Below are 130109 nucleotides of genomic sequence, written 5' to 3'. Positions count from 1 at the left end.
GTTTTTACCATTGATCAACGACCGTTTTCACCAAATGTTAGTACATCTTTAAAACATGTGCTATATATACAAATCAGATTGGATTTAAAATATGCATGCATATTAGGGTGAAATCGGATTGGATTTCAAATATGATAAAAAGACAATCATAACTATGCATAGGTAAATATAACTCTACTTCACTTTTCACTTTTGTATGAACCTTTTGGTTATAATTATATTGAAACTTATTAGACCATTTTTAACGCTGTTTAACTAGAATTTTTATAACTTATTCAAATATATAATTGTTATATTATGTGAATGATTTGTAAGATTCCTAATTAGACTATTCATGTTAATGCAACAATAATCAAAATTATTATTATCAAATGTTAAATTTTTTTGTTTTTTATATTATTTTCATGAAAATCAATAGAGTCCATCAATTGAATTAGAGTTAGAAAATATAGGAAATGAATCAATTAAAAATTTGATACATTAATTAATTAAGAAAAATTGCATATGATAGTATTTTGAGAATATGATATAGCAATTATAGTATATTGTTTTAGAATTTTGCAAATATGACAAAATTTTCACTTTTCCATCTTAAATTTGATATTATTCCTAAACTACCATTCAATAACTCATTTCTCTTCTTCTTTTTAATGTCCTACTCATTATTTATTTATGCTCTCACTTTTGAAGGTCATAATCATTTGAATTTGATTCCAAATGATTTTGTTTTGTTTTTTTACATTAATTTTTTGGTTTTACTTTGTCTCAATTTCGTATATCAGTGTTGTGATATACTTATATTATATGTATTAGTTGGTTAATATACTTACTATGTGATTTTCGTTTTTTCAAATGTTATGCAGTTCATTAGAGTATTATTAAGTATATGAATGATGTAACTCAGTATATCATTATCAAGTATATCAACAATATATTGTTAAAACATATCAGTAAAGTGAATCAATATCAAGTATATGAAACAAGTTTACAAGTGTATATCAAGTGTATAAGTAGGACTTCAAGCATATCAAATGCATTAAATCAATTGATTGTATAAGTGAAGAATACTAAATGTATCTGCAGTGTATCAGGTGTATCAAACATATATTAGTAATGTTTCGGTATCGAGTGTATCAAAGAGTATCAGATGTATCAAGTGTATCAATCAAATGTATTGGATGTATCAAGAAGTATAAGGTGTATTAAGAGGTGTATTAGGTATATCAGACGTGTATAAGGTGTATCAAACATATATTAGTAACAAGGGTATTTGTGATATTTTACCACTTGATGTTTGGGTTGGGCTTCGTTCGTTTTTGCTATTTTTGCAAATAATAAAATGTGTGTGCTATAAACTTAATTATTATAACTTATTTTATCATTTTGCAAGTATCTCATTAGTTCAATCCATTCATTCAAAACTAGTACTCCAAACACAGACATAAAAAATCCATATTTCTAAATCCTCCGCTCCAAGAGTAACTATGTATAATTTCGAACCATAGAACACACCGAACAAGCCCACAAACATTTAATTTTCGCACCAAGCGCCCCTATAAATTCTCTCGGTGGAATTCAACATTCAATCTCCAAAACACAAAGACAAAAATGGGGATTTGGTTCATCATTCTCGTTTCCCTATGCATCTCTACTCTCTTGATCACCTCTATTTTTACCCATTTTCGAAGCTCCACAAAGCTTCCACCATGCCCACCTTCATTTCCCATCATCACTCATTTCCAGTGGCTCTGCAAATCCCCTCTCCAAATTGAATCTCTTCTCCACAGTTTCTTCGCCAAATATGGCCCTGTCATCACCCTCCCCATTGGCAATCGCCCCGCCATCTTCATTGCCGACCGCTCCATTGCCTTCAAGGCCCTCGTCATTAACGGTGCTCTCTTCGCCGATCGTCCACCCACCCTACCCATGACCAAGATCGTCTCTAGCAACCAACACAACATCAACAGCGCTCCTTACGGCCCACTCTGGCGCCTCCTCCGCCGCAATCTCACTTCCAAAATCCTTCATCCTTCCCGTATCAGTTCCTACACTAAAGCTCGCAAGTGGGTTTTGGATATTCTTTTCAATCGCCTCCACTCTCATTCTGAATTTGGAAACCCCGTCTTATTCATGGAGCACTTTCAGTACGCCATGTTTTGTTTGTTGGTGCTAATGTGCTTTGGGGATAGACTTGATGAATCCAAGATTCGAGAAATCGAGAACGTGGAGCGAGCGCTTATATTGAGTTTTTCACCTTTCGACATTCTCAATTTTTGGCCTAAACTCACTAAGATTCTATTTCGAAAACGCTGGGAAATGCTTATCCAACTGAGAAGGAACCAAGAAAAGGTCCTAATTCCTTTGATTGAAGCTCGAAGGAAGGTCAATCAAAACAGAGTAAACAGAGCCCACACGGAAGAAGAAGAAGAATTCGCGATATCATATGTGGACACATTGCTCGATTTGGAGCTATCCCACGAGGACAATAGAAAGCTTACTAATGAGGAGATAGTCACCATATGCTCTGAGTTCCTCGTCGGGGGCACCGACACCACCTGCACGGCTCTGCAATGGACAATGGCGAATATTGTGAAAAACCCAGAAATCCAGCACAAGCTCTTCTCAGAAATGAAAGAAGTAATGGGAGATGGACCAGGGAAAGAGGTGAAGGAAGAAGACTTGGAGAAAATCCCATATCTAAAAGCTGTGGTTTTAGAAGGATTAAGAAGACACCCACCAGGACATTTCGTGCTACCACACACAGTGACAGAAGACACGGTGTTGGAAAATTACGTGATACCAAAGAATGGGACAGTGAATTTCATGGTAGCAGAGATGGGTTGGAATTCAAAAGTGTGGGAAGATCCGATGGAGTTTAAGCCGGAGAGGTTCATGAAAGGCGGAGGAGGAGGAGTTGAGTTTGATATAACAGGGAGCAAAGAGATAAAGATGATGCCATTCGGAATAGGGAGAAGGATGTGTCCTGGATTTGAACTAGCGATTCTTCATATGGAATATTTCATTGGGAACCTGATATGGAAGTTTGAATGGAAAGAGGTGAAGGGAGAGGAAGTTAGTCTGTCGGAGAAGGTGGCCTTCACGGTGGTTATGGAAAAGCCTCTTAAAGCCAAAATAAATCCCCGGTGAAATGTGAACCTAAATCTTTCCTTTGGCTACTCACCCCTATTTAATAATATTTCCCTTCCGATTTCCTACCTATTTCTTAGTTTATGTTTCATGTTTTCCAAGAACTTAAGAACGTGATTTAGGGCTAGTTTGGTAAGTTTCTGTTCTCCTTGTTTGATAATTTCTGTTTCTTTTCTAAAAAAATAAAAAACAGAAACAAAAAACGTATTTGATAATTGTTTCTTATTTATTGTTTGATTAATAATGTCCTATATTAAACATATAATTGCGAATTGTGCAACATGGTATCGGTATGTACTTCAAAACGTACACATTTTTCTTACAATTCTCAATTATATAACAGACGAATACACCTTCAAAATCACCTATAAACATATTTCGACAAATGAAAAGCAACTCAGCGTTGGGTTTGTATTCTTCAAAATCACCAAATTGCAAGTGAATCCTTGATGAACGATGGAAACCTCATAGCAAAATTGAAAGAATTGCGTAAACACATTAATGTAAGTTCACAATCGAAATCACAATTGAAATTGCTTGAAAATAAAAAATAAAAAAACAAAATACCGCAAGTGCTCGATCATCACCATGACCAATTGCAAGCTAATTCTCATTGAAGCAAACATAATCCAGAGATAACCTTAATGCAAAACCACAAGAATGTGTCTCGATCAAAAAAAATATTTTTTGGTGTACACTACAACCATTCATTTCGTCAAGGATCTCGAATCGTTTTTTATGTTTGGTTTCATTACTTCACGTTTAGACTATTATATCAATAGCATTCAAGAACATACAAATTCGTTTTTGTTACTCAGGCTGCCTAGCACAATGTAGTTCTTTTCTACATTTGTTGACTTCATTCCACCATGCAGGCCTTTTCTACATGGTTACCTCTAACTTTACTAGTCATTCAACATGTGTATAGCACGTGACTCTTTCAACTTGTTAAATGAATGTAAAAAATATGAAAATAAAAAAAAATCACGTGTAACAAAATTAAACAAAATTAATTTTCAAAAGTACAAAAGATACATCATTTAAAAATAAAAGGTATAAAAGATATATTACTATTGTTATCATTAAAATTATTGGATAATGAGTTTATTAAAGAAAAAAATGTTTTCATAAGTATTCCAAAATGAGAGTGGAAAATGGAGAAAATTAAAATTGATTTTACGTTAATGTTTAAGGTTTAGTATATTCTATAAGATATAATGCATTAAAAAATAAACTTACAACCAATGTTAAATTCTTGAATTATAACAAAACTTTGTTTTTAGTAAAACATACCACTTTCATTTTAAAAATATTTTTTTTCAAAGTTTATATCATTTCTTGGTAGGAAGAAGATTGTATTCATTAAAGAAAACGTGAAAACATATATTGGAGGGAAGAGATTAGTATATGCACTTGAGATAATTTTTCTTTTATTTACTTGTTGATGTTTAAAATCAAATTTAAAATTACTTTTTCAAATATAATTATACATTATTTATTAAAGCACTTACTTTATAATTTATTATAGGAAGGAAAAAAAAAACTTAGTACACTTATCTAATATCTTATATCATACCAAATAAATAAATTATCTGTCAAGAAAAACAAAAATAAACACACGTAACTTTTTATAAAAAAAATGCGATTATCTTTTATGCTCTAGTACATTATACATCAAACAACTAATTTTGAAACAGGGTTGAGTTTGAAAAAGAAAAAACAAATACACATACAAGATTTTTATAGAAAAATGTACGCTAAGATGGTCTATTTAATTTCAAGAGTTGAGTAGTCGGTTAAATTATTAAAATTTTCAAACTTTTCAAAAATTTAAATTTATTATAATTTATTGTTAAATTATAAATTTGTTATGACTTTTTAATAATTACTTGATCAAACTATTCAAACTTCTAACACTTTTAAAATTCTAAAATAATTAAATTTAAAGTTTTTATTATTTTAAATTAATTTTTTAGGACAGAACGGAGATACTACTCTTATATTTATACTTTTACACATTGTATTATCTTTAACTATAACTAATAATTACTTTTACACATTGTATTACCTTTAACTATAACTAATAGATAGATTGGAACAAAAGTTACATAATTCAAACACAATAAAAATGTATTAACCACATTTCACCATTTTATTAATAAAAAAAATTAATTAAATGAAAAAAAATAACATGAGCAAAAGCAATAATTAAAAACTAAAAAATAGTTCTTTGGCATTCGCACGTCACTTTATTATTTTTTGGAAATGATGTCTATGACAGTTCTCTCTTTAGTCTCCCACTTTTACATTATTCATCCTTGAATTCTCATCAATTTCTATGCATCTTTTACATTGGGTTGATTGGTTGCTCCTAGACGTTGCAAAAATATGATGAAGGGTTCAGGGCTCTTTTGTAATAACTTTGGCTCACAAATCTTTATTTAAACTTGTTGGAAGACTAATTTCTTCACACTATATTAACTTTTCATTGTGAGCATGCATAGAAAAGAAAAAGAATGTGATATTTATATGAGAAGATTTGAAAAGGAAAAAGAAATTTAAAGGTTGAAGTAACTACAAAATAATTAATTTGCAAGAAAGTTGAATGTGAATAGGTAGAAGTTAAGGGAATGAGAATGGTTTTTGGAGAAATTTTAATGATATAATTAATTGAAGAGAAAATGTTAAAATTATTTATGTCCAAATATTTTTCAATAATTAATTTCAAATTAAAAGTAAATGTAAAGCAAATTACAATAAAATCCAAGTACGAAACAAACAAAACTGCCAAAATTGAAAACAAAAAGTTTCTCCTCATACACACTTTTATATATACTTTTATAGATATGCACATAACAATTAACTCATTTAAGGAAGCAACTAATGGTTTGAACACTATTTTATAATAATTTAAATTTCAATAATCAAAATAATTCTTTAAACATTATAAAACACATTTTGAAATCGTATGAACACTTTAAAGCAAAAGATCAATAACAAATACTTAGCCTTCTAGCATAGCCTTCTCTGCGAAACAAACCGCGACATTTAACCCTTTGTTCTTCTTCTTCTTTTCGCCAAAGTAAACAGCAGCAGTTTAGCCTTTTAGTAAAATATTCATGCTTACTTAATGACCAAGCCCTCTATTTATAGAACCTTTAAACTAGCTTAGTCATGCTTAACTCTTCTCAGCTCATCAACTTTTGCTTAAAACTTTACACGTGTATATTTAATATCTAACTCAGTTATGCTTAAATTCTTAATCTTACACGTTAACTTTTGTCAAATTATATTTGACATTTTCTCGTCATTCCTTTCTTCTCACCTAACTCCATTCATTCCACGAATAACTTCAACCACTTAATATAACTTTCAAAGGTCTTAACGTAATAACTTCTTTTGCAGACTACCCAACCTTAACATTTTTCCATGAAGACTATTTCTTTTGAGAGTGTTTAGACTTATAGGTTTTATCACAAATCCTTCTCTTCTCAAGACTCCCTCGTGGACTAACTTCTTAATTACAAAACTTATACTTAATCATATAAGATTTTCTCACTTAATCCTTTCTGCTGATTGATTTAAATGTCAACTTCTTATCGTGAAGTCTTATTTCAAAACACCTCCTCTTCTCCAAAACGCCAATTTTAAAACTCTTAACCAGATTTTATTTCTCATACTGAAGTTAGAAACAAATCTCACAACTTTCATGTCCTTAGAATCTCTTTCATTCACACATGATATCTCACTTCATTCGTATCCCCTTCCTAAACTTAGGGCATTACAATAACACACTCCCAAGTTGTAAATTAAAAAGACATCGCTTCTTGTAAAGCTCCTAATATTTTGACTATTTTGTTGTCATCTTGATCCTAATTCACTCTTTGTGATTTAGCATCGAGTGATTCGTGTCAGACTCTTTCAATTCACACTACTACAAATTTGGTCTTCCTTGATGCATGAAAATTTTGATTTCTTGATGGTCATGGCAAAGAACCATATTTTTCTTGATATAATGTTTATCTTAATGATCATGTATGTCAAGAAAATTTCCCTTATTTTGTTGAAGAAATACAAAAAAATGTGGATTCTTGATTTCCTTGATGGGCAAAGTTTCCTTAATTTGTTAATTATCCACAAACGTCAAGAAAATTATTTATCGATGGACAATAAACATCAAAGAAAAATATATTAGTTGACTGACAAATCAAGTTAGTTAGGTTTTCTTGATGGACGAGACCTATCAAGGAATGAATTTTCTTAATTATATATATATATATATATATATATATATATATATATATATATATATATATATATATATATTTGTTTTGAATTTTTTTATGGATTTAGAATTTTCTTGATGAGTGTAATGTTTCTTGATGGACAAAGACAAAAAAATAAGATCATGGGTAAGGTCCATCCAAAAAAATGATATATTGATGGGTATTGTCCATCAAGAAATTTTGTTTATAATTTTGGGTTTATAAATTTTATTGAGATTAAATTAGTTATTGTGTTTAATTTTAATGAGTTGAATTTAAAGTTTGTAATTTAAAGTTTTTAAATTTTGATGAATTCGTAAAAGCTAGCTCACGTGACCTTAGCTCAACTAACAACTGTATGTATTTGTCCAGGTTAAAAATTATTTCATGAGATTTCATCGTAATTCTTTTATGGGAGAAACTATAAATCAAATTTATCAGTTTGGTATTGAGAGAATTTGCTCATGCATTTTTTTTAAGATTTAGATTCTTAAATTGTTTTTAGGGTGCAATCATGCGCTCATGCAGTCATTAAAAGACAGAGAAACTAAAAAGCCAAAGAATACCTTAACCGATGCCTAATCGTCTTCCTGGGAAGAAGATTTAGTGTCTTTATTTTCAAGAGTTGTATATATTTAGAGCCCAACTTTTCAAATTCAAATTTAATTTGATTGTGGAAACATTAATCTCATAATTGTAAGAGAGAATGTTTGTAGCCACCCAATAATGTGTCAATCAAGTTGGGAGACATGCATGGTTTACAAGAGATTAATAAACTAGGTTTGAGATTTTATGTCTAGAACGTTTGTTTCTTAGAAGATCATTAAATAGAAATGTGATTTTGTTAATATGATAATCATATCCACTTGCCTTAAATTTGAATGTGTTAAAAAATAATACTATCCATTTGGATATGTTCTCTAAGTTAATTTACATGGGCGAGAGTGAGGAATAACTTTATTATTTCAATGTTTATTAATTACATTCATAGCTTTTATCATTTTTTAACTATTGAAGGTAAATCAATATTCACTCCTATATGCTATCAAATGAGCCACTATGATTGTAATCACAAACATACAACTTTTACTCCAAATCATTCAAAACCAACATTACAGTTATAAACAACATTGAAAGCAAATCAACATTTTTCTTAGCTCAAAGGGAACAATTTCTTTTCAATCTTAAAACTTCAAATTAGGACAGGATATAAGAATCAACTCTTAAATCTAAAACCTTGGGCGTAAGTTGGCTTGCAGAGGCTTTTTCATCACAATGGTCAATTCTACCTTCTCTGACAGATCCACTTCATCACCATCAACAGCCTTCCATTCAAATCGCCATACCAAATTAGCAACAAAATATTCCAAATGAAGAATCGCCAAACCAAATCCTGGACACATCCTTCTCCCTGCTCCGAATGGCATCATCTTTATCTCTTTGCTCCCTGTTATATCAAACTCAATTCCTTCTTCGCCGCCTTTCATGAACCTCTCCGGCTTAAACGCCATCGGATCTTCCCACACTTTCGGATCCCTACCCATTTCTGCTACCATGTAATTCGTTGTTCCATTCTTTGGTATCACATAATTTCCCAACTTTGTTTCTTCTTTCACTGCATGTGGCAGCAAGAAATGCGCTGGTGGGTGTCTCCTCAATCCTTCTAAAATCACAGCTTTCAGATATGGAAGTTTCCCCAAATCCTCTTCCTTCACTTCCTCCTCTGATCCATCTCCCATTACTCCTTTCATTTCTACTAAAAGCTTGTTTTGAATTTCTGGGTATTTTACTAAGTTCGCCATTATCCACTGCAAGGCTGTGGATGTTGTATCGGAGCCTCCGTTGATAAACTCAGAGGCTATCGTCACCATTTCGGTATCCGTAAGCTTTCTTTTCTCATCGGGGAGTTCCAATTCGAGTAGCGTATCAACGTACGAGACCACGATTTCTTCTTTGTTTTCGTCTCTGTTTTCTTTGTTTTGTTGGATCTTCCTTCTTGCTTCGATGAAAGGAATAATGACTTCCTCTTGATTCCTTCTTAATTGAAGAAACTCTTCCCAGCGTTTTCTTAGCAAAATCTTGGTCAATTTAGGGAATAAATTAAGAGTGTTATAACGACCGTAATTCAACTTGATTACTCGCTCTACTTTCTTGATTCGATCGATTTGGGATTCGTCAAGCTTATCCCCAAAGCACATGAACACCAACAAACACAATATTGCGTACCGAAAATGATCAGTGGCAGAGACAGGAGTTCCAGATTGAGAGTCAGATTGAAGGCGATTAAGAAGAATATCCAAAACCCGTTTGCGTGCTGGAGCGTAGGACTTGAGACGAGAAGGATGGAGGATTTGGGAAGTGAGATTGCGGCGGAGGAGGCGCCAGAGTGGGCCATAAGAGGCAGAGCTGATGTCGTGTTGATTGCTGGAGACGACATTGCTGACCGGAAGGGCGGGTGGACGGTCGGAGAAGAGAGCACCGTTAAGGACAAGGGCATTGTGGGCAACGGAGTGATCGGCGATGAAAATGACTGGGCGGAGGCCGATTGGGAGGGTGAGGACAGGGCCATACTTGGGAATGAGGCTTCGGAGGAGAGATTCGATGTGGAGGGAGGATGTTCGAAGCCATAGGAGTTCAGTGAGGATGGAAAAGGAGAAGAAAGGGCCTGGTGGGAGTTTGGTGGAGCTTCGAAAATGGTTAAAAATGGAGTGGAGGAAAATAGAGATGGCGAGGGAGATGAGGAGGATGAAGCAGATCTCCATTTTTGTGTAAATTGTTTGGGATTGAATCCAATATAAAAATGATGTATTGTTATGTATGGTGTTGTCAACGCAGTTCCATGTTAGTTTTTCAACTTTGAAGTGAGCAAATTAGAAGAATATTAGTTAAATAAAAACGAAAAAGAAAAGTGGGAGTTGACATTGAAAAAAAAAAAAGGAAAATAGAGATATGAGTTATGAGTGAATTTAGAAGTTGATAGGTTCCATCGAAGCACATTGACATTGCGTTTGTTGATGGCGTCCATTCAAACACGTACTCTTTTTTTAAGTAACAATAGTATATCACTAATTTTAATTAGTTAAACTATGTTTAAAGTTATGAATAATAATTTACAAATATAAATAATTATTATTATAAAAATAATAGGGGGTTTTAAAAAAAATATAACAACTCGTAGTCCACAATATGAAATACAATAAAATGTCAACAAGTCATTAATCGTCCACACTCACACGTATAATTATTTTTCTAAACGAACATTATACATGATCTTGTAGAAAATGATACACGATCGTGTAGGTAGTATTAACATGACCGTGTAGGTAGTATTAATACGATCGTATAGTTTTTTTTTTAATGATGAAAAAACATGCTTCAAATATAAACAATTGCGTGTTGACTACGCTAAATGATCGCATTGACTATGGTAAACAATCGTTTACACTACATCTACACGATCGTGTAATTCTTTTTAAATAATGTGAAAATGGATTCAAATCTAAACGATTGTATTAACCATATTAAACGGTCATGTTGACAAGGTAAGCTGTTGTTTATATCATATCCACACGATCGTGTAGTTCTTTTTAAACAAAGGAAAAAGGGGCTTCAAATATATACGATCATGTTGACCTGCTAACGAGCATGTTGACTAGGTAAACGATCATTTAGATCATGTCAAAGTGATATTTAAACAATCTTAATATTCTTGAATACGAGAAAGATAAAGTTAATATTTTGATGAAGTTCAATATTCTTTTTAAACAATCTTGAATATTGTTGAAATTTAAACAGAAGAATAAATCGTTTAAAAATAAAAGAAACAAAATTTGGAAGAGGAGCTGAAGAAGTCTAGAAGAAAAGATGAATAAATCGCAAACACGAAGAAGAACAAGTGATGAATCGTCTGCAATATCAAAGCCAAATCTAGAATTATGAAAACATTTTATCGACTTCATGGGCTTTTTAATTTTGTTGTAAATATTTTTGTGTTTGTTACATTTACGAAAATTAATCAAAATTATATAGATTAATTTTCATAAATATAACAAAATACCAAATATATAACACTAATGAAGTTAATTATTTAGTAAGCAATTCACTATAAATATAAAGACAGACACAAATATAGCAACTATACTTAAAGTATTAGTATACATAGCAAAATTTCCAAAAACAAAATTGCAAATATAACAAAATTTGTTAAAGTTTATCACTAATAAACTATATTACAAATTGTCACGCCCTGCCCCAAATACTACCTCCTGCGACCAGATGGGGACGTGCAACCTAGACACTCACCGCGTATCCCATCCTGAGATGACGTGTTGATCGCCTAGTAAGCGAAACAACTCATTCCAACCTGTCTCATTGCATGGCTTAAGGGACTTTAACAACTCATTGTAAGGGAAATACTTAACCCTTTAGCTTTCAACACTTAACTTAAGTTCAACTACTAAACGATAAGTACAAATACTAATGGAGCGAAACAAACATAACTTCTCTTTATTAACTTAACACTTTCCACAGAGTTCGCACTTAACGAATACATTCCTTTCTTACACGCTACAAAAGTAAGGCCTGAATTCCAATTTTATTGACAATTGTGAGTAGTTTCTGGTTTCCTTTTGATTGGCAACTAATGACTACAGTACATTCTTTTCTCACTATTCATTTTCATTATTTTGTTAATTTAGTGATAAAAGTAAACAACCAAACTGTTTAATAACAGTAAATAACTAAACTGTTTAGTAACAGTTTTAAAATGTGTGTTAGTGAGCAGCCTTAATATCCCCCCTCAAGCCAATGTCTGCAGCATGTGTAACACCTAGTTTTGCTCGAAGTGGAATGAAGGAATGTGCAGATAGTGGCTTAGTCAATATAATTGCAACTTGAATTGTTGCTGGAAGATGTTGAACTGTAATCTTTCGTTGCAGAACAAGGTCTCTCACAAAATAAATGTCTAGCTCTACATGTTTTGTTCTTGAGTGAAGTATTGGATTTGCGCTTAGGTGAGCAGCTCCAAGATTGTCACACCACAATATTTGTGGTTTTGGTAGAAGGATCTTCATTTCTTTGAAGAGAGAGGCTAACCATACAAGTCCAGTGGCTACATTTGCATGGCAACGAAATTCTACTTCAATACTTGATCTAAACACTGTTTGTTGCTTTTTAGATCCCAAGTGATTAAATTTCTGAAAAAGTACACACATATTTCGGATGTTGAGCTTCTGTCATCAGGATGTGATGCCCAGTCAACATCAGCAAAGGCCTGAAGTGTAAAGTTGGTAGATTCCTTTAGTAGCAGCCCATGTTTCAATGTTCCTTTGAGGTATCGAAGGATTCTTTTCACTGCTTGCCAGTGTGATAGTTTTGGACTGTGCATAAATTGACAGACACGGTTCACTAAGTAAGCTATTTCAGGTCTTGTGATTGTTACATATTGTAGTGCTCCTACAATACTTTTGTACGTATGGAAATTTTCAAAATTTTTCCTGCCTTTAGATGATAAGATGGTAGAACAAAACTATCAAGCTTTCTCTATCCATCTTATGCTCTCAACTTGTTCCTTTTGCCTTCTAACAAGGATCCCACGCCAACCATTCTTTAACGAAGAGAATAAGTTGGGAACACACTTTAATTTAGTGATTTAGGGTTTCTCATTTGAGTGTGTCGTACTTACGACGAAGTTTGTGAGAAAACTTGAAGTTTGTAGTTATTATAATTTGTATTGTCCTAGCATTGATTATCAAATATTCAATTGTGGTTTTACTTTGTGTAAATTGGTGAACAATTCTCAATGAAACTTTGAACAAAAGTCTAAATTCATTTATTTAGAAAAGTAAAGGGTTATAGTTGATATGACTATAAGTTTCACAACAAGTTTTTTCCAAATATTTAGGATTATAAGAAAATATCCAATATGACTATTGCCATGGTCTATAAGTCACATCCTTCAAAAGTTGTATCTAATTTTGTTCTCTCCAAATTATTTTGTTATATGTGTAAAAACTTTAGAAAATATTACATAAAAAAACATTTAGAAAAAAATAGCTACACTTACTTTTTGCATATGCAAATATGACAAAATGAGTATTATAAAACGATTATCATATGACCATGAAATGTAAGTTTATCAACTTTTAAATTTGGTACTTTTATAATTTAGAAAATAGAGTGACATGTTTCCCGTTATAATTTTGTTAGGAGCTCAAAAACATTTTCCTCTCATTGAGTATCTTTTGCAACTATATTATTATATATTTTTCCTAATAATAGTAACAAAAAGAAAAGAAGAAGAAAAGTGTGGCCTCTGTTGCTTGTGCCACAAGCATATATATAGCCTATGGGGTTCTTTTTTTTTTGCTGATTTCAACATTCTCCATCTCCAACGCACAAAAGAAATGGAGATTTGGTTCGTCATCCTCGTTTCCCTCTGCATCTCCTCTCTTCTCACCTCCATTTTTACCCATTTTCGAACCTCCTCCAACCTTCCACCGGGCCCTCCTTCAATTCCCATCTTCACTAATTTTCAATGGCTCCGCAGATCCCCTCTCCAAATTGAATCTCTTCTTCGCAGTTTCGTCACCAAATATGGCCCTGTCGTCACCCTCCCTATTGGCAACCACCCCGTCGTCTTCATTGCCGACCGCTCCATTGCTCATAAAGCTCTTTTCAAACACGGCGCTCTCTTCGCCGACCGTCCTCCGGCACCTCCCTTGAGCAAGGTCATCTCTTCCAATCAATACAGCATTAGCTCTGCATCTTACGGTCCACTCTGGCGCCTCCTCCGTCGCAATCTCACTTCCCAAATCCTCCATTCTTCTCGTATCGTATTCTACAGCCAAGCTCGCAGGTGGGTTTTGGATATTCTTCTCAGTCGCCTTCAATCTCACTCACAATCTAAAATACCCGTCTTAGTCGTCGAGAATTTTCAATATGCCATGTTTTGTTTGTTGGTGTTGATGTGTTTTGGGGATAAGCTTGAGGAGTCCCAGATTCGTGAAGTCGAGAAAGTAGAGCGAGAGCTTATATTGAGTTTTCAGCGTTTCAACATTTTCAATTTCTGGCCTAAATTCACAAAGATTTTGCTCAGAAAACGTTGGGAGGCCTTTCTCCAAATAAGAAAAAACCAAGAGAATGTCCTAAATCGTTTGATCGAAGAACGAAGGAAGGCCAATAAAAACAGGGCCAACAAAGCTCAAAATGAAGAAAAAGAAGAATTTGTGGTGTCATATGTGGACACATTGCTCGATTTGGAGCTCCCCAATGAGGACAATAGAAAGCTTTCTAATGAGGAAATAGTCACCCTATGCTCAGAGTTCCTCAACGCAGGCACGGATACCACCTCAACAGCACTGCAATGGATAATGGCGAATATAGTGAAAAACTCAAAAATCCAGAACAAACTCTTGGCAGAAATTAGAGGAGTAATGGGAAATGGATCAACAGAGGATGAGGTGAAGGAAGAGGATTTGGAGAAACTTCCATATCTAAAAGCAGTGGTTTTAGAAGGATTAAGACGACACCCACCAGGGCATTTCGTGTTACCACATGCAGTGAAAGAAGACACGATATTGGAAAACTATGTGATACCAAAGAATGGGACAGTAAATTTCATGGTGGCGGAGATGGGGTTGGATCCAAAAGTGTGGGAAGATCCAATGGTATTTAAGCCGGAGAGGTTCTTGAAAGGCGGTGAAGGAGAAGGAGCTGTGTTTGATATAACAGGAAGCAAAGAGATAAAAATGATGCCGTTCGGAGCAGGAAGAAGGATGTGTCCTGGATTTGTTCTGGCGATTCTCCATTTGGAGTACTTCATTGCAAATTTGGTATGGAGGTTTGAATGGAAGGAAGTAAAGGGAGATGAAGTTAGTTTGGGAGAGAAAATAGAGTTCACAGTGGTGATGGAAAAACCTTTGAAAGCTGACATAATTCCTAGGTGAATTTGGCCTGCTTTGTGGTTTGTGATTTGTTATTTACAAGTCCAAATTCATAGATTAGTTTAATCCCAAGAGTCAAGACTAAACCTTGGCTTTGACTACTTAATTATGTATTAAGCACAAATACGAACTACCTCTACCCCAATCAACTCCATTTGCATTAGGTATATATATTTAAAGTTAATTAAATTACAATTTTAGTACTTTGTACAAAGGACATATTTGGAGGAATTTTTTAAGTTGTGATTTTAACCGGATTCATTTGTTAATTAAAGGTGAAATAAGTGCGATGATCGATAATATCCTCTAACTATATCGAAAGTAATTAACTACAAAAACAGCTAAAGTAAAATTAGACACAATAAAGTTAGAAATGGATAGTAAGAGGTAGGTTGGGACCAACTAAGCACAAGTTGGTGGGCACGTCACGCCCTAAGTTTAAGAGGAAAAATAAATGAACTAATATCACATCTGAATTTAAGGGATTCTGCGAACATGAAAGTAAAGTTAAGATAGACTTAAAAGAATTAAATGCATGTTACAACATATATCGAGGTGCACCTTCCTTTTCTGTGGATCGATCATAGAAATTCCAAAGTTAATTCTATATTGGGTGGCCTCTAACAAACCTTCCAGACAAGTAAAGATGTTGTCTGGTACGGATGCAGGGTAGTGTTGGGTGGGTCTGAGGCCCACATAAATCGATAATGGAGGAGTGTCTGAGAAAGATAAAAAGTATGAGTGAGAAAGAGTCTCACCTTAAATGTTATTCACTAATACACATTATTAGGGAAGCCTAAGATCAATGGAGAGGGGTCTTGCACTTAGACACAGCATAAACGATTTTGTAAAGAGTTAAGTTAATTGTGTGTCACTTTTATTGTTTCTTGATAGATAAGTACAACGATGTACTTACTTAACAAAATATCCTCGCGCATGCTACACTTAGATAGTTGGTGATATTTCTGACGGTGGTTTGGAGAGATTTATAACCTAGTTCAATTCCTATGCTTTATAATTAGAATTTAGCACTATAGTTTGATAAGACATTCATAATTAAATAGGTCCAGCGTAAGATCTAGACATGAATGATTTATTAAATCATACTATAGTTACTATTTATGAATTTTGATCCAACTATAAAGACTAAATAAATCCAAAAGTTTTGACAAATATATATTAATCAATTCATATATTTTAGTATAATATTGGTGGGTGAAACATTCAATCTATACCGAGAAAGACCATATCAATTAAACTAAGCTTACTTTTACTTTATCAACCAAATTTGAAAACATGATGTAACAATCAACCAATAGTAAGTTCTATATTTCATATTTTTTAAACTTCATAAACCTTTTAGACACAAGCTACCAAGCTTATAATTTAAGCTGAATTTACTCATATCTCTTTTGTACCTAATGCAAATGCAGTTAATTGAGTAGAACAGGTTCATATTTGTGCTAATACATGATTCAATTTCTTACATAACTAAGTAGCGAAAGCAAAGCCTTAGTCTTGTGTTGTGTTTAGCCTGCCTTTGCATTTAATTTGGACTCACAAGGCACAAAGCTTTAAGAGGCTTTTCACCTTGGAATAATGTTGGCTTTAAGAGGCTTCTCCATCACCACTGTGAACTCTACCTTCTCCAAAAGACTAACTTCCTCTCCCTTTACTTCCTTCCACTCAAATCTCCATACCAAATTTGCAATGAAGTACTCCAAATGAAGAATTGCAAGGCCTAATCCAGGACACATCCTTCTCCCTGCTCCGAAAGGCATCATCTTTATCTCTTTGCTTCCTGTTATATCAAACTCAACTCCTTCTCCTTCGTTGCCTTTCATGAACCTCTCCGGCTTAAACGCCATCGGATCTTCCCACACTTTTGGATCCCAACCTATCTCCGCCACCATGAAATTTACTATACCATTCTTTGGTATCACATAATTTTCCAATATGGTGTCTTCTTTCACTGCGTGTGGCAACAAGAAATGCCCTGGTGGGTGTCTTCTTAATCCCTCTAAAATCATAGCTTTCAGATATGGTAGTTTCTCCAAATCCTCTTCCTTTACCTCCTCCCTTGATCCATCTCCCATCACTCCTTTCATTTCTGACAAAAGCTTATTCTGGATTTCTGGGTTCTTCACTAAATTTGCCATTATCCATTGCAGCGCCGTGGCAGTTGTGTCGGTGCCGCCGGAGAGGAACTCCGAGCACAGGGTGACCATCTCCTCATCAGTGAGCTTTCTATTGTCCTCTTCAGGGAGCTTTAAATCAAGCAGTGTGTCCACATATGAAAACACAAAACCTTCTTTGTCTTCATTTTTGGCACTGCTTGCTCTGTTTTGGATGGCTGTTCTTCTTGATTCAATCAATGGGATGACGACTTTATCTTGCTTTCTTCTGATTTCAAGAAATGCCTCCCAACGTTTTCGGAAGAAAATCTTGGACAATTTAGGCAACAAATCAAGATTGCTAAAACGTTGAAAATTCAAAAGCAAAACTCGATGCACGTCTTCAATTTCCTTGATCAGGGACTCCTCAAGCTTATCCCCAAAACACATCAACACCAACAAACAGAACATAGCATGCTGAAAATGTTCAATAACACAAACGGGATTTCCCGATTCAGACTGAGAAACAAACCGATTAATAAGGACATCCAAAACCCACTTGCGAGCTTCACTGTAGGATTTGAGACGGGAAGGATGGAGGATTTGGGAAGTGAGATTACGGCGGAGGAGGCGCCAGAGTGGGCCGTAAGAGGCAGAGTTAATGTTGTGTTGGTTGGAGGTAATGATCTTGGCAACAGGTAGCGCCGGTGGACGATCGGCGAAGAGGGCGCCGTTGAGGACGAGGGCCTTGTGGGCGATGGAGGGGTCGGCGATGAAGATGACGGGGCGGGTGCCGATGGGGAGGGTGATGATGGGGCCATATTTTGCGACGAAACTACGAAGTAGAGACTCGATTTGGAGGGTGGATTTGCGGAGCCACTGGAAATTGGTGAGGATGGGGATTGAAGGAGGGCCTGGTGGAAGCTTGGAGGAGGTACGGAGAAGGGTGAAAATGGAGGTGAGAAGAGAGCAGATGGAGAAGGAGACGAGGACGATGAACCAATTCTCCATTTTTTTTGTGAGATGGAGATTGGATGTGGAATTCAGCCAAAATAATATCCGTTAGGCTCTATCTGTCAGTGTCTTGGAGTTGGGTTGGGTTTTCAGTTCAATAATCATCCATGTTTTGGTGTGTGGATATTAAAAATCAAAAAAAAAAAAAAGAAGAAGAAGAAGAAGAAACTAAGATAACAATTATAGGTGGATCAAGAAAGTGGAAAATTCTTCAAAATGAAAAAATTGGCAAAAATATTTACAAACCTCTCACGTACACAAATGTAGAGTCCAAATGACCAATTTACTCATATTTATTATTAATAATATAAAAATGAAATAAGAAAAATAGATTAAGATTTGCATTTATTAGATACTTTATGTAAATATATACGTGATTAATTCTATTATGTTGATAACATAAATTATTGAAAAAAAACCATTGAAATATATAGAAATTTTGGTCATACCTGACAAGAAATAATAGAACTATATGAGTCACTATACATATTATTGTATATATTGATAACATCATCTGTATATGCAATGATAAATAATGAAACTATATGTGATAGAAGTTATGTTTTATTGAAAATATATCATTGTATATATCTAATAAATCACATAACATAAATATATTATTTTGTTGATGACACATTAAGAAACAAAAAATAAATAAATAAGTTTAATGAAACAAATATGCACTAACGTTAATAAAATAATTGTACGTGTCACAACTTATGTATTATTAAAAATATGCAGATGTATATATCTGATAAATCACATAAGAGAATTAGATTATAAATGTATATATTGTTCACGGAATCTTTACTAAACAAAAAAAATGAATAAGATGATCGAAATATGTCGTAATGAAACAAAATACTATTTGTATTAGGGTGAAATCTAACAGACCATAAGATATGATAAACAAAAAAATTAAGAACATGACCGAAAGATAGAACTCACCCAACATAGTTATTGGGGGTGGATAATTTAGAGTAACTCATTATACAAAAATAAAAATAAATAGAAAGGATAAAGAAAGAAGAAGGAAAATCAATTTTGTTATAGCGGGTAAATATTTTGATATTTTAAAAATGTCCCTATAAATTATATAATAAATTTGGTATAATATAATTAAGGTCATATTTTCGAAAATCAATTATATTAAATATTCATATGAAGGTTAAAATGGTCCTAAAAACACGAAATCTTACCTAAGATAATAAATAAAATTTTAGGACATTAGTGAAATTTGATGTATAAAGTACTAGGTGATTTTTCTAAATTTTCTTTATATTTTATGTAATTTTTCAAAGCTAACTTATAAAAAAAAAGTGACTCTCAACTTTATATTTTGGGTCAAATATACCTCTAAACTTTTAAAAGTTTCATAAATACCCTCGAACTTTTAAAATTGGTTAAAAAATACTTTTATCTTTAGTTTTGGATGAAACCCGTTAAAAGTTTCTTTTAAAAAACTCCCCCTAAACTATAACAATTTTAAAAATACTCTTAACCTTTAAACAAAATTTAAAACTACTCCTACAATCAATATATGAACTAAAAACCGTTCATTTCTGGTTGAAAAAATAACTCTAAATTAAAAATATATGTATGGTTAGTATATTAAAATTTATTTGAAGTTGTTAGGTTATATGAGATTGGCAATATTTGTTTTATGGTTTCTTGATATTGAAAATGGATAGGTCTACATAATACAAAAATGTTCATTCTACTAAATAATTTTCTTGTCGGTGGTTGTCTTTTCTGTTTTTCCTACTAACATCTTCCTTTATTCCGTGTATAATTTGCTCAAGAATTTAGGATTGTTGATCATTGTGATTTAGTTGTGCATATTTAAAGGTCACTTAGTTCTTTGGTTAGGGTTGGTCGTTCATTTTATTTTTAAGAGCAATATTTATATTATCTTGTTGTAGTTGTTTCGCCTTGTGTTAGAAGATGGGATCGTGACTTTTCCTTACTATTGTTCATTGTGATTCATTTAGAAAATCTGTTTTAGTCTCTAAACTTCATTCTTCCCTCGACTTTTAAAAGTGATTGTTTAAGTCTCTAAACTTTTAAAAACAATATATTTTGGTCTCTACCGTTAATATTTTGTTAACTTTCTAACGGAATGGTGGGGTGGACTTAATGTTTAGATAACTAGGATGTCAAATAAGATAATCAGTTTTAATAGTTTAAGATTTTAATTTTTAGTTAAAGTTAGACGATAAATTGATGTTTTATCGAAGAATTAACTAAAAAAATTCACGATCGTCGCTATTTTGGCACATTGTCATTATACTTTACTTTCTCAACTTCCAATTTGGTGCATTGTCATTACGATTCATCCACATATAAATTTTTTAGTGCCTCATGTTAGAGATATTTTGTGATTCATTGAGGTGTTTTTTTTTTTTTTTTCCTCTTCCTTCCAATTATTTCTTCATTTTTTTGAGTTTTACGATTTATTGTGTGGGAATATTTGTTTACAAATTTGTAAAGTTTATTATAAACAAGTGTTATACTTTTTTTTTATTTTTCTAGTTTATTTTACCTTGTTATGGATGTTAAACATCAAGATCTCATTTCTGTTTTATTGTTTATTCTATTTATTAGCATTATTTTGATCTGTTTCAAGATATATTTCAATTTAAAAAATAAATAAAGGTTGGGGTGTCGAGATGAAATGTGAGAGATTTAAGTTTCAAAGAAAAAGAAAAAATAATTTTTAATTTGAGTTTTTTTAATTAAAGCGTGTCAATTATATTTCTACTTTAACATAAAAAATTTATAGAATAAATTAGCAAAGTTCATTTATTATTTAATCAATTTAATTAACATGATAAATCTAGAACCTAATCATCCAAATATAGCAAAGTCACATCATTATAAAGTTAAGAGAATTATGATGGTAGTGTGACCAAAACAGACAATTTTGAAAGTTCATAGACCAAAATAGAACCGGATGAAAAGTTTAGGAACCAAAATAAAAATTTAACCATTAAATAATTACGTTGATTTATTCTTTTTTATAAAAAAAAAATGTGATTGATTTTTACCAAAATAGATTAAATTGATTTTATCATGATGACATAATTAAAAATTTAAATGGAGAAATTTTTAAAAATAGGAAATAGGTGGTTAGAGAATAATTTATTTGAGAAAGTCTGCTTCAAACACTTGTGTTATTTATAGCCAAAGGATGATAAGATTTGCTATTGTAAGTAACTTATAGATGGTTGGAGTTGGAGTTGGAGTTGGAGTTGGAGATGTGTGATTGGATGAAAATCACAAAAAATCCATCTTATCATTTGTGATTTTCGTGTTGAAGAAAATGAGCAGTGAAATTGTCCAAAGGCAGCTTTCTTTGACTCTACAAATAATTCACTCTTAATTTCCTTGAAACCACGCTTTCTAAATGCAATGTACTCATTTTTATGATAAATATCATATCCATAGTCCATAGGATGGTTAATTGGGTTTGACGAAAACATTACTAGAGAAGTAGTAATTGTCTCACCTTCCAAACATTTAAACAACTAATAACATTTCTAATTTCAAATTGTTTAAATTAAAACTACTTTAAACTTTAATAGGTTGTAAACTATAATATTCTTTATTACACATCAATTTGAATATGTTCTTATACAAAATCAGTTTGGTTTCATTCTTATTTCTCCTCCAAATCAACAAAACCAAAGCCCACTTTCACCAAGTTCTACATTGAAAATTTAGTTTGTTACCAATTTCTATAATTGAACCCTTAATGAAACTCATAGTATAACAAAATCAGCTCTCAGTATGGATCCTTGGATGGATTTTAGCTTTCAGAGGCTTCTTCATGGCAACGGTGAGCTCTACCTTCTCCGACATGTCAACTTCGTCTCCATCAACGACCTTCCATTCGAACCGCCATACCAAATTAGCAACAAAATACTCCAAATGAAGAATCGCCAAACCAAATCCAGGGCATATCCTCCTCCCTGCTCCAAACGGCATCATCTTTATCTCTTTGCTCCCTGTTATATCAAACTCTGCTACTTGTTCTTCTTTTTCTTTCCCGCCCTTCATGAACCTCTCTGGATTAAACGCCGTCGGATCTTCCCACACTTTCGGATCTCGACCCATTTCCGCCACCATGAAATTTACGGACGCATTCTTTGGTATCACATAATTTCCCAACTCTGTATCTTCTTTCACCGCATGTGGTAGCACGAAATGCGCTGGTGGGTGTTTTCTTAATCCTTCCAAAACCACAGCTTTCAAATATGGAAGTTTCCCCAAAACCTCTTCCTTCACTTCCTCCCTTGATCCATTTCCCATTACTCCTTTCATCTCTACAAAAAGCTTGTTTTGGATTTCTGGGTATTTCACTAAATTCGCCATTATCCACTGCAAGGCTGTGGACGTTGTATCGGTGCCGGCGTTGAGGAATTCAGAGCATAAAGTAACTAATTCGTCATCATTAAGCTTTCTCTTCTCGTCAGGGAGCTCCAATTCAAGCAACGTATCAACATATGACACCACTATTTCTTCTTCTTCGTTTTGGGCCCTGTTTTCATTGGCCTTCCTTCGGGCATCGATCAAACGAGTTAGGACCTTCTCTTGGTTCTTTCTTAGTTGGAAAAACGCCTCCCAGCGTTTCCGAAACAAAATCTTTGTGACTTTAGGCCAGAAATTGAGAATGTTAAAACGCTGAAAACACAATATAAGTTGTCGCTCCACGTTCTCGACTTCGCGAATCTGGGATTCCTCAAGCTTATCCCCGAAACACATCAATACCAACAAACAAAACATGGCATACTGAAAATTCTCAACGACTGAGACAGGGTTTCCAGATTCAGACTGAGACTGAAGACGATTGAGAAGAATATCCAAAACCCACTTGCGAGCTTCACTATAGGATCTGACACGAGAAGGATGAAGAATTTGAGAAGTGAGATTGCGGCGGAGGAGGCGCCAAAGTGGGCCGTAAGAAGCAGAGCTAATGTTGTGTTGGTTGGAAGTCACGACTTTGCTAACGGATAGGGCCGGTGGACGGTCAGCAAAGAGAGCACCGTTTTGGACGAGGATTTTGTGGGCAATTGAACGGTCGGCGATGAAGACAGTGGGCCTGGAGCCGATGCGGAGGGTGAGAACAGGACCATATTTAGCGACGAAACTCCGGAGAAGAGACTCGATTTGGAGGGAGGATCTGCGGAGCCATAGGAAATTGGTGAGGATGGGGATTGAAGGAGGGCCTGGTGGAAGCTTTGTGGAGGTTTGGAAATGGGTAAAAATGGAAGTGAGAAGAGAGCAGAGGGAGAGGGAGATTATGAAGATGAACCATATCTCCATTTTTGTTGTGTGGTTAGCTTTGTTGAATCCGAACAGAAACGGCACAGTGTTATATAACACACAAAAGCTAAAGAAGACTGTTTGTCAACCAATACTACAATGGTTAGAGTTAGATATTTTTTAGGAAGGTTTTTTTGGCGTGAATAGAACTCATTTTCAAATATTATTTTAACTCAATTACTCAAAAATATCCTTAGATTTTATCATATATTTCAACAGAATAACTCATTTCCATAAGGGGGTTATTTGAGTAAGTAGGTAAGATGTTTTTCCACGTATCAAAAGATTTCTCCACCCTCCTCTTCTTAGGGAGAAAGAAAGGGGAGGAGGGTACGTATTAGGATGGCTCCTCCGTCGAAAACTTAAATGATAATCTGCCTAAACTCTCTCTGAAAAAATATATATTATCTTGTCCAAAAAGTCATTTTCACAATATCTGATTCCTTAACCTTCGACCGATGATATCTTGATCTTAGGTGGATCTTGAACAACACACATGCTCCCCTGAATTAGTCAAGCAAATCATCAATAGTGAACTCAACTTTCCTATCAGGTGGCAGTCTTGACAAGTCTTCTTAAAAAACATCAAGAAACTCATTCACCACTAGAACATCCTCTGACTTCAACTTCTCCTTTTGCACCTCTTACAATATGTGCAAGGAAAGGTTACCTTTACCTTTCCTTTACATCCTTACACAGCTTTAAGAGCTGAAATTAAACATGTCATAATGATCTTCCTTTTACCTCTGATCACTACCTCAATCACTCTCGGTTTCCGAAAAGCCACCTCTTTCCTATGACAAGTTTATAGATCCACTCTTGTTCTCAAATGAACACTAGCACACATATAGGATCTATTCAAATGCTTCTTTAAAGAAATTTTGCACATATGTTAATCTAAGAAATCATTAGAACATGATACAAAATCCATGTGAGTAGATAATTCAGTTGCATCTGAGGCATGCCTTCTGTTATAAATATCCATCGATCATCGCTTAGCATGGGCTAACGTTGGTGATGTGTATTTGTGAGACCCTTGATTACCATCATCATTATTATTTATAATGTACAGATTACACAATGAAAATAATGAATTAAAAATATTTTTAAATTCACTGAAGCACTTGTCTCAAACTAATTACTACACATTGAAATATTTATTGAAGAATTACACAAGTAGGAGTTCAAATTTGCAGTTTATTTTGGTTTGTAACATGAAGGATATTATACCAGTTTGTGCTGAAAGAGTGCTAAGAGAAGAGCAATCAGAACAGGTGTAGTAACTGTTGACAAGACATCCCTTTGAATTTTGAAACCACTTGGCTATAATGGATTGAGAGGAATTATAATAGGCTCTTTGTATGAAGGAGTACCTACAAGGCCACATATTATTTATTTCGATTTCATGCAAACAGTAGATGGAGCTCTTGGTCTAAAGGTTAAGATTTGTTCTTTTTCACTTTCTGATGAGCATCAATGACAATTTCTCATTCATAATGAGAGGCCTCATTCATTCCTAGTTGGAGTTTTTTTAATTTTTCAACTACCGTGCTTCTCCCTCTTCCCTCTTCCTTCTTCCCTCTTCCCTCTTCCCTCTTCCCTCGTCCCTCTTCCACCATTACACATTCCTCTGAGAGCTAACTTTCCCCTAAACTGTACAAATTTGAGGGATTGTTGAGCTTGAGAGGGAAATATAGGGACCGACTTTTCAAAATTTACAGCTTCCTCAATCTGAAACAGGTCATTTAAATCAGAATCCAAAGGGTCCTTTATCAATTGATCCTCCTTCTCAGCTGTCTTCAACACAAGGTCATCTTCCTCACTGCTTATACTAAGGGAGAATCAAAAAACTAGAGCACACTTCTTTCTAGACAAAGGGAACGAAGTTTGACTAGGAGAGCCTCTAAAAAACTAACCATTGGATTAGGAAAAGAAAAATCATAGTAGTTAAAATGAGGATGGCTAGAACTATGAGGGTCTGACCTGTTTGGGTGAGATGGGGCTTGAATAAAGGTACACTTAGCCTCTAACAAATCCGGATTCTGGTCTAACAACAAACTTGCTTTTAAGACATTTTGTTTTTGGATCTCCTTCAATCTCTTTCTTCTAACAAAGTGCTCTGGGAACGTCTCGAAGATAATCGGGAGTTTCTTTGGTTTTGAATGTTTTTCTGACTTATCTCGTAACCCGGATCTGGCCGAGGAAGAAATGGAAGAAGAATGCGAAGTGGAGGAAGATTTGGAAATTGGGGCTTCACGGGAGAAGATTTAGAGGGCACTGATCCGGCACTAGAGAATGGGGGCAAAGGTTTTAGAAAAAGAAAGAGACTTGCAATTCGAGGAAGTTGGATCAACCAGTGGGAGGCCACAAGCCGACTGGATAGACTTCAAAGCTGTATCAAAATAATTGGGCTGAGAAGGGTTTAAGATCGTGATTGCATCCGCAACCTGACCAGCTCTAATACCCATCTAAGACCCAGATGAAGGAATTTCATTAAGCAAACCAAGATTTGAGCCGATCAGCACTAGAAGGAAAGCCCTGATAGCTCCTTATGTTCTGTCAGCCAGTGTTATGAGTTACGAGAAGGAGCCAGAAATTTTTCTCAGTTTCAAGAAAAATCAATAACCTATCAGAAGACTTAGTCGCCAAATTATGACCCACGAGTTTAAAGGATCAAACAAGATACAATGGACAAACTAAACAAAGATCACTAGAAAAATAGGGATGTCGATTGTATAAACAGTAAAATCTGCATAGGCTGACTAAGGATTGTAAAGCCGCATCCAACATGAGAGGCAGAAAACAGAATGTCATGGCCTGAATCATAATACAAACTAAATACATCGGATCAATGGTTCTTAAATTCATTGCAGGAACTAGGATAGAAGAGACAGGTAAAAGTGAACTTTGCCAAAGTAAAAGTGAGCATCTGAACATCCAATATTTGTTCTGATGGCTTTTGAAATAGAATTCAAAAAATATTTATACGAAGCAAAGGTCAAGGAAACTTAACTTTATCCTTAAAAGTTTTGACAAAAAGAAAAAACGAAATTCTGGCATGGATCCAAGCAGATAAATGAAGTAGATGGTCAGGCAACCATCTCTGTATGTTTTCATACTAAAGCTTTAGTATTACCAATGTTGTCATCTTTTTAACAAAACGAGTAATAACAAAACACAACTTTATAGCCAAAAATAATATATATATAAGAATGATTTGAACTGCAGACACAAGGTATACTCAATAGACAATGATATTTTTGTTAGTATACAATATCCTAGGTAATTCCAACCCATGGATACACAATGTTAGATATTACTTGTTCTATCCTACTAGAGGTTGCAACGATTATTCTCTCAACCCAATCGTTCACCATATTTCTTTCTTTTTTATCTTGGTTCAAGTATCTATGTAGTAAATGACACAATGTATACAATGAGTGGTCAAGTCCAACAAGGAAAGGATAAATTGAAGTATCGTGATAGTAACGGCTAGTGTAAGGGATCACATTAAATTAAAATGGCACCAATTAGAAAGTCTACTTAAATTGTATATTCCTTCAAAATTCCAAAATAAGCCATTGCCTCTTTTTTTTTTTTTTTTTTTTTTTTTTTTTTTTTTTTTTTTTTTTTTTTTTTTTTGTGAATAGAATATAAACCAACTTGGATGTATCTCTTACTCACTCCAGAAAATATAAGTTCATCAGTGCAATAATCACATACGTGGGACGTAAAGTGACAAATTAGTCAATGCAATTTGAAGCAGAAACAACAGAAGTAGAGTGTGCTCTTAGTCCCTGAACTCTCCCAATATAATAATTATGATACAGATAGAAATTGTGCCCCTGCATTCAGATTATATTCCATTCTTACAAATGTGAAATGGAATTTCAAATTATTGTAGATAAAAATATTATTGATAAATTTGTGAGTTTAAATAGTGTAATAGAGAAACCACATTCATATATCAGGTAAATACATAATATCTAAAACAGACACCATGAATATAACCAAATCCTTTACTAACACAAAAACTTGAATGGAAGAGACTTGAGGTGACCTGACAGAAGGAACATGCAGTATAAAGTGGATAATTGATCACAAATTGCATGTTAACTAAGTCAAAATTTTGACAACAGCGTCTTCAAATAACTTATAAAACTGATGATCAAATTGCGCTTTGGCCAGCCATTTGAGGGGGTTGTTCTGAGTGATACTGTTCTTCTATTGAGACCGCATCAGATGATGGCTGTTGTGGTCTTGTCATTTGAGTCGATTCCGATTGAAAATAATTATGACCTGTCATTTGAGATGATCTTGATTGAAAATAACTAGGACCTGACATCTGAGGTGATGAAGGGCCATAACTTCCTCTGGCTTGAGGGTTTGTGTAAGGTCGCCAGTTTGGTTCTCCCATTTGAGGGGTTTGTTGTGAGTGATGTTCTTCCATTGGGCGTGGATCAAATGATGAATGTTGTGGTTTTGTCATTTGAGCCGATCCTGATTGAAAATAATTAGAACATGTCGTTTGAGGCGGTCCTGATTGAAAATGACTAGGACTTGACATCTGAGGTGATGAATAACTTCCTCGAGCTTGAGGGTTTATAGAAGGCCGCCAACTTGGTTCTGCCATTTGAGAGGGTTGTCGTGAGTGATGTTCTTCCATTGGGGGTGGATCAAATGATGAATGTTGTGGTTTTGTCATTTGAGCCGATCCTGATTGAAAATAATTAGAACCTGTCGTTTGAGGAGAACCTGATTGAAAATGACTAGGATTTGACATCTGAGGTGAGGAATAACTTCCTCTAGCTTGAGGGTTTATAGAAGGCCGCCAATTTGCTTCTGTCATTTGAGGGGGTTGTTGCGAGTGATGTTCTTCCATTGGGGGTGGATTGAATGATGAATGCTGGGATTTTGTCATTTGAACCGATCCTGATTGAAAATAATTAGAACCTGTCGTTTGAGGCGAACCTGATTGAAAATGACTAGGACTTGACATTTGAGGTGAGGAATAAGTTCCTCTAGCTTGAGGGTTTATAGAAGGCCGCCAATTTGGCTCTGCCATTTGAGGGGGTCCTTGCAGTGGTCCTCCCATTTGAGGTGGTACCTGAGATTGTGAAATTCTTGGGGGTCCAGATAGGGGGCGATAAGCAGCATGTCCCCATTTATTCATATTTAGCAATCTTTCAATCTCTTCATGCCGACCAGCCTTTACAAATGCCTCTTTAACAAATTCCTCAAGTGTGGGAGTGAGGCCAATACCATACCTCATTATCTGGTCAAGCAACTCCCGACTAGCATCCAACGCACCTTCATTGCATAGCCCTCTAATCACAACGTCGTAGCATGTGGGATCCGGTTTAGGATCCCGCTCTCCCATTTTTGTTAAAATCTGAGCACAGTCAGCTGCCTTGCCATTCTTAATCAATTCACCAAATACCATATTTCCAAAGCTAGCAACAACTCTCAAACCAACATCAACCATTCTGTTAAAAACTCTCAATGCATCATCAATCTGCTCAATCTTTAAATAAGATTCTATAAGTGTCCTGTGAGTTGGGACATCAGGGGACAAGGATTTCGAGCAAAGTTCAGCAAAGAAAGTCTCTGCATCTGCCATCATTCCCTGTTCACAAAACCTTGCAATGATATTATTATACCCTGCAACGTCCATAGCAAAAGGCCTTGACTTTGGTTGAGTTCCCACCTTCCTGAAAGTCTCCACTGCCTCTGCGAACTTGCCATGCTTAAAGCATTCATTAACCATTATGTTGAACGTATCTGAATTAACTGCTTGGAAATTTGGTGGAGTGTGGTTATCCAACATCTGATCAAACAATGTCCAAGCCTCCGTTTTCTTTTCATGCTTAAGCAAAACCTCTAACAACACATTGCAAGTCGCTGGAACCATCTTGAATTGCCTATCAAGTAACGACTTGTACGATTCCATGGCCTCCTTTTCTTTCCCTTGATTGAAAAACCAATCCATGAACGTAGCATTCACAACTCCATCATAAACCAAACACCTCTCCTTCAACTCATCAAACAGTTCATTCGCCTTCTCCAAATTCCCCAAATTCAGAAACCCAGAAATCAAATTATTGAAAACCAACGAATCAGCGCCATGCCCTTTATTCAGCATTTCCCGCAGAAGATCCACAGCCTCCTCAATCCTCCCAGCATCAATCAATCCCTTAGTCAAATGCCGATAAGTCACTGCGGAAGGACTGAACGGAGCATTTGCAATAATATGACGATAAACCTCAAGACCCACATCAACACGGCCCTCATCGCAATGAGCATTAATCAAATTATTATACGACACCACATTGGGAACTATATTCGACTGGTTAAAGAAGAACTGAAACAATGCAATCGCATCACTATACCTCTTAGCCCGATACATAGCAGCAATAATAGCGTTACAAGTGAAAACCGTGGGGCGAGTATTGGAAAACACAGAATGACGAGCGACTGAAGAAGCCGCATCAAGATCACCAGCACGAATCAGGGATTGAACACGATTGTGAAGATTAAGACGAGGCCCCACAAGAGCGGATGTGGAGTCAGGAAGACGAGGGGCATTGGGATCACGCTGAGGGGGAGGGTAGTTGTCGCGACGAAGTGCATGGAGAGGCGGTTCAATACGAAGACGGCGCTTTCTACGGCGTCTTTCGGCAGCAGCTTCTTCGGCAGAGGAAAAGGAAAATGAGCGGGCAAGGAGAAGTGAGATGGGAGAAGAAGTTTGAGAGGAGGGTGGAATATGTTGGTTGAGAGGAGCAATGGTGGTAAGAGCAGGGGCATGTGAAGGAGAGGTTGAAGAGCGGCGGAGAGAGCGTAGGAGGAAGCGGTAAGGTGACATGATTAGACGACGGCGCCGGAGTAAGGAGGAGAAATAGTAGTTAAATTAAACCCTAGAAAAGAGAGAAACAGGGGTTTTGGAGCAATTCATACGTGGTGAAGAAGATATATTGGTTTATTATGCAAACCTTCCCTCTTTTTTTTTTCTTATTTCGAGAAATTTTTAGTGAATGTTAAAAAAAAAAAATTACAAAATTTAACAAATAAATCTTACCTTTTGTTTTATTAAATTGTTGCTGTGATTATCGTAGGAAGAAATACAAAAATTTATAATAAAATTTAATTTTAAAAAATATTTAGTTTGTATAATAAAATTAAAAAGTCCAAGTAGAAATTGAATTTGCTCTTACAAGCTAAGGTCAATAGAGGAAGACGATTGGATATTAGGCTCAACCATATTGAAATCAAGGAATATAATCTATCTTGTTGGGTGGTCGCACGCCTTAAGCTCCATATGATACTTAGAAAAAGAATAAGAGTTTCTACACTTTTTCACTCCCCAGTTTGTGTAATTAAAACTTGTAAAACACAAAAATTATAGGTGTATTACACATTACTTTTAATTTTGTGACTTATTATGGATAATTAAAAGTTGAAGAACCCATTTGGACTCTTTTACACAAACCTCAAGGCCAATGACTAAATGTTTTTTATAATCTAACTTTTTATTTGATTTTTGGTTTCAAAAGTTCAATCCTGTTTCAAATTATACAAAGCAAAGGTTAAGGATCAAATTGGCTTGCCTTCATTTTGTTTTTAAAATAACATATCTTTTGAAGTGTATCGAGATAGAATAGATCATTGTGATGATTGCTATTTGGTATTTGGTCATTCATAAAAATTGTTTCTCACCATCAGCCTCATGGAAAAAATCTTCATGAAGCTATTATTATAATGTCGATGAAAAACATTGACTTGCTCAACCGAGAATCTACTCTCGTGAACAAGAAGGCCATGCAAGAAAATTACACTTAAATAATTCTCTACCAGTTTAAGCATATGCTTCGAAACTTATACAGCCTTACCACCGTGGGATTTCTGAGCAGGCCATTTCTCATTCTCTGCCGCAACTCCTCACATTCTTCAAGTGTCTTATATTTCAATGAGCAGTAGGCTTCTTTTGCAAGCAGGACGTTAATAAGGAGGAAATTTCTCCCTGCACAGAAATCCCTCTATTTGCAACTTTATTAGAATTGTTTGATTCTGTGATGCCACCCAATTTTCTGGATAATAACTATACGTATGCATGGTGATTAATACTATATTTTGTTGAAGAACGGGTTTAAAATGTCCCTCTTTTTCATTCATTGGATGTTTTTATTATAATAATTAAACTTGTACTTAACTTTTTCTCTATCATTTTTGCATACCCAATTCACAAACACCGCCACCCATTTTTTCCTCTGTTTGTTCCTTCATCCTTATTCTTCTTCCCTATTAAACACAAACAAAACATTCCTTTAATCTTGAAGATGAAGATGGGTGGTTGGGTTTGGGTAAGGAAAAGAGACTTAAACTATTACCTGAGAAGTCGACCACGAGCCAAAATCAGAAGATTATACTTCTCGTGATTAGTTGTTTTTGGAGACATTGGCATAATCGTCTTCTAGCTAGTTCTTTGATCATAACGGTTTTACATTACTATTCTTCCATTTTTGTTCAACTTGAGTATGCTCTTTATGTGTTTGTTATATAGCTGAATAGGATTTGGGAGAATCAAAACTGGGAAACTGAAGAATCTGTTTCTGCTTTTTATTATTATTTCTTGTTTTGGGAGCCTCAACAGCAATACCTCGGTGTAGGATGGACAAGGAGGAAGGAGAGAAGCATTTTGGTTTCCTTAATTTCTCACATTAGCCGATACTTTAGCTCACATTAGCAGATACTTTACCTAACAGACTGAACTTTACTCTTTTATCAATCAATTTTCGGTTCCCACTACTCGTGTGGAAGAGAATTTTACTGATTCAAACATATGTGAGAGAAGGGATTATTCTAGCTTTCATATGTTTATCCATCCAGATAATCTGACTCATGCTATGTCTGATGATGAGCTTTTCTGAGAGCTTCAATGGTGTCAAAGAGAGAGAATTATTATCCCTTCAAAAGAGTGCCAAAAGTGGCTTCATGTTCTTGACTAGAGGCCCTCTGCCCATGCTGCCATTATGGAAGAGGTTCTTTGCTGACCATGACAAACTGTTCTCTATCCATGTGCATGCCCTTCCAGGCTATGAGCTAAATCTGTCCACGAGTTCTGTTTTCTACAGACGGGCAGATCCTCAGTCAGGTATTTCTTTTTCTTTCTTCAATCTGTTTGGTATTGATATTGTACCATGTTGAGTGTGAACACAAGTGGACATTACCTATTGATAGAAACATGTGTGAAGGAGTGATTTGTGAGGTCCACATTTTCTTTCACTTGTTTTTGTTTTGTAGCTATAGAGGTACTCCACATGGACAGTAACAAGAACTCAATTAGAAAGTCATGCAACACTTGGAGACCTTAATGAACGTAAGGTTAGATAAACTAGAACAAAGGTTTCAAGCTAGAAAAATACTCAAAGTAAGGAGACAGGTTGTGGAGAATTCTGATGAGGAAGAAAACTCAGAGCAAAGTGAATCTAACTCTGACACTATAATAAATCGGCATAGGAGAGGGGAGTGACATATCTAAGAGGAAGAAGAGGTTTGAGAAAACAGTTACCATGTTGATCAAATCATGTTACATCAAGATCAAATCATGTTACATCAATTTATTCCTCATATCTTTTGTATGAGAAGTAAACTGATGTGATATTTAAATATCATCACTACAATAAAAAGAGAAAGGTAAAACTTATTGTTTCTACGTTGTAATATGGTGGAGGTATTTATTATCGCACAGAAGAAGAACTGGAAATCATGCAACACTCTCATGGAAAGAAATGAAGGTGCTAATGAGTAAGTGTTTGGTTCCTAAAGGTTTCCACAAACTGCAAGCTTTGAAACAAGGGAGCAAAAGTGTGAACACTTGCTATCAAGAGTTGTTACTACTTGAGGAGGTTAACATATATGAGAAAGAGGATGAGGAAACTATCATGGATCGATTCTACAGTGGGCTTAATGAGAAAATTGTCAATAAAGCAGCTCATGTTTTAAGGCAAATAGGGAGGGGGAGAATTTGGAATTGTGATTTTCCTATTTCCTTTCCCTTTCTTAAAAATTCAAAAACTCTCTACATAAACTCAATTTCTCATTTAATCCTTAACTTTAGTGTCCTTTAATTTAAATCTAATTATCTAATCCAAATAACCATTTAAATTTTTAAAATTCCAAGTTTAAATTCAAATAATTCGAGTCAATTTAAATAGAAAAATATCTAAATATTTGGGGATGTGCATGTCTAACAAGAAGAATGAGAAGAAAAAATTATGTCGAGAAGCACTGTTGGTGTGAATTTTCACATGCATTTCAAGTAAAATTTTATTCTTGTTTGCTTTCTCACAACCATTGTTATGAATACATGTTTCTTATTTAGGTATTAACATAGGCATAATGTATGAATGATAACATTACATAAGTAATGACATTAAGGATCACAATGAACTTGAGGGAACACAAAACATAACGTAAGTAGTGATCCTTACTATCCAGTAGACAAATCACTTACCTTAGGTTATGCTAAGTTTCTCGAGGAAGAGAGAGACTCGAGGATATGACTGGAAATAGCTTTTGTCCTTTCCTATCCAATTAATGCTAACTGTTTGAATTTTTAAATTGACACTAGCTAGTTTATCTCTCAAATCCGAGTCTATTGCTTGGAAGGCAATTATCCTAACCCTTGGACTACAAACGCATCATTTAAATAGTATACTACTATTATTTAAATTTAGCTAAAAATGTAAATGTTAACTTAGAATATATAAAAGACTGCAACAATCAAATTTCAAGAAAATAAGTAAAACTTTCAAACACAAAAAAGTATTTTTAAAAAATTATCAAATCTAGTCTTGATAGTGACGATTTAGATTGTAATAAACATTTGTCCATTGTATATTTACTAAAAAAACAATTTGGTTCTTGAACGTTTAAAAATAACATTTTAGTTTCTTTATCGTGGTTACGATTTAGTATCTATATATTGTTAAAGTTGTTTTAGGATCTAGCAAATGTGAAGTGGCTACCATCGAGGATCCACATGTGCAAATTTTTGCACCGATAAATCAAGCTTGGGTCGACTTAGAATTGAATCGGTTCAAACTAAGAAGATAAAACATTGTTTCAAAATTTTAGATTAAAGATTAAACCACCTCAAACAAAGAAACAAAATCTCCTCTAAAGTTTCTAATTAGAAGTTGGTCAAAACATTGATTTTTTCCTCTTTACAATTTTCTTTTACTATCTATGATATCTTGTAAGTTTATCATCAATATTCTTTTAAGATAACAACACAAGTGTTGTAGAGTCAAACAAGTTGTCTCGTAAAATTAGTTAAAATACTTGTAAACTTACTCGAACACTCGCAAATAAATAAACTAAAATAAATCACACCCCGGACGATGAACATAAAAACTATCATAACTTATACTCCGATACTTTACACCTAAAATACAAACTATTTTAGTCTATAATTCTATCACATATTAGTATAAAACTAAAATAGTTTGCATTTAAAGTTTTATATTCAAATTGTTATAGCACACATTTTGTAATAATCAATTATTTTTTCTAAACAATTTGTAGAGGCCTCGAAAACCTATAACTTAAATAACTTAAAAGTAGGAAAAGGAAATCATTTTTTTGAAACTATGCAGTGATCATTGACAAGACCGTACAACAAGTACATAATTCTCATCTCCACAATCGTATTTATTTTTGGGAAATTGAAAGAGATATAATGAGTTTTGGTGAGAACAAAAAAAAATGTAAGAGACGAGGAAATTTAACGTTGTTTTCAATCAGAGAATTGAAATTTCTTGAATTTTCTTTCAACAACTATGGACGAGAGATTGATTTTTTCTTTAGGCAAACTTAGAAACATGATTGTTCAGTTTTGGAACTTGGGGATTGTTTGATCTATCGGCTTCTAAATTGGTGTTAAACAACTCGACTTCAATAATAAGATCAGCATTAAAGTTTACACATTTATCGAGTAACTCAATTTTTATCTATTTCACATTTACGGTAGAATTTCATCTTTTTCTATTATTTATGGTTATTTACGCTTTTGAGTTTAGAGAGAAGCACGATATATAAACTATTTAACCTAATGACATCTTTTATAGTCAAAGAACATTCTTTCTTATTATATTGCTCTCTTTGTGGAACTATGAACGTTAGCTAACACACCATTAGTGGACAACGTATATTTAAAGAACTCAGACATCTAAAGAATGATAAAGCAGCAATAGCTCTCAAGCCCGACGAAGGCAAAAGCTCTTAAGCGGCCACTGCGAATGCTTTGAGAAACAAGCCTTAAAGAATACCATCATTGTTTGCACAAGATTCAGATAAAAAGACAATCAAGATGATGATACGAATCAAGGAAGTGCTAAGACAGCCAAGGGTATACCAATCAGATACCGGGAATAATACCCAGATCGGAAACTCTAGTCCATAAAATATAGCATCATCACAGCACTTGAACGAACATATATATATATATATAACAGAAAACACGAAACAGAAGATCAGGATTGAATGAGGTTGAAGGGGGGAGAAAAATGAAAGCTTTTTTAATTAAATTAAAAACTATAAAACGTACGAAATGATAAAGAATGCACCAAAATCAAATGTTTATGAAGAGATGAAAACCAAGAATGGTGGAATCGAGGAGGTGGGAAATGTTAAAGAATGCACCAAAGTAAAATAATTTCCCTTCATTTAACATAGTTTGAAAAACAAATTATAATTTTCAGTAACTACTAACAGTAGTTGTAGGTGAAAAAACAAACATTACGGGAAGATAGAGAGGGTAGGAACAAGACTCAATTACATAGGCAAAAAGAAATCAATCTATTCAAATAAGAGAATTGAGAACTCAATCCTATTAAATTTAAGTATTATATAGTGGATCAACTACGAGAATTGAGAACTCAATCCTATTAAATTCTTAACAAAGAAGAGCATTTGACAACAAGGATTCTAATAGAGGCTGAATCATGTACATAATCTAAACAAGATTCATAAAAAAACATCACTAACTAAACATAACATAGAGACAGAACTGTCATAATAATCACTATAGATTTACAACATCAAACCAGTCTATAGAGAAAAATTAGGCTGGGCTTTCGACAAAGCTGAACTTGAGTACTACAGTAAGCATGAAATGCCTGAATAAAATGTTTCACGCATTTGGTGCTTCCTCGATTGCTTCCTTGAAGGAGGCAGCCAGGTACTCGGCGAGGCTAGGTTGTTGAGAGCTTGACCTGCTAGAAGAGGAATCTGAAACTCTTGCTTTCTTTGTACCAAACTTGGAAATCCAATATTCCGAAGGTTTTGCAGAGTTACTCAATGGAGCAATTGTCGTCCAAATACAAGGTTGCAGAACCTTCCAGGGATCTTCAAGCATGGAGATGTTGTAAAATTGTTCTGGTCCAGATTTGTCTGATGAAGAATGACGACCATGAGAACCAGTAGCTCGTCCATAGCCAAATCTTGGACTAGGAGTCATATTGCCATGATGTCCATAGCTGCCTCTACCTGGACTAAAACTGCCTCGGAACCCAGGGTTAGGGCTTGAACTACGGTAATTAGCCCTGTTTTGAGTAGGATTAGTGTAAGGGTTGCCTCTTGGTCCAGATACATGGCTGGGGGAGTTCATCTCCCTCGGTGGCTGGGTAGGGAACTGGTTGACAAATGGTCCTCTCGGTCCACGCCACATATGTAGATCTCCTTGATTCACAGCATAAGGTCTAGGCATTCCTGGTCTACCATGGCCACCAGCTTCACTATCACCTAGTGCATAGAAAGTTCTCTGGTCAAGTGAATATTTGATGGATTTGATGAGTAGAAGAGGGAGACATTTCAGGGTTTCCCAATCCTACAACACAATAGTATATTTATACTTGAAGGAGAAAAGTGATTCCCAAACTACCATACGTTGGATGAAAGACCACACCGAGGATGGGAACCAAATGCAATTAAAAAGCATTAACAAAAATGATAACTGAACACCAGAAGGGATTCTTCCTAATTCCACCAATAACATCACATATTAACTCAATACGAAGGAAATATTACAGCTTCCACGATGGTATGACATCAAACCATAGCGAGGAATTAGGAACTATAATCAAACTACACGAGCATAGAGAGAGTGATGTGCATTTCTGTTATAAACAAAATTGATTCCCCCAAGGAAAGCTTGTGAAACAGACAAAAACATTTATTCCGAGACACTAATTAAATTTTTAATATCTGTGACATTTAATATTAGTTAATCAAACAAATAAGAAGCTGTAAAGGAGAGATTTAACTTTTATCATTAAATTTCTTGCAAGTTATGTATCTCTAAGAACTGCAAATCCCCCTAAAGTATGATGCATCTCTTAGAATACATTCCAATCCAACAGCTTTGATTGAGAAAGCAATGCACAATTTGCTACGGGGATGTCCAACAAGAGTGCAGCCAAGCCACCTTATTTGTGGGAATTTGCTTTGACACTTCATGTAGGGAGTATAGGTATGGGATACAACAGGAAATAAATCTCTACTTTCTTCAAAATATAGTTAAGGACTGTCTCCATTGAAACATATAGCCTGTAAATTTCTTTTCTTTCTACCTTATTTTATTGAAACATGCAAGTAAAATTACAAATGTCCTGTTGGTTTCTCGGGTTTTGAAAGCATAGCCCGTCTTTACTGCAGTAATAGAGGCATATCAAAAGCTTAATGGCTTGGCTCCATGACACAGGTTTTTTGTTAATTGCTCTAGACCAAAAACACTTCCGCTTCCTAATAGCATCACTCGATAACCATTTCTAAAACCTAAAAGCTCTAAAAAGTAGACCCTTAAGCTCCTAGTAAGTTACCGTTAGCTGTTGAACGATAAAGTTCAATCAAATAACCCTTCCTAGTGAAAAGATGTACCATCTAAAAAAGTAACACCACACTATCAACAAACTCACACTCGCTCAAGCAATAGTGTCCCACCCTTGAAATTTGTCAACGTGCCATGCAAAATTACAGCAATTCAATACTGCCTTCATTGTCAGTATACTACCAGTGTTAATCTTATCCGTATGGATCATTTGACTTATCTTTTTTGGCACCAAACCATATTAAAGAGGAAAGCTAAAATCAAAGGAATTTGTGACTTAGTTCATTTTACAACCTCAAGTTGGAGGACCTTTCACTAGTTTTTGTTAATAGATTACGTAACTTTATTCATAGGGAAGTTATTTTTTCTGTAACATGTTTCTATGGAGAGGAAACATAATTATCCGACACATTATACCATATTTGATCCCTCTATTTGCAATTCGACATTTTTAAAATCAAACATCCATTAACAAACAAGTAACTCAGTATCTTATTCCCATTATACGACCCTTCATATATTTTTATGCACAAGTAATTTAAGAAAACAAAAAATTACCTGGAAAAGTTGGTGGAAAATAAGTTGTTGAAGAAGTGTTGTGGTGGTAAGGAACAAAATTATCAGACACAGGTTGATTCTCAATCTTCCCTTTCTTCTTACTAGTAGAAAATGCAGCCATAGGATTTGTGTAATAGTCAAATCTTGGGGCCGTACATGGTGCTAATTGCCCTACCATGGTAGCTGATGATTCAACCAATGGATTAGACAGATGATTAGGCAGAGAAGTTTCGACATAATTAGCTACATCAGCCTGAGCAGCTTCCATTCGCATTGCTCTCAGCCTCTCCCTTCGTTTTTCTGATTCTTCCATTCAACCTAACAATATCATTTCTCAATCATTATCATTCGTCATAATTGAAACCACCCAACAAATTCGACAAGCACAATGAAACACAAAGACTCTGTTAGGTACCTAAGTTCCTACAAATAAAAAATACACCACAATCCAAGAACGGGGAATTAGCTTCCACCCTATGTATTAGTATTGCAATTACTGTCAAACATCAAATAACCATGGGTTCCAATGATTACGAGGGAAATAGCAAGAATAACAAATACAAGCAAGAAGATCAAGAAACACAAGAATACTTAAGGTCCCTGGCTGTTCAAGAAAGTTGTCATTCCTCTACTGATCTCTCGTTCCTTCCAAAACACTCTGCCCTCACACTAATCCTTAAAACCCTACTAAAACCTCTCCATGGTCCCCACACGCATTTTTTGATAAAAACAACTTTCATTGAAAAAGAATGAAAGAACACAAGGGCATACAAAAAAAAACCAGCCCACAAAACCACCCTTTTAAAGGAAGGGGGACCAAATAAGTAAAATATTACCTATAGAATAGCTACAAAAGTTCTTTGCAACCAAAGTCCAAAGAGACACTTGAAATCTAGGCAAAGAACAAATCTCACTATTCCCCTCTCTCTACCCCTAAACACTGTATCATTCCTCTCGCTCCAAATATCACAAATAATAGTGCATAAAAAGCCACCCTCATCACCAAAAAGTGAATGGAGAAAGGAACTCCTCAATTGTCACTCTAACACTCCTTGAGCTGGCAAAGCTAAAACTGAACTCATGAAGAAAGGAGCACCATACAGCCCTTGCAAAATGGCAATCTCAGAAAAGGTGATCAAGATCTTCCTCCGCCATTCGACACAGCAAACAACAAGAAGGCCCGACAAGTGAAGTCCTCCTAACAAACCTATTAACAATGTTAACCTGGCCAAGCAAGACCAGCCAAATAAAAAACCTAACTTTCTTCAGAATCTTAGTCCTCGTAGCCACATCAAAGACCGAAGGGGGAGTGGGATCCAACAACAATCAAAACAAAGAATCACAATAAAATCCCTGACTAGGATTAGGAATCCAAACATGTGCATCTCTCCTCCCCTCTCTAACAATGAACCACCTGAGTAAGGAAAGAAGAGAGATCACATCCGTCGTGGATTTAATCCATGGTGACCACCTACCTACGAATTAATTTCCTACCGCTTTCCTTGACACTCAAATATTGTAGAGTCAGTGGCTGTCCCGTGAGATTAATCAAGGTGCGTGAGCTGGCCCGGACATTCACGGATATAAAAAAAACATTCAACTCTAGGACCGGAGTACCATGGCTAATTCAACTGTAACAAATAAACTTAATGGGCATTCAAGATCTCTAAAGTTACTCCAAACCTTACCAAGAACTTAGCAAATACTCTTAACTTCAATGGACAATATTCTAACTACCTTCTAAATTCAAAATCAAGCATCCACTATCATGCGACAAGGAAAGTAGTATGGAAATCAAGCCGAAACTTAATGGATATTCGAAACTCTTCTAATTAAACAATGAATCAAGCCGAAACTTAATAGGTATTCGAAACACTTCTAATTAAACAACGAGATGTTACCAAGCTTACCAAAACTTCTAGACTTAGCGAAGGCGGCAGTAGGGGACAGTGAAATCGTGAAATCGAAGTTGGATGATGTTGAATGGCACGATGTATGAGGAAAGCGAACTAGAAGAGAGAGACAGATCCGACCTCGAGGCTGACGGTGTCAAATGCGTCGAACGAACTCCGATAAATGGAAAGTTGGTGGTTGATAAGAGAAGAGAGAAATATCGGTGGAGAAAGAGGGAGAATCGGTGGGTTAGGGATTTCGGCCGCGTTGAGCTACGCCGTGACCGGCGTGCGAGAGAGAGATGGTGAGCGGAAGAGAAGTTCGAGAGAGGTGGGTTGCGCGCTCGAATCGTGTGGAAACCTTTTTCTTTTATTTATATATATAGCTGTTAGGAGAAACTTTTTTTTCACAATTTTACCTTTCGTTTCTCACCTTTCTCATAATGGATAATTTTATCATTTTAAAATCAAATGTAATATTATTAATTAAATTATAAATCATTAAATGTTATAGAGAATATCAAATATCTTTATCTATTTATTTTTATAAAAAAATGACATTTTTAAATATAGCAAAATAAATTAAAATATTTACGAGCTATACCAAAATTTTGCATTTTATCAATAATATTTATTGATAGACTTCTATCAATATCACTAATAGAAGTATATCAATGTCTATTATTGATAAAGTCTGAAAATTTTGTTATATGTTCTTGATAAGAACAATGTTCCAATTCGTATCACCAAAACAATGCAAAATCAAATGCGCTCTCTAACAGTATCCACACACGAATTGGGAATTCGACTCCTCGAAGGTTAGAACCTCACAAAGTGAAAATTTTGACTCTTTCTATTTTGAACGAGTTTTATGTCTTTGCTTGTATGTAAAATAAGACTCATAAGGTCGTATTTATAGACTTCTTGAAGTTTCCTAATAAGCCTAGGATTTCTAATAAGCTTTCAGTTCTCCAATTGGACTTATTAATTATGTTTTCTAATAGTATGGCAAATCTCCAATTGTATTTATTAATTACGACAAATTTGACTCAGTTCTTTCATGTGCGACCTATTAGGTTAACTTAATAAGACAATTGGCTCATTACTCGTCCATAAGCCATAATTGGTCTCTAGCAAGACATTATAGTTACTTTTATTAAATTAAGTTAGTGATTCAACATATCCTAATATAATTATTGTTTTAATTATTTTATCACGCGATATCTATAATTTTAATATAAGGCATAGACAAATTTACTTAATCTAATTCAATTGCTTTCTCGATCAATAAGCATATTGAAATAATAAATGATATTAATACCCTTATTAATTCATTTATAGTACGATTATGCATTTCCACGATCACATTTAATCGATGGGCTAGAAATATCTCTCTATAATAAGAGGGATAAATTCCATATTGATTAATTATTGTCAACTACATAATTCATAACGTATTCTAGTATAACCTTTATAATTATTCGATTAAAGATAACGTTTGATTCCATCAGATAGATTAATTCTTATATTTCACACTATGATATTCTCAGGTCTAAGGATCAAAACAATCAATTATTTATGACACATGTCCATATAATAATCTCAAAAGAGGTTAGTCTAATTCATATTTTCTAATGAGAAAATATTATTATAATTTATGTCTCTACATATATAATCATCCCATGATTATCAATTATATAGCTCATACTAATCTTAATTTATCATAATAATCGATTATGAACATTTAAAATATAATAACATAATCATGCATATATTATTATACAATAAAATAATAACTTTTATTAAATAATTAAATAATCAATTAATTATCCATAAAATTATTATATTCCACAGCAAAAAAAATCAACAAAACCATACCCAATAAAAATGTTCTCTCTCTTTCTCAAATACTTTAAACTCAAACCATCTTTCATGATTCCTTTCATCATCTGAGTTACAAGGTGAATGCTATTCCTTTGAAGCATAGAGTAATGGCATTTCATCATATCCATAAGTTCACAATTTACCTCATTTACCATTTCTAACCTTTCTCCATGCACCATATCTTCTACTAACTAACTGTTAGACTCACATGGTAACCCTAGATGGGGAGTGAAAAAGTAAAAAAAAAAAAAAAAAACTAATTTATGTTAAATAACAAGAGTGATAAAATAGTATGTAACAATAATTTTCGTACTCAAGATGAAGTCAATTAGATTTTGGGAAAAATGAAGAATTTAAGAAGATGGAAAAGATATTGAAATTTAAAATTAATTTGGGTCATTCAACGTAAGTAAAAGAAAATTAAATGATTGAGATTTAAGTCGTTGAACACAAACACAAACAATAATATAATAATATATTTTTTAAAAAATAATTTGTTTTAAAACGCAATAAAAACAAGTTCACCATCACTTTAAAAAATTAAGATAAATAATAATATTAAATTTATTTTCATTTTAAAAGCCAATTAAAAAGGAACAAAAGCTACTTGTGTTACTCCTCCCGTTTTCTCTAATTGGTTTGATTTGATTATTTGGCTGTCACATCACCATCTTTTAGCCATATTTTTTTATTTGAACTCTGATTTGGATGTTTCAAGAGGTATCAGAATCATTTCAAGTTCTTTAAGTTATGGATTATTCAAAATAATAAAATTGTCAATAAAAATTCAGATTTTTTTCATCAAAATATTGATTAAATATTTAATTAATTACTAAAATGTATATTATAGTTTTCTAAATGGCTATCTCTGAAGAGAAATATTTCCGTGCTACCGTTTCTTGCCAAGTCTAAAAAATTCCCTGTGATTAAGAATAAATATACCATAGACCATATGGAAATGTTTAGGAAAACATATTTTGTTCCACCATTTCTTGTTAAGGGAGGTAAAAGACAGGAGATGGGATGTTACAAAGGTTCAATATATTGGGGTAGAAAGAGTAACCTTCACTCAAGAAGATATTTATTTGATAATTGAGTTGTGGCTGACCGAGTTAACTATAGAAAGGGACACATGCGGTAAAAGGCTACAAGAGCTCATTCTTGAACCAAGGTACCTTAAGGAGAAAGATGAAAACATGTTCAGAGATTAAAGACGTTATAAAGGTTACATTAGCGTATCAACTCCCAATAAGTTCATAGTCACCAAGAGTAAGTAAGCAGCAATACCTCAAATACTTAGGTGGACCTGTACGCACTCAAGATTCATCTTACAAGTCTCAAGACAGAAATATATATATTCCTGTCAAAGAAAGTAACACGATAATATATTGCTTGTTTATGTGTCCAATAACCCAATTTTTTGCTTGTCGATGATTACTCAATCTAATTTTAAAAGAACTATGCATGGTCGCTTTGGTACTTCATCACTTTGAATGAATCACTCCCTTACAATCTACTAGCACAAACTCCCATTGCATTCCTCCAATCAAACAATGTATGGTTAGCAAGCTTTTCGTTGGCTTCTTTACACGGTAATCAAAGTTCTTTCTTATTGTGAGTATTTAACAATTTAATTGATAAATTATGCTTAAATTCAAAAAGAAAATTTGATCAACCCTTATATCTTTTTCATCGAGAAAATCACGAGGGATTAAAATGATGTCATCACAATATGACCTTCTAATTATTATGATATATCTACAAATGGTTTGGGTTGACATAGTGGATTGATATGTACTAAAGTGAAATGAAGTTTGGTGTAGTCAATTTGATGGAAATGTTTGTGGACGTGAATGTTGACCATATTCATTGCCATCAAACTGTGATGCATCTTGATTGGATGTTGTGACCATCACAAGATCCATTTCTCTCGATACCCAAGTTACATGGTACAATATTATCATACATTGAGACATATTGAGAATATCATGTGTGATGAAACTATTGGAATCGTCTGATTATCGTGCTAGTACATATCTCTTGTATCTATTCTACATTTTATTTTGGTGTTACTGATACGAACAACGACATTTGGATGCATCACTTCCTTCTAGAAAAAGCTAAGATCTTCATCATCAATTATTTCAATTAGGAGAGCTGGAAGTAATAGATCGTAATAACACACTTGATATGTATATATGAAACATATTCGAATTGATATTCAGTCGTTGGTGCATAATACTCACAAATTCAGTGCACGTTATATATCATTTATGACTTTCAAGCCTTTCATCTTACCTCTAACATAGTTGCTTCTAAACTTGTCTCATTTTCCACCAAATTGTACAAATATGTGAAGCAACGTTGCCATAAATATCGAGCAATCGTCCAACCCACATAAATAATCACAAAGATTTTAGTAAACGACTGCCTAGGTTTTTCTGCATGATTGTTCAGTTATTTATGAACGATTGTCCATATAAACTTAAATGATATTTTAGTATTCTTTAAGGCATCACTTAAGTTTATTTGGGCGATCTTCCATTTTTTTTAGAGTGAGTTTGGAAAAAACCTACATTGTAAAAGAATAGGCATTCTCTCCGTTTGGTTATAGTGATCGTTTGTCTGGAACTAAACAAAAATGAAAGCAATGGACAAATATAATGTGCACCTGAAACTCTGAGAGAAAACGATTGGAGAAAAAGTGAAGAGTAGAGAATAAGAATGCAATTGAATATCTAACAGTGACTTTCCTTGTCTCATTTTTTGATAAAATCAATAACATTCCATATTGTTGGTAAAATATTAGTCGGAATGAATGCTTTGGTGAAATGTTGGTGTTACATTGAATACGATTGCTAAAGGCTAAAGGGGTCGTCAAAGAGAATGACATATATAATATCATAAAAATGTTTAATAATGTCATAAAAAAGGTTTACAAAAAAATGAGTTGGATTGAATATTTTTTGAAATGGAACCATCCTAGAAAAGCTTTTGAGTTTGATGTTATTTTATGAAAATTTTGAAACAAGTTATAATTCAGTTCATGTTTTTATAAGAATAGATCATACGTAAAAACCTTCATTTTTTTTTTCTCAATATCTAATTAAATTACATTACTAAAAAGGTTGAAGCAATTCTATGGATAATAACCATGAGAATAGCAAGATTGTAAAATAGAAAATTAGATTATGATCAATTTTGTAATATTTTTAATTTTAATAATGTGAATCTAATTCTCAATTATATCTTCTAATGCCACTATAAACATAAAAACAGTGAAACAAATGGGTGGTACTGAGTATTATTACGTTTGAGGCCCAGCCCATGAGTTGAGGCCGATACAATCATCAAAGAAACCCTAAACCATCTTCCACAAAAACCCTAATTTATCAGTCGATGCCCTATAAACTCACCATCCCTACTCCTCCATTCCACCACTCTTCGTTTTCATCTCTTCACGAACAGTTTATTTTGGTGCATTCTTCATCGTTTCCTCCGTTTCCTAGTTTTTAATTCTAAAACTTTTAATTTTTCCCCCTTTTCAACTTCATTCAATCCTTATCTTCTGTTTCATATTTTTTTTTATTATATATATGTATATGTTCGTTCAAGTGCTGTGACGATGCTATTTTTTGTGGACTAGAGTTTCTGATCTGGGTATTATTCCCGGTATCTGATTGATATACCCTTGGCTGTCTGAGCACTTTCTTCAATTTGCTTGATTCGTATTATCAGTTCGATTGTGTTTTTATCTGAATCTTGTGCGAACAATGATGATATCTCTAAGGCTTGTTTCTCAAAACATTCGCAGTGGCCGTCTAAGAGCTTTCGCCTTCGCCGGGCTTGAGAGCTATTGCTGCTTTATCCTTCCTTGGATGTCTGAGCTCTTTAAATTCTTTTTATATACTTGAATTTAGTTAAAATTTGCACCATGTTTTGTTGTTTGAATGATTTGGATTGCGTGTTGATGATGACAATTCCGAAGGCTTGTTTCTCAGAACATTCGCAGTGGCCGCCTAAGAGCTTTCGCCTTCGCCAGGCTTGAGAGCTAATGCTGCTTTATTCCTTCCTTGGATGCCTGAAACCTTTTTCTCTTAGAAACCTTCTGAACAGGCTTGCTTGACTGCTGATGTTGGTTGTAAAATTATGAGATCATTGTACTTTGTCTTGGCTTTCTCACATTTTGTGTTCAATTTAGTTTGTCCGTTAGTTCTTGCCTGATTAAGCTTATCGATCACATTTAGCTTTTGGCTGAGTAAATTTTTGTTATGGTCATATCCTTGAATCCTGAATTGTTTAGGCTTAGGCCATCTACGGAAGGCTTATGATTAGATTAGATATTGATTTTTACATAAGAGTTGTGAGCCCCTCTGGAAGTTGAAATCTTTTTGGAAAAGGACCAAATGATGCTGCTCAATACAGAAGGAGAGTGGATTTGGTGAATCATCAAAGGGCACATTTTGGCTTATTTGGATTATATGAAACCATTGCATCCTATAATGAAATTTGATTTCATGAGTAGAAATTCCAAATCAGAATGTATAGTAGTCGGTTCAAGGATTTTATATTTGAGGAAGAAGAATGGCTTGGAATGCAAATTTTGGTTTTGTATAGCTCAAAATCTTAGATTTGATATAATAAATAAAGGACTTGTTAAATTGTGTGATATCACAATTTTGTGTAATAACATGTATTAAATTCAACTAAATTTAATTTACATAATTAATTTATAAAAAAGTAGTTGCCAAGTGAATTTATTGTTTTTAAGTCATGTTTTGAAATAGTATATTATTTAAATTTCATTCGAGAATAAAACCAATGAAAAATATTTTCATTTGTAAAAAAAAATGAGATTAGGGGACAAAGAGTTGATCCCCACTTTGGACTTTCTACTTCTCCCTCACTTTCGGCTTTCTCCTTCCCCCTCACTTTTGGCTTTCTTCTTCTCCCTCACAACTTCTACTTATACTGAGGCAAAATGCAGCCGTCACCGCCATCTATTGGTCAAGCCCTTTCAATTCATAGATGTGGATCATCAGACCTATGAATGAGGATATTCCCGAAACTTACAAAGGAAAAAGGAAGTGAGTTTAGACAAAAAGAGAAGAAACTTGGACAAAAAAACAAGTAACTTGGACGAAAAGAAACGAAGTGACTTATACCAATCTTTTTTATCGATACCAATCAATAAATATTGATTAATACATAACATTACTTGAAAATGAAAATGGCTGTTCTGCTCGTCACTAAAACAAAAATCACTTTTTATAATGTTTTTCGTTGTTAATTTGTTTAGGTTTTAGAATCAAAATTTTCTTTCTTAATTTGTTTATTGATGTCCATCAGGAATATAATTTGAAAATTTGCTCTATTTTGTAAATACATTCTTTCATCAATTTTCGTACTTTAATCTCTATTATTTCAAATTTTATAAATATTGTGACATTCTCGTACCTTATCTAAATTGCAATTTCAAAATTTATAGTTAATTTGACAAGATTTTTCACATAGATATTTTATAAACTAAAGTTTGGTTTGGTAACTATTTTATTCTTTTCCAAAAATTAGATTCATAAATATCTTTTATACCACTACATTCTTACTTTCATGTCTCCTTTTTATCTCTGTCTTTTTAGAAAACAAATCAAAATTTGAAAACTAAAAAAACAAGTGGAAATTTTAAAAAGTTTACAACTTTTGAAAAAAAAATTAATTATTTAGAAAATAATTATTAAATTAGGTAGTTAACTTATAGAAAAATTGATAAGATATTTAAACTATCACATAATTTTCCTACTTTGTATGCATGACCACTTTTTAGTGGATGAAATGTATATTGAGAGTATCAAGTGGTTGGAGCATATAATAATAATACAAGTCTGTTTTGAAAACTTTAGTACACATTTGCTTTCAAGAGTGCAAAAAAAAACGAAAAAATCTAAATACACTTCTGATAACCGTTGCGCTGAACCAACATGTTTGGAAAGTGGGAAAGTTTTGCTCGCTCTGGATCACCTTCTTCGAGTAGTAGCATCGGACATTTGCAAGCATACAATTGATTTAATTTAGTGAGACGTAGCATTGCTTTTGTAGAAGGCAGTTTTTTCAAATTTTTGCAGTTATAAAGACTGAGTGTTTGCAAACATACAAAGTTTCCTAACCATTCTGGCAAAGCTTCAATGCCTCCAAAATTTTCAATGGACAGAAATTCCAAGGCAGTGAGGTGTTGAAGTTGTTCAGAAATTTGTGTTACACTATTGTTGCTCAACTCATCCTCGACTAAAGTAATTTTTTTAAGGGAAAGAAGGTGCTGAAGGATGCCAAAATCATAATTTTGCATATTTCCAACAATTCTCATTACCCCCAAATTCATTAGATGACATAAATCTTCAGGCAGTTTATCTAATGGACCAATGTTTAAATACCATAATTTCGGCTTATTTCTCATATTTATGCTCAAATTTGAACCTTGGTTTATTGTCACACGTCGAATGGAGCTACAAAAGTGTAGTCCATTTGGAAGTTTTGTTAATTTGGGACATCCACGTATTTCCAAGCATTTAAGATTGGAAAAGATTGTAACATTTGATGATGCATCATTTGTCATTACTTCTTTCCATTGCTCTAAGTTGATCATATCACACATTACAAATATCTCAAGCTTTGGGAAGAACCTTCTTTGGTTTAGATCATTACCATAGAACTCGTTGTCTATAATTTGGACGCCATGGAAGCTGTAAATCTCAAGTTTCTTTAGGTTGTTTAATTGTCCAAGCATTGGAAGCTTTTCACAATTATTACAACCATACAAACCTATCACGCTTAAATTTTCAACAAAAATCTTGTTAGGCAAACGTCTTTCTGCAAAGTTGTAGATTCCTAATGATTGTAGATTTTGGTTTGGTTGAAGTCCTTCCAACACTTCCAAATCATTGTAATTGTTGTTATCTTTTCTTTCATTGGACCAACTTAAGTGTAGATCTTTTAACTTCTCCTTTTCTGCCAAGTTTGTTCCATTGGCTTCCTCTTTGCTTTCAACTTTCTCCAAACACAAAAGACTCAAACAACCTTGCAAGTTTTTCAATGGACCCAATTCAGTAATTTTACAACCTTCTTCAAACCCGATCACAAAATGAGACAATGTCTGAAGTTGAGTTAATTGACTTAAATGTGGAGGCGTTTGGTCAACATTTGACCATAATTTCAAGTGCCTTAAGCTTACCAAATTTGTAAAGTTCATCGGAAATTTTTCAACGTATGAGTATAGAAACTTTAGTGTTTGCAAATTATGAAGAGAAACAATAGACTCTGGAAATTTTAATCTACCTAAATAACATGCAATTTCTAGATATCTCAAGTGTTTCAATTGACCAATTGACTTCGGTAACTTATCACTAGGCAGCGTTGATAGCTTTAAAACTCGCAAACAAACAAAGTTCCTTATCTCAACATCAAAAAATGTTAGTTGGCCTATATTGCAAGGAATCCGTCGAATGAAATCAACCATGGGTAACTTGCATGCAACCTTTTTAATCTCCTTTTGAAGTTCCTTCTTTGATATATTGCTAGGATTTAGTTGCAAATTTTGATCTCTTGAAATTTCTATCGCAATATCATGTACAAGATCATGCATCTTATATTCTTCTGGCCTTGTTTCAAATTCAAGCAGATCAGGTATCTCATATTCCTCTGTCTTTGTTTCATGGGCATCTTCAAATAAGCAGTGTGACAACAAGATCTTGAAGTATATGTCTCCTACAGTTTCCATTGTCATGTTCCTTCCTTCTTGTGGTTGAAGAAAACCTTGTGCCATCCACATGTGAATTAGTTCTTGTTTTTCAAACACAAAATCCTTGGGAAAAATTGAACAATATGAAAAACATTGCTTTAATGCAGATGACGGTAGACGATCCACACTTAATTTTAATATAGACAAAATAAAATTTTCCTCTTTGAGTGGAGTGCTTAACACATTTTTCAACATTTCCTCCCATCTCTCAACATCTCCTTCAAATTTTACTGCCCTTCCCAAAACTCGTGCAGCCAATGGTATACCACCAATTTTTTTGACTAACTCTTTTTGAATGATCTCCAAGTTTGAAGTCATTGATAATCCATATGCATTTGCACTTTCTTTAAACAAGGACCAACAATGATCATCAGATAATTTACTTAAAAGATGACCAGAACATGTTCCCATGATTTTTGCAACTTCAGCACTCCTTGTAGTCACAACAATACTATTTTTAGAGTTTCCAGTGATCTTGAGCAAACAGTATTTCAACTCATCCCATAGAAAAGAATTTTCGTTCCAAACATCGTCAAGCACAAGAAAATATCTTTGGCCATGCATCTTCTTTTGGAGTTCACGAAGTAAAACTTCCTTACTATCCCCTCCATTAGAAATGGTGCCTTTTAGATTTTGTAAAATATCTAGCAAAATCTTGTTGACAATAAATGGTTCAGAGACACAAACCCAAACAGTTTTATCAAAATGTTGTCTAACCAACTCATGGTTGAAAACTAACTTTGCCAAAGTTGTTTTTCCCAATCCACCCATACCAACAATGGGTAGGATAGATGTAAGTTGATTATTGCTAGCATCAATCACATGTTTCACTATACTTTCAACTTCAACATCCCTCCCCACAATCTTATGATCTTCGAGTTCTGAAATTGTCTCTCGATATTGACCAATAACATCGAACTCAGGACTTGCATTTTCATTTCCCACTAGTCCTAAAGGAGCAGCCTCAAGGTAATGCTTTTCTAACAATGCTATAAGAGTCATCATTTTTTTTGCCATGTTAAGACGAAAGATCAAAACATTGGTAGAAGGAGAAAAGAAATCACACACCTTCTTCATTTTTCTTGTTTGGACCTTTTGTCGAAGATCTTCATAAACAATTTCGTCTAATAGATCATCGGCTTGATAAACAAGATGTTGAAGATCGTCCACCCACATCCTCACAGAATCAAGATGTAATTTTCTCATGTTGATATCGCGTAAGAAAGCTTCAGCCTTGAGTAGCCATTTTTGGAGGTTGGAGAGATGTTCCTGGAAGCCCCATGCTAGGCCAGTTTGCTCCCCTGCAACCTTCAACACCTTCTTCAACGTTTCTTCCACAGCAAAAGTCCATAGGAAATCAGCCATTGTGCAATTCTAAGGTTCTCTCTCAGAAAGAATGCTCAAATAATGATTTGGAGAAGAATTAGATCTAAAATCCAAAAGGATAGGTATAAATCAAAGTGGTCTTTGCAAGTCAACGTGGACTTGGGATAGAGGAAGCTTCATAGAAATGAAATGTGGTTGGAAATTAAAGGTTGTGCCATTGTCATATTCATATACCTAACCTAAACCCAACAAAACAAATAAAATACTTTTAAAAGGTGACTTCCTTCATCACTTATAGCATTTGTTATTAAATAGTAATATTGTAAATAAGACGAGATATACATATAACAAATCACATAAAAAAAACTATTATATTTTACTCATATATTAAATTATACATTGTTAGTTTAAAAAATATATAAAGTGATAATAAGTAGGTAAGTTATTCTCACTCTATATTATAGTTTACTACATTTTAATAATATTTACTATATAAACATATATTTTAAAATTAATTTCGGAAGGATGTAGTCTACAGAATAATAATGAAAAGTTATCGAAGCGAAAAATTCTAATGATTTATTGTATAATATTATATATGTGCTAACGAAATGACAAAATAAACCGAAAACCAAATATAAAATGATGAATATCGATATTAAAGACACCAAAATGTATGGAAGAAAGGAACGAAATTGAAGGATGAAGTAAACGGTGTGGAAAATTTCAAGTTGTTGCCGGAAGAAAAGATGAAAAAAATTGAAGGATGAAATGTTTTCTAGTGTCGGATGAAAGCTTTCAAAATGTTAACGTGGTAAAAATAATATGTTATACTGTTATAATTCATTCAAAATTTATCCAATATTAGAAAGATTTTATTTTATACTTAATTAAAATACTATTTATAATTTATTACCGTAAAGGAAGTTATTAAATTCATAATAAATTGAAAGTAATGTGAATTAATAAAGAAATGATTTAAAATTAATTTTGAATAACATATATAATTAATAATGATGATAAGATTATAATAGTCGAACAAGTATAAAAATTCATAATTAAGAAAATAAATTTTGGTTGTGAAAATTTATAGTCAAATTTTAAATCATTCTAAATTTTATTTATTTATTTTAAAATTCGTTCTCTTTCTTCTTCGCGTCCATCTATTTTACATTTTCTATTTCTTCCTCCTTGATTTTAGGAGTAAACCGTGTGGGCTTTTAAGAGTATTTTAGTCATTTGAGAATACCATTTATTTTAAAATTTTAAAACTAAAACCTATAATTTTGATCATGACCTCGATCCAGATGATGGAAAAATTATGTTAAGATTCTTGGTAGAGGTGTAAGTCCAACATGAATAATGGAACAACCCGAACCACCCCTTCCATATTATACCGGTTGAGTTGGATTAGTTTAAAATGTGAGTTGGACTTAGTTGAAAGTTTTAGTTTTTTTTCAGGTTGCTTTGGGTCTTGGGTTGTAGTTGAAATTTTAGTTCAATACAACCTATATTTAAAAAATATATATTTTATTAATTGTTTAATAAAAATAAGTTATGCGTATTTTATTAAACTATATATTTTATTAATTGTTTAATAAAAATAAGTTATGCGTATTTTATTAAACTATTGTATGGAAAGTTAACTGATTGTCTACAAACTAAACGATTGTTTGAAGGTAAAAAAGGTAAAATGATGATTCAAAAAGCTAAATTATCATTGGGTTGGAAAAAAAAAAAAACCCTAAATCAAATTCAATTGGGTTGGTTTGGAAGATTAATTAGATTGCGAATGTTTTCCCAACGAAATAGTTTACACCTCTGATTCTCGGCGTCAAGTTAACTGAAATTGATAAAAGAAAGTAAAATTTTACGAATTATTTTTTTGATAAAAGGTGTGTTACTTTTGTAACTTAGAAGGTGTGTTACTTTTGTAACTTAAAAGGTGTGCTACTTCTCAAATTTCTTCTTCTCTGTTTTTTTTTCATTTCCTTCCAGCGCCGTTTTTTAGTCTCTCCATCTCCGGCACGGTCGTATTCTCCGACTTCCTCTTCTTCCCCGGCACGGCGTTTTTGGGCGAGAGATTTTTCTCCTACTTCTTCTTCTCGGGACAGAGAGGTTGGTGATGAGAGGGCGAGACTGAGAGAATGAGAGTGTAGAAAGCGAGACCACGCCACCGGATACACCGAGCGAGATACCAATTTTTTCTTTCATTCGGGACCTCTTCAAAACCCGGGTCATTTGACATTTTCTCCTAAATTTTCATGTCATTTATCCGACGGACTCTTGACTCTTCTTCTTTTTCGGCCAATCTCACTGCTTGCTGCTGTCTCGCTTGGTTCAGTGTTGCACTCATCGTTTCTTTTCTCTAGAACCACAATCGTTTCTTTTCGCTCTGGCCTCCTGGTTGCCTTTTCTCTCTCTTGGGGTCGCTGAGGCCTAGCATTGCGTAGAAGTTTGTCCGAGTTGAAGGACTATTGCAATGGCCATCGATTGCCTCGTTCTTGGTAATCCTCTAGTTGTTCCATAAGTATTCTTTACTTATTTACATTTTTCTGAATTTGATCTTAATCCTTACCTCTTTTAGGCGCTGGGCAAGAAGTTGGGAAGAGTTGTGTGGTCGTTACAATCAATGGAAAGCGAATTATGTTTGATTGCGGGATGCATTTGGGCTATGTCGACCATCGTCGATATCCTGATTTCTCTCGCATATCTGCTTCTCATGACTATAATAATGTTCTCTCCTGTATCATCATTACACACTTGTATGTTGCTGTTGTTGTTATTATTATTATTTTGTAGTGATCGATAAATCTCTGTTACATTCCTTACAATGTTGTGTTTTTGTCTTTTCTCAACTTCTATGCTATTTTGCAGTCACTTGGACCATATAGGTGCTCTTCCATACTTCACCGAAGTTTGTGGCTATAATGGACCCATTTACATGACGGTAAGTTTCATTTCATACACATGCTTATAGATGTTTGTTTATGTGCTTTTTGTTTTACCATGGTCATGTTAGATTTTTTTCTTTTTGAAGAGGTTAAGAATTTTGTCATTACAAAATTTACATGAAGTGAAGCCATCAAAAGAAAGAAATTGAAAAAAAAGTAAACTCAAATTATGGTTGGAAAATGTTTGAATTGTGGCTTCTTTCATAGATCTTAGTTAAGAGATGCAAAAGCTTTGAAGAAAACAGCGCACACAAACTGTGGTTGAAAAGATTTTGAATTGATGTGTAGCTTGCTTCCTGTGGGCTGTGGTCTTGGTGTTGCCTTCCCCAGGCCCTTCTTCAATTTCTTTTAGGTTTTTGACGTCCTCCTTTGCATGATAGAAAGGTGTGGCAGGTTATTGCAAGGTCTCCAATCACTCAAACATATGTAGGGAGAGGCAAAAGAGGTATTCACACAATGTAGTTGCTTAGAAATGTTTTGAGTGGCACATTTAAGATGTAGGGACCCATGAGACAGGTTTTCGTAGGGTTTTGTGATTTCTAAAGAAGGGAGGTAAAGTTGTAGCACCTGAGTGCTTGAGTAGGAGAGGTTTGATTCTTTCGAGTAACTGGGTTTAGTGATGGTTATCCTATTTTTTCATTACATTATCTTTTCCTTTGTCATTTCTCTATATTTTTCTAAATCATCTAGTGAAACTGATGTAATAGGATTGAGATAATTTGATAAAATCAGATTAATCTTGGTTAATCCTTGATAATTACATTTTAGTTTCAATGAAATTAGTTTTTAATTTTCTTTTAGGATTCTATCTTACATTTAGTTCTCTAGAAATCAAAGTTTTTTCTTTGTATTCAATAACGTTGTTCCTTCTATTTTGTGTGTTCCGTCTTCGAGTTATTGTCCTGATTTCGAGGGTGCCTCGTCTCTATTACTGGTCTATTTGATTGGTGAAGGAGTTCCAAAGGTTGCTTCTTGGTCTAACATTGTTGGAATGGGATAGAGAGAGGCCCTTTGCTGTTGCCTAATGGGCCTTTGCTTGGGGATCCTTACTCCCTTTCTAACCCGCTTTTGGTTCCATTTTCGATTCCTAGTGGGGAGTCTTTTGGCAATGTGACTTGGGGAGGGGGGCATTAGTGTCTTTGGGCGTTAAGTGAGTGGAAGTGGAAGATGCTCAAGCATTATCAGTGTCTAAAAGGAAGACTAAGGGAGGACAAAAGGCTAGGGGTGAGAGCCCAAACATGATGGATTGGGATCTCCAAAAGCTCGAGAGTTACGGTTAACTACGATAGGGGAAAGGCTTCCAAGGAAGCAGATCTGAACCATCCTAAAGTTTTGTGGCAAGCTAGTTTTTTTTACAGGTATGTGGGCCATTCTAATTGAGAGGAATGATAGAATTTTTAGAGAGGTGGAGAGCTCTGGGGGCTATGGATGTTTGAGAAGTGGCTAGGTGTAATACTTTCTTGTGGGCATTGATCTCAAGGTCTTTTTGTAATAATGAGCTTTGGTATTGTGGTTTTGGATTTGAATCTTTTTCTATAATTAGGTTCAATCAAACTCTCTTTTTGTTTGGGCTTATTTTTTGTGTGACTTGTATACACTTTCATTTCTCTCCATGAAAGTGGTTTCTTACCAAAATGGGGAAACTTTTGTCAATTTTGGTTTCTTACATTTTGGCATTGAAGTTTTCTCTTTACTTCCTCTTGATTGCAGTATCCAACAATGGCATTGGCTCCTATAACGTTGGAGGACTATCGAAAAGTGATGGTTGATCGAAGGGGTGAAGCAGAACAATTTACTAATGACCATATTATGGAGTGCTTGAAAAAAGGTAACTTAATTATGTCAAGATCTTAAATAGTATGCAGCTAGTCTCTGGCTGGGACTGTGATTGTTTAGGCGGCCAAATTTTAAGTGTTATCTCCATTTCTTTAAAACGGTTGAAACATCGAAGTTTCATGGTCCATAGAGGAGTATGGTACTACATGTCCATGTTGGTTAATCTCACAATGTGATTTATTTATTATTTGTTCTTTTTCCAAAATGAAACAAATATTTTCATTGAAGTAATTAATGCTTCTTCCTAGTTCTCTCTTGCCAAGTCTTTCACTGATTTCGCTTTCATGTCTCCCACTGGGCTTCGATTTTGAAGACTTTTTATAATCATTCTATGAACTTGATTTTGTAGTTGGAGTCCTTTCTTATAGTGGGATTCCTCTTTTTGTGGGCTCGGTTTTGTATGCTCGTGTTTTCTAATGAAAGTTGTGCTTTTCATTAAAAAATGGAAGTCTTTAGTTGGGATATGAATGCAGCAAGCTTGCCAAATATTTTGGAAATCTCGAACATTAGCATATAGTTCAGGTAAATGATCAGAAGCTATAATTTCCCCACGAAGTAGAGTTAGGAGTGTACCTTTCCTTCTTAGAGCACCAGTGTACCTTTCCTGCTTAGAGCGTCAGACACTTTGTTTACTTTACGTTGTGTATGTTCGATCACAAAGTCAAATCGTTGGAGGAAATGAATCTGCCTAGCATGGATATGACTGTTTTCCTTTCGTGCTTGTAAGAACTTCAAAGGAAAGTGGTTAGTTTACAACACAAATTCTTCCCCAAGCAGATAACGCTCCCACTGTTTTAAGGACGTAAGAGGAGAGTAGAGTTCTTGCTTGTAGGTTGACCATTTCAATATAGAAGAGCTTAGGCCTTGTTTGGTTTGTGGTTCAAAAGTTATTTTAGAGAACAAAGAATTTAGTAGAAAACACAAATCTTCTTTTTCACAATATATTAAAACACGTTTGGTTTCAATTTGAACTCAAAATTCAAAATTTGTGTTTGATTGTGAATTTGGAAATGCAATAGTGTATCCCATGTTCATAATTTCTGAAAACAAAATTTAAAAACAAAAAACGAGAATTTTTTTTTTTTGAAAATGGGCTACTTCAAAGGTATTTGGAAATCGTTTTTAAAAATAGGTATACCAAACGTGCTTTAAATTTTTTTCTTGTATTTTTTGTTTTTTAAAACATAAAAGCAAAAATAAATCACGAACCAACAAACCAAACAAAGGTTTTGCTAAAGAATTCTATGGGGTGTTTATTTTGACTTAAAATTGCCCCTATTCCTATTCGAGAAGCATCTACAAATACGTCAAAAGGTTTATTAAAATCTGAAATCCTAGAACTGTTGTTGAGCTTAAGACTCTTTTCAACCAGAAAAACTGTGTTTGGTTTTCCCCCATGCAAAGGGAACTTTGGTTTTAAGTCCTCTGTCCTCTGTCCTCCTCCCCCAGTCCACGGTTTCCACCCAGCTTCGGCATTCTCTAATTCCGGCAAGACAATAGTTTCAGACAGAGGTGAAAAGCTGCAAAATCCAAGATTCGTTTTACTTCATATGCTTTGAAAGAGGATATTTCCGTATTGAGGATGTGGATTACAGAAAAATTCTCAAAGTGTCCAAGATCCAACTTGAATGGTTTATGGAAGCTATTACGAACCTAGTGAAAGAACCAGGATCTTACAGAAATGAAGGACGTGAATCAGCAAGACTAACTAAATTTCGAACTTGTTCAGGGTGGTTCGTGAGGTGTGTAGCACGAAAGGGATACAGTAACTTCTCCTTTATTCACATTGAGGTTTAGATTCTAAGTTCCATCGCTTACCACCTTCATTACCTTTCCAAAAGACTTCCATCAAACACTCTAAATCCAAGCTCAACTTGAGAAGGCATAAATGCATATTGGAAAGAGATGTAGTTAAGGGGATACTTGAGATAACTGAGTTGCAAAGAGTTAATCATCTCCTTGTGAGGGATAAAAATGTTTCTAGCAAGCTTGTTAATTTTTTTTCAATTACCATTTTACCGAAAAAATTACTGGCTGACCACCAAAGGGGAAGGCCAAGATAAAGGAGATGTAAGGTTACCACCTTACAATTGGTCCGCCTTGACACTTCAGACAACTTTAAGTTTTCCACATTTAGACCACAAATTGCTAATTTCTCCTTCATTAACTATCAGACCTGATCATGCTTCAAAAAGAGCAATAATTTAATTAACACAACAGGCATTGCATTATTATATTTACAGAACAGTTAAGTGTCATCAGCAAACTGGAGGATAGAATGAATTTTATCTCTTCAAATGTTGTATAGTAAGCTCCCTTTAGTGGTTTCTGTTCTCGGTTTATTTGGCCTTGTGTTGTACTTTTTGTCTGATTCCAAATGATTTTGAATTTGGCCTTCTTGTGCAACTCTTACTTTGCCTTTACTTTTTTATTAACCGGAACTTGTTCTTTTCTTTCGACCTTCACCTAATATACATAGTGTAGAAGGAGAAACCTTTAACTGAATATGGAAAATTGCTATTTTATGAGATCCTCACGCTTCGTGCTCAATTACTTGTTCATTATTTATGTTTGTTCCCATTTACTAAGGGTGTGTTTGGATTAACTTTTGAAGTGTTTAATTTTTAAATTAAATCATTTTAAGAGAAATTGAGGTGTTTGGTAACTATTTAAAATAATTTTTCAAAAATGAGTTTTTGCAATAAAATATTTTAGAGAGAACACTTGGAACCAAATTTTAGGAAAAGAGATTATTTGGTGCTTAACCGGAAATTCCTCTCAAATTTTAAGCATATGCTAAAATGACTAAACTACCCTTGCATTAACCCACCTCTCCCATCCACACTCCAAGAAAATAGTTGTTGACTTTATTTAATGAATTTTAAATCTTAAATTTTTTAAAAACAACAATAGAAATAGATAATTTTCAACAAATTTCAAATCTTAAATCTTATAATTTAATGAATCCCTCCAAAATTTTAGAAGGGATTACTGAAATGACTAAAATTTATGTATTATGGTTGGAGATGAAATTGTTTTATTATGATTATGTATTTAAATTTCAAGTTAGACGTGCTTCTATAATTCTGTAGTCCAAAAATATTTTATTTTTAACACAAGAAAATTATAAAATTAATGTTTAGTTTTTAGTTCATAATATTTCATAGACCTTTGTGGTAATTTGACATTAATATAAACACTTAGGTTGAACAAACCAAACAAAAATGTGTATATGAACACTTATGAAAAAATATAACAAAAAATTATGGTGTTTAAACTATAAACAATTTTTCGAAAAAATGCTAAAAAGAAAATGCATCTTTTGAAAACATATTTTTTCATAGACAATCCAAACGCACCCTAGTTTGATGATTGTACTGGCTCAAGTTGAGTTCTAAACTGCACTATTGGTAGTTATGTATTACGTAACAGTTAAGTTTCTGTGGGTACCTTTTTTGCTTTTGTTCTAATATATTTGTTTTAATGTATTTGATATGCATCAATTGCATGCCATTATTTTTTCTCTGTATCTTAAGATTATTTGCCATTGATCTTGATTCACCTGCAGTTGTACCTGTGGATTTGAAGCAGACTATACAGGTTGATGAAGATCTTCAAATTCGTGCTTACTATGCTGGACATGTAAAGCCTCTTTTGACACATTTCGTTTTCTTATTTTGCATCTCCTAATATAGCTTCATTTAGAGGTGGCTGACAATATTTCTCATGGGTGGTAGACATGTCCTATGTGTTGGCTTGTTCTAAATTTCATCCTTGTTTCATTACTCAACTCTGAATTTCATCCTGTCATTTACTTCTTTCTCTTTCTATGCTTTTTACCCAATACTAGCAAGTAGCAACCTTTATATTAATTTAGGTTGGAGGGGATCTTGTAACTTCCTTGGTTATGATATATCTTCCCTCTAGCCCCTAAGAAAAGTTATTTAAAATATTTAAAGATTTAAAAAAAAAATACTTATGGCCATAATTGCAGTAGAAAAGCTTCAAAACACGAAGCTTCTTTTGTTTTTGTTTACCAATGGCATTTGGAGACCTTTAAGAGCATTTTCAAATGTAGCATTATGAACAAAAATATAGCCAAAGTTTAGATTATCTCAATGATAGACATTGATAGACTTCTATTAGTGTATTGATAGATATTGATAAAAGTCTACTAACATCTATTTATCATTAATAGAATTTGAAATTTTGTAAATATTTTCAGCAATTTTGCCATTTACAATAGTTTTCCAGCTCATTGCCCATTGTTGACCAAGTCCTCCCTGTCACTGTCTATTGTCCACTTGAATTGTGGTTAATGGTCATCTAATCCTTGAAGAAAATATAGAACGTGACCCCTTTAGTTTGACTAATTGATAAGGGCAAAGCAAGAAACAAGCTCAACCAAAGGATAAGAAACTCTCCGTCCCCACCTTTCTTCACTAGCTTAGACTTTGAAACCTCATTACGGTGGGATTTCCTTTTTTGTATGAAAATTAGCTATTGATTAGAAAGAACTAATGGTAGAAATATCAAAATCAGATTAACTAACCCAGTTTAAATATTGTTGTTTCCTGTAATTACTTTTTTCTGTGGGAAAATATTGAAATTGTAACTGATTAGCATGATGGGGTCGAGGAAGTTAATTTTGATGTAATTAAAACTTCAAATCTCGTCAATAAAACTACTACCAAGTCATTTTTTATACTGCCAACTCCAAATCTTGATTTGTACTTGGTGATCATTGAATTTTCTGTCTCTTTGCTGCTAAAATCTAAAGCGGTTAACATATAGAGCCGTCAGCAAGGCACTGTTGAAGAAAGAACCAGGAGGACCATTTGTGAAACTCAACATTGAGGAAGTGAACAATTTGATAAGATCCACATTTTCATTAGTATCTTCTTAATTACACGAAAAAGCTTTTAAATATTTTAAATAACTTTTCTTTATTTTTTAAATGGAGTTTATTTTATTTTCCAACTCATCCCATATAATTGACACATCATCTAATACAATTAACTTCTACATCAACACATATCGGTCTAGTGAGCATTTTGTTAACTTCAAGTTAAATCGGGGACCATTTAGAAGCATTAAAAAAACTTGAGGAACTAAAAACTTTAGGGACCAAATAAACATGAACTCCAAATCTAGGGACCAAAAGACCATTTTTTCATTAAAACAAAAAAAGGAGTTTTCAAATGGATGAGATTTGAAAATCTTCTGTATTTTCAATTTGAAATTGATGAATGATTATTAATTTTTTGTTTTTCTTCTAATTTCTTTTCTTTTCTTTTTCTTTTTTTGTTTGGAGGGGGGGGGGGGGGTTGGTGTGGGGGGTTGGCTTGCAAATATGGAAGCTCAACGAACCATTTAATGAAAAAACAACTGATGACTGTGCTTTCTATGGAATTCTATCTAGTTTCCTAGAATATTCTGTATGTGAATGTAAGTTCACGTGTTGGTACATATGTATTTATTTCACAAGAAATAAGACGTAAATAAGAAGGATAACATTGTTAAGGATGCAGTTTGAGTGTTGCTAATCAACAAATTCCATTGCCCATTGGATATGATGTGACAAACTGGTGATAGATTGAGTTAGAAATTGTAACCTTTTGTTTTTTTGTGCTTTTCAAATGGAAAATTTTACATGTTAATTTTTCTTGTTTATGTCGGATGTGGGAAAAAGTAAATCCAGTTATTAGTTGCTTGCTGTGTATGTGCATCTTTTGTGGACATATGTTGTTCTACTAGCAACTTACGCATGAATTATAGCCCAGAATTGTAGACTTAGTTCTTAATATTTCCATTATATCCACTGTAAATGATTCTTTGACTTCTGTTCAAAGTTTTTTCTTGTTGCTTCACGTATTCTCCATCAGCACTTCAACTGTCAATGCGGAATGTGCATATTTATATTTCAATCATGTTCTTAAGGTTTTAGGAGCTGCCATGTTTTATGCTAAAGTTGGAGATGCTGCTATGGTATACACAGGAGACTATAATATGACACCTGATAGACATCTGGGAGCAGCTCAAATTGATCGAATGCAATTAGACCTTCTTATAACAGAGTAAGAAGTGAACATAAACTTTTTCCAATTTTTTATCTCTTTTTCAGAGGAAAGCAATGCAGTAACATTGAATCCATTATCTAATATTTTACCCAGAAATAAATGGTTTCAATTTTTATCTTCTAAGCATAGCTTAACTTCTTAAGACTTTGTATCTGTTTTCGTTCAAATATTCACTCTCACGTTACTGAATTCAAAAAGTAGGGACAGAGGAACTTTCTTTACTTACCCAGAACCTAGGTGATGTGCATTTTAAATGATCCCTAAGGCACATCAAATGCTAGGAATTGAGTGACCATTAAGAATAGGAATTTAATGTCATCATACACCTATGACCTATTTGTAAACTGTATATGAAAAATAATGGCGGTCATAATGTAGTATGCTACCTCTAATGGGTTTGGATTGGACTTGGAAATAAATGGGTTTTAATGCTCCCATCAAGTTGGGTTATAAATGTTGATCGAACTAACCAGTCCTGATGTAGCCTATATCAAAGACTAGAATTGTGTTTTGTTTTGGTAATTTCAATTAACTGTTTAATTAGTAGTTAGTTAGGAATTAGTCTCAATAACTAACTAAGAGAGGTCATGTGTTCAATCCATGGTGGCCACCTACCCGAGAATTAATTTCTTACGAGTTTCCTTCACACTCAAATGTTGTAAGATTAGTCGTGTATGCCTGTGAGACTAGTCAAGTTGTGCGCATGGACACTCATGGATAAAAAAAAGAAATAGTAGTTAGTTAGGAATTAGTTTGACGGTTTGCAAAGTAGTATAAAGAACTAGCCATTGCTTTGATAGGTTGTTTCTTAGATAGATCGGTTGGAGGGGTTTGACTTGTAGAACTAAATACTATGTTTTTTACTTTTTGGGATGGGAAACAATAGAATAACCAGTCATTGATATGATGAAATAGGATACAAAAGGTCCAATGTTCTATTTACAAAAAGCACCGCAATTGATTAATGAGCGCTGTAAGGCTATAATGACAAAAGAAAAATAGGTGACAATTTGTTTCAATTGATTGCTAAAAGTGATGTACCTTCTATAAAATAGCCTGTCACAGTCCTTGTCCAAAAGATGCAAGCATCTTTGCCCATTTTAGAGTTGCCAAGGTCAAATAAAAGACCCACCTTGAGATTTTTTTAGTTTTATCTTGAAAATGTTTCTCCTTTTTGCAACTACAAGGTCAAGATACTAGGTTTATATCGATAAAATGAAAAGTTCCTAATACTCTAGGGATGCCAACTCCTCAAGGGAGTGAAATAAAAGAACCAAAAATGAAAACAGTGAATTGCAACTAATCGACACCTCTTTCAGAATTCTGCTCAAGCTTCTTATGCTCATTTTCACTTGGCTTGTCTCAAGTCTTTTTCTTGGTGTTCTCTTCCGATGAATTTTGAAGTGCTCTCAATTCAGGATATACATAGTGGTTGCAATGCTTGCATTATTCCTTTTTAGTTCTATTTTTTTGTTTGTCTTTATTTTTTGTATCCTTGTATTTGTTTTAGCGGCAGTCTCTTTTCATTCCCTTAATGAAAAGTGTTGTATCATTTTAAAAAAAGCAATAAAAGAAATAAAAAGTGAGTTACAACTAAGCTACATAGTTTCATACTCAATTGGAGAAGTTTCTTCTTATTTCATTGGATGAGATCCTGTGCCTTCTTTTTGTATAATTTCATACTATCAATGAAATTTTATCCAATAGAAAATGTCGGGTATGGACTCGAAAGTAATCACATAGATGTGGAAATAAGTCCACTGCCTTTCCCATTTTTACTAAACTTTATTTATGGTCTTCCAGTTAAATAGAGGAGATTTCCCTGTTTCTGATGCTTTTTCATCTGGCATGGTACGTTAACATTTGTGTTCTGCAAAATATTTCTAAAGTTAATCTTTCAATGTTTGTCTTGCAGGTCTACATATGCAACAACCATACGTGATTCTAAATATGCCCGCGAGAGAGAATTTCTTAAAGCTGTATGTATAAATTAAACTATTAAAACTCTTCACTCGGACTTTCCTTTTCTGCACCTCGTTTTTAATTAGACATCGGATAAGCCGGCTTTTTATTCATGTTATTCATGCATATTGGCATTATAATAATTCAGGAGTAGGACATAATTATGGTAAAGTTGAATCATGCCCAATTCCAACTTGGTATATAGTTGAAATTAGGGATAGCTTCAAATAATATATTTTACGTCCCTTGGTGAAGGGAATAAAATATTTGGTTTTGTTTTAGCTCCTGTTTTGTTTTAGGGTTTATTTTGTGATGGTTCAAGATTATAGGTTGGTTGATGGCTTTCTGTGTAGGATATTGCATGTTACAATTGTAGACTAACTAATCATAGTTGAAGGCCAAGATATAAGATAGATACTGATTAGTCGAGGTACACATAAGCTAGTCCAAACACTCACAGATATAAAAAGATGATAGATACTGTTTATGGCTTATGGCTATTAAGCATTGATTGGTGACTTAAATCCATTCTATACTGTAAATTGTTAAATATATACTGAATTATTTGAACTTTAAAATTCATAATTTTTAGCAATGGAATTATCTGAACAAGATCTTTTCCCGTACCATTTGATGTAGGTTCATAATTGTTTGGCTAGTGGAGGGAAGGTCCTTATTCCTACTTTTGCGCTTGGACGGGCTCAGGTACTTTACTGAACGTTAGGTGTGGCTTTTAAATCTTTTACTGCAATCTGCATCTCTCATACTGAATTTGCGCATGTTATATAATACTATTTCAGTTTTGTTATAAAATTTTCTGTTTGAGCAGGAACTTTGTGTCTTGTTGGATGACTATTGGGAGCGCATGAATCTGAAGTTTCCGATCTATGTTTCAGCAGGTCTCCTTTGAATATTAAACTACTTCATCCTTTTAGATATCATATAGCAACTTTTTAGCTTCCTATTTCCTCTTTACGATTTCCAATGTCTTGTAAGTCCATGGTCTGCTTCAATAATCTTCTGCCTATAATTTATTGATAAATTTGAGATGTTTGTTAGAAATTTATTGAGAACCGCAATTGAGCTGTTATGATTCATTATTGAGTGTTTTGCTCGATTAGAACATCTAGTACACCCTTCAATGAGCTCAGCCCATTGATGTAAGAAGAATGGTTTAATTAGGTAATAGTCTAGGTTAATTTTCTTTTTACTCCCGCTTATATTAAATCTCTGTATATATGAGTCTTCCCCCTCATATGTGAACAATTACTGACTAAGACATCTACTCTAAGAATTCTCCAAGATTCGTAGTTTACTTCACCCATCCTTCTATTTGACTCATAAATGATGGTGAAGATTTAGATAGGAAATTGAACTACATTGATGGCTTGATATTCATTTGCTTGGTGAGTTAGAGCCAACGGTCGATGAACTATGTGTTTAAAACCCTTTATTGGCTTTGAGGATTGAAGGGGCGATGCTTGGTGGGCTATTAGCCATTGTTGTTGCTGCCTGCTGGTAGAACTTATGTATATAAAGCTTTTGCTTCTTTTACCACTATTATTGATAGTGCAAGTTTTTTTTCCTTGCGTTTTCTCATGAATAAAATGAATCCACTACAATAATGATGACAGTGGTTCTTTTGGTCCATCATTGATGAAGAAAGATATGGAAATGGAAGAAGCGATTATACTTTCTCTTTCCAACAGTACGAATTTTAAATTATTGGCTCATTGAAATCTCTTTTCATTTTCAATATGTGAATTGACGCAGTATACATGTAAGAACTATAACTGGAGGACCAGACTAAATGAAACTTTAGCACCATCCGGTAGACCACCATGAGAAACAGTTGACACCGATAGCTACTAAATATGTTTCTTTAAAATTGTTTGGAATTATTACGTTTCACAAATACTTTTTCTCATTCTGTTCTCTTCTATTAGTAGTGCTGTTCTTGACCTTTACATTCTTGTGTTCGTATTTATGCTTCCAGGTTTGACTGTTCAAGCTAATATGTACTATAAAATGCTCATTAGTTGGACAAGCCAGAAGGTCAAAGAGACGTACACTACAAGGAATGCATTTGACTTCAAAAATGGTACTGTTTCTTCACATGTTTCAAGTTTTCAGGATTGCAAACAATTGCTTCTTAAAAATATAACCTTAAACTCTTGTTCTAGAGTATCTTGCCTTCTGAATCAGCCTTTTGCTCCAATCAGTATTTGCTCAATCAAGGTCTATTATTTTGTTTTGTATTCGGCTTGCTGCCTTGCTTATGTTTCTGTTTTGGATAGTTTGTTTGGCCTTGTATTGTGGCTTTTAAACTCTTGTTTGGCCTTGTTTTATGGCCTTTGTTTGGCTCTTGTATTGCTTTTAGAAACATGGTATTTAGGTTTTTTTTTTTCCGCTTTTTTGGATGTGATGAGGGTGCTAAGGGGGTGTGTCTGGGTGCGCCTGCTGATCCCCCTCCTATTACTCTTGTATAACCCTCATTGAGCTCTGTCTCTCTATTTTCAATATTAATAATAGTGAGACTCGTATCCTTTTAAAAAAAAAAAAAATGTTTTTATGTTGAGCTTATTTGCTTACCGGTGAAGTGATGTGGGCATCCCAATTGAAGTGGTAGGTGGGGATATTTTTCAATATCGAGGTATTTTACCTTAGCAATGAATAAATGAAGAGGAAATTAAGTGGCATCTTTGGAAGGGATTTTTTATGCCAAAATTACTTTCCTCTTCATTTATTCATTGTTAAGGTATGATGCTTCAATACTTGATAAATGTCCCAACCTGCCATTTCCCAAATCAGTTTTGTTTTGTTTCGAGACAATGATGCTTGGTGTAGAGTGATTTTGATAAAATCCAAATTGATATAATCTAAGTAACCTCAAGGAGAAATCCTCCGAGAATCAAAGTTATGGATTTTTTATTAGAATAAATAATGTGCTTCATACAAGAGAAGTTTCCTATTTATAGAGTTCTATTGGTAAAAAGGGAATTAAACTAGAATATTACCTAATTACCCAATTAACCTATAGTCTTCTTACATCACAAATACTTTGACGGAATTCTAGGCATAGTAGATAGAAGGTAATTTTAGTATGTGATTGCCTAAGAATCCCTTAAGGATCAGTTACGAAGTGTAATGCCTTTAGAAATCTGAAAATTAACATTTAAAAATTTAAATGTGTGGAATCAAGCATTGAGGTTATTATTAAATGCCCCTTTTATATAATCATGTATAAACAAAGCGTTGTTGCTAAAAACACTTATTCTAAACTCTCTATACCAAACATGGCTTTATGACTTTTTATAAACCCTAAACTCTAAGATTTATTTGATTTTTCTGGTCTGTTACTATGTTTCTCTTTGGGTTTGGATTTTGAAGACCTTTTGTAATTATTCTCTAGGAACGATTTTGCATAGTTGGAACCCCTTGTAATGGGTCAAGCTCCTTTTTGTGGTCTTGGTGTTTTGTATGCCTATGTGTTCTTGCATTTTTTCTCGATGAAAGTGGTTTTTTCACTAAAAAAATCACTTTTATAAGTTTAAATTGAATCATGTTCTTAAATCACTAAGTATGCCCTGACTACGAGTAAATTTGGACAGAACACATTTCTCCCACTTCTGTGGGTGACTTCTGTTGGATTCGAAGTCTAATTACACATCACATGTGTCATATGACATTTTAGCCACTGACGAAGTGCTTATGTAAATTATGAACTTGGGCTACATGTTGCAGTTCAAAAGTTCGACCGTTCTATGATTGATGCGCCTGGACCTTGTGTTCTCTTTGCTACACCAGGGATGATCAGTAGTGGGTTTTCTCTTGAAGTTTTTAAGCGTTGGGCACCTTCTAAATTGAATCTGATCACATTACCTGGGTATTGACTACTCTCTTTTGGCTAATGCTTTGTCTTCATTTTTCAAGTGTACTTTTGCAGGCTGGTTCTTTGATAAACCATAAGGGCATTCAATTTATGTGACTGAGTTTTTTCTTTCACTTTTGCAGCACTTTTTTTTTTTCTTTTCTCTTACTTATTTTTATTATTCTAAAATTTGCTTATGTTGTTCATAGTTCGTGTTTGGTCATGTATAGGATGGTCTTACATCCAAGCATAATGTGAATTTGAAATTGCCATCTGTAAGCCATATTACTTTACCTTATGTAGGTATTGTGTTGCTGGAACTGTTGGACACAAGTTAATGTCAGGTAAACCCACCAAAATTGATCTGGACAAGGTCACTCAAATTGATGTGCAATGCCAGGCTAGTATCTACCTGACCTTATGTTGTGTTTTTCTTTTTAAATATTATTATTCGTTTATTAGAATCATTAATCCTCAGCTTTCCTTAACTGGGTGAAAATTGCATCTCAATTTGGATTTTAATGTTTCTTAGAGGTTCACAACTTGGTAGTTTTTGATGCTTCACAAACACCTCATAATATCGCCTCTTTGGACTATTATTCACCTAAGGAAAAACTAGGAAGACACAACTAAGTTACAATGAATGGTGCAATGGTGCTAGCGTTCTTGTATTTCAGATTGAAGACGTTTTTAACTTCTTTGTTTTTGTCCCCAGGAAAGTTAAAAATTATCACAACCTCTCAAATTTATATGTTCCACCTTTTTACCCTCAGATTTGAAGCATGTCCACATGGGGAAGACTTGTGAACGAAAATTTTGATCAATTAGATGCACCCATTTTGGAAGATAATGAAACATTGGATATCAAATTAGTTGGGATCACGTCTTCTATCGGTTTAGGTTAAATTTAATATTTACAATCTTACCGATGTAATTATTACTAACTTAGAAGCTTAAAAGTTTATGTATCAAACTTGACTTTCTATTAATTACTACTAAACTGAGAAGATAGGAAGCTTTGCCTCAAGCAATCTCATAACGATCCTATCCACAAAGGGCTTCGTTCTGAATAATTATTTAGTTCCTTCCAAAACCAAGGTTTTGAGAGAATCACTTCGGCTCCATTTACCTACAAAAGGGGAGGAACAACTTTTAAATAAAGCCTCCAAAATATGCGTTAGTTCTAAATTGTACTAAAAATCAGAAGCTTAAAAGGTTATGTCAATGAGATTGGTTAAATTAAATCTTTTTAATAATTCCAATATATTTCTAAGCTTAGAGTTAGAAATTAACACGAGACTCAATAAGTGAACTCTAAATGTTAATGAGATTAGAAAAGATGTGACTCTGGAGTTTGAACTCAGATGTTCTATTTGATATCAATTTAGATTGTATATATGTGTGTTACATATGCATATGTATATATTTGTGTGTATATACATGCATACATGCTATGCATATTTATATCATGACGAGGAATATAATATAGTGTCATCTTTTGTTGGAGGGTAGCAAATAAATAGAAAAACTCCAAAATAAATAACAGTAGCATATAAGGGATACAATATGGACGTTGAGAAATAGATGAAAGGCCTCTTTTTGAGTATGTACGTGAGAATGTGAGATGAGGTTCTGATAATTGGCAAGCGAATCAATATATATTTTATTATTTTTAAATGGACAAACAACTTAGGCAACTGGATGAATTCAGATATGTGAATGAAAATGGGACTAAAATATGGATAAAATGCTGAATGTGGAAAACTCTAGCTCAAGTACAGGGAATGTTTCTGGATTTAACCAATATTAAGTATCGATATTGAAGTTGACTTGGCTGAACATTTTTTTTTCTTTTATTATGCATGTATTCTTTCTACAGTCGTATTGGTTGTATTCAATTTTCCTGACTATATATATGTTTAATTCCAGGTTCACCAACTGGCATTCAGCCCACATACTGATTCCAAAGGAATTATGGATCTTGTGAAATTCCTTAGTCCCAAGCATGTGATTCTTGTACATGGAGAGAAACCTAAAATGGCTGTTTTAAAGGAGAGGATTCATTCTGAACTGGGAATCCCATGTCATGATCCTGCAAATAATGAAACCGTATCCATATCTTCAACACTTTCTGTCAAAGCAGAAGCCTCAAGCATGTTTATTCAGAGTTGTTCAACTCCTAATTTTAAGTTCTTAAAAAGAAACTTGATTGATCCTGATTTAAAAGATTTAAGTTACAAAGCAGAAAGAACTTCAAACATGCTTATACGCGAATGCTCAAATCCCCATTTCAAGCATTTGAAAAGAAATTTGGACGCCAAGTTTGATTCTAGTTTAAGTTGTGGTCCAGCGCTACAGGTAAGTGATGATAGAGTAAATGAAGGGATCTTGGTGATGGAAAATGGTAAAAAAACCAAGGCATTACATCAGGATGAACTATTGCTACTCTTGGGACAACAAGAGCATGAGGTCAGGTTTGCTCATTGTAGACCCATATACTTTGGTAGCTTAGATGAGATCCATGTTATGGATAGCTTATCTAGAAAATCTCTATGGCTTTCCCAACTATCTTTTAAGCTTTCAACCGAACTTTCAGACAGGAATGTTCAAAATCTTGGGGAGTATCTTCAAGTTGAATCAATTACACTGTCCATTTGCTCAAAGGAAAATTGCCCTTACAGAACTATAGATAGAATTAAAAATGAATCTACTGCTATGGTATTTTGTTGCTGTAGTTGGCTAGTTGCAGATGAAATCCTTGCATGGAAAATCATTTCTATCTTGGAGAAACATGATCTCGGTTCAACATGAATGTACATGGGAATATGCATTACGAGGTTAGCTCAATTCATGACTTGTATTTGGCAAAGGAAACAATCTTACTGCCTTTCACCTAAATGCTAAATCTGGAGGTTTAAATTATTAATGGTTGGTTTTGGAAGCTTTGAGTGGCTGAAAGTCGAGTTGCTGTCTCATGTAAAATTGCAAGTGGATCTGTGAAGAATGGTGACTTTTTTGGGTACAATAGGGAGATTAGAACTATATTTCTTTGTCAATAATACATCAAGTTGAGCTTTTCTTTTGGCAATGAATGATTTTTTATACTAGAGTTTTTTTTTTTTTTATTAATAGGTTGATTTGTTTTATCGAGTTTAGAATTCTATGTTGTAAAAACATGTCAAGTTATTGTTTATATTCACTAATAGGAATTTTCCAATTTGTTTTATTTCGATTGTATTTGTGGAATCCGTTTTATACCCTAATTGCTTGTCCAAGTATTAATGGCATTGTGCACTCCATTTGATTGTGTTGTCATTAAATTACAATGTTTTCACATTAACAAATGTTGTAGTTCATTCATTTAAAAAGATAAACATAGATGCCACATCACTCTTTTTATACAAAACATGCTCAATCCAAGTGTAAAACCAACCATTGTCCAGCTTGTAGCATGGTTACATTGAACCCATGAATTTTTTTCCTCGAAAGAATATCAATAAAATCTTGAAATTTTGCAAGTGTATTAACATATTATCTCTTTTTCAACATTTTCTTTTGATAAACATTAGGTGAGACTTACAATTTTGTCAATTAAACTTTTACAATTTCATAAACTGTGTATCAATCAAAGAACAATCTATAGCAAATGAGATGGAACAACCCTTACTTCCAACTAATTTTCAAAATGAAATGTTGGTGGTCATTATTGGAAAACAAAAGACTTGTTGAACAAAGAATTTGAAAACCCACGTCTCTAAATTTTGTAGAAGCCTTTTTTCTTCCTTTCTATTAATTTTTCTTTTCTTTTTCTAGAAATTCTCTAAACATCAAATAAATATATTAATACATTCTTGTTATTAATATTATTATACAATATAAAATTTCCCTCTTCCTTACATTTAAGTTAGTTTCAAACTGTTTTAAGTCCAATAAAATGGATAATTGATATTTACTCGTTTCTTTCAAATTAAAGATTCAAATATCTAAACTCCACGTTAAACTAAAGTTGAAACAAAAGTATGATAGATATTTGAAAAGAAGAAAGAAATGAATAGATATAAAGACTTGGAAGACGTGAGAAAAGTGTCAATAAGATGGCTTTTGTTGAATGAATAAGAAGCCATCCATCATATTATATTATTATATTTTACTTTTCTAGAAGATCCTCTAATTTTCTTTGTTAGTTTCTTAGTTGGCAATTACTTTTCTAGTCCTTTTATTGTATTTGCACCTAATCAGTAAAATCTAATATACTTCACTTATTCAACCCATTTAAATTTAGGATTCCATACAATACATTCAAATCCCTTAACACTATCATTTCATAAAACAAATAGAACCAAAAAAATTGCAATTGCGTTTGCCGGGAGTCGAACCCGGGTCTATTGCTTGGAAGGCAATTATCCTAACCGTTGGACTACAAACGCTTTGTAGAATTGTGTAAAGAACTATTTTGTTAGGCATATAGTAAGTTTGAAATGAACATAGGAAGTGAATTTGTAAAAATCTAATTACCAAATATATATATCAAACAAATCACTCATTTAATTCTCTATATATATACATATATTAATGCACAATTTGACATTTCCATTCCATATATTTGTAAACCTCTAAATATATTTGAAATATATATATTTAACCAAACTTATAGTTTTAATTACTTGCATAGTATTCAAATAACTAACTTTCTAATATAATATATATATGTGTACTTTTAGTTAACCTAACTTAATTAGTCAATTCTTGTCCTGTGGACATTAATGAAGTACTCAACAAAGAGATGTTGCATCATTGTGTTTCCCCTCTACATCATAGCTTCTATTTTAATTAACCTAAATAGTGTCAACCATATACTGATGAAACCTACCCACTTCTTTTTAATTCAATAAGGATTAGAAATTCTTAAACACCACCCAACTAAAAATTAGAAATTCTAAATGCAATTACAAGTTAGCATACTTCCAACCTCCTCATTACTTGTTATCTTTTCACGAACTCGAATGGGATCACCACTAGTGTTGACTCGCTATTCTCTGAACTTAGAACCGAGTTGTAGGATCCGATGTGTAAGACTTGTGTCTTGCAAAGAAGACATTATTTTGAAGAAGAAGGGATTTTAGTAATAGATGTTTTGAAAGACATATCACGTTAAAACTAGGCGACGCGATAAGACTAGCATGTGTTGAGGCTCACGTACGTTGTTATTATAAAGTTATACTTGTTTTTATAACTTTATTAACATTTCTACTAATCCTGCCTGCCTCTGAATGAAGTACCTTAAGCTTCACTATAATCCCACTCCAGACCAAGAGATTAGCTTACTCCAAAACTTTATACCAATTGATAAGAATAAATAACTTTCACTTATATGTACAAAAACAATATGATATTATCCACTTTAAGCATGTAAGATATATCCTCATTCTCATGACTTTACTTTTTAAACGGTAAAAAAAGAACCTCATACTAATGAAGATCACTAATTATATCCCTTCTATATACTCATATTCATTATCATCCTTAGCTAACGTGGAACTTTATTTACCTTTCAATACACAATGAAGTTAGAAAGTGAAATGTTGCAATTTTGGTCCAGTTGATAAAGATATTACATAACTACAACGTTCATTAAACAAGCAACACTCAAATGAGTAAGAACATTACCAAATATATTCACAAATTGGCTCAATTAAAACTTTCCCACAAGTTAGAAGTAAATACAATAGTGATTAATTAATTAGTTCAATGAATCTTTCAACACAAGTATATATTTTATATCATATTATGTAATTTTTGTATCTAAACTCCTAGTAATGTATTGTATGGATGATAGGATTTTATTAGTGATCCTCTAATATTTATCACTTATAGATTTTTATTAACTATGTCGACTCCCACTCATAAAATTTAAGAGATGAATTTAAATAATTTTGTTATATTTACAAATTATGTTGGATTGTGCTAGCTATATTTGCTAATACTTTGGATTTGAATGTATATTTACAACTACCAAAAAACTATATACAACGCATCATTATTTTGTTATATGAACTTTATTTTTTTGTTTGGTAAAATACCAATTTAAACTTTGAAATTTTAGACCGTATCAATTAGGAGTTGTTTTGGATAAATATTGTGTAAGACTTATAATTTTATTGATTAAATTCTTAAACAATTTATGTTTTCTTTGAAAGTTATTTAATAATATAGTAATTGTTTGTGTTTGATGTGGAAAGTTGAACCGTTGAGTTGATTAATTACGAAAGCATGCGTTTGAGTTGAGTGGAGCTATGGATATTTTATGCTACATAAAAAATCATGCATTTTTCTATCAATTTTTTTTGTTATGGACAAAATTTGGTGCTTCCTTCCTTGCTCGTGTAGCTCGTGTAGTCTAATGTAATTTCTTCTTATTATTAATTTTGTGTGGTAGAGAAGTGGGAAATACAAGATTTCACCTGATCATTGCTCTTTAGTTATTATTATTGTTTCTGTTTCTTTTTTTGCTTAACTTTTTTGTTCCACCATTATATTTCAATTACATACTTTTTCAAATCATTACGAGATGTTGTTTCAATAAACAAAAATATATTTATAATTTAGCACAAAATTATACTTAAGTACAGACAAAATACTAATCAAAATATACTTTGAATGGTTTTCGTGAAACGTATGAGTTGAATATGCAAAAAAGAAAAAAATAAAAAAAGGTCGGGTAATTATATCATCAATGGTCTATTTACACATTAATAAAAATTATACAGACATATGAATAACAATAAGTCAATTTCATGCATAGAAAAAAAAACATTGTTCATCATAATAGTCAAGCTAGCTCGTTGTCATATTTAAGTAGACGTAAATCAATCCTCTTATTAGATTGTGGTAGGCCAATAACAAGTACGTTTTATGGATGTTTGTGATACGTAGGTCTATAAGGATAACCCAATCGTCCTCAAGCAATAATCCATCGATGTAAAATTATTATTTAAAAAAGTTTGTCAGCTAGGTTTTTCTCCTTTTAATACATGATTGCTGAAGTTTACCGTTTTGAGTTAGCCGATGCAGATGAATGACAAAATTGATGTTTGAAATTGGTCACCTCAGATGGTTGTGATCAAAGTTGATAATTAATAATGTTTAACTTCAGACATAAATTTTTCATGGTTTTGCTTTTAAAACCATGATCCATGCACTCTGACCATTTGATCGGTATTAGCTTACTCCTAAATTAGAAGGTACGTAGATCCAATATATTCATATTTTCTAGTACTCAACATCAAAATTATAGAACACGAGTACGAATATAAATTACACTTGGTCTTATACAACTAGGTTTAAAGAGACATAACTTCACGAACAACTAATAAATAAATAAATAAAATCTTTCACCTATCTTTACCAAATGGTATGACATTGTTTACTTTGAACATAGATTCTCCTTAATTTATTTTTTAACCCATGAAAAAAAAGTCTCCCTATAATTAATTATCCTATCTATATCGTCATATTCACTTTCATCCGTAGCTAACACGTGGAACTTTATTTACCTTCCAAAAACGTAGTTGCAAATTAATTTTGGTATAGTTGAAAAGATATTGCATAACCACACAATGTTGATTAAAGAAGCAGCAGTGTTGTGAGGGAATACTACCAAATATATCCATAAATTGACTCTATTCAAATTTTCCCACAACCAAGAAGTAAATACAATAGCGATTCCTACTAAATTAACGTCTCCGATCACTCTTTCAAAAACAAAATTAATTAAAAGATACTTTAGATGATATTACCTAACCTTTTAAAAGAGGGTTAAAAGAGTAAAGTTTATCGATATAAGTTTACATTTATCGAGAGTATAGATTTCTATTAATAATATAATCTTACTATCAATATGATCTATCATTTATAGTATTTAAGAGTCAAGTTTAAATAATTTTACGATTTGATTGTATATTTACAACTACAACAAAAAATACATAGCACACTTTCATTATTTAAACTTTTAAATTTTAGAGTATATTAATTAAATGTTCGGGTAAAATTCTTAAATATTTATAAGTGAATCAAATGAGTCTCTTTTTCCATTTTCATTTCCTTTCCTTTCCTTTCCTATTTAATTCAATGTATGTCTCATACTCTTCATTTAATATATGATTTATAATTAAACTCTCATTAAAATGAGTCCATTTCAGTTTATTATTAAAACTACCTTTCAAAATCATTACAGCATCAATTTTTATATGTTTATAATCTTTTTCAAACGTGGGAATGACAGAATAAATTATTATAATTGATACATAAATGATTTTTTTTAAAAAAATATATAAATTGAAAATACAGCAACTTGAAACTAACTTTCAAAATTGAAGGTTATGGTCATTGTAATGATTTGGAAAAGAAAAGACTTTGGATGAAGGAAAAAAAATGGAAGTTCAAACCCCAAGTAAATAGTAATACCAACCTTTTGTAAGAACATCCTTTTTCCTTTTTCCTTTTTCTACTTTCTACAAATTCTATTTTCTTAAAAATAAATATACTCATCCATTTCAAATTGAAGTTTAGTTTGGATCGAATTAAGAAAAAAAATATATTTTTTTGAGAAATTTATTTTTATTTAAAAGTTGTTTAAAATACATTAAAAAATATGTTTTCGTGTAGTTTTCAAACACTTTAATTTTTTTCAAAATAACTTATTTTCTAAATTAAACACATGAAAATATAATCCGTCAATTAGATTGCGATATCAAAGTAAAGAAAATGAGCTAAATACACAATCAAATTTACACATTCATTTTTCTTTTCTATTTAGTAACTTAATTTTATTATTGATCTAAAATAGAATTAAACTATATTAAATTTAAATTAGTATAGAATGAGCTAACTTATTTATAAATATATCAAACTATTAGTGTCTATCCGTAATAAACTATATATATAAATATTTTTAGCAATGTTCTCATTTAAAATAACCGTATAATCTTAAACTTGAGAGTTAAAATTGGTGTGAGGGCGAGAAAATGCATGGATAAGAGAGAACATAACAAAGAGCGCGAAAGAAATATTCATCAATGAAATCGAAAATCAATTAGAACTTAATTAGGTTGGGAAAGTAACAAATGGGTGAGAGAGATTATAAGGTATAAAGTATAGTGAGATTAGGGTTAAACGAGAAACAAGATTGGGCATGAAAAAAAACGTAGGATCGAGATTGAATTCATAAACTTAATAAAGAATTAATATAAAATTCTTTGAATCATAAACTAAAGTTGTAAAGTATGTAGCATTGTTTAATTTTGACTTATAGAGCAAAAGTTGGAAGGAGAACAAAAGCAAGAGAGAAATTAAATTGATTGATGAAATCGTGGAATCAATTTAATAATGATATTATAATTGACATATATATACTGTTTATAAACGTATTAAAAAGAAAGTTAATTATTAGCATGAATTCAAAGACTTAGAAAAATGCTAATTAATTTGTGAGAAAAGTGTTTAGATATGGATGGCTTTTTGAATAATGAATGAATAAGAGAAGAAGCCATCGCTACCAATTTGCTTTCATTTTCTAGAACATCGTCCAATTTATATTCTTTTTTAGTCTTAGTTCGCAATTCTCTCTTTCTAGAAGACCTTTCCTTTTATATTGTCTTTCCACCTAATTCATTCATTCATTCATTACTACACTCTACAAACTAAATACTTAATAACTTTTAAATGTATATGATTATTACACAAACTCACCACCAAACTGAAATCCTTAGGTATATATTCTTTTTTAAAAAAAGTGAAAAGAAAAATGCATTTGCCAAAAAGTCTTAATTTAGATGTGATATTGATGTTAGGTTATCATGGATCATATTTAATACTATTAATTATGGATAGAAAAATGCTCAAAATAAATATTATACCTAACTTCTAGCATTTGGACATATCGAACTTAACTCAAAGTTTATGGTTCAAATCCTTCGATTATACGTGTTTTTTCTTTCTCATTTTTATTACATACATCATACCATCTAAATTGGTGAGAGGACGTGGGAACTTTTTAATAGTGTGAATGATGAGAAATAGAAAGTGAAGAAAGGAGGATAATGATAGGTAGGGAAGGAAAGTTTGGAAATGATTATATATTGTTTGAATTATTTGAGTTTAGGGTATGGCCAATTATGGAGGCTTATTTTTGTAGTGAGGCAAAATGGTATGGGGTTGGTCAAAGGTCTTCTCCATTATATACCCTTTGGCCTTTTCCATCAATTTATGTTCAAAGTTTGTACCTTTTCTTAAGAGTTGCTTACGAATGCCTTTCAAACTTTTCTTTACAAAATAAAGTATGGAGTGGGAAAAGTTTGATTGTGGACAACTCCCTTTTTCTTTTTGGTATTTCTTCTAACATTACAATCTTCTCTCACTTTTCATCATTATTCCATACTCCTTTATTTGAAAAGTTCAACAAAATTTCTACGTACAATTGTAAGGAGTGGGTTGTGACATCGAGTTATATAATTTAGTAAAAATAATCTTATAAAAGTATAAAGAATGGGACTTAAACCTAAATCTAAACGTGACAAGAAGACAATTCTACCATGGTATAAAATTAGTTACACTTTCTAAAAATTAAAACATTTATATACACGAGTTTGTTTAGCTTGGTTAGATAAATAAGTGCTTCTATTAGCCTAAGATGACTATTAAAAAAAACTAATAATTTCAATTTTGTATTTGAAATACTTCACTGGCTAAATTTTTTTAATGTATCATCGTTTGAGTTTAGCAGTAGAATTAGTCGTTGGAGATGATTGATGGAGTTGATCACCAATTGTGATTGCCAAAGTTGTTCATCAAAGATGTTAGTCACATAATGTTGTAAGTCGGAGATAATTGTCAAAAGTGGTATTCACCAAAGGTAGTTGGGAGATTAGGTGGTTGTCATCTTAGCATGTAACTAAGGCACTATTAGTTGCACGACAATGGTTATTGTTGGAGTTGGACATTAAAGATGGTTGTTGATACTAACTGACATATGACGTCCTTTAAAACATTAGAGAGAGGAAGATAGTAGATAAAATTACTCATTAAGTGCAAAAACATCCATATATAATAAATATTGATGTGAAGTTGGTAAACTCAAGTTCTTTAATACCGTCTTACGAAATTCAAATTGATGGATAAAACACCTTAATATAATAACATAAGTTTTTTAGATTTTGGAATCTATATATATAAAAGTTAAACCCAAAGATGAATGGAGAAAAAAAAAAAGGTTAATTTTTCCATTTAGAGATTAATAATCTCAATTAAGTTTAATTTATGTAGTTGTATAAACGATAACCAATCGTGAAACATTGATATAATCACTTTTGAAATATAGCATAGAAAATAAAGTAGATCAGCTGTCGACTTTCGTCTTCATATTCATTTGGTAATGTAATTGTTTTATGCATACCTCACTCTTACTACTTGATATAGTATATATATATATATACACCACCAACTAAATTAACAATATATAGGCATAAGTAGTACTGCATGCATATTTAAATAAGATACGAAAAAATATTTGATAAAAAACCAAGAGATTTTGATGTCAAAGTGGGATTGGAAGAGTATCCAAGAAAGTTGATACATGAAATATATTGCTTTTGCTTTATTTAAAAGGTTATAAAAAGAGATTATGTTTAGTACTTTAACTTTTAACTTCTCAACTGCTTTCAAAAGTGTTTGTTAATGCTTCAAAAATACTTTTTAAAGTGTATTTTAAACAAAATCTATTAAAAGAATTTCAATAAAAAAAAAAATCACTAATTATCACTAATCAATCTAAACAAACTCTCTAGCTCTACTATGGAGTGGTTAGTTCTAGTTGTTAGTTTTTTATGCCCCAAATTTGTAGTTAGTAAATAATTTGTTGTTTTATATTATGTGTTCAATTGGCATAACCATATCGAAAAAGAAAAAAAAATCAGAATTATATGTATGAAAATTGAACGATGTATAGTTAATAACTTTCCTATACAACCAATTTTATAAATATTATCGACAATGTAATCTAAATCGTTCATGTGAAGAAATATAAGTAGAAATATTATGTTAATTAAAGAGTTTGTATAAGATTGAACCATGAAACAATTAATCTCTATTTAAAACTCTGGTGTTTCTTTTATAATGAATTATAAACTCGTGTGAGAGAATTGTTTAATTTGATGTATTATAGCATATTTTTTAGTGCTATCATCTCAAGTTTCTATCTCAAGAAGGATGAACATTCCAACCACTTCCAACTTTTAATCCAAAAATGGGGCACAAAACTCCAAACCAAAGTGCTTTTGATCTCCAATTATTACTAATTAAGAAAAAGAAAAAGAAAAAGCACCTTTTTTCACTACTAACTTTGGTCCCTCTTTGGCAATTATGAGTGTGTTCCACTTCACATCTTCTATGGAGTTTGGTACATATATGTTCTCCAAATGTTTCATAAATATATGCTTAAAATAGTGTTTCCATAAATAACTAATTTAGTTCAACCTACTCAATCATATGTTTCAATTAAAATTAATCTTGATTGCTACTTATAATCACTTTTTCCTATGAATAATTTTGAAAAAACAAAAAGTTTGAGCATTATATATATATATAATATATATTTCTTTTTGGTGCATAATCTTACTTATAAGTTTTTGCTATATTAATTTTCCATCTAAAAATAACTATTTCAACACTTTTAGGTCAAATTGTATTTTGTTTTACCCATTCAAAACTTTTTTAAATTAGAACTTTTAATTAAGGCTATTCCACTAAAAAGGTTTACCATTTAAAACACTTTAGAAAATGAAGTAAGATATGTATTCAATGAAAGCACTTCTTTAAAAAAAAATTATACGAAAAGGGTTTAATTTTTTTATATATATATTATAAGATAAATATGTAAATTAAACCCTAAACAAACAAAACCCTAACTTTGAGAATATAATGATAGAATATGGTTTATATAATTTGTAGAAAAATTATTTTAATCACTTTCCCCACATCAACAACCATATTATATAATAAAAATGTAGGAATAATGTACCTTTTGTTAGCCGCCCTTGAATTCTGATTCGTGAATGAATTGAAAATGTCAAGCTCACATAAACTATACAATATTGTTAATTTTTTTAACCTTTAATGCACATATTATTTCATTTTTATAATAAGATTGTTAATTATATTATGACATAATTAAGGTTTGGACCTAAGTGTATTGTATAGTATATTTAAATATTCAGCTGAGGTCAAGTGTGAGATATTTATACATAATTTTTGTAATTGATTATATTAGATTATGAAACCAAAAGCAGTGGAGAGATGCAATTTTGAGATTTTATGTTTTAGAACAGTTATCCAATCTTCCACTCATGAAGTAGAATTTTATGATGAAAAATATCCGGGTGCATCTCGAGCATCATCATGTATGTATTTTTACTTTTCAAAAAACTATTTTAATATTTTTTTTAATGTGAGTGATGAGAAGAAACCAACAAATGAGTGATGGTTTAGTATTATAGTTAGATAGGTGGTGGTCGAAAGGATCCATACTGAGAAGAAAGAAAAATTAAAACCATTTTAGAAAAAGATCCCACTTGTTGGGACAGAATAAGTAGAAAGAACAGCACTCCAAAAATCACTCTTGACAAAAGTCCTTAAAAGGTATCACCAAATGGAAGGATACATCAACTTTTCTACTCCTGTTTCCTTTTTCTACCCTACTTTATTAGGGTCGTTTGGTAGGGTGGGTTAATGTTTACACAACTATTTATAATCTATGATTAAGTACATTGGATGTACTAAACTGTTATAATTTATATAAACTGTCATAACTTACCAATTGTTATAACCGTTGACTATAAAAATCAATTCAATACTCTAAATGTTTCTTTATTTTTTACCATAAAGGTTAAAAATTTGTTGATCACATAATCCACCATGTCTATCCATACCGATACTTTGTTCATATTAGATTAGATCGATATAATAAGCATTTCAATCACATCAACTTTTCAATAATATCAAGTGATCATTTCTGTGGTGAAAATCAAGTACTCTACATAATTCATGCACATTCCAATTTCAATATTTGAATTAGGGCAATTTTAAGACCGATTATCTTTAAGTGTCAAGCACTTTAAATTCTCTTATGAGTTATTTTCTACTTTGATTCAAATAATGAATTTGTATCATCCAAGGTTCAAGATTTCAAATTTGGATCCCAACATTTTCTTACATCTCTTGTGACCTGACATGTGACGTCCTAGGCTCAAAATCCAGACCAGACCAAGATTCGAAATTTAGATTTTTGACATTCTCTTCCATCCCCTACGACCTAGTAACATCATCCTTACTTGTCTTAAAGGCTTATTAGAGTGAAAGTCGTTCTCACAAACCAACATGAGTGCTTTCGGCATGCTTTGCCCTCACTGACATGTATCATAAGAAAATTTTCAGGAAGTCACCCAACATAGAATTGTTTTGAGCCTATAATCGAGCCATAAAAAAAATAAAGTTGCACCTTGTTGGTATGATAGTAACTTTTAATTCTTTTAAGCCTTTCTTAACCTTACTTCATGTCCTCAGAATCCCTCTCATTCAGATGTGATATCGGTTCATTCATGTCCCCTTCCTAAACTCAGGTGTTATATGTCTACCAACTTTTGCTTAGTTGGCGTTATATGTCTACCAACTTTCGCTTAGTTCGTCCTCAAACCACAACTACTTACTGAGAGAGGTTTCTCTCTGATACCACCTGTAATACCCAAGACCCAGAATTTGGTCTAAGATTTGGAATTCGGATCTCCGACATTTCCCTACATCCACTGTGACTTGACAACACACCATCCCTACTGTCTTAGAGGCTTATTAGAGTGAAAGTTTGGAGTAAGAGATTCGAACAAACCATATAGTTATCAATACCATTAAATGCCAATTGTACTAAACTTCTGTTAATAATAAAAAATTTAATTAATGGAATAATATAAAATAAAACTTTTCTATATTTATAAATAAGCTAAGTTGATATGATATATGAAAACATCAAATGTCTTTATAAAATTATAAACTAAATGAAATAAATTAAAAACTCCATTTAAACAAAATAAAATTGCTATTATTAATATAAGTCATGTTAATAAGTGCATAAAATTACAAAAAAGATAAGCAAGGAGGTGGTTAGATAAACAATAGACATTTAAAGTTATTTAAAAAGTGCTTTTATAAAATTTCCATGCAAAACAACGTGAGGAAGCCATCATTCAACTCTATAAGAATATTATATAGACATCAAAACTATATTCAATATGTATATTTAAAAAGAAAAAATAAAATGAAATGCATCCTAATTAAATTCCATCTTTCCATTATGACAAATCATAACATAGTTAAAATTTTATTATAATTTCTACTTCTTTTTTTAAAACAAGGCAAAGTTACTTTCTCAAATTTTGAAATCTATTTTTAATGTACAAATTAAGTTATATAAGATGATTTTATTATTTTTTTCTTTTACTAATAGTATAAAGTAAAATATAGAATCACGACTTATAATGTTGGTAATAGTACTATATAATTTATGAATTTTTTAAATATGTTCACAGTTAAAGTGAGCTTAGTTTAATAGTATTGTCGTGATTTTTGTATAGAGGTTCAATTTTTCACCGTATAATTATTCATGTCGTTTGTAGCGGGCTTTTAAATAATAGAAGTAGATAGAGATGCTTTATTTATTATTAAAAATATTGTTTTTAAACTCAATTTTTTATTAGTATATATTAGTTATAATGATGTTAGTTGAAGAAGAAAAGAAAATGACAATTATTACAAAATGTTGAATCATTTATTGAGAAAAACTTCTTCCTAATTATTACCATAGTGTTAAAAATATCACATATTGTAATTCAATAATTCACATTAGTTCTTTTTTAAGATTGAGATGTTGATTATTGAATTACAAAATATTGTTTAATTCTTAATATTAACTTACATTGTAATTTTTGTTTGTAAAAAAAATAATATTGTAACAAAAATATATATACATTTGAACTTCTCCTCTCAAATTAAAAGGTTACTTGATAAGTTTTGTTTGTTAGACAAACTTTTAATTTTGTATCTATTTCACCTAAACAAAACAAAATCAAGTATAAAAATTTACACAAATAAAAATTTTAAGCCTATATATTTGTATGAATTATATCGTAACATTTGTATAAGTTTGAGGTTCATAATTTTCATCACTTGTGAGTCCAATTTCTATCATTATTGTAAGTTTGATGGACAATTTTAACACTTAATAAAAGTTCAAAGCTAAATTTTTATAATTGAAAATTTAAGGGTGTAATTGCCATTACTACCACCATATTTTTAAAGGTATTTTTTTTTTAATTTGCATTTATATTTTCGTTCGACATGTTGATCTGTTTTACTATATATATATTATACCTTGAAAATCTTATCAAATATGAATTTTTTTTAAAAAAATATTAATGTAAAAATAAATTATAATTGATGTGAGTGATTTTGGACGTAAGAGCGTAAACGACATCTTATGGGAACATAAATAATATAATGAAGATTGAAATAACATGATTTCTCAAAAGTAGCTAGAAACCTAAGATTAAGATGGACAAAGAAAAGTGGTTGACTTGGATCTCTACCCAGGCTAGTGTGAGAATAATCAAATGGTCCATCCCCTACGCATGCTTTAACCCGAAAGAGAGATAATTGTAGGTCCAAAATATAGTAAAAATAAGGCGTTCGACCTGATCCACAAGTCGGGACTAACTCTAAACAACGGTTAAACAAACCTAATAAGTTAAAGGATAAATCTAAAGCAACTTGAAAATCCTGAACAAAGAGTGTCTACGTCAATTACATGCATATAAATACATTAAGTTAGCCCCAATAAAAAAGTAGGTCCATTCAAATGCTCAAACTCTTTACTTGCAACCTTTTGACGTGTCGGACCTTGTTTGACAAGCATTGCATCAGTCATGTGCAAATGTTTTTATCTTACACAACACGTTCTTCTCCAAATTACAAATTTGCCTTTGTTGTCACATGGAGGTAAGATTTGATGCATTTTTTCCAATCGAGATTTTAACATAAACAACAACAGTTATTATTATATTTAAAAAATATTCAAAAATATTTACTCGTTAATTTAATTTTCTTTCGTTATAAAATTTTTAAAAATCCATCCATATGAACAACCGCATTTTTTGTATTTTTACCAATAGTTTTAAAAAATTTGAAGCCTCTACGATTTTGTCTACACACATAGAAAATCATTAACATATTATTAATTATTATTGTTATTATTAAAGGATAAAAAAAAAAGCATTAACTGTCAATTTCAACCTCATAATCTTAAATTCCTCCTGCCTATTTTAAGGGAAATTTCTCCTATTAATTGTTAATTATTTAGTTTACTAACCCCCTATTAATACTTTGCTACAACACTTTTAAGCCACCATATTATTAAAAGAGAAAAAAAAGAAATTCAACCAATCTTACATGCCACTTCCAATTCTATAAAAACAAAAAGTAAACAATAAATAATACAGAAACTAATCGTGTAATTTTCAAATAAATTACATAATTGATATGATGTTTAAGAAATAAAGGTATGGAAAAGATTAGTTAAGATTGTGTTTAGGTAAGTTGAAGGAGAGGAGATAAGATAGGAGAGGCAAGAAGAAAAATAAGATCCAATGAGAGGACGGCACGTGTGGAGGCAGAAAAGAATATATAATATAGAGAAAAAGAGGTGAAGTAAGCAAAGACGTCAATTATTAGAACGTGAGCATAAATGAGTTATTTAGTATTTAACTCATTGAAGGCTTCTAGAATTGGTAACGTCAAAAGATTCGGTGCTTTTACGACACAAAATCAGTTCCAAATCTTTTTCAAAATTTTAAATTAAAGAAAATATTATGAATTCATTAAATAATATGAAATTCAATTAAGAAAGAAAGTTTTATTGATGAATGGTGGGGTTTAGTGAAAAGTCTTAGGTGATTAAATGCCAAATCTTAATCCCCTTTCTCTTCACACACACGCAACCTTAGTCACCACTTCCTTTTATTATTACACTACACAATACAATATTCAATGTACCACACCCTTCTTTAATGTTTAGGGTTTGTTTCAACCTCTAACCTCACTTTTATTGGTCCACTCACGGTTATAACTCTTTATGCTAAGATTTTCTACCTTAAAAGCTCATTAATACCATGCATGCAACTTTGAATAAAACAAGTTTTCCATTTAAACTCCAAATTAATGGTTTTTTTTCTCTTTAAATTAGATATGAGTTTTTTAAAAAGGGAGTTCCGCACGAAAAAAAATATTTATGATAACATAATCTATCTCATCTATATTTTCTAACTTGCAAAAATGATAAATTTAAAAGTAGATTTGTAGATACCGTATTTTGTCCTGCCTTTTTATTTTTTTCATTAATTTATTTATTATTTTTTAAAAAGAATTTGAATTTGAGTTTAACTTTAAATTCTAAAATTTAAATCTTAATTTTTAAATTTATGTTTTAAAACAAAAACAAAAATAAAAACATATTTAAAATTAAAATTAAAAGTAAAGATTTTTTTCTTCCCCTATTTTTCTCAACTATTATCTGTTTTTCTGAGTCAATCTCTCACGTTCTCCCACTCTTCCACCTTCTTCCCCAATCTCTCACGTTCTCCCACTCTTTCACATTTTTCCCATTTCTCTGATGTACTCCATTTCACTATCTAAACCTACTCCACTTCTATCCAGAAAAAAGGAGACATTTTCCTATAAAAAGAGAATGAGAATATTCAATTAGGGGGGGGGGGAGAATTTTTTTTTGCTGGAGAATTTTTTGATAGAGAAGAGAGGCACGTAAAAGAAATTTTTTGGAAAAAGGTGAAGAGGATCAACTCAAAACATTTTGCATTTAACGCAGACCTTGTAAGTTCTCTTTTTTTGTTATTCATGTTTGATGATACTGGCTTAATTATTTGGCACCCATTTGGGTGCTGTCTTAATTATTCATTTAAATCACTCATTAATTAGCTGATGTGTTAATCATTTGACACTCATTTCACATCTTTTAATTATTTGCATCATTTGAATCATTCGGCACCCATTTGACTCTTTGATTGCTGCCCTAATTAATTAGTGATTTGCATCTGATTACACTTATTTCTGCCATATTTGGCTATTTGACTATTTTGATGGTTGAGTTTCGCATCCGTTTAATTATTTGACACTCATTTGAATGTTGTGAGTTAATTATTTGATTTGGCATTAATTATTTGATTAATTAATTAGCATACTGGCAATGCTATGTTAATTATTTGTTCTGTGTTAATTTTCTGCATCCTCGTTAATTATTTGACATCAATTTGGCCATTGGAGTATTTTGATTACTGAGTTCTCATGCTAATTAATTTGACACCCATTTGACTATTTGATTGTTGGGTTGATTAATTAGTTGTTTTGCATCTATTTGGCTACTGCCTTAATTAATCAATGTGTTCTGGATTAATTATTTGACATCCATTTGGGTGCTATGTTAATTATTTCATTTGGTTAATTAATTAAATGATGTGTTAATTATTTGATTGATGTCTTAATTATTTAACACTTATTTGACATCTATTTGACATACTGATTTAATTATTTGCTATATTTTTAATTATCTAGGCACTCATTTTACATTCTGTGTTAATTGTGTGTATCCATTTGGTATATTGCTTTAATAATTATCCATTTGGCATATGTGTTAATTATGCATTTGAAAATAACTATTCATTTGACAAGCTCTCTTAATTATGTATTGTTAATTAATTAGCACAATGTATTTGACACTTTTAATTTTTGGCATTCTCCATTGTGAGTTAATTATTTGCATATCGTTAATTATTTTGGCACTCATTTGACCTCTTATGTCAATTACTCATTCGAATTATTTGTATTATGTATTAATTAATTAATCAGCATGCATATTGCTAAAATTATTTGACATCCATTGGCTACTGTGATTATTTATTGACATCTTGCATTAATCCTACTTTGGCATTCTGCAGTTAATTATTATTTCACCCATTTGACATCCTCGTTTAACTATTTTGCATATTTTTTAATTAATTAATTATCTTGCATATTTCTTAATTAATTAATTATCTTGCATATTTCTTAATTAATTAATTATCTGGCATATTTCTGAATTAATTAATTATTTTGTATATTTCTGAATTAATTAATTATTTTTCATATTTCTGAATTAATTAATAATTTTGCTTATTTCTGTTTCTGCATTAATTAATTATTTTTCACCTTTCTGCATGAATTAATTATTTTGTATCCTTTTGAATTAATTAATTATTTTGCATCATTCTGAATTAATTAATTATCTTACTTGTGCTGTATTAATTAATCATCTTGTACAATTTGCATATTGCTTACATTATCATGTATTTGTTTTATGCATTTATTTTATCTCAACATATTACCCTTTAAGTATTTTTCAAATTTCATAATGTTTTGCTCATTGTTATTATTTATTTTCCAATTGAAATATAAAAATGTAAATTGGAGAAAAGTATTGTTTTATATGGATTTTATAATTTAAATTCCATGAATATATGAATTTTTTTCGTTTGAAATTTATTTAATAGATTGTTTTTAAATAAACATATTTCATATTTTAAATGAGACTGAGTAGTGTTTTCATTCTAAATACATGAAATTTCTCATTAAACACCTATGATAGAGATTAAAATATCACGTTTTGGTATTTTAATATTCTTAAGGTGAATAAAAATCTTTTAAAACAAAAATAAACTTAATTTTTCTAATGGCTCCTATGCCACCCATAATCATCAATTCATGCTTAGGTTTTACTTTCTTCCATATGAATTGATAAACATGGGACATTTAAACAAAACCTAAATAAAAACTTTGTTTTGTGAATCTCTCTAATTTGATTTAAAAGATAAAATTGGGTAACCATTTTTTGGGTGTTGTAGGGTGCTAACACCTTCCCTACACACAATTGACTCCCGAATTTAAATCTCTGAATGTACGCAGACCATTTTTTTTTCTTTTTTTGGGTGACCAATCACACCCTAATATGGTTGGTGGCGACTCCAAAACTATTTATTAAAATTAAATAAACGGGGAGGTCGGCCGCTCCGCGTAGCGATCACGTCGCGACAAGATTATCGTTTGATTACCATTAATTACTAGTCATATTTGTCAAATTTACAATATGCAACAAAATATGTTATTAACTGTTTTTTTATATAAAAAATTTGTCATCTAATGCAATTTATCTTTTTAAAATAATGTTAAAGATTTGTAATAAAGTTTAGTTTGGGACCTATAGAATGTTGATATAAATAAAATAAACAAATAAATAAAAACGCTTTCAAATTTAAAATTATTAAACTCTACTGTTTTTTTTTTATATATACATCCAAAACTTCTTAGAAACATGACATTGAGTAGAAGTATTAACACAAACAAGAACGACATTGCAAGGTGGCATGATATGAAGGAGAATGTTGAGATCATCAATTGTTGAATCTAGATTTCAAATCTTTGTCTGCATCTTAGATCTAAGACATTACAAAATGGTATACTAGAGAATATCTCCTAGTAAAATGTGGTTCGGGGACGAATTAAGCGGGAAGCTGGTTAGAGTATAATACCATGAGTTTAGCATGGGAATATGAATGAACTTATAAGAACACACATCCAAACGAGAGAGATCTTAAGAATATGAAAGCATGGTGAAGACTTAAAAAGAAATGACTTATATGCCAATAAATTAAAGCGCACTTTCATTTCTAACGACTCAATCATAGAAACACTAAAGTTAAATATACTTAGCTTAGAGTTGTGTTGTGTTGGATGTTCTCATGAGAATTTTTCTAGGAAGCATATGATAAGTGAAAACAAATTAAAAGTACTCATGATGAAAGAACTCTTGTTGGTTTGTGAGGATAATTTTCACTCTTATAAGCATTCAAGACAAGTAAGAATGATGTTGAGGTCACAAGGAATGCATGAGAATACCAAAACCATCAAATGTCAAATCCGAATTTTATGTCCTGACCTGGATTTTGGACCTTATAGAACATTACAATTATTTATAATCTTCAATTAAATATATTAATACTATTTGAAAATTTTCTTTGCTACAGTGTTTGTTATTTCTATCATTCTTCTTGTTACAATGTTTATTATTGTTTATCTAAACTAAGACTCAAACACAAACTATATTAAAACTCACAAACTACAATGGCCACTAACTATATTAAGCGAACTCAATGTCTCAAACAACACTTTGATTTAAATAGTATATTTTTCTACCTATGACTAGTGAAAGTATAACGATCCAAACCTTTGATCTCCTGAGAATGAACTTGATTCAAAATTTTGACCGGACAAAATGAACATATATTAGTTATTATTAAGTTTATAAATTCAGATTAAGTATCATATGTATTTTTATAAAATTGTTCATTTTGATCCTATTTAGTTCCATTGTTTTTGTTAAAGAAATAACAAAATGAGTCTCTATCTCTTTTAGAAAGCGACTCTTTCTAGTTTTTTTCTTTAGTTCATTTCTTATCACTATTTAACACAACATTAGACTCACAATTATAAATTGATTGATCAAATGCCCAACCCTATATCTTTATTATAATTTAAAAGGTTAAAACTTGAATCAAAACATAGTAATGGTTAAATATGGAAATAACAAAGAGAATTTAGTAATATCTTCTCTTCTCACCTAGACTTTCCCTCGATAGAGCTTTAGCACTTTTCAGATGTTATTTGTAATTTTCTTTTGAACTCACAAGAACTATTTATATTAATAATAAACAGAATTAGTCATTCTTAAACTCATCTTAACTCGCAGGTCAACACCAACTTAGTAATATTTCATTTAATTATCCTTAATGTTTAACTTGACACGTACCCTGCTGACTAATCAAGAGAAAGTTAGTCATCACAACTATTCAACTTTCTTCCCTCGCTTGACTCACACTCGCCTTAGTTAAAATGCATCAAAACCTTTTTTGCAACATCTAGGTTAGAATGTAATAAGAACTTCCTCAAAGCTTGTTTGAAATGCATCAACACATCAAGTAGTGAGAAGCCTTTCAATCTTGACAATACTTACGCCGCATACAGTCTTATCCCATAGCATAGAAGTCGATCAAGGTCTAACATGACTAAATCACCTACATCTTTAGAACGAATTCATGGTGATATATATGTGGACCTAATAACCCATCAAGTGGAACATTTAAAAATTCCATGCTATTAATAGACGCATCCAGTAGGTAGTCACACATGTACTTACTATCAAATCAAAACGCAAAATTACTTGCTCAAATAATCAAGTAAAAAGCTCATCAGTTTTTTTACTTATAAAATTAATTTGATTTGTCTTGATAGTGCTGATGAATTTACATCTTAAGCTTTTGATAATTATTGTATGTTAATTGGGATAAGTGTTTAACATCATGTAACTCATGTTCATACACAAATGGTTTAGCAAAATTATTTCTAATTAAGACGTTCACAATTTAATTGCTTGACCATTGATCATGTGAGAGATAAGCTTCCTACATTTGTATGGAGACATGCTATTTTGCATACTACATCACTTGTGTGTATTAGGCCGGAAGCTTATCACAAGTACTAACCATTACCATTAGCTTTTGTCCATGAGCCAAGTGTATGTCGTGTAAGAATTTTTTTTATGTATAGTATAAGTTTTAATTGCTCCACCACAACATACTAAAATAACACCTGATCAAAGGAGGCTAAGAATATATGTTGGATTTTGAATCTCCGTCAATCATTAAATATCTTGAACCCTTAATGGGTGATGCACTTACTACCTAATTTGTTGATTGTCATTTAAATAAGACAAAAAATTTCAACAATTAAGTGAAGGAATTCAGAAGTTGGAAAATGAAATTACATAGAATGCATCATTATTGTCTTATTTATATCGATTCTCGTATAGATCAATGTGAATTTGAAGTTTAGAAAACAATTCATCTCCAAAATATATCAAATCAACTAAAATATGCATTTATAGATACAAAGAAAACAATCGATAGACTCCAGTTTATACCCCAAACAAGGAGTAGACTATTATAGTTCACTCCACTCCTACCTCTCCAAATATGTCTTAAGTGATAGAAGAATTTTTCTTTTTTTATAATTTGTTATTTTCTTATTTATTTTATTTTAATAATATATTTTCTCGATATTCATATCTCTATTGGACCTCGTTTTTACAAACAAATATTTATTTATACCCCTTATTTCCCTTCAAATATTGGTTAAGATTTCAAAATATATATTTAAACACATGGAAAGAATATATAAACGTGAATTGTAAGTGGTTGCCTTAAAAATGAAAATAAAAAAATAAGTTCCTTCACATCACAAAGAGGGTGCATATAATAAGGGCATAATCGGAATAAAATGTCAAAATCAATTGAATATAAGATTGCCAACTCAATATGATACCATTACTCAAATTAATATTATTTTGTAAAGCTTGTAATTATCTATTTACTTAATTACTTTTGTAATCTCCCATTCAAATTAACCTAATGGTCAATAAGATACAATTTACTATTTCAATTTTAGAAGTAACAAAGAAAATTATACTGTTTTAAACATTGATAATTTCATCCCTCAATTTACAATTATTGTTGAACTAAAATAACATTTTTTTTTCAAATAAATATATAAATATTTATATATAGAGAATGGTCAACATAACTTAAAATTATAATTTAAACTTAAAATTTTCAAAATTAAGTTCATAAATAAATAAATAGTCAAGTGAATTCCTGCCTAACTTTCTTTGCCATTGACATCTAACAATTTTCAAATCTCCAAATGATATTGTGTATATATAAATAACAATAACAATAATAATAATAACACAATTGCATGTTTATTTGTTTATGAATGGAGGGGTGAATTTTAGAAAAGATGATAAATTAATAGTGACTATTACTAACAATGTCAACTTAAATAATATATTTAGATAAATGACATCTATATTTGGCTGTCCAAACTATATAAAAGTAATATATATTTTTAATAATATAAAGAGAAGATCAAGAAGCAAAATTCATTAAGAATCACTTATTGTTTCACATGCAAATAATGATTCTCTATTGCTTAATAAATAAGATAACCTAACCGAAAGAGGAAGAAAAATTTTAAAAAAAAAAAGATTAGCACAAGAAAGAAAGAAAGAAAGTATAAGAAATCACTTATTGGTATTCGTTTGATAATGTTCTTCAAGTAAAAGTGTTTAATTAACTCATTTCCATGTGGTCGTAGTTTCTTCATTTTATAAATTAAATGTTTAAAATATTGTGTAAATATTTAAAAATGTGACAAGTAATTTTTATTGTTTCTTGTAGTTTCCATTTTTTGAATTTTTTCTAAAACACAAATATATAGAAAATATTGTTTTATCATTTTCACTTATAAAAGGGATAATAAATATTTAAAACATAATATATAGCATAAGCAATGTTGGTTATTTTGTTCCAAAAGTTATATTCAATGTATATTTTTTTTACAATTTTAACCTAAAATTTACAATTTTAACCTAAAATCGATTATCAAACATGCTTATTTATTTTGATTAAAAATTAAAGTAGTAATTATAAACAAAAAGAAATGAGCAAATGGAATTATATCTTCCTAGGTTAAAATTCATATATATTATGTTTTTTCTTTTCGATTTGAGTTTTGATGTAGGCCTCTTAACTAAATTAATTTTAGTTATCGTCGTTTTCATAAATTCTAATTAAACGCATGACAAGGGTTCAGGGACACGTGCCCCTCACATTATCAGTTTTTTTTTGTATTTTAATATTAATTTTGAAGACTAAAGTATTATATTACAATATATATTAAATAATATTTTATTTTGTCTGAATTCTTGTTATGTAGTGATTGTATCCTCACTACAAAACACTCGGTTAAGAGTTTGATTAACTACTTTTATGATTTTTTTTTTTTTTTAATTTTCACCCTCAACAGTATTCCATGAAAAATGTACTATTCTTTTTTTTTTCTCTCTTTATTTTATGCAATTTTTAAATTCACATTTATATTACAAAAAGTCAGGTGGAAATTGCTAGTCTTTTCTTTATTACTACAAATTTAGTGAATATTATTGGAGTATTAGTGAAACATCGAAATATTTTTTTAAACATTTTTTAGTGTGTTTATTATAGTGTATGGTGTTCCCTGTATAAAATTTCTAGATCCGTCATTGATTAAACGTAATATCATCGCGAGTTATTGTTGATTTTTTTAAATAAAAAATATGGCTATCGATTAACATTTTTACCCTAGGTTTTAAAATAGGTTTGTATCTTTTAGTTCTAAGGGAAATAATTGTTATTTTTTTTAACTAGTCTTGGTGAAAAGAAAAATAACTTTGAGAGACCAAGTTTAAAATTTATTGAAAATACGTTGACTAAAAGTGAACAAAACAAAGCATAGGTGTGTATTTCTCAAGTTTACAACGGGTATATAAATAAATTAAGATTATATTTTAAATTTGAATGGGTGAGATCTTGAGACGTTTATGAAAATATGGTTAATTTAAACTTAAAAGAACCAAAAAGTACAACCTTACAAACAAAGTATACTTTCTTATCAGTGACTCAATTGTAGAAACTTCAAAGTTAACCATATACTTATGTAACTCCTGAGGTTTAGAAGAGAGACATAAATGAGCTGAGATGACATTCTAATGAGAAGGATCTTAAGGATATGAAAATATGGTAATTAAGAAAGACGACTTAGAAGAACTGGAATGGCAAATTACAATTTTCTTTCAAAGTTAAAAATGTTTAGCTTAGAGTAATATTATGTTAAGCGACATGCAATTTTTTCTAAGAAACATGTAGGTGAAGGTAAGACACTTTGAAAGACCTAATATTAGTTCAAGACAAACAAAGATGATATAGTAAAGTCACAAGAGATGTAGGAAAATGTTAGAGTCATCAAGTTTCAAATCAAGCTTCTAAAACCTTAGCAAAACATTTCCTAATAAAATGTGGTTTGGAGACGAACCAAACGAAATCTACAAGGCATATAACACTTTATGTTTAAAAGGAGAGTGTGAAGTTAGTATCTATACCAACAAGAAACTCTATTATAACAAACTTAGGTTGGTTTATGTAAACAATAACTCTACAAACTATTTAATTTAAACATTTTTTATTGTATAAACTAAACCGGAAGAATATGTGAATCTTGTCAATGTTGTAACTCTTGTTTTTGTGATTTTTTTGCCCTTTTAGCCTACACCAATATTTCTTCTAGAAAAGACTTGGGGGAAAAGCAAGTTCTTTAAGCTGGGGATGTACAAATGTTGGTCATGCCACCCAATATGGACTTTATTTAGTATCTTTCCTTCCTTTTCCACATCTATCTCTCTCTCTCTCTCTCAATACAAATTCAAGATTATGAGCAGTTTCCATGTTTCTCCCATCTGACATCTGACATTACATCAACACCAACCAAAAATATATATAAATTTCTTTTAAAAAATTGAAAAAAGTCAATCTTTTTCATCCTCTGTTCTTCAACAACTATAAGTACACCAGACCCATCTTCACCTTTCTCTCAATCTTTTCTTTCTCCATTTTCCCCCTTCTTTCAATCCCAAACAAACAATCTCACCCCAAGAGTTTCAAGTTTGTCCATCAATATCCTCTCTTTTTCTAATGATCCTTTAAAAGTAAGAAAAAAGAAAAGAAACATAGTCTCCTTGAAGAAACTATGGACAGTGGAGAGATCTACAGAGTGAGCAGTGCTCGTATTAACAGCTCAAGTATATGGAGAAACAGCGCCATGGAAGTCTTCTCGAGATCTTCTCGTGACGACGACGATGAAGAAGCTCTCAAATGGGCTTCCATTGAAAGGCTTCCTACTTATTTACGTGTTAGGAGAGGGATTTTGAATCTTGATGGTGAATCTGCTAGAGAAATTGATGTTCAAAATCTTGGTTTGTTGGAGAGGAGAAATATACTGGAGAGACTTGTCAAGATCGCTGAAGATGATAACGAAAGATTCTTGCTTAAGTTAAAGAATAGAATGGAAAGGTACAAAAAATACCTTTTTCTTCACTACCTTCAAGTTTCTTCAATTGTCCGTCTATAAGTACATGAAGCAGTAACATTTGAACATTTTTCATTTCTTTCCTTTCCCATTTATATATAGAGTTGGGCTTGATCTTCCTGCCATTGAAGTGAGGTTTGAGCATTTGGAAGTTGAAGCTGAGGCCCATACCGCTGGCAGAGCTTTGCCAACTATGTTTAACTTTTCTCTCAATATGCTTGAGGTAATTAAAAGAAGAAAAAAACATATTTTAGAGTGAATATAAAAGTGATTTTAACTGTTTGATAATCACTTTTTTAAGCCGAAGTTGGAGAAATTCAAACTTTATTTTTGTAAAAGAATCTAATATATTTTCTATTTGTCGTTAAAAGGGGTTCTTGAGTTACTTTCACATAATTCCAAATAGGAAGAAGCAATTATCCATTCTTCATGATGTTAGTGGAATCATCAAGCCAGGAAGGTTGGTTTAGCTATACACTTCATTTAATATTTTGATTATTGATTGACCATAATTACTTTGAACACTTTTTATATTACTTTCTTCCTAAATTTGTAATGATTATCAATAATTAAAAAAAAAATCATTTTGGAAACTTCTAATCTCCATCATTTTAGTGCTGAATTCTAAATTGTTCTTTTTTTTTTTTTCTGTTTGATGGATGTTTGTGAAAACTTTTCTTCTTAAAACTTTTTTATTTTATATTTAAAAAAATTATGTTTATTTCACCTACTTTTTTCCATTTTTTTAATGAATTGTACTTTTCTTTCTCAAATTTGTTTCCATTTTTCAATATATATATATATAGAAGAGAGATTCTTATAAATGGTAAAGAAAAAAATCAAAACTATTTATTTATTATTTTTAAAAAAATGATATTTTTCTCTTTTTCTGACTCAATTGAGTTATTGTCTCTTTTTTCTCACTACTTTATTTTATCCCTTTCTCTAACTTTTTTCTTGAAAAAATTTGTCCCTCCCTCTTTTAGATTTTTTTTTATTTTTATTGTTATTCTTTCTAAATTTGTTGTCACTCTTCATTTTTTTTCTTATCTTTGTCACTTTATTTTTCTATCCTCAATTTTTCTCTCTCTTCTATATTTGATGATTCTAAATTACCTTTGAAAACAAACCTTAATCATTTAAAAATAATTTTAGTTATATTTAAACTTATTATAGTTAAAAAAAATTAGCTCAAAGCACTTGATTGTGAGTTCTGGTTAATAAATCAATTTGATTAGTATTACCATTTTGGGAAGTACTCTGAACATTCCCTTGACTTGTGAGTTGTATGACATTTCAGAATGACTTTGCTTTTGGGGCCACCGAGCTCCGGCAAGACGACGTTGCTCAAAACATTGGCTGGAAAACTTGGGAAGGATCTTAAAGTAAAGACAACATAATCCCAACTCTTGCACAACAAACTTTCCTACCAAAGTTTGAAGATTTGAACTCATTGTGGTTGTGTTCATTTGACAGTTTTCAGGAAGAGTTACATACAATGGACATGGAATGAATGAATTTGTCCCACAAAGAACATCAGCTTACATTAGCCAACAAGACCTTCACATTGGAGAAATGACTGTTAGAGAAACCTTATCCTTCTCAGCAAGATGTCAAGGAGTTGGTCCACGTTATGGTCAGAACATCCTCCAAGTTTTCACTTCAAATAATGAATCATGTCCATAATGTGGTAATTGTAAATGGAAACTTATCGTTTTTTTTTCCTTTGCAGATATGTTGACAGAACTGTCAAGAAGAGAAAAGGCTGCAAATATTAAACCTGACCCTGATCTTGATATCATCATGAAGGTTGAAATTCAATGCCATTTTCTGTTTTCAAATTCCAACACCTTTCTGTGTTTAGCTTGTCATGTGTTGATATGATTGATTATTTTCAGGCTGCAGCTTTAGGAGGACAAGAAACCAATGTAGTGACAGATTATGTACTAAAGGTGAAAACTTTCTGTAATAATCAATAAGCAGCAAAAAAACTAATAGTATATGGTCTTATAATGTATTTCTGATTGTTTATGCAGATTCTAGGACTTGAAATCTGTGCTGACACAATGGTTGGAGATGAAATGTTTCGAGGGATCTCCGGTGGGCAAAAGAAGAGGGTGACGACCGGGGAGATGTTGGTTGGACCATCGAGAGCTCTGTTCATGGACGAGATATCGACAGGATTGGACAGTTCGACAACTTATCAGATTGTTAATTCAATGAGACAGTACATTCATATTCTGAATGGAACTGCTCTGATCTCTCTTCTTCAACCTGCCCCTGAAACTTATGAATTGTTTGATGACATAATTCTGATATCAGATGGACAAGTTGTGTATCAAGGTCCACGTGAAAACGTGCTCGAGTTCTTCCAACATATGGGCTTCACTTGCCCCCAGAGGAAAGGAGTAGCTGACTTCTTACAAGAAGTAAGCTCGTTTGGCCTTTCATAATGTGTTCTGTTCTGTTCTTTGTTTCATCCATTTTGTTTGGCTGATGGAAAATTTTTTATAGGTCACTTCAAGGAAAGATCAAGAACAATATTGGACTAAGAGAGATGAGGTTTATAGATTTGTCAGTGTGGAGGAGTTTTCTGAAGCCTTTCAATCATTTCATGTGGGGAAGAAGCTTGGTGATGAGCTCGCCACTCCATTTGACAAGTCTAAAAGCCACCCTGCTGCTTTAACAACGGAAAAGTATGGTGCTAGCAAGAAGGAACTGTTGAAAGCTTGCATTTCAAGGGAGCTTTTACTCATGAAGAGAAACTCATTTGTCTACATTTTCAAGTTGATTCAAGTGAGTTTTAGTTCCGTAGTTCATATCTTTATTCACTTTCTCTGATAGCTCATGTTTGACACTACTATGTTTTTTCATTTTTCAGCTCATTCTGATGGCTTTTGTGACAATGACCTTGTTTTTCCGAACCGAGATGCACCGGAGGACAGTGGATGATGGATCGGTTTACATGGGAGCTTTGTTCTTTGCGATTATCATAATCATGTTCAATGGTTTCTCTGAGCTTGCTTTGACAATCTTGAAACTTCCTGTGTTCTACAAGCAAAGGGACTTCCTCTTCTTTCCCCCTTGGGCATATTCTATACCCACATGGATCCTTAAGATCCCTATTACTTTTGTAGAAGTTGGAATTTGGGTGGTAATGACTTACTACGTCGTCGGATTCGATCCAAATGCCGGAAGGTACGAGAAAATGAAGAACACTAACACTGAACTACAAATTTGATTATTGCCTTCTTGATAACATTAGGTCATATAATGGACTTGCAGATTCTTCAAACATTTTCTCATGCTCCTGTTTGTGAACCAAATGGCATCAGCGCTGTTCCGTTTGATTGGAGCATTGGGACGGAATATCATCGTTGCAAATACATTTGGATCATTTGCTTTACTTACAGTTCTTGTTTTGGGTGGATTTGTCTTAGCTCGAGGTTTGATTCAAGTGACCTATGTGTTTTCAATACCATTACATAAGAAAAATTACTTAAAATGAGAACTTCTCTTTATGTTTAGATGATGTGCATCCTTGGTGGATTTGGGGCTACTGGATCTCTCCAATGATGTATGCACAAAATGGCATAGCTGTGAATGAGTTTCTTGGCCATAAGTGGAGACATGTAAGAAACTTTCTGATTTATGCAAATAAAATGTTCAAAACTAACAAATTAAAAATGTAAGTAATTGGCCCTCCCGTTTTCTTGTTGCAGCCGGCTCCCAACTCGAATGAATCACTTGGAGTTTTGATCTTGAAATCTAGGGGAATCTTCCCACAAGCTAGCTGGTATTGGATTGGTGTTGGTGCAACTATTGGATATATTTTGCTATTCAATTTTCTTTTCACTATAGCCTTGCAGTATCTCGATCGTAAGTAGTCGGAACTCTAATTTCAAGCCTTGTTTTGCACTCAAACATGCATGTTGTAATTTCCGGGTTCAAATATTGTAGCTTTTGAGAAGCCTCAGGCTATCGTGTCGAAAGAGACATCGACAGATAAAAGTGTGAAGAAATCTCAAGATGTTCAAGAGTTGGAACTGTCATCAAAAGGAAAGAGCTCTTCTGGTATGCAAAAAACAAAGCTTATCTGTAGCTATCTCCCTTAACAAACATCATCACTTGAGAGATTATTTAATATCAACTTATATTACAATGCAGAGAGAACTGAAAATCAGATTAGTTTATCATCTAGAACTTCATCTGCAAGAGTTGGAAGCTTTAGTGAAGAAGCTAATCAGAACAAAAAGAGAGGAATGGTTCTTCCGTTCGAACCCCATTCAATCACTTTTGACGAAATTCGATATGCAGTAGACATGCCACAGGTATATATGATGTTCTAAGACATGAACAAAACCATTAAAAAGTAAGTTGGATTGTTAACCAAACGCTCTCATGTGCTAATTTCATAGACTTTGTACTTATGTAGGAAATGAAATCACAAGGCGTTACCGAGGATCGACTTGAGCTTTTGAAGGGTGTGAGCGGTTCGTTTAGACCAGGAGTTCTAACGGCCCTGATGGGTGTCAGTGGTGCTGGAAAAACAACTCTTATGGATGTTTTGGCCGGGCGAAAAACTGGTGGATACATAGAGGGAAATATCACTATTTCCGGGTATCCTAAAAAGCAGGAAACATTTGCTCGGATTGCTGGATATTGCGAACAAACTGATATACATTCTCCTCACGTTACAGTCTACGAATCGCTTGTTTATTCAGCATGGCTGCGATTGCCTCCCGATGTTGATTCTGCTACCAGAAAGGTGAAGTATCAACACATTCATTTCACTCTTTCTCACATTTTTTATTTAATAATGTCTAGAGCTTCTGTGGATTCAATACTGATATTTGGTTTATGATATGAAGATGTTTGTTGAAGAAGTTATGGAACTGATTGAGCTCAACCCATTAAGAGATGCAATTGTTGGATTGCCTGGTGTTAGTGGACTTTCAACCGAGCAACGCAAGAGATTAACCATAGCTGTTGAACTTGTTGCAAATCCATCTATAATATTCATGGACGAACCAACCTCAGGTCTTGATGCTAGAGCCGCAGCCATTGTAATGAGAACAGTGAGGAACACAGTCGACACCGGCAGAACCGTGGTCTGCACCATTCACCAACCAAGCATTGATATATTTGATGCTTTTGATGAGGTCAACTTCTCTCAACAATCAACTACGAAAAACCCATTTTAATAGCTTAACTAAACATATGTTCTTTTGTTGTTCTCTCCTGCAGCTATTCTTGTTAAGACGTGGAGGAGAAGAGATATATGTTGGTCCAGTCGGTCGACATTCGTCACAGTTAATAGAGTACTTTGAGGTACAAATTCTTATCAGAAAAGCAAAAGAAAATCTTTTAAAACTTCCCTTTTTTAGCTAGAAAATGACTAACAACGTTCTCATAAAACTCATTGAAGAGCATTGAGGGAGTTCCTAAGATTAAAGATGGCTACAATCCTGCAACTTGGATGTTAGAAATCACCACAGCAGCACAAGAAACAACTCTTGGAGTGAACTTCAACACATTATACAAAGATTCAGAACTTTATAGGTAAGTAAATGGCAACAATCTGAATTAGTTCATTATAATCTTAATACAAAACATGCAAAGGATTTGAAGTTTTACAAAACAAATTTGTGCAGGAGAAACAAGGCCTTGATCAAGGAACTAAGTGTGCCTAATGAAAATTCCAATGAGTTGTATTTTCCAACCAAATACTCTCAATCTTTCTTCATCCAATGCATTGCTTGCCTGTGGAAACAACATCTTTCATATTGGAGAAACCCACCATACAGTGCAGTGAGATTCTTGTTCACAACCTTCATAGCTTTGATGTTTGGAACTATCTTTTGGGATCTTGGATCCAAGAGGTTAGAATGATAACGCATAATATTTCATGGGAAGTTTTCATTTCTTTAATCTTGTGGCATTTAACTTTGAATATTGACATTCTATGGGTTAATTCAGAGGAACCCAACAAGATCTTTTCAACGCTATGGGTTCTATGTATGCTGCTGTTCTCTTCATTGGAGTACAAAATGCCACTTCAGTTCAGCCTGTTGTGGCCATTGAAAGAACTGTCTTTTATAGAGAAAGAGCAGCAGGAATGTACTCAGCTTTGCCATATGCTTTTGGACAGGTAACTAAAAAATAAGGTTTTTATAACGTTTTTGTTTCTTGTTTCTTGTTTGGGAACGTGTTTACCGATTTGAGTTTACCTTATGCAGGTTGTGATTGAACTTCCATATATATTCATTCAAACAGTTGTGTATGGGGTGATAGTATATGGGATGATTGGTTTTGAATGGACTGCAGCCAAGTTCTTTTGGTACATTTTCTTTATGTATTTCACCCTTTTGTACTTCACCTTTTATGGTATGATGACTGTGGCTGTAACCCCCAACCACAATATTGCTGCCATTGTCTCCTCTGCTTTCTATGGATTTTGGAACCTTTTCTCCGGCTTCATCGTCCCTCGAACGGTACGTTTATTTCTTAAAATTATTATAGCATGAGCATTCTAAACTAAAGTCAATATTCTAACAAATTTCTACTTTAAAGGTAGTTTTCAAACATTTATTAAGGATCCATGGTAATATCGTAACTTTTGAAGAAAAACGAGCATTTTTTTAAACAAGTGACAAAGTTTAGGGATGTTTGTCTATGATACAGCTATCAGATATATAACACGTACGTGTACAATGTATAACATGATTTGAAATCGTAAACCCATAAACTTCAACACACTTTATTAGTTGATATAAGTTTAAATTTACCTTTACTCATCAACTTGAGCTTTTTGGTGAATCAATGATTTACATAGTATTGATTCGAGAATTCTTGTGTTCAAACTTTTGCAACGTTGTCTCCTCTCCAATTGATTTCTAGTTGTTCACCCATGAGCTTAAGTTTTTGGGTCATTTAACCCTTCAAAATTCTTGGTTTTAAAAAGAGAGAGAAGTTGATAGTTTACAAATGTTGTATATGCAGAGAATCCCAATATGGTGGAGATGGTACTATTGGATCTGCCCTGTGGCATGGACACTATACGGTTTGGTGACATCCCAGTTTGGGGATATAAATGACCCAATGGACTCAAATCAAACAGTAGCTGAGTTTGTGAGCAATTATTTTGGTTACAAGTATGACTTTTTGGGTGTTGTTGCTGCTGTTCATGTGGGGATTACAGTGTTATTTGGTTTTATCTTTGCCTTCTCAATCAAGGTCTTTAATTTCCAAAAGAGGTAATTAATAGAACAAACAAAACCAAAGTTAGGGTTAGGGTTGGTAACATTCTGAGGAATTATATGAAGTGTATCCTCCTAGTCAACCTATAGTTTTCTTTTTCACATTTAATTTTTCTTCTTTTAGATATCAAGCTTGTAAAGAAATAAATGCTTCTATATGATCCAAATGTATAATGATTTTTTTTATTCAAATATAGTTTTAATCGTCTCCCATTGCAACCTACCAAACTTTTAACAATTTAGGAATATTTAGGAATCGGAAAAAGTGTTGGAATTGTAATGAGATTTCAATCTGTCTTTTACTTATTTAGCAATGAGAATGATATAGCTCAAGTATTACGTGTCATAATTATAACATAGTAAAACGATCTTAAAAGATCAAGTAACATATTCAAGATATGAAATTCTATCGGTAAATGATAAGATTGTAACAATTTTATCCCATGATGAATTATGAGATTTTAAAGTTAAAAGAAAAAAATAGAAAACAAAGATCAAAGCGTTCTGGAGTGTTAGACTACATTATTTACTTCCTCAAGTCATGCAAGTGTGGTATGAAATCTTGTATCATTAATACGTTGAAGTCTAGAAAGTATGTTTTAGAATATTTTCTTTCAAAAATTTATCTTTTCTCGTACAAAACTAATTGATTTAATTACTAATTTCTTGAAACTAAGTTAAGAAGTATGTGGCATGTTTAACTCAATTTTTCGACCTAATTATCACTAGATTCCATATTTCTTTTCTTTAGATGGTTGAAGCCAAAGGTGAGTACATTTTAAGCCTACTTCCACCCATTAAAACATAGGGATGTCCAAAATAAGCTTATCTATTATGACCAGGTAGTAAATATTGGTTTATAATAATAAACCATAAAAGTGTATCACCGATAGATTTTGTCATATTTATAATTTTTTAAAATATTATTATATACTTAATAATTATTCATAAAATTTGTAGTTTGCTTCTTGCAAACCCTGACTTTCTAGTTTGTTCGAGTTGATCGTCTAATCCAAAAAAATGGTTAAAAAAACTCTAGATTTACTCCAGGTAAATATATCACTATAGTTTCACATAACTTAAGCTAATCTTATTTTTTAAAAGTTTAACTCTAATCCTTTGCTTATATTAACTTAAGCGTTAAAATATATGTAGAAACGCAACAGTGTGTTATAGTGGTTATTCTATAGATGATCTCAGCACGTGAATGTTGAATGAGAATCTTTAGCTGAAGTTTTTTCTCATCAAACATATATGACTAATCCCAATTGTTATACTAACAAAATCAAATATGTTTGTTAAGTAGTAAATATATTAATTATTTGGGTGCATAATACCCATGTTAAGGGTAATAGACAAATCTATACCCTCACTAAGAAATAGAAAAACTTTGTCCAATTTTGCACCACTTAATTTTTTATTTTTTTAAAAATAAGGTCTAGGTTTCTCAATTTTATATTTCTTCAAAAAATGACAAATAAATAAAAGAGTTTATCAATTTAATGATTTGTCTTCTTAAAAATCAATATTTTTCTAATACAACTCTGATCTTTTTAAAACAAATAGAAGTATTATCAAATAATGTAGATATGTCATTTGGTGACCCCTTCTAAGTTGATATCATTTAAAATTACAAAATTGAATAAATAAATGTATATGCTTATGAATGTCATATTTGGACTTTCTTTTTGTTTGTTTGAGAAAAAATAATCACATTTGGGCAATAAGTATGGGTGCAACCTATAGTTTTCCCATTATTATAATTGCCTTTGATGATATCAAATTCAAACCAAATCCTATACCTAACAATTTGAATCGAGTTTTTTTCTTCTTTTTCTCCAACCTATTTGATATTGAATTAGCAATGTATTCATTGACCAAAAGAAAGTAGATTGCTTAAGTTAATAAATATATTTACATGAAATTGACATTTGAAATATTATAACTTAATTCACATTTTCAAATTTAGATTACATGCATTTGACCTTTTATTTTAAAAGGAAATAGAGAATCTTTTAAGTATATACCAAAGAGTTTAGTTATGGTTAGATTGACACATTTCACAATATTTCAAGCACTTACTAATAATAAATACTTTATTGATCCATAAATATAGGAATTTTTCAATAAACATAGTAAAAAATCATTGAAAACACCCACTCACATTCAATTATTTTTGTTATGGAATCAATAATGATTGCAGAAGATAGTAATATGGAGTGATTGGAGAAGATAGTAATATGGAGTGATTCTCACTAAAGTTAGTGATAGAGATCACGGAAGTTAGCCATCAAATGTGATGATAGCCGCTAGGGATGCATATTGATTGGTCAAAGTCAGTTTTTCAATCAAATTGTGATAGAACAACTATAATAGCTTTAGTAAATATTCAAACAAACCTCCACCGTCAAAGGAGAAAAAGTCTATTACTTTTATCCGTCCATCCATTTAACTCTTAGAAATATCTTTTGAAGCATTTTTAATTTTAAACTTTTTCAAACCAATACTAATCGATTTCTCTTATACAAGACCGACCAAGCCACAATCGATCTTGGTTCAATCGACAATCTATCATGCTCAATTCTGGCATCCACGACAATACAGTAGAATCAAAGTAAATGGCTTTTGAAAACATTTTAGTAATTTTAGGAAGTAACAAATTAACGAGTTATTAAACACTAAATACTAAAAATCATTTTTCTAAACATTGACTTCATTTATTTATCCTAAATCAACTTCTTTTGGTAAACTATTTTTTCAAAAGCTGTAAACTTAGTTAAACCAAACACAACTTTTAATTACGCCACATTTTTATTAAAGAATTACAAATTTACAGAATTGGAAGTCTAAAAATCCACTAAGAAATCAATTAATTCTGAATTTGTGAGGAACATGCACACAAATTTGTATTCAATCTTCAAATGTACCATACTATTTCTTTATACCAAGACATCATGGTAAGGTAATTCTCCACACGAAATCGATGGGGGGTTAAAATAAAAAATCTGAATGTAAATTAACTTGTTGAGTAACGGGGAGTAAGGTAGTTTCTAAAAAATGTTCGTCCCTATAATGTTAGGGCTTACATTCTTGCTCAATACTATTATAGACCCCTCTATGTTGTAGTCTAAAAATAATAACATGATCACAAAATAAGAAGCTGTAGATAACCTACATGCTTACATATGAAGAAATGATGTGTTCCTATTCTCAATACAATTCTAACTGTCCTCTATTACAGTGATGAAAAAACAAAAGTGCCCCAAGACAATGGCCTTGGGACATGATTTCCAACTCAATGAAGAAACAATCAGCATTCAAGGAAAAGAGAAAGAACCTCCGATTTGATTTGTATCACCTGGGGGGCTAATGGCCACCCAGAGGAGGGAGATAGTGATGGCAAGAAGTCCTGACCACACGAAAACAATGGTCGGTGTTCTTCCTCTTCTTCCCATGAGCCCCTTGGCAAAGGGGTAGAGATGAGCAAGAACCCAGAAACTGAAGAAAACGCCACCTATCAAGCGACTCCATTGTGGAATTGTACTGTAGATTGTGCGACTGACCCCAACCGCAATGGCGATTAGGTTGATCATCATGATTGTGATAGGTGGAATCATGAGGGAGGTCCACTTCACGATGTAGAGATCCGCAAATTCGTCATCTACATCATCACCCCCTGATTTGGATGTCAAGGTGAAAGAAATTTCAATCCCAGCAATGACTTTTAGCAAACCTTGAAGCACAGCAGCAAGATGAGCACTGGTGCCTCCAATCAACCAAAACTGCTCATTTCTCCACCACTCTTCTAATTCAATGCCAGACCATTTAATTTCAAGAACAGCAAGCAGGCATAGAGTGATGGTGATGACCAAAAGGTAGGTGAGGAAAGTGACATTGAGAGTCTGAACTATAAATTGCCCCGAAAATAGGGAAAGTGCAGGGAGGAAACAGTAGACTATGAGGAAGATGGAAGTGAAAGGGTATATTCCAACGTTAAGGTAGGCTATTCTTTGCAAAATCTTCATTCTTGGACTAGCCAATAGTGCATTATTTCTAGAGAAGAAAATCTCCACTGACCCGGTAGCCCACCGGAGAACTTGATGCAGCCTATCAGTGAGATTGATCGGTGCAGTTCCACGAAAAGCATCGCGTTTAGTCACACAGTAAATGGACTTCCAACCCCTATTATGCATCCTGTACCCAGTGACCACATCTTCTGTGACAGATCCATAAATCCAGCCAACCCGTTGGCCCCATTCGGTCTTGTCTTCATACCAACAAGAAATGACACTGATCGCCTCTGCAACAGTTGATGCATCCAGAAGCTCACGAGGAATGGTAAGAGCACCAGGAGGACGTCCATACTTCACAGCTGGATGATCAGCTAATGGGCGTCCTTGAAACTCAGCAATTGGAATCGAATCAACAAGAAACGCAGAATTTCCAAACCTTTTTGGGAACAAGGATAAGTCCATCTCTTCATCATCAGAGTCACCCATTCTTAGGCCACGATGCTCTTCGGGGTTATTTGAAATCGATGCATGTCTTTTACGCTTACCAAAGCAGCAGCTACAACAACCAGGGTGCTGCTCTTTAGATCTATGAGGGTCAAAACCATAAAGAGCAATCCTTCTAAAGAGACATCCTGTTCCAACATATACTGGACCTTGAAGTCCATCAAGGGCTCGCATGTTAACGTCAAAGAACACAGTGTTGTGATTGGCATATCGATCTGAAGGATCAATGCCCTCAAACCTTTGAGGGAACTGAACATAACAAATACGATCACCTCCACGGTCCATCATGAAACACATTCCCTCTCTCATTGCCTGAGAGTTGTATATATAATGGTCACAATCAAGATTGAGGATAAATGGCCCATTTGACATAATAGCTGATGCACGAACTAGAGCATTCATGGCCCCTGCTTTTTTGTTATGATCGTAGCCAGGACGTTTTTCTCGAGAAACATAAACAAGTAGAGGAAGACGGATATCAACATCTGATAGGTCAAGTAGTTTAGTTTCATCAGCAGTTCCATGTAGCGGTTCATCACTTGGAGGTTTAAGCATCACCTACAAATAAGTGAATATTAGGAAGCCTCTAAAATACCCTTCCCTCTTCTCAACTGCTTCTTTCAACAAAAAAATAAGGTCTAGAAACATATCTAATATGCATGAGTCCAGATGAACATAAGAAGCTACAACTACATTTTTAAAAAGAAAGTTCTTTTTTTTTTGTCTCTGTCTTTACTTGCTGGTTTTTAGCTCTTAGAAAACTCATTATTTATAAATAAAGACATGAATCTGTCCAGCCCACCCTGATGATGCATCCTTTTCAAGAAGGGTGAACAGAACCATAATCACTTTTCATTTACCATCCAGGTTTTTATCATTATATAAATGAAATCTCATAGACTGTCTCCCAGCTTGTAATGAGAGTTGTTCACCAAATTTATTTTCGTAATTTTCTCTTTCATGGATATCAGTTGTGGGGCCTTTCACAATATAATTTCCTTGGCTTTTGTACTGGGACAACGTCTGATATTTCATTTTGAATTTTGTGACAATGTTTTTTTTTAATATATATATAATGTTACAAAATTATATTGTCAAAGCATCATGGACCACTGATGGAATAATCAGCAAGCAGGTGGAAAATAATATTGTAATGACTGTGATAAGTACCTGTATTATACCAGCATGGTCACCCTTGGAGTGCTCGGCAGAAGGTTGCATCCAAGTTCCAGGCCAATGGGTTCCATCAGCCATCCATGTTGCTTTAGGGATCTTTATAGTCTCTAGAGGTTCATTGTCACCAACATTTTGCCTCTGACGCTTCATAGCTTTGATTTCCTCCCTTGCATGATAGGCATCAGATCGACGACGAATAGAATCAGGAAGTCCATTTATGCGAACTTTGAATTCATCGTATTCACGTTTCACACGTCTCCGATCCTTGACAAAATCCGATCGCACTTTATTCTTGAATGGATCTCTCTTCAGATTGAAGTAAGACTCGGGATTCCTCGGTTCAATATCGTGTTTTCGACAGAAAGGAACCCATGTGTTAGCAAAACTTGCTGCTTCTGCCATGGCCTCAAAGGTTAGAAGTGCACCTCCGTCATCTGAAACATAGCAAGCAAGCTTTTCAACAGGATAGTCGGCAGCTAAAATTGACAAGATTGTGTTTGCAGTGACAAGAGGAGGCTCTTTTTCTGGGTCTGCAGTAGAAACAAAGACATCTATTCCTGGAAGATCAGATTTCCCAGTAGGATTACTAGGGCTAGGTGTTTCAAACTTATCCTTCAGAACATTAAGATCTGTGGCCCGATTAACAGGACAAAGCTTGGGCAATTGATCGAGAAGCCAAGAAAAAGCAAACCATAGTTCACATACAACTGACATTGCCCACAACCAATATGCATCTGTGTTTGGATGCCGAACCCTCCAAGCCAAAAAAAATCCAAGAACAACCATGCGAACAAGAATTAGAAGCCTGTGAGGAAAGGTATTGCAAAACAAAGTTAATCAGTCACAACAGGAATGAAATAACAAATACGAAAGTTAAAAAAAAATTACACTTAAGATTAAATTGGAATATAAAAATTCCTTGAGGACCAAAAGCACAATTCAAATCATAAAGTGAATCAAACTAAAGTGGGCGGTCTCTGTCTAGTGACGGTTAACCGATACACATGGAAGAAAACATCTACCATATTGCAACTTCTTCATCCTGTGGCAGAGAATCAGGTGATTAGCTATAAAGCTACTTGTTACCTGAAGTACTATCAGTGTAACAATATTAAAACCACGTACAAGTACCTACTAATTCAAACCATATAGCTTCTTTGACTTCATTCTCTGTTCAAAAGCTTACGCTTCAGATATAAAGAGTAAAAATAAAAGAGCAAGCAGTAGAGAAACAGATACCTATACGGGCTGAGAACAGCAGCACGAATTTTAAGCTTCCGTGTCAATGGCCTCCAAGGTTTGTTCATAAATTCTTTTGGCTCACCAGGCTCATCATCTTTATCACTTCCATTTCCTGTAACCCCATCCTTTGGCCATATCGCATTTCCATACCCATAAGTACCCTTTGTTTCAAAAAGCCACCTATTATGATCAAAATCTCCAACTCCAGTTTGACTCCTCACCATCATGGACTTTGTTGATTTCATTAATGACAATCTTCTCTCGCCCTTTGACATTGTGCGTGTGGGAGGGAGTGGCAGGGGACGCCCATGTTCAGCAGTTGCTTCATCGATATCTTTGTTCTTATATGGCTCCTTGCAACCAGGGCAGATCCCATTCCCTGATTTAACTTCATCCACATAGCAATCTCGACATATCTTGAAATCGCACTCACAGGGGAGAATGTCATTACCACGTTCATCGCTCATAACTTTTGCATCACACCCTGGTACTTGACAGGAAGATCCTTTAATGCCAGCCATTTGAGGATGGGTTGCTTCAGATTCAATTACCTTATCCATAAGATGAGCTCGTGTCACGCTATTAAATCCTCCTGTAAAGAGGGAATTCGAGACGTATTGCTCTTCAACCTTCTGTGAGATGGATGGATCCATCGGCTGATTGTCAGGTGTTGGTGGTATATGCACTGTGTAGTTTGTAAAGTCACCACTCCCAAGTTCACTATCAAGATCATCCCTCGAATAGCTAACATACCGACCAGACGAAGTTCTTCGAGCAAAAGTTACAGTCTGCGGCATTGGCTGCTTCTGTGCATCAGACACATCAGAAGTTGATGATAGATTTGAACGAGTCAGCTTAAATGACTTAGACGCCATAACCAAACAGTAAACACGCTTCTTCCCAGAGAATCTGCAAATGTAAAATACAATAAAGCAAATCCGAATCAAGAATCCATCAGCACCATGTGTAAGATCCTAAATTTCAACAATCACAATCACAAACAGGAAATCACTTTCCTCCATAACGAAAGTCATAATCCACTAAGCTGCAACCTAGTTAGTAATACGCAACTAGTCAAAATGAGAATGAGAACAAAGATACCCCCATCACAGTAAAAGTAGATCATCGATCGATCTATTGAAAGCTTATGAAAGCTCGGAAAAAGGGTTTAAAAAGAAAACAGAAATTCCCACAGGAATCCCAAAAGCCCTTTAAACAAAGATTCCAAGAGAAGAAATGGCCGATTATCAAACAAATCAAGCACCCATCTAGCCTTTTAAAACGAAAAGATTAGAAACACGGGAAAAAGGAGAAAACCCATCAGAGAACTCTTACCCTACTTCTGCATTAACTCAAGTTCAGCAGCCCAAAATGAAAAAAAAAAAAAAAAAAAAAATAGATAAACTCACACCTTCAACTCTGTCTACTAGCTAAAAACCAAAGATTGAGCAGCTGGGGTGCGTCCGCGGATGATGAAGAAAATCAAATTCAAATCAAGAACCCCTCCTTCCAAACGAAGTAAAAAGAAGAAAGGATGAAGGAAGATGCAAAGAGAAAGAGAAGAAGAGAGAGAGAAGGGAACTGGGTCACAAGCATGAGGGGCAACACTAATAAATCATGATTACAGAAGCTTTTTTGGATTAAATTTATCCCTTGAAAACAAATGAAACTTTAATGGGGGTTTTACAAAAGAAAAAAAAAAAAAAAAAAGGAGAGAAAAGTTGGAGAGAATGAGTTTGGAGGAAGTCAGCAGAGTAGATGATGAAGAGAGTAGCCGGCGTTTCTTTACCGGTTCCAATGTATAGCTACCCTTCTGTCATTTGGGTTGCTTCAGAAATAAGATTGAAGCATTTTCATGGAAAGAAAAGGAAAACAAAAATTTCTCTTTGTTGCGTTTTTCAACTTTGATTATAATAATAGAGAGATTTCAATTACAATGGAAGTATGCGACCTTTTGTTTCTTGCGTTTTAACCCGGACAGGATGGAGTGGAATGCGCCAATTTATTCAATTTCTTTTCTTTTCTTTTCTTCTCTTTTCTTCTCTTTTCTTTTCTTTTCTTTTTTTCTTTTTTCTTTTTTTTCTTTTTTCTTTTTTTGGCATCAGAGTGTTTAATAATTCACAATTTAGGAATATCAATGGTTGTAAATAATTAAAAAAAAATGTAATTTAGTTTCAAGAAGGGACTTACATCATTTTAATTTTTCACCATGTTTTATAAAAAATCCTAATAAAAAATAATTGAATTATCGTTAATCTAGTAACATTTTGTTATGATTATACCAATTTTTATTATTATAGATCGATACATGTAATCTTAGTTCAATAGTCATCTAGTTTTTAGAATTTAAACTTTTTTATCTCGTAAAAAAGCATATTATGTGTTAATTAGTGTAGACACACCCAAATTAACCTAGACTCATTTGATAAATTCAAACACTTTATTAAGCATTACCAGATTTTTATTTTATTGGATATAAAACATATGTTAGGTTTTTTCCAAAACATTTTAGTGCTAAAATACAAAGTTGAAAGAGGACAACAGCTAAGAGTATTAGAACTAAAATGGGTCTAAGATTTATTCCAAAGGAAAACATCTAATTAAAGTATCCATTTAATATATTTTTTTAAAAATCCATTAATGGTGTACGAAAGAATGAATAGTATCTTTTATATAAAAAAAAAATGTATGGTAATTAAAACATGCTCGATAATATAAGTATTGTATCAATCTAGACTATAAATTTACTCGAATTTTATTTTATATTATCTTGATTTATTTTATTTTATTTTATTTCATCTCATCTCTCATTTTTCACTTTATTTTGTTGGGTCAAAATTCACCCACACCACACTCACACATATGCAGTACTTAGCATTTCTAATGTGTGTATATATATACACACATAATATTGAGTTAGCATTTCTGCTTGTTAAATAATTAGGAGCTTGGTGTATTCATCTTTCAATGTGGTATTTGCTTCTCTTTTTTTCTTACATATAGTATCTGTTTTTAGTTTCCAAATTTAAAGAAAAAAATCTAATTATGTCTTTAAAATTTATATATTCAATTATAATAATCATAAATAACACTTACTCAAGTTTGAATATCAGTGTCACGACTAAGAACATAAATCTAAACAATTTTGAAGGTAAATTAAAAAGAACTATTAGAGTTAATCAGTTAAGTTAAGTTACTCGTGGAGAAAATATCTATAAATGAGGAGTTTAAATTGATAAACTTTTTTATTAAACTCTAAATAAAAACTATTAAAATATTTTGATTATTAATTTAAATTTATTTTAGAATGAAGTCGAATTTCTTTATGAAGGAATATGATCCTTGAACGGGATTCTCCTACTCGAGGCAATGTGGTGGATGGAATGGAAATTCCCTACAATGGGTCTTCATCTCACTCCGTTCTCGTTGTCAACCCTATTTATCAGTATTTATCGATGATATTTTGTTATATTTATAAATATTTCATTTTCAATTAATAATAAAATCGATGTATTTTGACTAAATCCTTTATCATGATGTTAATGGAAAGAATAAAATAAAAATATGATTTTGAATAGAACGAAACAAAGTTTAACAACTTTTATTGATAGAGAGATGAAAGGTTTGTTTGGTAAAAGTATATTCTTAGCTAAAGAAAAGAAAGGTTTATTTATGACTCAAATTTTTTTTTAATTTTTTTAATTTTTTTAAAGACACTGAACAAATCATTTACATCATATTCTAACTTTAATTAATTTTCTTCCATCTAATATTGTTTAAGAAAAAATTAGAGTTTAGGAGATACAATTTTAAGCTTGTGAAAACTTGAACAAATATTTTTTTTTCAAATGTATGGTAATTCCAAATCCTGATTTGAATCTTAGGCTTAAGCGTTACAAAAGGTATAAATTTTATATGATACAGTTGATACCAACAAATTAATACATTTATGAAAGTTAAGGGATTAATTAGATACAAATGCTCATTTAGAATTTAAATTGATATGCCATAAAAAAAAAAAAATTGGGAGGATAAGTTTACCCTTGTTTTTATTTGTTTTTAATACGGCATCAATAGGTCAGAGTTGATTTTTTAATCAAACCAACTATGGTCATTTTAGAAAATATTCAAACCGACCTCAACTGCAGAGGAGAAAAAGTCGGTCGGTAGATTTAATTTTTTAAAATAATTTAAAATTTTTCTCAAACGGATCACACTAACTGACCAACTTTGATTCTCGGCTCGATATTTAGTTTATCATGTTCACCCTACATTTTGTAGAAGATTGTAGTCAACTTTATTTTTTTAAAATTTGAAATATATAATATAGAAAATTGAAAACATAATTACTTAAGGGAGAAAATGCAATTAGGAGGGTTGCTTTTTAGAATATGTGGATGGAATGAATCAAAACATAAGGTTTGAATTAGTTGATAATAGAATAAGTATGAAGTATGAATTGAGGTAGATTGATTTTGTCTCCTTTTTTTCTTTAATACAAAGAAATGATCACTCAATTATTTGTTTGGGGATAGATCTATGCAATTCACATTGTTTAAAATATTATATAAATAAACAAAACAAACTTTTGTCTTTTAAGATCTAAAATTAGTTCATGTGCACTTCATATTTTCTTTTCAAACAATTCCTTCTTGTTCTTTCTTTCTTTCTTTATATTCTCATTTATCTCTAAAATTATTTAAAAGCAAAATGGAGCATATCGATCAATTTTCATATGATCACATGGGCTACCTTTTTCTAGATATTGATGGAATAGGTTTGAGTTGGTAATTTTCTTTCATGTTTTGGCTTGAGTTATAAAATAATGTCTTTACACAACACCTTCATGACAAAAATGGCACAAAGGTATAAGATGGGAGCTAATTCAATGCCATGCCCACCATCAAATTGTTTTGATTATATATGACAATGATGTGGTAAACAATCATGAGCTTTTAAATTAATTTTATATATCACTTTTATACCTACTCCTTTCCTTCAATACGTTCTCAATGTGCCTACTTCCCTAATTCTAATTTTTATACTTAGTTATAATTGACATTTTTAAACAAAAAAAATCAGAATTATATGAATCGAAAAAGATAATTAAAAATTAAGGTGGACCTAGAAAAAAGGAACTGGTCAGGATTAAGCCAGCGACCGAGGTTGACCCATGAAAAATGTCGAATTGAGCATATTTTACTAATACCCCCAATTTGTAGTCATGCTTGTAGTCCAATATGTGTCTAATGAAGACCCTTGGTCGAGAGAAAGGTTACCTCTTCTATTTAGCACACATTGGCCCATTCAACTTGAGAGATAACCTATCTCATCTAGGATTAGGAAACTCGCACCCTAATTTTAGTTAGACATTTGAGTTCTATATGATGTAACTTAGATTTCTAACTTCTTACTTATTTAGGCATTTGAGTTTTTTTTTTCTTTGTTTTTGCAGGTCACCTCTCCCTTAAATTACAAATTTAACGTTGGTGTCATGTGAAGGTTATGTGCGTTTTTCTTTAGTTAAAATTTGGCATCAATATGCTTGATAATTATTCAGAAAAATTACCTTTCCAGTCCCTAATGTTGATGAATGTGTGTTTGGTCCCTATATTATTTTAAAAAATATTTTTTAGTTCCCAAATTTAAAAGAATATACTCATTTAGTCTTCGAAATTTTAAAATGCTCATTTATAATTCTTGAGATTTTTAAAATAAATAACTTTATACATTTACTTTAAATAATTATATAATATTTTAAATTAGAATAATAACTTATGAATATAGTATGTTTTCTAAAACTACCTTTTCTAATTTTAAATAACATATATTTATCTTAAAAAACAAACCTATAATACTTTTATGACCTTATAAACATGTTTTTTAAAATTCAATGAATAAAAAGGTACATTTTGAAAACTTAAGAACGAAATGATTTTATTCTTATAAACCTATGAACTAAAAATATCCACTTTTAAAATTCACCGATCAAAAGTACATATTTATCCAAACTTATGACTAAAAGATAGTTTTTCCTAAGTATTTTGTTTGATTTTAGTTGAGCTAATAAATATGATTTTCAATATTAATTTTTTAATAACTATAACTCCATTTAATAATCATTTGATTTTAATTTTGATAGAAATTTAGCTAAAAATTTAACTCCTACACTTAAATATAAACATGGTGGCATGAAAATTAAAAAGAAATACTTAATTTTTAAATTAGAAAAAACTAAGTAATTATTAAACAAAGCCTAAATCATTATCAAACGAAAACTAAAACAAATGTAAGAATAGAGTTTAGGGTAGTTAAAACGAACACAATGACCCAAAAATCCAATTAACCGATCCAACCTAGGTTGGTTCACGAGTTCACATAAAATAACAAAAATCAACCTAGGTTTTAACTATATTTAAAAATAATCATTACTTTTATTTAATTTCATGATTTTTTTATATAATTTAGATTTGTAGGAGTAGTTTGAAAAATTATCGTTTTATATAAATTGAATTGAATGATTCGTTTTCATTCGTTATATGTAGTGGTAATTGAAGAAATTTGAGAATAGAAAAATGAAATAAAGAAAGTATTTTAATTATTATGAATATTTAGAATGAGTTATATATAAGAAGGAGAAGGCGTGGAAGGTGAAGAAGGGTTTAGGGTTTGTTAGAACAAATTTGACGATCAAGTTTGAGGCGTAAACGCCACTTTCTTCTTGTTTTGATAATTCCTATATATATATATATAACCATTTTTCATTACCAATAAATAAATATATAAATAAACAATAAATTAAAAGGTATTAAATAGCTGCCTTTTTCCTTCAACTCTTTCATTTCTTTGGTCAATATTTAATATTTCATTCCTATATTTATTATTAATTATAGCATCTCATCTATCCTTCCATTCTCATTATAACAATGAATTCTCATGATTTTGTCTCATTTATTTTCAATTCTCCTACACCTCTCTCTCTCTTGCATTTAATACCTATATACTATAGAGGAGGATTAGGATGTGTTCACATTTTCAAAATAATACAAAAAATTTATTTGCCTAATCTTTCTTTTCATTAATTACTTAATTAACATCTCAAACCTTATTTATCTTTAATATACTTATATAGGCAGTCATCCTCTAAAATAGAATATTTATTTCTTTTTAAATATAAACTTTACAACCAACGCGGCATAACTCAAATCGCATTATTAGTCATTAATTAAGAAATTAATCTAAAATTTTGAGATACACAATAAAGATTTCAAATTCTTAAGATTAAAAGGGAAAATTGGAAGTGAAATGAAAAGGAAAAAGGGCTGAGTATATAAAATTTGATAGCGAATCCTCAAGAAATTACAAAATGTATAGCTAATCTAAGTACAATTTATGAGAGAATTAAAGTGAAAGAATTGAACAGAGAAAAGAATTTTTGAGTGAGAAAAAAAAAAAAGAAAAAAAGAGTAATGAATTGGATTTGTGTGTTTAAGGGAATGTGAAAGAACCTCCAATTTGATTAGTTCCTGCTGGAGGACTAATGGCTACCCAAAGAAGAGAAATGGTGATAGCAATGAGACCTGACCACACAAAAACAATGGTAGGAGTCCTTCCTCTTCTTCCCATCAGCCCTTTAGCGAAAGGGTAGAGATGAGCCAGTACCCAAAAACTGAAGAAAACCCCTCCGATCAACCGGCTCCATTGCGGTATAACGCTATATATTGTTCGGCTAAACCCGACTGCTATTGCAATTAAGTTTGTGATCATGATGGTGATTGGTGGTATCATTAGAGATGTCCATTTGACGATGTAGAGATCAGCAAACTCGTCATCTACGTCGTCACCAGCGGATTTCGATGTCAAGGTAAATGAAATTTCAATGCCAGCAACAACTTTTAGTAGACCTTGAAGAACAGCAGCCAGATGAGCACTTGTACCACCAATCAGCCAGAATTGTTCATTCCTCCACCACTCTTCTAATTCAATACCGGACCATCGGATCTCGAGCACAGCAAGCATACACAATGTGAGGGTAATGATTAGAAGGTAAGTAAGAAATGTGACATTAAGTGTTTGGACGATGAACTGGCCAGAGAAGAGGGAAAGTGCTGGTAGAAAGCAGTAGACAATGAGGAAGATTGAAGTGAAAGGGTAGATTCCAACGTTTAAGTATGCTATTCTTTGTAAAACCTTCATTTTTGGACTAGCAAGGAAGGCATTGTTCCGGGAGAAGAAAATTTCGACAGATCCTGTAGCCCATCGAAGCACTTGATGAAGCCTATCAGTGAGGTTGATCGGAGCTGTGCCACGGAAAGCATCTCGTTTCGTTACACAGTAAACTGATTTCCAACCTCTATTATGCATCCTATATCCAGTGACCACATCTTCAGTAACAGATCCATAAATCCACCCGACACGGTTACCCCATTCTGTTTTATCTTCATACCAACAAGAAATCACACTAATTGCCTCTGCCACTGTTGAAGCATCAAGAAGATCACGGGGGATCGTAAGAGCACCTGGTGGGCGTCCGTTTTTTACGGCTGGATGATCTGCTAAGGGCCGCCCTTGATACTCAGCAACTGGGATTGAATCAATAAGGAAAGTTGAGTTACCAAATCTTTTAGGAAACAAAGACAGATTCATTTCCTCATCATCAGAATCACCCATTCTCAAAGCTCTGCTCTCTTCAGGGCTGCTTGCAACTGATGTATGCTTCTTTCGTTGCCCCCCGCAGCAGCAGCTACAAAAACCAGCCTGATGCTCTTTCGAACGAGGAGGATCAAATCCATAAAGGGCAACCCTCCTAAACAGGCATCCTGTTCCCACGTAAACTGGTCCCTGAAGTCCATCGAGAGCTCGCATATTAACATCAAAGAACACGGTGTTGTGATTTGCATATCGATCGGAAGGATCAATCCCCTCAAATCTTTGTGGGAACTGCACATAGCAAAGTCGATCACCTCCACGATCCATCATGAAGCACATTCCTTCTCTCATTGCTTGAGAGTTGTAGATATAGTGGTCACAATCAAGGTTGAGAATGAAGGGACCATTGGACATGATAGCTGACGCTCGAACAAGAGCATTCATGGCCCCAGCCTTCTTGTTGTGATCATACCCCGGTCGTTTCTCTCGAGAAACATAAACAAGCAAAGGAAGACGAATATCAACCTCAGAAAGGTTAAGAAGCTTCTCGTCTTCAACTGTTCCGTGAAGAGGTTCATCACTAGGTGGCTTCAACATCACCTGCATATCAAAACATGATAGATATGTCAGGAAAAACGAAATCAAAATTCCAAAATAATAATATCTCTGAGTTCATTTTAAGCAGTAACTTTTCAATGATGTTACCTGTATTATACCAGCATGGTCACCCTTTGAGTGCTCAGATGATGGTTGCAACCAAGTCCCTGGCCAATGGGTTCCATCAGCCATCCATGTTGCTTTAGAGATCTTCACACTTTCTATTGGTTCATCAGCACCAATGTTCTGTCTTTGAACCTTCATAGCTTTGATTTCCTCTCTTGCATGATATGCATCCGAGCGGCGACGAATAGAGTCAGGAAGTCCATTTATACGAACTTTGAACTCATCATACTCACGCTTGACACGTCTGCGATCCTTGACAAAGTCTGACTTTACTTTGTTCTTGAATGGATCTCTTTTCAAACTGAAATATGACTCAGGATTACGAGGTTCAATGCCATGCTTTCGACAAAATGGAACCCAAATATTAGCAAAGCTTGCAGCTTCGGCCATAGCTTCAAAAGTTAAAAGTGCACCTCCATCATCAGAAACATAGCAAGCAAGCTTTTCAACTGGGTAGTCAGCTGCTAAAATGGAGAGGATAGTGTTTGCAGTAACAAGAGGTGGTTCTTTTTCAGGATCTGCAGTGGATACAAAGATATCTATGCCTGGGAGATCAGATTTCCCAGTAGGATTACTTGGACTCGGTGTTTCGAATTTCTCCTTCAACACATTAAGATCAGTAGCTCTATTTATAGGACACAACTTCGGTAGTTGATCAAGAAGCCAAGAAAAAGCAAACCAAATTTCACAAACCACTGACATAGCCCAAAGCCAATATGCATCAGTATTTGGATGACTCACTCTCCAAGCCAAGAAGAATCCAAGAACAACCATCCGAACTGCGATCAAAAGCCTGTTTCAAAACAATGTTATCAATTTATCATTCTAGAATAAGTTGGGAAGAAATCCAAAATGAAAACAGTGACAGACATAACAATGTTAGAATGTCAATGAGAGCATACCTATATGGACTCAAAACAGCAGCAGGAATTTTCAGTTTTCGTGTAAGGGGTCGCCATGGTTTATTCATGAATTCCATAGGCTCAACTTCGTCGCTGTTCCCATTTTCGAATCCCTCGTCCTTCGGCCATATAGCATTCCCATATCCATAAGTTCCCCTAGTCTCAAACAACCATCTATTGTGATCAAATTCTCCAACCCCAGTTTGACTTCTCATTAATGCAGATTTAGTAGACTTCATCAATGACAATCTTCTCTCCATTTTTGACATTGTAGCTGGTGGAGGAAGTGTAAGAGGTCTTCCATGTTCAACAGCAATTTCATCTAGATCCGTGTTCTTATACGGTTCTTTACAACCGGGGCAAATTCCACCTCCAGTTTTAACCGCATCGACGTAACAATCTCGACATATCTTGAAATCACATTCACATGGGAGAATGTCATTTCCACGTTCATCACTCATAACCTTTGCATCACAGCCAGGAATAGCACATCTAGATCCTTTTGTACCAGCCATTTGTGGATGTATTGCTTCAGATTCAATCACTTTGTCCATCAAATGAGCTCGGGTCACGCTGTTAAACCCACCAGTAAATAGCGAATTCGATACATATTGCTCTTCGACCTTCTGTGAAATTGAAGGATCCATTGGTTGATTATCAGGTGTTGGAGGAATGTGTACAGTATAGTTCATGAAATCACCACTCCCAAGCTCACTATCAAGATCATCTCTTGAGTAGCTAATATACCGACCCGACGATGTTCTTCGTCCAAATGTCACTGTTGGTGGAAGTGGAGGCTTCTGTGCTTCCGATGCATCGGAAGCTGTTGACAAATTCGATCGGATCGGTTTGAATGACTTCGATGCCATAATCAAACTCAATTATGAAGTTATTAAGTTATATCCAACAACTGCAGAACAAAAAAAAAAAAAAAAACAGTATTATCAAACATAATTCATAAGAATACACTGTTTGGATAAACTGAGGTGGACTATTTCATTAGACTCGGGAATGAAACTATACTAAATTTCTAATACTCTTTTAGTCTAATTGTCAATCAAAGAAAACATAGATCATCAATGCACTTAAAACCCTCCTTAGAATAAGAGAAACAGAGTTCTGAGTCAATGAACAGAGCAATACCACATTCTCTAAACAATGGAAGAAAGAACGATAATTTCAAATGGGAAGTACAGAAACATAATCAAAATACAAAAGAAAGTGAAAACATCGAGAATCATACATGCAAAAACACCTTTAAACCATTCGTTTAGGAAGCTGAAATTAAGAAGATGAAATATCTAAAGAAAAAAAACATACCTAGCTCCTTAGCCAAAAACAAACAGAACCCACTTCACAGCAAGCTAAAACTTGAAAGAAGAAAGTTGTTGGGCCATTGAGAATGGAGAAGAAAATGGGAAAGGAGAGAAAAAGAGAATGAGGATTGATCGTGAGGAGGACTATGAGCACTAATAGGCCATGATTGAAGGGAAGAAAAAACAAAATAAATAAAAGAAGAAGAAGAAGAAGAAAAACAAGACTTAGTCGTGAGTTGTGGGGAAGATTAACAGCACTAATTGACCATATGAGATTGTATCATTCTGAAATAATTTTATATACAAAAAACATGAAATACGAAAGATCAGAAGAAGGTTCAGGTGGGCAGAGTGTGATGCTCTGTTTTTTTTAAAAAAAATATATAAATAGAATTAAGAAACAGCTATGGGGGATTGATTTGGGTTAGACCCATTTGGGATATGGTTAATGAATATTAAAATAAAGGATGAAAGTGAAGGAAGGAATGGGAGAAAGGGGAAAAAGTCTTGGAGCTTTCTCTGTCAATGGAGATGGAAGGTGGACTTTTTAACTACGCGGAGGAGGAAACAGAGGGAAACCAAGAAAGAAGGTAGATAGGATTTGGTAAAATGCAAATAAAATTTTAATAAATAAAACATTAATTGTTATTATTTTGGGTGTGGAAAGTTTGGTAATGTGAATGAATGTTTGTTTTAATTGGAAAACTATCTTTTTGTTTTTGGATAAAATATAACTTTTCTTTTTCTTCCAAATATGAAAGTTAAAATTTTCAAAATTTAACATGTAATTTATGGGAGGGCATATTGGTCATTTGACGTTTAATTAAAAAAATTTAGAGAAAGAAGTGGGAAATGTAGACCAAATTTTGGAAGGAAATGTAATTGGAAGCCATTATGTTGGGGTGTGCTGGCAAGAGACATGAAGGACAGAGAACTATTAATAATTGAAGGAAATTTGGTTATTCAATATTTTAAACCAAACATTACTTTTAAATTCTATCAAAATATTGAATTTGTAGCTTCTGTATTTGTAGAAAACTCATGCTTTTAATGTTTAGGTTCACTCATATTCTTTGATGAAACATCATCCTTCACACTAAAATGCATTCTTTCATCTCTGCTTCATCCTAATTGCTTGCTTTCTCTCCATCTTTCCATACTGTGGATCTTTCCTTCAAAACAAATTTTCCAAAAAATAAGTCTTTGTTGCTTGACCATTTGGTCTTCAAAGATTTTACTTTCTTTTATCATGTGTTTTGTAATTTTAGATGCAAAGTTTTGACATAAAGTTTTATTCATAAATACATCATTATTATATAAATTCATCCAATTCATTATTATACGTCATTATAGTTTGATGATTCACTCCATTCATTTTTTTTGGCAGTACCAAAGGCTATGATGAATAAACTATGATCTGTTTATTTATTTAATTATTAGACCATGTAATTTAGAATAAAGCACATCTATACGTTCTCTCTTTTATTCTTTTTAAAGTTTTAAACTATAAATTTGTCCTAGAAAAAAAAAAGTATTATAATAGTTTGCATTGCATGTGAAGAAGTTTTGATGTTGAGGAAAGATTTCTTTTTTTAATTTAGAAAAAAAAAAAAAGGACAAAAAGAAAAGTAAATGGAAAGCATGATGAGAAATGAAAATAATAAAAAAGAAAAGTTTGTAAGTTATAGAAAAAAAGAAAACAAAAAGAGGCGAAAATGATGGGATGGTGAGGGAAAGGGAAACGCGTCGATTCAATTTTGGAGATGTGAATGCGAGCTGTTTGGTTCTGAAAACATGCTTTCCTAATTCCCACAATTCATGCCTTTCTCTTTTTCTTCTCTTAAATATTTTTACATTATTATCATTATGGATCTTAATGAAGTGAATGTTTATAAATCTTGAACTGGTGAGATTTTTACTTTTTTTGTACTTTTTTGAATGGTTGTGTGTTGCTTAGGAAGTTTTGGTAGATCAGGAATTGTGAATTGTGAGGTTGTTAGTTTAAATCCTCTATAAATATGATGAAGTCAACCACACCACTTTCATTCTGTACAACAAAATTTGCACTTTCCAGGGCCACAAATCACTAACTCTAACTGGGCTCAACTCTATCAACCCATCAGCCAACTGGGCTCAACCCCATCAAAATCCTCTATAAATATGCACACACATGTTAGTTACTGACTCTAAGTTTGCTTCATTTGTGGACTTAGACTGTTTGTCAAATCTCCAGTATCAGTACCAACAATGTGGTTCTTACAATTTTGATTTTACAATTTAGTAACGCAACAACATTCTCTTTAATAATATTTGTTTTCTTTTTACCCGTTGGATAACCAACATACTATTAGTGAACCATGTAGTGTGTCGATCTTTACGTTCTTCTATTCAACTCATTTTAGTTTTTTTTTTCCCTAAACAATAGATGGTATTAATATATTATAACTTTTGACATTGACATAAGAGTAGATATTGATTATGTATAAAAATTTAAAAAGTCTAAAAAATGTTTATATTGTATTTTCTATTAGAGTGTTTATGTAATTGATATATACTCTTTTGATAAGGTAGCTAAAAAATGTTTTTACGTTTAACGTACAAATTGACTTAAAAGAGTTAAAAAGAAATTCTTTCTTCTTTATTATCTAATGGTATGTCTCATAGTAATACTCTCTAATTATTTGTATAAATTAGGATGAGACCATATTTGTTTATAATCTTTCCTTGTAACATCGCCAATTGAAGAAATTAAAATTTTATAGCACTGCAAGAAAAATTTATTTTCATGACACTAAAAATATGTTATTAACAGATTTTGTAACTCATTTTTAGTCCTCTAATCCACCATCAATGTAAGTCTATAGACGACTCTTCCAAAAAGTGTCATAATTAAATGTTTCATGACATTGTAGTTTTGTTTTCTATGACAAAATTTGATTGTCAATATAGATTCAAAGTGTTTACTTTTTCTGTCAATTAAACATTTAACTTGACACAAACAAGAGAGAAAAAAAAGGCATCGAAGCGACCGTTGTGACATGCTTCCAATCAACATCACTTCCTAATTTTGACATTATTAATGTATCATTTAAGTACATAAATTTATTGTTATGTACAGTCATTAGATTATGTTTGATGACATAATAGATATATATGATACTTGTTTCGATTCATATTATTTGATGCTCGAATTTTTATACCAAATAAATAAATATATCAATGAACCTTTAGATATAATTATATAAACAAAGTTGTAGTATGTTCAACTACAAATCTAGTAATAAAAATAGAATTGCTTGTTTTACTTCGAACAAACTAAATATATACAATAGTTTGCTTCCTTGGCTTTCTAAGTTCTAAAGAAACAAAAGATTCATTTTAGACGCACATTTTAATAAGCCACCAAATATTTATAACAATACGATCACTATTCGCACTTACTATATTTATCCAAACAAAAACAAACCTAAAAACTACATAACAAAAGTGTACAATAAGTGTCGTGGATCCAAGAACTTACATAACTTAAGAAGTACAATAATTGACATAACCGCACCTGAAACTTACAAAATATGTAATAAAACGTTTTAAAATAGTATCTAAGTGTACTTTAAAACTTAAAACCAAACTAAATGACCACCATAACTGCAGAATAGCCACAATAATTCTAGACTACAAAAATATGTAAAAGAAATTGTAGAAAAGCTAGGAAGATTAAGATACCAATAAAATGTTGCTACATTCAAGTGATCTTTTCATGTGCCCAACCTTGTTTTCATAACCTACACATTTGGTTGATTTGTGGGAATAGTTAAACACCTAAATACATTGTGAAAAATACATAGTTTAAGTTGTTAGTAGCTAACAACTAACACCAAAAAGCACAAATGTACATTTGACCTTCACGTTAACTAAAGGCTTCAAACTTCAACCAAGACAACTTAATATCTCTCTACATGGTAAAAAATTAGGATACTTACCAAAAATGGCTATAGAAGCTTAATTTTCCTCTAAAAATCCAACGTAAACCAAATGGCATAAATTTCACCATCATAACAATCCTCCTACTCCACCTTCTTCTTTCAACCCTATTTCATGAACTGCAGCAACTGCTTTTCTTCCCCTTTCTAAGTCTTCAAGGAACAAATACATTGAAGTAAAACAAAAAGATTATATGTATGCCTAAAAGACAATGAACTTGTCTGCACATAGAGTATTGAAAAGTAGACAATGCAGACAAGTTAAGAAAATTAGGAGAGAAGGGAACCAAAACTAAAAGAGAGAGTCTTCCCAAAGAAACATGAAAAATATGGTCTTAACATTTAAAACAACTTCAATAATGTCTAAGTATGCCTTCTAATAAACCAACTAAACATTCACAAAACATTATACTATTTCTTTCAATTCTGTTGTTTAAATTTTTCGGATTTAATCCCAATGATCTACATCTCATACAACAAGTATTTTTTTTGGAATTTGAATCCTTATTTTTCTTTTCTTCTCCTCTTAAAAGATAGAGAGAAAGAAAAGAACCTATACAAAAATTTTAGTATTTTTTTACTTTTTTTTCTTTCTTTTATCATCATTTAAAAAAAAAATCCTTTAGCTTTTTCCATCTCTCTAAAAAAAATAGGGAGAGAAAAAAAACATAAGGAAAATGTTTTTATTTTTATTTATCGGTATTTCATTACTTTTTTTTTCATAAATCCCAACTCTTAACTTTTATTTTAATTTCTCTAAATAGGATATTTTTTAACAATAATGTAAAATTTGAAACATATATAAAAAGTGGGTTGAGTGCAAAATTATTTTTAAAAACTGGTGAATCGTGTACTCCGGTACACAACGCATGGAGTGGAATCCATATATTCTATTATATATATATATATATTTACATTGGGCCCCACATTTTTTTATTTTCTCATGTGGGTCTCCCACATTTTATTTTTTCTCATTATTTATATATACTGTACCCACATATAATATAATATAATATATATATTAAACATTCAAATTCTAAAAAGATATTTCTTTATTAAATTAATTTATTATTATTTTATTTTTTCTTTATATATATTTAAATATCTCAATCTTCAATTTTTCTTATTAAATTCATTTTTTCTAATTTAATTTAATTATTACTTAACCAAAATCATACACATTTTTTTTCTTTCAATTTTCAATATTTTTTTTAAAAAATTCACATATTAACAAAATATGTTATTAAAAAAATATATTAAACAAATGAAAATAGTAATAATAATAATTAAAAAACGTTGAAGTTACTCAAAATAATAATAATAATAAATCAATGGACATTACTAATTAAATAAAAAAATTAATATATATATATATATATTAAATATCTCAATCTTCAATTTTTTTATTAATTTATCTTTTCTAATTTAATTTAATTATTTCTTAACCAAAATTATATATATATATTTCTAATTTTGTGTGTAGAAAAACACATATATTAACGAAATATATTATTAAAAAATATATTAAACAAAATAAAATAATAATAATAATCGAAAAAAGTTGAAGTTTACTCTAAAAATAATAACAATAACAAATTTGCATTAAAAAATTATCCGTTAAATTTTTTAAATTTAATTTGTAATCGAATCAATTCTTGCCTTTTTCCTTTTGCCATAAACATGAATTTTTTTATTCAATTACCAATGTGCATTGGTGGCTTCAAGTGTTATTATTATTATTATTATTTTTAGTAATTTCAACTTCTCTCAATTAATATTATTACTATTTTAATAACATATTTTGTTAATATATGAGTTTTTTTATAAAAAAAATTGAAAATAAGAAAAAAAAAAGATATGCATAATTTTGATTAAGAAAGAATTAAATTAAATTAGAAAAATGAATTTAATAAGAAAAAATGAAGATTGAAGATTGTGATATTAATATATATAAAGAAAAAATAAAAAATAAAATAATTTAATAAAGAAATATATTTTTAGAATTTGAATGTTTAATATATATTATATTATATGTGGGTATATATATATAAATAATGAGAAAAAGTGAAATGTGTGGGACTCACGTATATAAATTATGAAAAAATAAAAAAATGTGAGGTCCAGTATATATATAAAAGCAAGGAAAAAATAAAAGATGTGAAGTCCACTGTATGGAAGTCTTCACCTCAACTCACCTATTTTTTAAAATAGTTTTGCACTCAATCTATTTTTTGAGATATGTTTCAAATTTTACATTATTTTTAAAAATGATCCCTAAAACATTCGGAGAAAAAGAACGGAGAATAAATGAAATTTTATCATTATTATTGTTATTACTATTATTTGATTTCTTTTTTTTTATTATTATTATTTTTTATTTTATTACTATTACTGCTTTTTACTTATTATGGTTGTTGTTATTATTATTATTAATTATAATTGTAATTATTATTACTATTATTCTTATCATTATTTTTTTATTTTTTATACTCGTTGCTATTTTCTTTTCTTTCCTTGTTTTGTTGTTTTATCACAATTATTGACATATACACTTAAATGTAATCTTTTGTATTTAAAATTTTTAATGTTTTAAAATCTTTCTAATTTAAATTTTTTATATTTTAAAATAATAGATTTTAATTTAAAATTCTTTTAATTTTTAAAATGAAAATTCCTTTTAATCCTTTAGTAAATTTTTCTATAATGTTATAAAGTTTTTTTTTATGGTTTTCAAAACCTTCCAAATTTTATGTATGATTTCATAAGGTTATTTTAAATCAGTATTTTCTAATGACTTAACCGTTTTCTTTAAATAAAATTCTAGGATGAAATTTAGAAAATTTGAGAGTCCAGTTTTCTAGAATTATTGAAATGAGGGATCACATCTTGGACTTCAGATGTGATTCCAAGAAAAAATTATTTAATCAATGTCTTTTTTAAAAAAGAAATTACTAAAAGACTAACTTACGATAGATTTTGATAAATTGTAATAATTTCTCATTTTCTTATGGTAAGAAATTTTTCTCAATATATAATCTAATTAATGTAATATCATTTCACTTATTTTATGAGACTATTGCCTCAAATATTTGAGTAATATTTTCAATTCAAGATTTGAAATTTGGTCACCGTTTTTCTAAATGGGTGTTGTATGGTGCTAATACATTTCCCATACACAAATGACTCTCAAGCTCAATTCTATTTTTCGCAGACCATTTTTTTAAAAAAACTGTCTACTTTATTTCGAGGTCCAATCACCCCGTAAAAAAGATTGGTGGTGACTCAT

General features: G+C 32.3%; 12 protein-coding genes and 6 non-coding genes across 20 annotated transcripts; 7 read left to right on the top strand and 11 right to left on the bottom strand.

Moving 5' to 3' along the window:
* The first annotated feature begins 1499 nt into the window (after positions 1 to 1499).
* On the top strand, positions 1500 to 3363 carry LOC101204800 (cytochrome P450 89A2). Its single transcript, XM_004151696.3, has one exon. It carries the CDS (start codon positions 1609 to 1611, stop codon positions 3145 to 3147), a length of 1539 nt encoding a protein of 512 aa, XP_004151744.2. The 5' UTR covers positions 1500 to 1608; the 3' UTR covers positions 3148 to 3363.
* A 5067-nt stretch (positions 3364 to 8430) lies between these two features.
* On the bottom strand, positions 8431 to 10337 carry LOC101205049 (cytochrome P450 89A2). The gene has a single exon (XM_011651772.2). The coding sequence runs from the start codon at positions 10172 to 10174 to the stop codon at positions 8642 to 8644; it is 1533 nt and encodes a 510-aa protein (XP_011650074.1). The 5' UTR covers positions 10175 to 10337; the 3' UTR covers positions 8431 to 8641.
* A 3441-nt stretch (positions 10338 to 13778) lies between these two features.
* On the top strand, positions 13779 to 15504 carry LOC101221245 (cytochrome P450 89A2). The gene has a single exon (XM_004148049.3). The coding sequence runs from the start codon at positions 13817 to 13819 to the stop codon at positions 15356 to 15358; it is 1542 nt and encodes a 513-aa protein (XP_004148097.1). The 5' UTR covers positions 13779 to 13816; the 3' UTR covers positions 15359 to 15504.
* Positions 15505 to 16655: 1151 nt separating this feature from the next.
* On the bottom strand, positions 16656 to 18603 carry LOC101221011 (cytochrome P450 89A2). The gene has a single exon (XM_004148048.3). The coding sequence runs from the start codon at positions 18478 to 18480 to the stop codon at positions 16942 to 16944; it is 1539 nt and encodes a 512-aa protein (XP_004148096.2). The 5' UTR covers positions 18481 to 18603; the 3' UTR covers positions 16656 to 16941.
* Positions 18604 to 22036: 3433 nt separating this feature from the next.
* On the bottom strand, positions 22037 to 23942 carry LOC101220777 (cytochrome P450 89A2). The gene has a single exon (XM_004148047.3). It carries the CDS (start codon positions 23806 to 23808, stop codon positions 22261 to 22263), a length of 1548 nt encoding a protein of 515 aa, XP_004148095.1. The 5' UTR covers positions 23809 to 23942; the 3' UTR covers positions 22037 to 22260.
* A 3749-nt stretch (positions 23943 to 27691) lies between these two features.
* On the bottom strand, positions 27692 to 30770 carry LOC101220536 (pentatricopeptide repeat-containing protein At1g10270). Its single transcript, XM_011651770.2, has one exon. It carries the CDS (start codon positions 30668 to 30670, stop codon positions 27977 to 27979), a length of 2694 nt encoding a protein of 897 aa, XP_011650072.2. The 5' UTR covers positions 30671 to 30770; the 3' UTR covers positions 27692 to 27976.
* A 5252-nt stretch (positions 30771 to 36022) lies between these two features.
* On the bottom strand, positions 36023 to 36145 carry LOC116402290. The gene has a single exon (XR_004214803.1). It is a non-coding gene; the product is annotated as a small nucleolar RNA SNORD14 (small nucleolar RNA).
* A 47-nt stretch (positions 36146 to 36192) lies between these two features.
* LOC116402313 lies at positions 36193 to 36293 on the bottom strand. The gene has a single exon (XR_004214826.1). It is a non-coding gene; the product is annotated as a small nucleolar RNA Z157/R69/R10 (small nucleolar RNA).
* Positions 36294 to 36644: 351 nt separating this feature from the next.
* On the bottom strand, positions 36645 to 41514 carry LOC101221481 (protein SICKLE). The gene is made up of 3 exons (XM_004148050.3): positions 41161 to 41514; positions 39251 to 39568; positions 36645 to 37608 (listed from the first exon to the last, which is right to left on the bottom strand). The coding sequence occupies exons 2-3, from the start codon at positions 39561 to 39563 to the stop codon at positions 36998 to 37000; spliced, it is 924 nt and encodes a 307-aa protein (XP_004148098.1). The 5' UTR covers positions 39564 to 39568; positions 41161 to 41514; the 3' UTR covers positions 36645 to 36997.
* A 5122-nt stretch (positions 41515 to 46636) lies between these two features.
* Positions 46637 to 46737, top strand: LOC116402311. The gene has a single exon (XR_004214824.1). It is a non-coding gene; the product is annotated as a small nucleolar RNA Z157/R69/R10 (small nucleolar RNA).
* Positions 46738 to 46794: 57 nt separating this feature from the next.
* Positions 46795 to 46916, top strand: LOC116402288. Its single transcript, XR_004214801.1, has one exon. It is a non-coding gene; the product is annotated as a small nucleolar RNA SNORD14 (small nucleolar RNA).
* Positions 46917 to 46991: 75 nt separating this feature from the next.
* Positions 46992 to 47115, top strand: LOC116402289. The gene has a single exon (XR_004214802.1). It is a non-coding gene; the product is annotated as a small nucleolar RNA SNORD14 (small nucleolar RNA).
* Positions 47116 to 48809: 1694 nt separating this feature from the next.
* On the bottom strand, positions 48810 to 52331 carry LOC101205288 (disease resistance protein RGA2). Its single transcript, XM_011651769.2, has one exon. It carries the CDS (start codon positions 52181 to 52183, stop codon positions 48968 to 48970), a length of 3216 nt encoding a protein of 1071 aa, XP_011650071.2. The 5' UTR covers positions 52184 to 52331; the 3' UTR covers positions 48810 to 48967.
* A 1758-nt stretch (positions 52332 to 54089) lies between these two features.
* On the top strand, positions 54090 to 72093 carry LOC101205526 (cleavage and polyadenylation specificity factor subunit 3-II). Its single transcript, XM_011651765.2, has 13 exons — positions 54090 to 54651; positions 54732 to 54909; positions 55022 to 55094; positions 56809 to 56926; positions 60503 to 60576; positions 62875 to 63011; positions 64930 to 64993; positions 65616 to 65681; positions 65806 to 65875; positions 66973 to 67077; positions 68721 to 68862; positions 69151 to 69247; positions 70777 to 72093. Exons 1-13 carry the CDS (start codon positions 54627 to 54629, stop codon positions 71656 to 71658), a joined length of 2031 nt encoding a protein of 676 aa, XP_011650067.1. The 5' UTR covers positions 54090 to 54626; the 3' UTR covers positions 71659 to 72093.
* Positions 72094 to 73202: 1109 nt separating this feature from the next.
* On the bottom strand, positions 73203 to 73274 carry TRNAG-UCC. The gene has a single exon. It is a non-coding gene; the product is annotated as a tRNA-Gly (tRNA).
* A 23446-nt stretch (positions 73275 to 96720) lies between these two features.
* Positions 96721 to 104319, top strand: PDR12 (pleiotropic drug resistance protein 1). The gene is given in 23 exon segments (NM_001305715.1): positions 96721 to 97043; positions 97162 to 97282; positions 97431 to 97519; positions 98360 to 98444; positions 98536 to 98695; positions 98792 to 98868; positions 98958 to 99011; positions 99096 to 99488; positions 99574 to 99855; positions 99941 to 100257; positions 100345 to 100505; positions 100588 to 100691; positions 100782 to 100938; positions 101020 to 101133; positions 101227 to 101390; positions 101495 to 101827; positions 101931 to 102221; positions 102307 to 102390; positions 102488 to 102621; positions 102714 to 102941; positions 103039 to 103210; positions 103299 to 103553; positions 104062 to 104319. Coding segments are annotated over 23 exon segments (4356 nt in total).
* A 2990-nt stretch (positions 104320 to 107309) lies between these two features.
* Positions 107310 to 113307, bottom strand: LOC101221949 (cellulose synthase-like protein D3). 3 transcript variants are annotated; one of them, XM_031880730.1, is made up of 4 exons: positions 113205 to 113307; positions 111251 to 112162; positions 110006 to 110816; positions 107310 to 109393 (listed from the first exon to the last, which is right to left on the bottom strand). In XM_031880730.1, exons 2-4 carry the CDS (start codon positions 112126 to 112128, stop codon positions 107636 to 107638), a joined length of 3447 nt encoding a protein of 1148 aa, XP_031736590.1. In that variant the 5' UTR covers positions 112129 to 112162; positions 113205 to 113307; the 3' UTR covers positions 107310 to 107635. The 3 variants fall into 3 exon arrangements, with proteins under 3 accessions (XP_031736590.1, XP_011650065.1, XP_011650066.1); XM_011651763.2 differs by lacking the exon at positions 113205 to 113307 and adding an exon at positions 112665 to 113198; XM_011651764.2 differs by lacking the exon at positions 113205 to 113307 and adding an exon at positions 113043 to 113198.
* Positions 113308 to 118554: 5247 nt separating this feature from the next.
* On the bottom strand, positions 118555 to 123348 carry LOC101222423 (cellulose synthase-like protein D3). The gene is made up of 4 exons (XM_004148054.3): positions 122848 to 123348; positions 121528 to 122437; positions 120608 to 121418; positions 118555 to 120502 (listed from the first exon to the last, which is right to left on the bottom strand). The coding sequence occupies exons 2-4, from the start codon at positions 122394 to 122396 to the stop codon at positions 118742 to 118744; spliced, it is 3441 nt and encodes a 1146-aa protein (XP_004148102.1). The 5' UTR covers positions 122397 to 122437; positions 122848 to 123348; the 3' UTR covers positions 118555 to 118741.
* Positions 123349 to 130109: the final 6761 nt, after the last annotated feature.

This window comes from Cucumis sativus, chromosome 2 (genome assembly GCF_000004075.3).
Source record: "Cucumis sativus cultivar 9930 chromosome 2, Cucumber_9930_V3, whole genome shotgun sequence".
Lineage (NCBI taxonomy): Eukaryota > Viridiplantae > Streptophyta > Magnoliopsida > Cucurbitales > Cucurbitaceae > Cucumis > Cucumis sativus.
The sequence above is the reverse complement of the archived record's forward strand: the minus strand, read 5'-3'. Positions and strand labels throughout refer to the sequence as shown.

Excerpts from the sequence above, each read along its gene's own strand:
- LOC101221011 (XM_004148048.3), bottom strand. The coding sequence starts at position 18,480 with ATGGAGAATTGGTTCATCGTCCTCGTCTCCTTCTCCATCTGCTCTCTT.
- LOC101220777 (XM_004148047.3), bottom strand. The coding sequence starts at position 23,808 with ATGGAGATATGGTTCATCTTCATAATCTCCCTCTCCCTCTGCTCTCTT.
- LOC101221949 (XM_031880730.1), bottom strand. The coding sequence starts at position 112,128 with ATGGCGTCTAAGTCATTTAAGCTGACTCGTTCAAATCTATCATCAACT. Across the intron at positions 110,817-111,250 it reads GCTGTTCTCAGCCCGTATAG|GCTTCTAATTCTTGTTCGCA; the intron begins GTATCTGTTTCT and ends CTTTCCTCACAG. Across the intron at positions 109,394-110,005 it reads ACCATGCTGGTATAATACAG|GTGATGCTTAAACCTCCAAG; the intron begins GTACTTATCACA and ends ACTTATTTGTAG.
- LOC101205526 (XM_011651765.2), top strand. The coding sequence starts at position 54,627 with ATGGCCATCGATTGCCTCGTTCTTG. Across the intron at positions 54,910-55,021 it reads TGTATCATCATTACACACTT|TCACTTGGACCATATAGGTG; the intron begins GTATGTTGCTGT and ends GCTATTTTGCAG. Across the intron at positions 65,876-66,972 it reads TCCGATCTATGTTTCAGCAG|GTTTGACTGTTCAAGCTAAT; the intron begins GTCTCCTTTGAA and ends TTATGCTTCCAG.
- LOC101205288 (XM_011651769.2), bottom strand. The coding sequence starts at position 52,183 with ATGGCTGATTTCCTATGGACTTTTGCTGTGGAAGAAACGTTGAAGAAG.
- LOC101221245 (XM_004148049.3), top strand. The coding sequence starts at position 13,817 with ATGGAGATTTGGTTCGTCATCCTCGTTTCCCTCTGCATCTCCTCTCTT.
- LOC101205049 (XM_011651772.2), bottom strand. The coding sequence starts at position 10,174 with ATGGAGATCTGCTTCATCCTCCTCATCTCCCTCGCCATCTCTATTTTC.
- LOC101204800 (XM_004151696.3), top strand. The coding sequence starts at position 1,609 with ATGGGGATTTGGTTCATCATTCTCGTTTCCCTATGCATCTCTACTCTC.
- LOC101221481 (XM_004148050.3), bottom strand. The coding sequence starts at position 39,563 with ATGGAAGAATCAGAAAAACGAAGGGAGAGGCTGAGAGCAATGCGAATG. Across the intron at positions 37,609-39,250 it reads TTTTCCACCAACTTTTCCAG|GTGATAGTGAAGCTGGTGGC; the intron begins GTAATTTTTTGT and ends TCTATGCACTAG.
- LOC101222423 (XM_004148054.3), bottom strand. The coding sequence starts at position 122,396 with ATGGCATCGAAGTCATTCAAACCGATCCGATCGAATTTGTCAACAGCT. Across the intron at positions 121,419-121,527 it reads GCTGTTTTGAGTCCATATAG|GCTTTTGATCGCAGTTCGGA; the intron begins GTATGCTCTCAT and ends GTTTTGAAACAG. Across the intron at positions 120,503-120,607 it reads ACCATGCTGGTATAATACAG|GTGATGTTGAAGCCACCTAG; the intron begins GTAACATCATTG and ends TTTGATATGCAG.
- LOC101220536 (XM_011651770.2), bottom strand. The coding sequence starts at position 30,670 with ATGTCACCTTACCGCTTCCTCCTACGCTCTCTCCGCCGCTCTTCAACC.